Here is a 144179-nt window from a genome sequence, read left to right as displayed (position 1 = left end):
TCTCAATCACAATACAAAATCAAGTTTGTCGATTACCTAATATTAATTTGTTTCCTCATGTCTACTTCTCATCTTCTCTGCTTCTCTTCTTCAATTTTATTCCTTTTCTGCTACTTTTCTCTTTTCTTTCTCACCAAGATGTTGTTGAATTTCCATGGAATATGAGAATTTGGGTTAGTGTCTTAAATCATCTGAGATAATCATCTCAAATGCCTCAACCTATCCTACTTTTAAAAAATTTGGAAAAGTACACATCAGTGAATTAAGTAGCGCACATGACAATTTTTAAAAAAATTCAGCCCATCTTTGTTATATTAACAAACTGGTAATACAACTATCTATGTCTCCCTTACCAGGGATAATGGCTCTCATACATCCACGAGTACAAGATACAAATTAGGGCTTGTTTTCAAACACCTATGGAAACCAAACTTCCCTGAACAAGATACACTGATTGTTTAGTTGATGTAGCATGCAGTCACAATTGCCATAGTCTTATCTTGAACCCCTGCCGGTTCTTCGCTCCCATTTTGTAGCAACATCAATATGCCTCTATCAATGAAGAAAACCCATTAGGTCATTGAACTTGTCTTCAACTTCTCTCTAACTGATCATTAGCCCTTCAATGCTTAAACACATCTAGACTCCTGTCAAGTTGTTCTCTCAGCTGCCCACTGATTCTTAACTCCTTTGGGACTTCTTTCCCAACTAGCTACTCCTTCGTCCTTCAAGGAAAAAACTCTTAGGGACTTTCTTCCCACTGTTGTCTTCCATTGATGTCTTATGAATACGTACTAAGGGCACAGATGGATTCCACTTATCACTACTAGAAATCCTTCTCCAACAATGAAATTGGGTTGATGTGATATTCTCCCTTGACCTCGTTTCTTTGTCCTTCAAGAATCAGCCCTGAGCTCATCCAATTTATGCCTTTCCCAGTAGACACAAATTCCTTCTTAAGTCTTCACTTAGGGCTTGGAGCAAGCCACTACAACCCTCCCTAACAATTGTTCTTTTGGTTTCTCCATCATTGTCCTAAACTAGGACTCATTCCTACATTGTTCTTCTTGCACTTCTTGTGATCCTGTACTACATCTTATGCTTCAAATTTTCCCATTCTTTAGTCATTATTTGACTGATATTTGGCCCACAAGGCTGCCCTCTATTTTGTAACATCTCCTATATTGCACATATATAGGATTCTCCATACTGTTGCTTCAATTCATGAAACAGTCCCATGAATCTACCCTCTTCTAGAGATTCATTGCAAATCCTTTTACAGTGATTAATCTTCTTACCTTTCACTGTACTTAGGTACTAACAACCCATTGTTCTGATCCTTGAAACAAATCCTCCATCAACACTGTGGATATCTCTCACTTGTCACCTTTAGAACTCCTCTTCTAATAGTCCTCAAGTCCATGGATATGTGCATATTACTTGATTTTTATGACTTTGTATTGGGCATCTGCAACATATTCAGATCTGCCACAATCCTAGCCTACACATACCTACATAGTGAAAACCATTCCTTTATGGCTGCATTTTTCCTAAGAATGATGAGGCCTAGGTCTGCTTACCCAACAAGCTTTGCAACCCTCTAGATACACGGATCTAGAGGTCTAGGCCTCCTCCTCCTCCTGAACAAAAAACTAGCAACCCTTATTACTTGGGTTTTTTCACACCTTTTATGCCTAGATCCTCAAAGAAATATATGATCAACATATATCCTATTCATACCCTAACCAGATCATGTGGATGGCACTCAACTCATACCTTACATTAATTTTGGATTTGGATCTAGGTATGAAACACCTTGAATGATCTTCTTCTTCGATGGATCTACCCTATACTAGGGATTATAACCATTGTCCTAAAAACTTCAAATAGTCGTCAACTCGGTTATCCATTTTTCTAGGCTCTAGCCCTATTCAAGCGACCTTCCTAAAGTCATAAAGCCATGTGGCCACCAACCCAACAACCCTTGAATTCTGTGACCACCATTTTTATGACTGTCTAGGCTTCTTTCTGAGGTTTGAAGGCATACAAAACTCCTACCACATTCATTTTAGGCCTTTTGGCCTCCCTTCTTGCTCACTAGTCTTGCGAGTAACCCTTTTTCCATCCAATTTGGTTTTCTAAGATTTTTGACCCTTCCTTTTAGGTTGACTAGATCTCTCCTAATGCAACTCTTCCTTAGCACAAGAATCCAAGACTTACAACCTCCTTTTCTAGCACAATGTAGGAATTTACAGGGTAAGTTCCTTAGATAGAACACCAAAGGACACCGCTCACAAACGGATCACAAATCAATACACCAATATTCTTGACGTGGTTAAAACCCTCAAAGAGGGAAACAATCCACGGCCTGAGCCAACGCGGCCACTTCAGACAATTTATTAATAAAAGAAAGAAAATTTACATAAGTTTCTCTCATGAACGGTCACCTTACAAATGACCCTCCATGCTCTTTAAATAGAGATCATGGACCAATCGGGTGTTAAGCCGAAGATCATGTGTTGGTAATACCAAGAAGAGAATGAACCGTCGGATCACTTCATGTCTATAACATATCATGACTATCAGATTGTAGCTTACAAAAGTACATAGTAAAGAAACACACTTTACCTAACTCTACACTAGAACAAGTTATACTTGACTATTTCCTATGTGTCGGAATATCCTAACATCCCCCCTTAAGAACAAAATGGGATAGGATTGAAGGATATACAAATATGACACAATAGGAGAAGGAAGGAGGCATTTGAGCCTATCCCCCCTTAGTGAAAACTTCCTGAACTCCAACTATAAATTTAAGTTTAGTAAACTTCACCTTTGTGAGAGCCTTTGTAGATATGTCTGCAACTTGATCATCTTTTGAACAATGTTTCACTTCAAGAACATGGTCATGAATGAGCTTTTTGATGAAGTGCATGTGTATTTCCATGTGTTTGTTGCACTGATGTTGGACTAGATCTTTGCATAGTTGAATGGCACTTTGATTATCACACCAAAGTGTAGTCAGATGCTGCTGCTGAAAGCAAAACTCTGACAAGATCTGATGAAGCCTTAGGGTTTCCTTACTAGTTTCTACGGTGACATGATACTCTACTTCTGCTGAAGAAAGAGAAATGGAACTTTGTTTCTTGCAAGCCCATGTAATAGGTCCAAAACCAAGAGTGAAGACATAACCTGCAGTAGACTTCCGATCATCAGGGTCACTAACCCAATTAGAATCAGTGAAACCAACCAATAGAGGAGATGCTTCTGCACTGTAATGAATCCCAAACTGAATTGAACCTCGAAAATAATGAAGTATTCTTTTAGTTTCTTTCCAATAACTTTCATGTGGGTTTTGCATAAACCGAGCAATAAGGCCAACAACAAAGGAAATGTCAGGACGGGCATGGGTTAAATACAAACGTTTTCCTACAAGTTGATGGTATAAGGTAGCATAAACTTCAGGGGAAGTACAAGTGACTAAAATTTTAGCTCTACACTGAAAGGGAGAAGGGGTCGGCTTACAATCTTCCATGTGAAAGTGGCATAGAAGATCACAGACATACTTGGAATGGGAATGGGAAATACCTTCCCTAGATTGAAAGACTTGAAAACCAAGAAAATAATGCAAGTGTCCTAAGTCTGTCATTTCAAATTGATTTTTAAGGTTGGAATTCACATGGCTTATAAGGTTGGGATCACTACCAGTAAGGATAAGATCATCAACGTAAAGAACAAGAATAATAAGAGACTCACCCACTTTCTTGGTGTAGACAATATTGTCGGAATGACACCTAGAAAAGCTAGTATCTAAAAGAAAGCTATCCATTTTGGCATACCAAGTCCGAGGGGCTTTCTTGAGACCATAATGGGATTTCTTAAGCCGACATACAAGGCTAGAGTCTATTTGTATAAATCTAAGAGGTTGTTCCATATAGATTTCTTCATGCAAGTCCCCATGCAAGAAGGCAGATTTAACATCTATCTAATGGACTTCCCATTTGAAAGAGGTAGCAAGGGAAACAACAAGGAAGATAAATTTAATTTTGGCAACAGGGGAGAAGGTTTTAGCATATTCAATGCCTTCAACTTGTGAAAATCCCTTAGAATCAAGACGAGCTTTATGGTTATCAACTTTTCCATTTGGTCCAAACTTGGTTCTGTAAACCCATTTACATCTAACAAGTTTTCTTCCCTTTAGAAGAGGAACAAAATCCCATGTATCATTCGCCAATATTGAACAATATTCTTCATTTATAGCTGTGTCCCAATCTGGATTGCTTGAAGCTTCTGCAAGGGTGTTAGGATCATAATTCGTTGAAGCTTAAGCCAGTAAAGAAGAGGCTCTATCAAACTAAGAACGTGTATGTCGTTGATCTGTAGGATCACCTGCAAGAGAAACTGCTGCATCCTGAGTAGCACGAACCCATTTTGGAAGATGAGGAGCTGAAGGAGGATCCTGAGAAGGTGGGGGAGGATTGTCATCCTCATTGTCATCATCTGAAGAAGAAATATTTTCAGCAGTAGAAGGGATAGAGAGAGGTGGCACATCCGCCAAACTAGGCTCATAGGTCAATATATTTTCAGCAGACTTTACATCTCTTCTAATGATAACATTTTTGGACTTGGGTGAAATAAGTCTATATCCTTTGACATCTTCAGAATATCCAACAAAAATACATTTTTCACTCTTAGGTTCTAAGGCTTTATGTTTCTCATCTGGAATATGGGCCCATGCTTCACTTCCAAAAACATGAAAGTGGCTTACATATGGTTTAATTGAGCTCCATGCTTCTTCTAGAGTGATATTATTTAAAACCTTAGTAGGAATGTGACTTACTATGTAATTTTCACAGTAAATTGCTTATGCCCAAAATTTAAGACCAAGTCCTTTAGATTGAAGCATACAATTAGCCATTTCCTTTAAGGTGTGATTCTTCCTTTCAGCTACACATTTTGTTGTGCAATATATGGAACAATATGTTGCATTTGAATTCCATGCTCAGTGCAAAAGTTGATGAATTTGTTGTTAACATATTCTCCGCCATTATCAGATCTTAGCTTAAGAATTTGATGTCCAGATTGTTTCTCAACAAAGGCCTTAAATGCCAAGAACATGTTAAAGACTTCACTCTTGAGTTTTAAGAAGTATACCCAAGTGCATCTAGAGAAATCATCAATGAAAGTTAAGAAATACATGTAGCCAGTGAATGAAACAACTGGAAGTGGACCACATAAATCACTATGCACAAGCTATAAAGAGGTGGAGGCGTGCCAAGAGGCACGTTTTTCAAAACTATCTCGATGATGTTTTCCGAGTACACATCCGAAACAAACACCATCTCTGCAAGATACCATAGGAAGACTTGTCACCATATTTTCTTTACATAGATTTTGAAGGGAGTGATAGCTTAAGTGACCAAATCGCTCATGCCAAAGTTTGCTCACTTCATCATTACAAGCAACAAATACCGAGGGAAGAGTTGATGACCCAAAGTTTTTAAACTTATACAACCTTGTAGAATCATAAGAAATTCCAATAGCTAAAATTTGTTTAGGATATCTTAGGTCCTTAATTACAACATTGTAAGGTGAAAATTCTACGGTTTTACCTTCACCTGAATGAGTTATCTGATATACAGATAGAAGGTTGCAGGATAAGGTTGGAACACATAATACATCATTAAATTGATCATTGTCTAGATGAATAGTTCCAGTCCCTACAACACTAAGAGATCTATCATCACCAACATATATATTTTTGGTGTTGCAATCATTTAAAGAAGAAAACATGGCTTTGCTTTTAGCCATGTAATAAGAATCTCTAGAATCAATGAGCCACTCATGAGGATGAGAAGAATAAGATACAGTTAGTGCATAAACAAATTGAGATGCTTGACAACCACATGCAAAACGTGTTCTTCCTAAAGATGAAGTTGAAGTTGAAGAGTGCTCCAAATGGATGTTATGCTTCTTTATTGCTACTTCCAAGGCTTCCATCTTCTTAAAGCATTTGGATTCTAAGTGGCCATATCAGTTACAAAAGTTGCAATGTCTATTAGTCTTATTCCCTTTGTTTTTATTTGCCTTATCATTTTGCTGAATTGATTTTCCATTTTGAGACTGAAAGTTCTTAGGACCCTTGGTTGGTTTAGGAACATTCTTTTTAGGATGCTTCTTTTTAGGATTCTTTGAACTTGGTTATTGTTGGGTGGCCAAGGATTTCTTAGAAGAGTTTCCAAGATTAAGAAGACTAAGATGTAAGATTTTTTCTTGTTATCTTATTAAATAATCACAATAGGCATCAAAATAGGGGCACTTGTAGTCTTTTCCTTCAGAAATAAAGGCTTCTCTAGTAGAATGGAAGGTGGAAACAAACACAGAGTAGGTTGGTCCCAACTTAGTAAGAATGGAATAGATAAGGCTACCATCTTCTTTCTTAACCTTAACACCTTCCAAGAGAAGTCTAAGGGTCTTGAACTTGGACAAAAAAATTTCAATGGAAGAAAAATTATTAGGGTCCAATGTAAGCAACTCATTTTCAAGTTGATTGGCTCTAATTTCATTTTTAATTCCAAAAAAATTATTGAGTTGTTTCATTGCTTCATCAGGGGTATCAAGTTCTGTGATATGGAATCTAAGGTCTAGATAAATAGACATCCCTATCAACCCACGTGCTTGATCTTGCCTATCTTCCCATTTGACTTGCTTATCTTCATCTTTAGGTTTAGACTCTTGGCTTGAGGCTATTCTATAAAGACCTTTACTTCTAAGTAAATCCTCCATGTAGGACACCCATTGGAAGTAGTTGGTGCTATCAAGAATAACTTGGCATGGAATTTCCATTTTAACAGAAATTGAAACTGTAGATGCTGAAACTAAGTGTTCCAATGGAAAGATCTCGACAAATTAGACTAATTAGAAAAAAAACGGCTTCTGGATGAAGAAGTTATGGCCTTTTGAAGAAAATTTGTTGAAGATGCTAGCGAAGTAAGTGAATGTGCGAAAGTGAATGATAATGTTATATTTTAAAAAAAAATACCCCCTCTTTCCAAACTTCATCTAATTAGCTCACTTTTAAAAAAAAAGTTATGTGACATTTTCATAAATAAGTGAAAGTCATTTTTACAATGGTACTTTATGAGCTACCCACTAAATTGTAACTTAAATAAAAGATAAAGAGACTAGAATTATAAGTGAATCACTTTTTATAATGGTTGAGAACACTTTTACATAAAGAAACTTTAAAACATAAGTTATATGTGTTTTTTGAAAAAGTAACTCAACAAAAAGAACGACTTGAACCCAAGACCTCTAATCTCATAAAGTAACTTTGGACCAAGTGAGCTAGTTTAAAAGGTTAGTAATTTTTGGAAAAGAGGAAGGGGGTTTTATTATTTTTTCTAGTCACTAGAGCTTTGGAGTGCGTGCTTACTTGAAAAATCCCCTTTTTTTGTTTAGTCAATGGAGCTTTGGAGTGTGTTTTTACATGAAAAAGCCCTTTTTTTTAGTCACTAGAGCTTCGGAGTACATGCTTACTTGAAAAAACCCCTTTTTTTAGTTATTGGAGCTTTGGAGTGCATGATTACTTGAAAAAGGCCCTTTTTGTTTTTTTTAGTCACTGGAGCTTTGGAGTGCATGCTTACTTGAAAAAGCCATTTTTTCCTACAAAACAAAAAACCACACAACCCAACACGAACATGCAAAAAAAACCAAACCTTATGGCTTGAAGTTAGCTTTTGCCAGAAACTAAATATTTTACTCAATGTTTCTGATTTTCTGAGATCACACCAAGGCGCGACGGAAAAGAGCATACACATGAGAAAAATCCTTCCCTTATGTTTCTGATTTGCCCAGATTGCACAGAGTCACGGGGCAAAGGGCATACGTAGAAATGAAAGGTATAGATTTGGTAATAAAAACCAGAGAGCTAAATCAACCGAAATAAACAGAGAGATAAATAACTAAAACTGCAAATAAAGACTGTATACCTCCAGATCTTAAAAATGACGTAGCTAGGGCTACCGGAAACCTTTTTGCGTGAAGCAAAAGGGGTTCCTCACTAGAACAACTACTCCTAACATAATAGAGAAATCCTCTCGCCCCGAAAGCAATAAAAAATAGAATATCTAGGAAACGACAGTCGGATGCAGTTCTACCAACTTTAGATTTGGATCACTAATGGATGCAACCCACAAATAGCTCTGATACCATGTAGGAATTTATAGGGTAAGTTCCTCAGATAGAGCACCAAAAGACACCACTCAAAAACAGAACACATATCAATACACCAGTATTCTTGATGTGGTTAAAACCCTCAAAGAGGGAAATAGTCTACGGCCTGAGCCAATGTGGTCACTTCAGGAAATTTATTAATAAAAGAAAGAAAATTTACATAAGCTTCTCTCATGAACGGTCATCTTACAAATGACCCTTCATGCTCTTTAAATAGAGATCATGGACCAATCGAGTGGTAAGCCACGGATCAAGTGTCAGTAATACCGAGGAGAGAATGAACCATCGGATCACTTCATGTCTAGAACATATCGTGACTGTCGAATTATAAGTTACAAAAGTAAAAAGTAAAGAAACACACTTTACCTAACTCTACGCTAGACCAAGTTATACTTAAATATTTCCTATGTGTCGGAATATCCTAACACACAAATATCCCAAAGAACTACCTTTTGTTCCTCAATGAAACCCTCCAACAACTTGGCTACTTCATGAAAAAAAGAGACCTCCTAAGTTCTAACAAAACCCTTATGGTTTATTGATCCTTCATGGATCTCCTTCGCTTGCCTTGGATTTGCTCTCGATTTGTCTTGTACCCTTCTCGGTCCTCAAACTAGGGTTTCCTCTTAACTACATATTCACTATCCTTCCTTCACTAAATAATCTCACTCTTTCTTTATGTCTAGCCTTATGCTAAGGCTTATCTTAAATATATTTCCCAAGCTTTCTATTGAACCCTCTAGATCTTAGAGGAATTATCCACTTAGACTTAGGATTTTAATATCTTTTTAATTTTCCTTTTAGAATTTTAAACCCCATTTGGGTATAAAACTCCTCCACTTATGTGTTTTTCCCACAAAGTCCTTTTGTGACCAAAATGATCACTAACCCCAATATGGGCTTGTGGAATACCTCCCAAGCTACACTTTTCAACACTCCCTCTTAGTGAGGGAGGTACTTCCACTTAGGTATCCAACATCACCGATGACACTAGCCAACCTAGCATCCACATATACAACATACCCTATAGAATGGATCACTGTCACTATGATGTCTTTGCCTCATATGAACCTGAGTATCTCGAACTTTGCTTGGGTTGCTCCCTCTAAAGCTAGACTCCCTTTGAGCCTTCACGATATCCAATGGCTCACACACTTCCATGTGCACACTCTGATCCACTGGCCCTCAAAGTAGTGCTTTGATACCATGTAGAATTTCCATATCATATGAGAATATGGGTTAGTGTATTAAAATATCCGACATAACCAACTCAAATTCCTCAAACTATCCTACTTTGAATAGAAAAAAAGTACACATTAGTGAATCAACTAGTGTACATGACAATTTAAAAAAAAATCCAACCCATATTTTTTATATTAACAAACTAATAATACAATTGTCGAGGGATCCCATACCAGAGATAATGTCCCTCATACATCCATAAGTACAAGATACAAACTAGGGCTTGTTTTCAAACACCTATGACAACCAAACTACCTTGAAAAATATACATTAACTATCTATTTGATGTAGCATTGCAATAACAACTATCATGCGCATATCTTGAACACCTATGGGTCCTTCACTCTCGTTTTGCAGCAACACCAATCTGCCTCTATCAATGAACCAACTCCATTAGGTCACTAAACTCAGATTAAACTACTCTCTAGTTGATCATTAGTCCTTCAATGCATCAACACATTGAGACTCCTGTCGAGTTGTTCACAACTCCACCTGTGAATAACTATCAACTGCCCACTGCTATTCCCCAACTCCTTTGGGACTTTTTTCTCAACTATGTTCTCCTTATTCCTTTAAGGACACAACCCTTAGGGACTTCCTTCCCACTAATGTCTTCCTGTGCTACCCAATGAAGAGACACCTAGGGCATGTAGGGATTCCACTTATCACTGCTAGAAGTCCTTCTCCAATAATGAACTTGGGTTTATGTGATATTCTCCCTTGACCTCCTTTATTCATACTTTAAGAATCAATCTTGATCTCACCCAATTTATGCCTCTCCTAGAAGACCCAAAGTCATTCTTAATTATTCACTTAGGGCTTGGAGAAAGCCACTACAACCCTCCCAAACAACTATTCTTTTGGCTGCTCCATCATTGTCCTAAACTAGGACTCATTCCTGCATTGTTGTTCCTACACCGCTTGTGTTATTGCATTGCATATTTTGCTTTATATCTTCCCATTATTCAGTCACTTTTTGACTAATCTTGGGCCCATAGGGCTACCCTATGTTTTGCAATAAATCCTCTATTGCAAAGATCTAGGATTCTCCATACTACTACTCCAATCCATGAAACAATCCCATGAATATGCCCTCTTCTAGGGCTTCATTGAAACTCCTCTTACAATGATTAGTCTTCTTACCTTCCACTGTACTTAAGTGCCAATAACATGTTTTTCCGATCCCATAAACAACTCCTCCATCAACACCTTGAAGATTTGTCACTTCTCACCTTTAGAAATCCTCTTTTAGTAGTCCTCAAGTCCATGGATTTGTTCATATTTCTTGAGGTTCATGACTCTATATTGGTCATCTGCAACACATTAAGGTTTGCCACAATACTAGCCTACACATACCTCCATAAAAAATGAAAAACCTTCCTTTATGGTTGTGTTATTCCTAGGAATGATGCGACCTTGATCTATTTACCCAACAAGATTTGCAACCCTCTAGAAACCCAAGTCGAGAGGTCTATGCTCCTCCTCCTGAACAAAAATAAAGAAACTCTCATTAGTTGGGTTTTTTTTCACACCTTTTATGCTCAGAGCCTTAGATAAATCTACGGCCAACATATCTCCTATTCATACCCTAACCAGATCATGTGGAGGGTGCTCAACTCACCCCTTATACTGCTTTTGGCCTTGGATCTAGGTTTACAGAACCTTGACTAACCTTCTTGTTCGATGGATATGCCATAGACTAGGGCTTACAACCATTGTAGTAAGAACTTTAGAGAGTCCTCAATCCGGTGATCCATTTTTCTAGGCTTTAGCCCTATTCAAGCAATCTTCCTACAGTCTTAAAACCCTGTGACCACCAACCCAACAACCCTTCAATTCTGTGACCACCACTTTTATGAATGTTCAGGCTTCTTGGTAATGTCTAAAGGCATACGAAACTCCTGCCACATTCATTTTATGCCTTTAGGCCTCCCTTCTTTCCCACTAGGCCTGTGAGTAACCCCTCTGCCACTAGATCTGGTTTTCTAGGTTTTTCAAACCTTCATTTTAGGTTTACTAGAGCTCTCATACTGTAACTCATCCTTAGCATAGGAAGCCAAGCCTTACAACCTCCTTTTCTAGCCGAAAAATCCCTATGACCTAACTTTTTTTCCTCGATGGAACCCTCCAACAACTCAGCTACTTTAGGACAAAAAGAGACCTCCTAAGTGCAAACAAAGACCTTCTGGTTTGCTACTCCATGGATCTCCTTCACTTGCCTTGGATTTGTTCTTGGTTTGTCTTCTAGCCTTCTCAGCCCTCAAACTAGGGCTCCCTCTTGACTACATATTGTTTATTCATCCTTCACCAAACAATCTCACTCTTGGTTGATGTCTAGACTTATGCTAAGGCCTCTCTTCAATAACTTTCCCAAGCCTTCTATGGAACCCTCTAGATCTTAGAGGAATTATCCACTTAGACTTAGGCTTTTAATTTCTCTTTAATTTCCCTTTCAGAATTTTAAACCCCATCTAGATCTAAAACTCGTCCACTTGGGTCTTTTTCCCAGAAATTCCTTTTGCGATCAAAATTCTCATAAACCCAAATATGGGCTTGTGGAATACTTCCCATGCTACACTTTTCAACAACTTCTGCCCATGAACACTCTCTTACATGCTTCTTAATTCACCCAAAAAACCCCATTCTCATTCAACATTGCATCTTTTATAATCATAGCTTATTTATTGTTTGTATTATATGCAGGAATACAAAATCAAGTGTTGTCTCTTGGTATTCTAAGGTTGTTCACAATCTACCTCTTCATTTCCAAATATGAAATTCAGAATTTTGTAATATGAAGAAGAGTTGAAATAATGTAGGCCAACAACAATGATTGCAAAAGACAAATCTTGAAAACTTTTCAAATTTGCATTAGCTACATTTTTAATTTTATTTAAGATTTGTACCAGCCACATGTTGATGCCTTTAAGGATTCTTCTGTAATGTCTTTAGCGTCAGCAACATGAATATTCATGAGTTTAATGGCTTGTAATATACTATACTGTTGTACAAGTGATTTTTTTAATAAAAGCATCCATTTTCCATCTTATGTCTCAAAATATCATGTGCCATTTTCCAATTTAAATGTAAGCCTTACATTAAGATAATCAACAATGTTCAACCTTTTCACTTCACATCACTTATCAACCTTTGTATTTCAAGCAATCTTGCAACAACAACAATCTAGAAATCAACATAAATCGACCTTAATCAATCAACACAATCAAATTAATGACATCAAGAATCCTTAATGACGTGATCATTTGACATCAATGCCAACATTACCAACATTCTCCCCCTTTGGCATTGATGGAAACTCAGTGTTCCTCCTCTTTGTCCTATGTTTTCGTTGTGATGTCACCCTCCAAAATTTTTCCTACACTCTTATTTTAGAGCCTATAGTGGATCTTGCGATTGGTTGTTCTGTGGTCACTCCTTGGTTGGTGATATTTTGTTAAGATTTTGGGCTCCCCTTATGGATTGCAAGTGTCAAAGTCACCTTCTCACACATTCTTATTCATAATGAATTCATGAGTCCATTATTTTCGCACAAGCATAAACAGACCTAGCGTTGTCCATCAAGATAGTGTCTATGCAATGCTCAACCCATGTCGATAGTTAGTGTGCATTTTCATTAACAGTCTCTCACTTTCGACTGCATTGTACTTCTATTTTGGTGAGTTTTTCAAACTGTCGCTTTTACACATCTTTGTTTTTGCAAGTGTCATTTTCATTTTTTCGACTATCACTTTTTCTTGCTTTCACTTTAATTAGTTTTTTTCTCATGTTATATTTTCTCTCACATGTCTCTCTCTCACCGTTGTTCACATATTGTAAGTGTCGTTCACACTTTTATTTCCATATCAAATGTGTCGTCTTCTAGCATGGGAAGTTTCACTCGTCGCGTAAAGTGGAGCTTTGGTTTGTCTAAGGGGGTAATCTATATGATAACGAGTTTCTCTTATCATGTGAACATGTATCGCAATCATTCCCAAATTTTTAAGCATTGTCACACATGTTTCGTCACTGTCGTCATAAAGAGTATCTTTAGTGTCACACTTGGTCAGAGCCATCACAAAGTTTTTGCATTTAGTAAGGTATGTTCTTCATATGTTATGAGTGTTCCTTGTCATATTTTCAAGTGATAGAAGTGTGTGGTCATGCGCAGAGTCTCTCTTTTACTTACCTTCAACTCACTGATCCAGCACTTAGTCCAATTGGGAAAACTACCCGCCTGAGCCACTCAGCCTCATTCTGCCTAGCCTAAACTACACATTGTAAAGTATCAGCCCTCAAGCAGCACCCTTGTCCTGTGGCATTGCAAAATTTGCATTTTTTTCCTTCCAGAACTGTGCACTACGCAATATCAGTGCTCAAGCCCAGCCCGTGAACTCTAGAACTATGCAATCTCTCTCCCTAGCTCAGCTTGAACTGCACATTGCACAGTCTCAGTCCTCAAGCATTAGCCTTGGGCTCCTGAACTACGTAATTTCGTAATCACTTGGTCTCCTTGCCTCCTAGAACTATCTAGTAGGAAAAATCGAGGATCAAGCCTCCATTATGAGTCCTTGAGTCCCTCAACTGTGCAATCTGTCTACCCAGGCCTCCCTCAACTTCACATTACATAGTCTCAAGGCTTAAGCCTCCTGACTGAGTCCTTGAGTCCCTCAACTGTGCATGCCTTGGCCTCTGTCCTTCCAGAACTATGCAATGGGCATATTCAAGACTTAATCCCCAACCTTGAGCTCTTAAGCCCTTCAACTGTGCAATATCTTGAACCTGGCCATCCTGAACTGTACATTGTGCAGTCTCAAGTGTCTGTGCCATACATTGGAGTATAAAACTATGCAATCCATTAGCCAATCACTCAACCAATCACCAGCTCCATCCCTAATAGGTGAGTTCATGGAATATGTTAAGTTAGGGGTTTTCAGGCTGATGTCGACTTGTCATGAATGGTTTTTAGTTGAAGGTACTCTATCTTATCATGACATGATGATGATGGAGGAAAGGAGAAGGGTAGCATTCTAGAAGAAACATATGAATCTGAAGGGATAAGATGATCATCAAGCGAGAAGACAAAGGAACACCATATTACAACAAAATATCAAAGATCAGGACTGCATGAAGGCTCCATTTGATTCACAATACTTTGGAGGGTGGATATGAAGAACAAAGCATATTTATCATGAATATGAAGAATTACACATCTCTTATTGAAGACAAAGAAACAACAAAGACTAGCTTGAAATTTCCATGTCATCATATAATCTATGTCGTCAGTGTCATCATCATGTGCCACATCATTTTTGGATTATGTAAATTATATATTGGAAAATGTAATATAAAGTGGAAGTCCAAGAGTCATCCATGTAATGTGAAAAGTCATGTGGGAGTCAGAAGGTCGTAGAGAAGTCAAATAGTCATGAGAGTAGCCTGAGAGTCACATGAAAGGTGATCATCACCCCATTTGTTATAAATACACCCTCGTTGTACATGCAAAGGCCTTTTCACCTTGGCTCCTCCTATCAGGCATTAGAGAGGAAGATAGTTGTTTTGGAGGAGAAAGTGACTGCTCTAATGCTCCACTATTGGGGCTAGCGGTGTTCGATGTCTTGATGTATCTTGGAAATTTTCCTTAATTCAGAAGCTCGTTGAACTGACACACTTTCATGCATATGTCATGAATGTTATAAGATTGTTCTTTGAATGTTTGCGATGTATAGTTAATGTTTCTCATCTATACTAAGGAAATTGAACTATTTTTGGTGTCTTTTGTACTTATCTTGTTAAAAGTGTGTTGTATTTTCTTTAACAATCATTTCTTCCTTGTGAACTATTTTTCTGGTTGATCAATGATTCATTATTATATATGTGCTTGTGTGCCTTTTCTAGATTAGTACTATTACTTGTCTTTAAAGGGTCCACTTTTCTCTCCCTTATCGGTAGAAGGACCTTGATACTTTCTGCAACTAAACATTTCACAAGGCATATTCACTTGCTGATATGAAGATACCTATGTATTAATCTCTTGTGCTGAACTTTTCTGATATGAAAACAATGTGAGGTCTAATTTGGACTTCACATCAGGGAGATACCTTGGTTGACGGATTTCGAACACCATCAATATTGGCTCTAGAAGGAGGGACAAATGACACACTGAGCCCATTGAGTCTATTGATGACCACCAGTATTGCAGCAAGAATGTTGCAACTCTTAGGGTTACCAACTTTACTTCATCAACCCAGGGTTCGTACAAACTTGGAGGTGACAGTGTTGTATACACAAATAGATGCAATGGGTCCACTCTTTCTCACTACTGAGCTGGCGATATACCACTAGGGTTTCTCAAACCAACCTTCTATTGATTTAGAAGAAGTTTGATTACCAATTGAGAAAGGAGAATTTTACCCTCATTGAGAGAATTGGAATATTATCTACTGCAGTAATGAAAGACTAAAATAGATGCCTAACAGACTCAACTCATCTAGCTATTTGTTAAGATGCCTTGGTTCAGAAGAATTCTAAGCTAACACATGTGAAATCCTAACTAACCTAAGTATGAAATCTATTCTAATCAAACACTTAACTGTTGTGCACATGAATAAGCATAACAACCTTTTTCTTTTTGTCCTTTTTTGTGAAAACATGAATGCTAATTCTTCTTGATTGTATGGAAGGTGGGTTAGGTGTGGAGAGAGATGGTTGTGATGAGTCAGATGTCTTGGGAGACAAGCAGGGGTATTCTCCTATATATTGTGATGAATTTCTCACAAATCAGGCTTAAAAAAAACCACTATAGGTTGTGCTACACAATGTCCTAATTCACCTACAGGATCCCCTATTTTCCTACAGGAACAGGCCAAAAGCATAACGAGCGATTTGGACAGTGGTATGGGGCTTAGGGAAGGTGAGTGATGGAAGGAATAAGGCAAGGAAGTGGTTAGGATTCACTTAGGACTCAAACCAAAGTTGTATGATGGTTGGATTTGCTCAATAGGCATAGCAAGTTGTCCTTGTGAAATGATAACTCAGATTGTGGACTTAGCGGCTTTTGGAATCAGGGATGGGTAAGGTTAGACTGAGGCTACTGATATGAGGTCTTCCTGTACTATTGAGATTCCTGCAATATACACATCATTTTTGGAATTTACCCATAAATCATGTCAAAACAAGAGAGGTTTACATCAAAATAGGAAAGCATAATTTCATCATTTATTTGGCTAGTTCATGCATGGAAATTCTTGTAGCCTATTGTGAAAACACCATGAAATTTAATACAAATCTGAAGATATCAAAAATGACAACTGCAACCTATATTTGAAAACTGAAATATGTTGACCTAGTTAGTAGAAAAACACTAAATTTCATAAGAAACCAGAATTTTGTCTTTTTGGGATGAATGATGGTTATTCCTCAAACCATGGTCCCTGAAGGGAGGAATGAGGCAAGATCCACCTGTTATTATCCTTTTTTGATATTTCTTTATCTCTCTAATGCTACTACTAAAGCTATGCACAAATGGAAGCAAACTAATAAAAATCACCAATACTTGCAATGTAACAATGCCAAAATCAATTCAACAAGTAATATATGAAATAATCTAAGCATACAAATACAGTAAGAGGAACCTCTACTGCTAGGGTTGGACCCTAACCCAAGAGATTCATCCCTCTGAGTTAACTCAGTGCTGGATCAAGGGAATGCTCATTTCATTAACATATAAAAAAAATACATAACAATTTTTTATCACAATCCTTCAACTCGAAAGTGTTTAGCTATCTTCCATAAAAAAATCTAAATCCTAATGAGGCTCTAGGCCTCCTTATTTATACCACTGAAGTTGCCAACAACTTCCTTAAATCCAGGGAAGCTTGGCTCCCAATCTCAAGATAAAATGGTTCTTAACTATCACTAGCTCAACTGCCAATGATCCTCATGACTCGACTGCCTGCAATTCCGAGCTGGTGTGATTTGATTAAGGGATCTTCGAATGAGTGAGGATTAATGAGGAAGATCCATCTCTTATAATCTATCCTTCTTGTCTCATTCGAGTTCTTGCACCTTAATTAGCCATAATTTTCTCCCAAAAACATACAATTAATGCACATTAGACCACTAGACATAACATCTTACTTTTACTCATCTCATTAAGAAAAATATAATTAAAACATGTAAGGAATTATGAGAAAACTTGATTTTAATAAGCTTTGAGGTGTATTGAGGTCCATATATTTTACCCAATAATGAGCCTCATCATCACCCCCTACTGAAAGTTTTGCTAATCCTTTGAGAAAACTCAATCTATGTCCATGTCCTTCATTGCTTTGATCGCTTCCCTGACATCCCATGCTTCTGTTGTAGTCTCTTCCTCCTGTGAATAAAGTCATGCCTTCTTCTCTATCTCTTCCCACTGCTTTCTTTCTTCTTCTTCTTTTCTTCCTTCCAACATTCCCAAAAGCAATGGTGGACTGAGCCTCAAGCCAATCCAATTGACTTTGAGACTTTGTAGTGCTTGGTTATAAATTGGGGTTCTATTTAGTGCCTCTCTCATCCTATCAGGAGAATGATATTATCTAATTTTTAGGCTGTAAGGCAAGGTGTTCCATCTCCTTTATCAAGCTTGCTAGTTTTCATCTCCTAGAAATATGAACATGTCTTCAAAGTGTGTGACTACCTATTCTTGTATAGCAAGGTACCTTGGTGCAAGCTTGGGATCATTTGCAATGAGGTTGTGGGTATTGATGACAGCCATTGGGTTAGATTGTTCAGCGCTGAGCATAAGGGGTTTTTTCTATTCTTTCTCCATTACCTTTTTCATATGTGTAGCTCTTGCCTCCTCATGATTCATCCATGATGTTAATGCCATCAATTGCTAGTCCCCTAGCTTTGGATTTGGATCCCACACATTTAAATTTGTCAAGGCCAAATTTTGTAGGTAAAACTCAGATATTTTTGCTCTATCTTCCAAGGTGCCTTGTTCACAGGGATAAATGAATTTTCTATAGTCTTGGAAGGGAATAGTTCCTCTTTGTGCTAGGGTCTTTACTTTGAATTGTAGCCATTGTTCCTTGAGGTACAAGGCATAAGACTTTGCCGACATCCTTCAATGGATTTCCTTCATGGACAAATTGACCATAATTTCCAATTGGCTTTCCCTTTCTTGTAGCTGCTTCCTTAGCCATGTGTTCTCAGCCTATAGCTGAGATTTTGTCATTGCTTCTATGTCTCTTATGCTACTCAATTCTCTGTAGGCTCTGGGGATACCCTTGGTAATTATTCTTCCTCTCTGTCTTGATTTGTAGAGCTCTATTCATCCTTCTATATTTTTTACTCTTTGCCATTTTCTTTCTCATCCTCTTATTTGTCTCCTCCTTCCTCTTCTTTTTCTTCCTCTATTTCTTCACTCTACTCATCTGTTTCTTCTTTTGTTTCCTCCTCTGTCTCTTCCTCAGTTTCCTCCTCTATTTCTTGTTTAATATCCTCCTCTGTTTCTTCTCCTTTATCTCTTTTGTTTCTTCTTCTCCCTCACCAACATTAGGGCTTCTGTCATATGCAATAGCTTGAATTTCTCCTTCTGCCTACATATCTGTAAATGTTGTCCATGCAATACGGAGTCTTAAGTTTTGTAGAGCATCTTCAAGGATGAGTTTGGTCAACCCATGATGGGCTAGCTGTTTATATTTTCCCTCCTGCACTTTGATGCTCATGTCTATAATGGATTGTATAATAAATTAGGGTATACTCAATCTGTTTTGAGGAGGTGTGTTCTCTCCAAATCTCAGTTCCTGGAGGAGTCTAAAGTGGTATCCATACACTACACTGTATATCCCTTCACATGAAATGTATTTAATGAGGTGGTAATTGACTTCATTCTAAGGGTACGGAATGCTCTCCCTTCTAACCCCATTTTTTCCCTGCATTGGATATTCTTCTTCTAAAAAGAAGCTTTTCTTTACAAGGGTGTTTCTACCCTTGTCTTATTTTCTCCATGGTAACCCTAAAGGGAATGTAGTGATTCTACTTATAACTTCAGGGGTAATTTCTATTGATAAACCTTTCACCACAATAGTGGCATTGGTCGTAGTGAGGGGTATAGGTGAGAGGGGAAATTCTCTGGCCACATCATCATCGTATACTCTCATCCTCTCAAAGAAACCCATCCATTGGTACCTTGTGAAAATTTCCACTACAAGAGGATGTTGGTGGATCCTTGTTGCGTTTGTGTGTTCTCTCTTGTTGAAACCTCCTATCATCTTTCTCTGGTAATTGTAGAGGCTTGTGTGGATATAATTCAAGAATTTTGGTAGGTGAGGGAGTTTTGAATGTTAACTTTTAGTGACATGCAATACAATTCTCCCATCCTGACATGAACTACAATTTCCTACCCGAATTGAGGGTTTCCTTTTTTTTTCAAATGGAAAATATGTAAGGTATAGCTCCTACCTCACTTTGCTACGTTCTGGTGAGGATAACCCTTGATTTCACCTCCCTTAGTGCCCACTGACAACCCTGTAGGTTGATTCCTCTGTATCTTGTAGGCTTCCTATAGGTTTCCTGCATTGTAGATGCTGACTGTTTCCTATAGGTGTTGCTTCAGGAAGGTCGAGAAAAACCTCTTTGTTCGATGAATTCTTGAAGTTTCTTTTTCTCTCTTTGTTTTGGAATCAGTGTTTTATTTCCATATATGGATGATCATGTGGGGTGGTGTGTTGGTTGTCTAAGTACGAGCACCTCCTTTTGGACCATTGGTCCCACTATCAATCCATCATTCCACCTTACCTCATAATCATCTCCCACTCCTTTCCTCCGTAACTTACCCATTTTTTGCTTTATTCCCTTTTTCTCTTGATTTGACTTTTGCCATGTGTGGAGTGGTCTAATTGTTTTCTTCTCGTTGACTGGCCAAAGGTGGCCAAGTTAACTGGCCACCTTTACTTATAAAATAAACTCTCACATAATCCTACAGTTTTTATCATATCATACTAACAAGAGAGCATGAGTAAGATGACATACCTATGGGTAAGGTGCTTCGTTGATGATGCATGTTGGAGAGTGGTGCCTCGTTGTTGTGCTTTTCACTCTGCATATTTTTCTGTGTATTTTCCTCTTTTGATGCTTTTTCCTTTTGATGTGTAGGTTTTGGACCTTGTTGTTGGTGATCTTCTTGCTACTGCTGAGCTCTGGAGGAGCTTATTCATCTTTGGATTCCTTGTTCTAAAGATGGCTGCAAATTGTGTGGTTTTCTTTGTGGGATAGGCTGCTACAGCATTTCCTACAGGATGTCCTGTAGCTGCCTCTCCCTTAAACTTTCATATTTTTCCTAAACTCTGAAGCATAAGGGATGTTGAAATGAGTGGATAAGGGTGGTATGGAATGGTAGGTGATGTTAGAGTCGGTCTTGAGCCCTCCATCAGCGATCAAAACTCTTTGCATTTGCATAGGTAGGTGTCTCATCAGTGTCAATTTTTGCATCCCATTAGGCATGCCATAACCCTGATGGAGGAGCTGGTGTGTTTGTACCCCTCTTGGCATTGCTGGATCATGTCACTTCAGTCATTAAGCTCTTTCAGCTTGTCTTGTCTTGTCTTGAGGTCAAATTCCTAGGTCTAGGGTTTTGGTCAAGTATGTTTACAAGGTCATGTTTCTGAAGGTCAATAAGTGTTCAGCAAGCCAGAGGGATGATTGTAAAGATGTTTCTTCGCAATTTTTTATCTTGTACAGTTAATTTTCACCTTGGATTTAAAAACTCTGTTTTTAAAGCCAAGGTCATTTTTCAAATTTTTGTAAAAAGTGATGAAATCTCAAAAGACTTCAGCGGACAGTATGCAACCCTGGTCCCCTTGCCAAGATCCCTCAGATGATCTACCTGCAAAAAGAATCAAGCCAAAGCACTAAATGAGTCAATTTCAGGACAAAGGAAACCAAAAAAGTCAGTTTTATAAAGTGTCAAAGAGAAACATTAGAAAATGGGTTTGAGCATGAAATTTATTCAAATGGAAATTATAAAGACCCAATCTCCCTCCTTTTACTCTCATTGTGCATCCAAAACACTTGCAAGAGAGATTGGGCAAGCTTCCAAGCGAATTTGGGCGAAACTGGTCGAAATTGGGAGCAAGACAGGCGCGCGACCCAGTGACCCGTCAGAGGGGTGCGACCCGTCAGGAGGCTTCCCGCAGTTCAAATTTTCAACGGGCACGACCCGTCAGGCCCGCGCGACCCGTTGGGCGAGGTGCGCGACCCGTCAAGCAACCTTCCTCCCAACTCATTTCAAATTTGCTCAAGCAACCTCTAAATCATCAAATCGCTTGAGGTAGGTTCTCTAAGCTTGGAAATGGTTGCTGGTTAAGTTGAAAGACATCATGAGTGTGTTTTTAATGATCAAATTGTGCAAGAAAGAAACACTCCATATGGCTGTATGTAAATTTGTAGAAAGATGCTAGGGTTTATTGCTGTTTCATTGTTTTTCCCCTTGTAATTATTCTCTTCATTCCCATTTCATTTTCCCTATATTTCTATGTCAATTTCCCTTTTTAAATTGGTAAAGAAAATAAACCCTACTCCTTTCCCTTTAATAATAATAAAAAAAAAAAATCACATCCTAACCCTACCTCTCCTTATGCCCATGTAAACATATGAATTTGATGATGTATATGCAATGATGTTTACGGTATATTTCCCTAAATTCCCTGCTGTATACATGTTTTCCCATTTTCCTCGTAAAAATGTCCCTCCCCTAACATTTCCCTCATGTTCCTTGTCCCTTTGAAACAGCATATAAATCAACTTTTTACAGGCAGAAACAGCAGTACAGTTTGTCCACTTTGCTCCTTAAAACAATGTCAGAAACCGAAACTTATGAGCAAAGTGATGACCAGTCATCAGCTTCAGAGATTGAGGTACAGAGGAGGCCTCATAAGGGGGGAAAGGGTGGACATCATAAGCGAGAGGAGCCCACCTCTTTAGCAGAGTTACAGGCCTGTCCTATGGCAGTCGCATGTTTCCAGTATATGTCTTGCTATGAGTTTTGTGAGAGGATCTCTCGGATTCAGCACCACAGAGAGTTGGCTCGCTTATTTGTTTTACACTTGCATGATGGACATGTCAACCTTGCAGGGGTGAACTTTACATTGACACCCGAGGTGATCTCACATGCCACAGGGATACCTAATGTTGGGGAAGTGTGGAATAAGCGCAAGGTGCTGGATAATGTTCACTTTGAGCCTTTTGTCCGGCCACCATTCATGAGACATTTGGCAGGTGTGTTTCCATTCAGGTTTCTCAGGAGCGAGTATGCTCCCATGATGAGGCTCATCATGCACTATTTTACCTGTGAGGGCAGATTTTCACAGGTATATTCATATCATATTCGCCTCTTGATGCACTTCACCCGAGTGAGGATGATGAACATCCATGTTTTCTTTTATCAGAACATTCAGAGGATGGTGCCCATGTTGCAGAGGAAGACCCCGGCATAGCAGTATAGGAGCCTCTATCATTATGGTTTGATTCAGCTAGTGGTATTACATCAGTTGGCTCAGCAGGGCATCTCATGGGAGGATTTCATCTCTCGTGAGTTTTTCACAGCACCACCCTTGCCACATCCTGAGGTTTTTCACGAGGAGGGACGACCATCACAGTAGCATGACATCCCTGTCACTAGACATGTCAGCTCCTCACCTTTGGTTACCTATCAAAAAGGCCTGAGGGCCTTGTTTGCAGCAGCTCGACGAGTACTATCTCCACAGCAGGTGGAAGGGGTCTCGCCTTCATCATCATCTCAGCGAGTGTTATCTCCACATCAGGTGGAAGGGGCCTCGCTTTCTTCACCAGCACAGGTACCAGAGAGGGGCAAGCAGCCCATGATTGATGAGGGGCCATCAGGAGTTCCAGATATTGAGCTTGTTGATCTTGAGGCCAGTTCTCCTAGCCGAGAGGCAAAGGAGGTCATTCAGCATCTCAGAGCTGAAAATGATACCTTGTAGAGGAGCTTGGAGGGTGCACAATGGACGATCACATAACTCGAGCAGCGCAACAAACAGTTGGAAGATTAGCAAGCACTTGATGAGCTATGGAGGATTCGTAGTGACCGAATCTTGAACTGAAGAAGACCCGGTGACCCATTGCCCACTGACCGAGAGTCCATGCTCATCCGGGTAAATGCACACTTGGAGAGGCTGTTGGCTAAGGCCAACCAAGAGAAAAGATTGCTGAGGAACATGAAGAACCATTACTGGGCAAGAATGCATGTGCGCAAGGCAAAGATGAAGATGTTTCAAAGGCGGTTGACCGAGGCTCTAAAACGGAGAAAGAGGCCAAATCCCCTCCGTATCTTGGCTGAGGCTTCACTCAAGGATCAAGGCACTAAATAGCCTAGCCACAGCACAAATCCCAAGAAATTTTGAGAATTTTGGGTGAATTTTGGCATTTTTGGCAATTTGCAGGTTTTTCCAATTAACGGGTCTCACCCCCCGCGCGACCCTTCATCAGGGCAACTCCTTTTGACCAAAACTCAGCATTTCCAGATTTGTCATGCAAAGTTACATATGCTCATGGATGGACTTGAGATTTGGTGAAGTCTTGGGCCTCCAGAAAGTCAAAAAACTAGCAAAAAATGACTTTCTACCACTTTTTTGAATTTCAGAAAGCAGTCTTGGGAGATTTGATTTTTGACATGGCAAATGAACTCCAAATTCAAAAATTCCAGTTGGGTTGGAAAGTAGACTCACAGACCTTTCCAACAAGCCTACGTTTGCTCAATTTGGTCACCTGCAAGTGTCCAAAGATGGCTCCAAGGCGCGCGACCTGTCAAGCAGGGGTGCGCGACCCGTCAGGCAGAATTTTCCAAAAATGCACTGTACAGCCCAGAAAACGCAGATTTGACTCAGTTTGACTTTTTGGGGTGAATGATGATTATCTTTGATGTAATTATGGTACTTTTTAGACACTTTTACTCTTATGTAACACTTCTAGAAGATTCATTCATGAAAAGGGTAAATATTAAATGAATGAATTGGTTTCCAAGTTTATAGAGGCAAGTTGTTTTGACTGCCTAGTTTGTAGTGCTTAGTTTAGAAGTGGTTGAAACAGCTCCTAGGATAGTGAGCTCGACCCATGGAGGCAGGGAAAGAGGTTAGATCATCTATATTATGTACTTTCTTTCTCATTTTCATGGTTGGACTCTTGAGGGAGCAGCTATCATTGTATTATTCACTGTATCTCTGCAATTTTTGGCTAAGGAAGACCAGGGTTTTGCAGTCCTCTTTGGGATTCTTGTGGACTCATGTGTTGATGTTGTGTTTCTCAATGTTCTTGTAAGTGTTTTATGTGAAATCATTTCCCTTCTTTTACTTCTGCACATTAAACAAATGAAGTGTTAAAGTAAGAATTCATGCTTGCCATGCTCTGCTTTTAAGTTTGTTTAATTTCAATGTTTTCTACTGTCTAAAGAGAATTCAAAGTTATTGTTTGCTCTCTTTAGCTCTCTTCCTTTCATTCCTGACCATCCACCTCAGTTAAAGGCATCAACACTATCTCCTACCTCGCCCCAAGGAACCCCCTGCAGAAACTGTGTCCAATCCCCGCACCCAAAATTGCCCTCTCCTCAAATTGCCACCAAAAACCCAAAAAACCCCAAATCAAACTCTTTGATCAGTTTACTAGCCTAATATCAGTGTTACCTTATTGGTCATCTCATCTATTGAAGATTTTACGAGATAGACCGGAGAGAGCCTTCTCCTGCCCCGTAGGGCTAGCTACGAGGCTAAATGGTTTGATGTGGCCTTGAGGTTTACCTTTCTCAGCCTGAGGTGAAATTTCAAGCGCTAACATACTGGCGACCATACTGGGGAGAACAAACTAATATTTTGTTCATTGACGTGTTATTTCATAAGTCTTAGACGGAGCCTGAAGTTACGCCAGGTAGCCTTCGAAAACGCTCTTGTTTTACATCAGCGTTAGTAGATAAACGCTGCTTCAGTCAATCTCCGTGAGCTTGTGAATACGGCCACTTCGTTTGCATTTCACCCCAGTACATGTATTAGGTTCAGATCTGATTGTTGATGGTGAACAACGATCAGACACTGACAAGGCTGAAATCATTCACTGGCGACTCCTTCACTGAAATCCAGAAATCAATGCTTCATGGTGACTTCACTGCAGGAAGATCAGTAGCTTTGAGCTTTTCAAGATGGATCGGATTGCAAGAAGATATGCTCCCTTGAGTCGAGATCACATCCCCGGTTTTCCAAATAAAATTCCAAAGGTAGATTGGTCAAGGAATCTGCCTATATTTAATGATGATGGTAAGAAGGATGCTGCTTTACATCTAGTTAGATTTCATATGCATATTCGCAAGTTGAAGGTGGATTTTCCTGAAGATTGCTTAATGAAGATATTCCTGGCCACTCTGGAAGGTAAAGCTCAATCATGGTATGAAATTTTGCCGCCTGCTTGTATTTATTGTTTGAAGGATTTTCATGCCTTGTTCATTGAAAGATATCAAGCATCTTATCCATCATTAAATTTGGTTCATGACTGTTGCAAGCATGCTTATAGTTTTATTGAAAGCCTTGAGAAGTTTTATGAAGATGATAATTTTATGGACGTTGAGATTATGGAGGCTCTGTATGAGAATCCATTTCAGCAACATCATGAGAACCTAGTGGATACTTGTCAAAATGATCAAGATATTTTGCAGCAGAATCAAGAGCAGCAGGTTGAAGATGGTCATATGGCTGTAATTGATGAAAGAGAAGAGCTTGTTTCAGATTTGCCCACAGAAGAAAACCAGATTGCAGAATATGATAATGTAAGGACATCTACTTCAGAACTACATTCAGATTGTGATAACCAAGCATACCTTGTGCTGAATCCTGAAAAGGAGAGTTTTGTTGTTGAGGTCATAGACAGAGTTTTGGATTCAGATGTTCATGAACAGCAAGGTGAGATCTTTGTGCAAGTAAGTGATGAATCTCCTTTCAATTACCCAGCAATAAATGATAGTCTGAGTGCCCTGTCATATGTAGATAATTATTGTTTAAGCAGATGAAAACAAAAGGTATTGTCTCATTTGTCTGAAGAGGAGATAGATCAGCTCTTGAAAGGTTTTGTTACAGCCCAAGCTACAGCAGATTTGCAGTGCACACATAGTCAGGAAAGTGTTGGGGAAACTTCTTCCTCTGTTGAAGAAGATGATTTTCTTGTAGATCAACAAACAGAGAATGTTTTCCTTCACAAAGATGATAATCCGGCTATCATATCATATGAAGATCACCTACCATATTGTCAAACTACAGAAGATCAGAGCATACAGGATTACCTTTCAGATTCTTCATATGTTTCATGTGCTGAAATGTTTTTCCAAGAAGAGATCTGCTCATCCATTTGTTCGGAGTTTTTTGAAGCCCATGAGCATACTTTCACCGAAGCACATGATGAAGGCAGATCAGAATTTGAAGCAAAGGATACCTTGTTCTTTCAGCAGGAAGTGGCAGTGGCAAATCTTCATGCTTTTCACGATCCAATGGCAAATTTGTTACAGTCAGCAGTGAAAGTGATTATTGCAGTGTTCAGTGATGAAGGAGATCATGGTCAGCTATGTTTTTGGATGCCTAGTTATCAGTTTAGAAGAGCTGATCAGGAGAATCAATCAAGAAGGCATCTGCTTGATTGGTTGCATTGGCATTTTGATATAGTTTGATGGTATATTGTCTTGTAAGAAACACAGGTGGTTGTCATCATGATTTCAAATCTTGATGGACTTCTGCCCTTCAAAAAGCTTTGTAAAGTCTTGTTTTAAGTCAGTCATGAGTCATTTGTGTTTGGTCTGTTAAGTGAGTTTTTTCAAGTTATTTCAGTTTGCCATCGAGTCGGTTTGAGTCAAGCTTTAGTTAAGTTTCAGTCAGTTTTCAGTCAAGTTATCATTTAATAAATGAGTCAAGGTCTTGTATTGTTTGTGTAAATAATGACTCCATTGCCCAATGAAAAAAGCACTGGTCTGCTCTCCCAGAGGTCTAAAGTTCTTGGTACCTCCAAGGAGCTACCATCCCCATTGGAGCCAATGTTAGAGTCGGTCTTGAGCCCTCCATCAGCGATCAAAACTCTTTGCATTTGCATAGGTAGGTGTCTCATCAGTGTCAATTTTTGCATCCCATTAGGCATGCCATAACCCTGATGGAGGAGCTGGTGTGTTTGTACCCCTCTTGGCATTGCTGGATCAGGTCACTTCAGTCATTAAGCTCTTTCAGCTTGTCTTGTCTTGTCTTGAGGTCAAATTCCTAGGTCTAGGGTTTTGGTCAAGTATGTTTACAAGGTCATGTTTATGAAGGTCAATAAGTGTTCAACAAGCCAGAGGGATGATTGTAAAGATGTTTCTTCTCAATTTTTTATCTTGTACAGTTAATTTTCACCTTGGATTTAAAAACTTTGTTTTTAAAGCCAAGGTCTTTTTTCAAATTTTTGTAAAAAGTGATGAAATCTCAAAAGACTTCAGCAGATAGTATGCAACCCTGGTCCCCTTGCCAAGATCCCTCAGATGATCTACTTGCAAAAAGAATCAAGCCAAAGCACTAAATGAGTCAATTTCAGGACAAAGGAAACCAAAAAAGTCAGTTTTATAAAGTGTCAAAGAGAAACATTAGAAAATGGGTTTGAGCATGAAATTTATTCAAATGGAAATTATAAAGACCCAATCTCCCTCCTTTTACTCTCATTGTGCATCCAAAACACTTGCAAGAGAGATTGGGCGAGCTTCCAAGCGAATTTGGGCGAAACTGGTCGAAATTGGGAGCAAGACAGGCGCGCGACCCGTCAGAGGGGCGCGACCCGTCAGGAGGCTTCCCGCAGTTCAAATTTTCAACGGGCGCGACCCGTCAGGCCCGCGCGACCCGTTGGGCGAGGTGCGCGACCCGTCAAGCAACCTTCCTCCCAACTCATTTCAAATTTGCTCAAGCAACCTCTAAATCATCAAATCGCTTGAGGTAGGTTCTCTAAGCTTGGAAATGGTTGCTGGTTAAGTTGAAAGACATCATGAGTGTGTTTTTAATGATCAAATTGTGCAAGAAAGAAACACTCCATATGGCTGTATGTAAATTTGTAGAAAGATGCTAGGGTTTATTGCTGTTTCATTGTTTTTCCCCTTGTAATTATTCTCTTCATTCCCATTTCATTTTCCCTATATTTCTATGTCAATTTCCCTTTTTAAATTGGTAAAGAAAATAAACCCTACTCCTTTCCCTTTAATAATAATAATAATAATAAAAAAATCACATCCTAACCCTACCTCTCCTTATGCCCATGTAAACATATGAATTTGATGATGTATATGCAATGATGTTTACGGTATATTTCCCTAAATTCCCTGTTGTATACATGTTTTCCCATTTTCCTCGTAAAAATGTCCCTCCCCTAACATTTCCCTCATGTTCCTTGTCCCTTTGAAACAACATATAAATCAACTTTTTACAGGCAGAAATAGCAGTACAGTTTGTCCACTTTGCTCCTTAAAACAATGTCAGAAACCGAAACTTATGAGCAAAGTGATGACCAGTCATCAGCTTCAGATATTGAGGTACAGAGGAGGCCTCACAAGGGGGGAAAGGGTGGACATCATAAGCGAGAGGAGCCCACCTCTTTAGCAGAGTTACAGGCCTGTCCTATGGCAGTCACATGTTTCCAGTATATGTCTTGCTATGAGTTTTGTGAGAGGATCTCTCGGATTCAGCACCACAGAGAGTTGGCTCGCTTATTTGTTTTACACTTGCATGATGGACATGTCAACCTTGCAGGGGTGAACTTTACATTGACACCCGAGGTGATCTCACATGCCACAGGGATACCTAATGTTGGGGAAGTGTAGAATAAGCGCAAGGTGCTGGATAATGTTCACTTTGAGCCTTTTGTCCGACCACCATTCATGAGACATTTGGCAGGTGTGTTTCCATTCAGGTTTCTCAGGAGCGAGTATGCTCCCATGATGAGGCTCATCATGCACTATTTTACCTGTGAGGGCAGATTTTCACAGGTATATTCATATCATATTCGCCTCTTGATGCACTTCACCCGAGTGAGGATGATGAACATCCCTGTTTTCTTTTATCAGAACATTCAGAGGATGGTGCCCATGTTGCAGAGGAAGACCCCGACACAGCAGTACAGGAGCCTCTATCATTATGGTTTGATTCAGCTAGTGGTATTACATCAGTTGGCTCAGCAGGGCATCTCATGGGAGGATTTCATCTCTCGTGAGTTTTTCACAGCACCACCCTTGCCACATCCTGAGGTTGTTCACGAGGAGAGAGGACCATCACAGCAGCATGACATCCCTGTCACTAGACATGTCAGCTCCTCACCTTTGGTTACCTATCAAAAAGGCCCGAGGGCCTTGTTTGCAGCAGCTCGGCGAGTACTATCTCCACAGCAGGTGGAAGGGGTCTCGCCTTCATCATCAGCTCAGCGAGTGTTATCTCCACATCAGGTGGAAGGGGCCTCGCTTTCTTCACCAGCACAGGTACCAGAGAGGGGCAAGCAGCCCATGATTGATGAGGGGCCATCAGGAGTTCCAGATATTGAGCTTGTTGATCTTGAGGCCAGTTCTCCTAGCCGAGAGGCAAAGGAGGTCATTCAGCATCTCAGAGCTGAAAATGATACCTTGCAGAGGAGCTTGGAGGGTGCACAATGGACGATCACATACCTCGAGCAGCGCAACAAATAGTTGGAAGATGAGCAAGCACTTGATGAGCTATGGAGGATTCGTAGTGACCGAATCTTGAACCGAAGAAGACCCGGTGACCCATTGCCCGCTGACCGAGAGTCCATGCTCATCCGGGTAAATGCAGACTTGGAGAGGCTGTTGGCTAAGGCCAACCAAGAGAAAATATTGCTGAGGAACATGAAGAACCATTACTGGGCAAGAATGCATGTGTGCAAGGCAAAGATGAAGATGTTTCAAAGGCGGTTGACCGAGGCTCTAAAACAGAGAAAGAGGCCAAATCCCCTCTGTATCTTGGCTGAGGCTTCACTCAAGGATCAAGGCACTAAATAGCCTAGCCACAACACAAATCCCAAGAAATTTTGAGAATTTTGGGTGAATTTTGGCATTTTTGGCAATTTGCAGGTTTTTCCCATTAACGGGTCTCACCCCCCGCGCGACCCTTCATCAGGGAAACTCCTTTTGACCAAAACTCAGCATTTCCAGATTTTTCATGCAAAGTTACATATGCTCATGGATGGACTTGAGATTTGGTGAAGTTTTGGGCCTCCAGAAAGTCAAAAAACTAGCAAAAAATGACTTTCTGCCACTTTTTTGAATTTCAGAAAGCAGTCTTGGGAGATTTGAATTTTGACAGGGCAAATGAACTCCAAATTCAAAAATTCCAATTGGGTTGGAAAGTAGACTCACAGGCCTTTCCAACAAGCCTACTGTTGCTCAATTTGGTCACCTGCAAGTGCCCCAAAGATGGATCCAACGGCGCGCGACCCGTCAGGCAGGGGCGCGCGACCCGTCAGGCAGAATTTTCCAAAAATGCACTGTACAACCCAGAAAACGCAGATTTGACTCAGTTTGACTTTTTGGGGTGAATGATGATTCTCTTTGATGTAATTATGGTACTTTTTAGACACTTTTACTCTTATGTAACACTTCTAGAAGATTCATTCATGAAAAGGGTAAATATTAAATGAATGAATTGGTTTCCAAGTTTATAGAGGCAAGTTGTTTTGACTGCCTAGTTTGTAGTGCTTAGTTTAGAAGTGGTTGAAACAGCTCCTAGGATAGTGAGCTCGACCCATGGAGGCAGGGAAAGAGGTTAGATCATCTATATTATGTACTTTCTTTCTCATTTTCATGGTTGGACTCTTGAGGGAGCAGCTATCATTGTATTATTCAATGTATCTCTGCAATTTTTGGCTAAGGAAGACCAGGGTTTTGCAGTCCTCTTTGGGATTCTTGTGGACTCATGTGTTGATGGTGTGTTTCTCAATGTTCTTGTAAGTGTGTTATGTGAAATCATTTCCCTTCTTTTACTTCTGCACATTAAACAAATGAAGTGTTAAAGTAAGAATTCATGCTTGCCATGCTCTGCTTTTAAGTTTGTTTAATTTCAATGTTTTCTACTGTCTAAAGAGAATTCAAAGTTATTGTTTGCTCTCTTTAGCTCTCTTCCTTTCATTCCTGACCATCCACCTCAGTTAAAGGCATCAACACTGTCTCCTACCTCGCCCCAAGGAACCCCCTGCAGAAACTGTGTCCAATCCCCGCACCCAAAATTGCCCTCTCCTCAAATTGCCACCAAAAACCCAAAAAATCCCAAATCAAACTCTTTGATCAGTTTACTAGCCTAATATCAGTGTTACCTTATTGGTCATCTCATCTATTGAAGATTTTACGAGATAGACCGGAGAGAGCCTTCTCCTGCCCCGTAGGGCTAGCTACGAGGCTAAATGGTTTGATGTGGCCTTGAGGTTTACCTTTCTCAGCCTGAGGTGAAATTTCAAGCGCTAACAGGTGAGAGATGTCGCCTCTGGGTATGGTTCCTCTTTCCCTCTTCTTTGTCTCTTCTATTTTTTTTATTTTTCTTTTTGTAATCTATATTTTTTTTATTTGATTTATTTGATGGATGCAGGCGTGACATGTTGATGAAAGGAATGGCTATGGTGTGGTGGAGCAAATGGTTTTTAATCCAGACACATGCTTGTGTCATTACCTTTCTCTCAGACTATCCTTCTTGTGGTTTTCAAGGTCACTGTCATTCATATAGGAAACTCTTGTAAGATTACAGGGAATCCTGTAAAAAACACATAGTTTGTGTGAGATGAGATGGAGGGGTTTATAAATGGATGAATAGGTGAATAGTGGAAGATATGAGATGGGTGGATTAAAACATGGCTCTTGTAGGTCCTGCTATCATTATCATGTTGTGCTTATATTCCTCTCGCTGACCTGCAAAACAAAATTTCCATCTTTTGTATCTTTTCTCTTTTTCTCTTTTTTTTTTTTTGTAAAACAACTAGTCTGCCTCCAAGGAGGTTTTCCTCCTAATTTCCAGCCCTAGGTGCCTCAAAAGAGGTTTTCACCCAGAGATCTTTTTATTTTTTCCTTTTTTTTTAAACACCCTTGGGCCACCTCAAGATGTTTTCAACCCAGCAGTGGGACTCAGGTGCCTCATGGAGGTTTTCACTTGAGTCTCTTGATTTTTTTTATTTTTATTTTTTATTTTTCTTCTTCAGGGACTTGATGGGGTGGAAGCTGAGACTTGCTCCACCACCATCATTTTCTTGTAGATGTTATTGATGAATTCTTGCTTTGACAAGGGCTTCTTGCAGATATTTAATTTATACCCATTGACAATCAAAGAGATAGCCTCTGCATCAATGGTTCTTATATGCACAACACCATTATCATGACACTTTTCTATTACATAAGTCCCTAACCATCTAGTTCTTAGCTTGCCTTTAAAATCCTTGTACCAAGAATCATACAACAAATCCCAATCACCTTCTTGAAACTGTTTATCTTTTATATTCTTGTCATGCCAAACTTTCCTTTGAACTTAAGTCACCTCTGTGTGCAAGAGGGCCTGCATCCTAAATTCATCTAGCCCATTCAGTTGGAGCAATCTTTCTTTTTGTGCCCTGGTGAGATCTAGATCCAGTTGTGCTACCATCCTTAAGGTGTTGTATTCAAATTCAATGGACAATAGGGCTTTCTTCCCATAGACCAGCTCATAAGGGGTAAAGCCAATGGTCGTCTTCCATGTGGTATTGTAGGCCCAGGGGGCCTCAACTAATATTTCTGCCCAATCCTTTCTGCTACTGCTAATCACCTTGGTCAAAATGCCTTCCAGTGATCTGTTGGTTACCTCCACTTTCCCATTAGCCTATGGGTGGTAAGGAGTGGATGTTCTGTGCTTGATAACGTGTTGTATTAACAAATTTTCAATCATGTGAGATGTAAATTGAATGCCTTGATCAGTGACCAATTCAATAGGGTAACCAAACTTATAAAACACATTTTCCCTTAATAATTCAACCACCTTTTCTTTTGTTATTGCTTTGATGGTTTTAGCTTCGGCCCACTTGGCTAAGTAGTCAGTGCACACAATGATGTACTATTTTTGTTTGGATGGAGGGTCAATGGGCCCAATGAGATCCATTCCCCACTTGTCAAATGGCTCGAAAGTCACTTGAGGTTGTAGAGGCATCTCATCCCTTAGGGTAGGTTTCTCCATCCTTTGGCACCAATCGCACTGACTGGTATACCTCCTCACATCTTGGTGAAGAGTGGGCTAGTAATAACCAACTTGCAATACCTTGAATGTTGTTCTTTTGGTTGAAAGGTGATGAGGCTGATCATTAAGTAACTATATGGACCTTAATACGCCTCCAAGCTTACTAAAATCAACTCTTCTCATAATTCCTTACATGTTTTAATTATATTTTACTTAATGAGAAGACTAAAAGTAAGATGTTATGTTTAGTGGTCTAATGTGCATTGATTGCAGGTTTTTGGGAGAAAATCATGGCAATTTTGGCTAATTAAGGTGCAGGAACTCGAATGAGACAAGAAGGAGAGATTATAGGAGAGGTATCTTCCTCATTAAATCCTCACTCATTCGAATATCCCTCAATCAACTCACACTAGCTCAGAGTTGCAAGCAGCCGAGTCATGAAGATCATTAGAAGCTGAGCTAGTGATAGTTAAGAAGCAGTTCATCTTGAGTTTGGGAGCCAAGCCCCCTAGATTTAAGGAAGTTGTTGGAGACTTCAATTGTATAGATAAGGAGTCCTAGAGCCTCATTAGGATTTATATTTTTTATGTAAGAGCACTAAGCATTTTTGAGCTGAAGGATTGTGGCAAAACACTATTATGTGATTTTTTGATATGACAATGAGAATGAGCATTTCCTTGATCTAGCACTGAGTTGACTCAGAGGGTTGAAGCTCTTGGGTTAGGGCCCAACCCTAGCAGCAGAGGTTCCTCTTATTGTACTTGTATGCTTAGGTTATTTCATAAATTAATTGTTGAATTGATTTTGACATTGTTTCATTGCAAGTATTGGTGAATTTGATTAGTTTGCTTCCATTTGTGCATATATTTAGCAGTAGATTTAGAGATATAAAGGAATACCAAAAAGGTTGATAGCACGTGGATCTTACCTCACTCCTCCTTTCAAGGACCATGGTTTGAGGAAAAATTCCTATTCAGCCCCAAAAAGACAGAATTCGGATTTCTTATGGAATTTAGGGTTTTCTGCTCATTAGGCCAACGTCTTTCCAGTTTTCAAGAATAGGTTTCAGTTTTTATTTCTGATATCTCTAGCTTTGTATTAGATCTCATGGTGTTTCACAATATTTTGCAAGTATTTCCATGCATGAACTAGGCAAATAAATAATGGAATTTTGTTTTGTTATGTTGATTGGAGATCTTTCTTATTTGACATGATTCATGGGTAAATGTTAGTGATCTGTGTATTGCGTGAGTTTCAATAGTGTAGGAATATATCATGTCAACAGCGCCAAACTAACCTCTTCCATCCATGATCACCAAAAGCCACTAAGTCCATAAACTGATTTACCATTCCATAAGAACCACTTTCAATGTTTGTTGAGAAAATCCAACCATATTACAAACTTTGGTTTGAGTTCTGAGGAAGTCCTAGCCACTCCCTTGCCTTATTTCTTCCATCATTCACCTTTCCTAGGCCCTATACCACCTTTCAAATCACTCCTTATGCTTTCTATAGGATCTTGTAGGAATACAAGGGATACTGTAGGAGCATTAGGACATCCTATAGGTGGATTTGGACATCCTGTAGGATGACCTGTAGGTGCATTAGGACATCTTGTAGGATGACCTATAGGTGCATTAGGACATCCTGTAAGACGACCTGTAGTGACCTGTTTTGAGGCCAATTTGTGGAAAATGCATCCAGAAAGATAGGAGAAGACCCCTGCTTGCCTCCTGTTATGCTCCTATACCAATAGGTGTCATATTTCATGATTGACTGGTTAAAATCCCTAATATGTTCATCCTTTCCCTGCTGCAAAGGTTTTCCATATTTTGAAAAATCAAAAAATTAAAAAATGAAAAGAGGGTATACCCTAAAAGAAAGATCAAAGGGTAAAAAGAATGAAATGGTCAAAAGAAAAAATGAAAGAAATGAACCCCAAAGGAAAAGGACCAGGAAAGTGTGCAAGTCCAAATGCCACTACTATTTCATGTTCTGTAAATAAAAGTTTCATGTGAAGTTTGTTGAATTTTATGCTGCAATTGATGAATGGACAAACAAATTAATCTTGGCTAGTTCATGTTTCAATTTCCTGTTTTAGCGATAGAGAATAGAATCTGTCCAAAATGTTTAAACTTGGCAGATAAGTAGATAGGTAGAGAAGCAAAGGAGCTCAATTGCTAAATCTGAGCCCTTGGAAGAAATAAGTGCAGATTTAAATAGGTTTATCATGTAAAGAAAAGAAGATTTATGAGGGTTTGCCTATCCAAGTGCACCCATGGAAGAAGAACAAAAAATGTTAGGTATAATAGGTTGGGTAGCTAGTTCTGGTGTTGCAGAAGCATGCTTATGATTAATTTTGTCTCTCAAGATGTTCATCTTATTGTTATCATAAGTACCATGGCAACTGTTTGGTTACAAATCAAGTGAGGCATGACTAACTCCCCTCCATCCTTTCTCCAAATCATTTTCTAATTCCCCCCCAGAGATATTGAGATCTACTCAATATCCCCAAATTACCCCATCTCATTTCATAAAAAGGCCTAAGTAAAACCCTGGTTACTTAGGAGATTGTGCAAAATCACATATAACTTATCCCCTTAAGCCTAAGTTGTTAAAACTTTAGAACTTAGCGCTTATTTTCACATCATTACTCATATTAACTATTAATATTATAACATTAAATCCCTGGTAAATAGCCCTACCCATATTGTGTATATATCACATAAAAACCCCAATATGTAATAATCCCGCCCCGGTCGATTACGGCCATATTTCTGTTTAAACAGGGATTTAAGGGTTTATTCGAAATCTTTAAATAACCTAACCCGCCATGAAAAAACCCAAGAGTTAATTAACATCCGGTTAATTAACAACTTAAACAAACCCCGACAACCAATCAAACCCGCCCCGATATTATTAAAATTCATTATTTAAATGAATGGGTCCCCCACCGTAACCATCCGCCATATCCCAATGCCGTCGACCGTCAGATCTGGGCCCGCTCATCCAACAGCCCATGATTGTATCGCAAGCCCCTCCGCCGCCGAAGTTTACCACCTGGGGAGTCAGCGGTATCACGCCCGTACTGTGGACCCTTGGCGCACTCCCGTCGTGCTCGCTGCCTCTCCGCCCCAAACCACTCCGGCACATAAGCGGTGTAGGCCAATACCGCTTACCGCTCTCCCGCTGACCCTGCCCGCTGACATCACTGCCACATCACTACCGAGTCACCATCCCATACCCCCGCGTCACGACAAAACATCACATCCCGATGACGTCATCTGACCAAAAAGCGCCAAAAATCCCCGCAAAATCCAAATTTTGTTAAAAAGTCAAGAAATTGTCATTTTCGCCCATTTCTCTCTGCGAACTACTTCCATGCAAATTACGTACAATCCATTGCTCGAGCATACAGTTCGCCACCCGGCCAAACAAAGTCCAGCATCCTGCTTCGCAGCTCGTCGGTCAACCTGCAATTGCACTGTTCACCTCTAAAAAATAGGTATTTACCCCAATTTGCCTCTCGAACCTGTAATTTCATTTTTCCTCTGTGAAATTTACTCAATAAGGCCAAATTCAAGTAAAATCAGTCCATAACTCTCAAGAAAAGACACCTAGAACTTCTCTTTTGCCCATTTTTCCACAGAAACTCGACCTCCAGTTCGAGACACAAAAACCAAAAATGGAAGCTCCCGTAGCCCTCAATGTGGCACCCCTCAATTCACCTCATAAAGACCAGGATTGGTTACCCTTGGCCGACAGAGATTTTCAAATTAAAGAGTTATCTGGTGATATGAACCATCTTCAGGCATTTTTCCGAATTAGGAATAGTCATCTGAGAAACTCTGATATCTTTGGAATATGGGAATCCAATCTCCCCAAGTATCACCTTACCTCAGTCAATGTGTTCCCAGATATTGTTCACCATTGTTGTGCCAACTATGACCCTATCAGTAAAGCAGTTATGACCCCATCCCAAACTTTTCTCTTTTACATAACTGTTGAATCTATCAATGAGATGTTACACTTCCATCCAGCTCAGCCCCTTGCTCCTCTTTCCATGGGATTTTTGCTTGAGCAAGGCTCTCAATTGCCCAGTGAAGAAATAACCCGGATTGCTTGATTATTCATGAAACCAGATTTCCAGCCTCAAGGCCCACGTCCCTATGTGCATGCCTGGTTCACTGAAATAGGCAGGCTTATTCTTGACATGATATCCTTTATCTTGGGATTCAAAACTAGTGAGTTTGTTGATGAGACCATCCTAGTTATGTTGTCAATGTTTACTCCAGGACATCCCCCTGTTGTCAAATATGATTATGCCTCTTTCATGGCCAATAAAATCAATGAGAAATTCATAAATTTGGACAAAGAAGGAGTCTTCAAGTACACCTCATTCATATATCACCTTCTGCTATATTATCAGCCAGACAATTTTTCATTTCCCATCAGGAAATTGGATTCCAAAGGAGAGAGAAGGTTTGTGGTATTTTGGACCTCGGTCTTCCACAATGTTTGTGAATCCCCTTATAGCTATTATGAATTCATTGACTTGTTTGTACATCCAACCTCCACTTTATTGATAGGAGCTCCTCCTCCTAGGCTCTCTGAGGATATAAAGAAGATTTTATACCTCTCCAAAAACTACAGAATAGGTGACTGGTACCTCTACCAGAATCATATTGCAATCAAAATATATGGTTGTGAACTGTGCCCTTATAAGCTGCCCAGATATGTGCCCATGAGACTATTTGCACTGGAGTATTTCAGGAAACTTATCATTGCAGATTTAACCCACTTTTGGAATGTAAAGAAAAAGGCTCAACTGAGAATAAGAAACCAGTTAGGCCCTTTTATCATTAACAAGAGGGAGGCATGGGAAGATGCTGATAAGATATTGGGGCAAGACCTTAAATTGAAGAAAAGTTTCTGGTGGGTGCCATATGACCCAAATAGCTTTATAAGTGACAGAAAAGTAAGAAACAGGCTATCGACCTATAAACATCATAGGATCCTTGAAATAGAGCAATTTGCTAATCAGGATGAGTGGGTAGAGGGCACATTAATAGAAGAGATTACTGAACAAGAAAAAATGGAAAAAGCTATGAAATATCTTGAAAAGACCCTTGACCTAGACTCTTTTGGACAGGTATCTTTCAAGCTACCTCAGCAAACCGGAGTGGGTACATCCTCTTCTGGAACTTCACAGCAGCCTATACAGGAAACCAGTGCACCAGTTACAAGGTCTTCTAAGGGAAAGGAAGTGGCAGGCACGGAGCAGTAAGCAATGACTGATCAGCAGGGGCAAATTCCTCCAGTCCAGACCAAAGCAGCAGAGATTCCTGTATTACAGACTCCTCTAAATGAGAAAAAAGGCAAGAAAAGAGACAGAGAAGAGACCACACCCATCAGTGGACCTGCAGAACAACCAGGTGCAAAAAGGTAAAAACTGAATCCTCTGTCTGAAGAGGAAATCATTGAAGAAACAATAGAAAGTCTAAGAGGTGAGAGGGTAACCAGCCAACAGACCTCCCCAGTGATAGAGACATCAACTAGCTCACATAGGCAAGAGCTAGAAAGGCAACATAGTGTGGAAGTCTCATCCACTAGGCCACCAAGTAAGCAGACCTCTAACATCAAAAGGACATTCACAGAGATAAAAGCTAGAAATGATCCACTAAGGCCGCAGCTTTATAACCAGTATCTTAAGATGGCCCCCACAAAGCGGTAAATATTAATGTCATCATATGACATAAAAGAGGGCAAAATGATCATGAGTTATTTCAAGCCCAAGGTGCAGCAACCACAGTCAGGAGCTGACTACATCAGGACAAATCTGGAGGTCTTGGCCAAAGACATTCATCCAATAGACCAGATTGAGCTTCATAAACAGACTGGAGAGATGGTATACTCCACACTAGCTGACAAATCTATGTTAGCTCATAAATTTCAAAACTCCTTGAATAATGCCTCTGCTCAATTGGATTTAGAGAAAGCTTCTTCTCTAGCAAAGGACAACAGGATCAAATCCTTGGAAGAAATTATCATTGAACTGGGACATGATCCCAAAGATGCCAAAGGCATAAAGACACTAATGAAAAAGAGAGAAGAGGACATTGCTGCCCTCAGAAAACAGCTAAAACTACCTCCTTCTATGCATCCACAAACTACAGAAGTTGTACAAAAGAAATCTGAAGAGGACATGATGGACCTGCTCATGAGACTGAATGAGAGATTGAGTGAGACAGAGCTGCATTGGAGAAAGCTCTACAAGAAAAGCAGGAAGAGTTGACCTCCCAGCCACCTGAAGTAGCTACAATAGTAACTATTGCCCCCTCCACACTTCTAACAACATTTCCTCCCACTGTCCCGGCATCAATAGCAGAGATCATCATAGGAGCAACATCAACAGCAACAGCACCAGGCAGTAGTACAGGTATGAACACAGAGCAATTAATAAAAGGCATGGAGGAATTGAAACTCCAAGTGTTAGAGCTGAAGCAAGTCAAAGAAAAATTGGCAAAAGTTGAACAGAGTTATGATAAATCCAAGATGAATGTGGCAGAGAAAACAAGGGAGATCAAAACTTTTGAGAACAAGGTGAGAGCATCAGAAAAGGACCTCTCTCTGCATAAACCTCTAGCAGAAATCAGGGGAATTTTGTGGACCAACATCACTCAATCACTTAGTGATGTGTGGAGGTCTATCCAAACCATTTATGAGCAGATTGACTTGATAAGAGTGGCCCAAGTGGAGATTAAAAAAAAAAGAGCCTTATTAGGACAGATGCCTAAGCAAGCTAATCATCTAATACATTTTTTGAACACCAAGACTAGTGTAGAACTGGAAGCACTGGAAATTAGAGACAGAACAGGCACCATTCTAGACATCAAGAGAGTTCTAACCATGATAACTCTAATGAAAAATTTGGACAGAAGATGCCGAGACATGCAGGTAGAGATTGATTCTTTCATAGAAAAGTTTATAGTCCTGCATCAAAAAGGTTTACCAAGTCCTTTGGGAAGTAATGATCGTCTGATGAAACACAAAGACTATGTATATAAATTGAATACATATGTTGTTAATCAAGTTAATACATCATCAAGTACTTCAGGAGAAAAAGCACTTCCATCTGGCCAGTCCCTCTATGACAGCCTGGAAAATTTATTCTACATTGAGCACGAGGTGAAGCATCTGTTCACCATCCCCCCTAATTTCTTCAGATACACAGAGACTGACGAAACTTTAAGGAAGCTTCAAAGACATAAATTACCAGGACCGGAGTGGTGGCAAAGTATGTTAGAAATCCTATAAGCTTATCTTTGGTCAATTGAAAATTTCGGACCATCTACTATAATGCAGAAAACAGGAATGAATCACACTCATGCGGGTCAAAGCGCATCACATCAGGGTCAAAGAAAGTCCGGCCAAGGCTGAGTAACCAGTACAGAGTATGAGTGGAAAACAACTGGGAGCCAACTCGCAGCACCTACCTCCAGTTCTTCTCATAAAGACAGAACAGCCAGCATAGCATCAAATTTATTACATCAATTTATTGTTCCCCTATTTTCAAGATTGTCCGTCTCTATCTTTGTAAAACGCATTAATGATCCCCAGATATTATTTCTATCAGATATTATGTAATATATTTTGATGTTTTTGTATAAATACCCCCCCAAACGAAGTATTTGGGGTTGGTTGATTGGGAAGCATTCTCAGACTTTGCTGTAATTCTGAAGTTTTTGGAATAAAAGGCTGTTGGAACCATTTTTGTCTGGCTTACTGAATGAGGAATTGTTGCTAAGGACCATGCTACAGAATTCTTGAATCATCTTATGGATCAATAAGTCCCTTCTAACTTGTGTTTTACAGTTTCTATGTTTTATCATCTATGTTTCATGATCTGAATAATAGAGAGAAAGAATAACTCAGAATTTGCTTGATTGCACTTTGTGTTCAGTCTTTGTTATTATCAATGTTTTCTTCAGAATTAGAATAAATAGTGAATTCTTAATTGCTCATGTTTCCCTTGATTCTTTCATCTTGAATATTTGCTAAGGAATTCTTAACTACTCCTTAACAGTACTCAGCGATTTTCCCTCTGTCAACATGATGAAGGATTCTTAATTTCCCTTCACCCATTGGCCCCATTCCATCTGATTTCAGCCTACAAATTGTTCCATGTTTGAGTACCTTGCTTTGTGACACCTTTCTCTGTTCAAAATCCCAATCCAGGAAGCTATCCTCCTTTGACTCCATCATGCCCAATGGACTGAAACTCTTCAGTTTTACCTCACTGTTCTGTTGAATCTCCATTCCTCCAACCAATCACAAAACAAAAGCCTTGTACTTCATAACTAGCCTAACACATATCAAAACAAAGCTAAATCATAAAGAGAGAGCCCTCTTTGGATGCAGATTGACTAGAATCTATATCTAAAATATTGGTCTGTGGTTACCTCGGTCGTATTCCCTTTCTTACAACTTTGGGGAACAACCTGAGTGATAACATCATTGGTGACTCCACTGGGGACCTGAATAATTATTTGTTACTACTGTTTATTTCATAAGCTACAGATGGAGCCTGAAATTTGCCAGGTAGCCTTTTGAAACTGCTTTTGCTATTCAATTGCAGGAGTAAATAAACGCTTCTTCAGTCTATCTCCAATCTAGTTTATATATTAAACAGTTGTCCCAAATACTTGATGGGTTCCTTGTTTTAATAGATCTTTAGGAAAATTCAAAACTCCCATATTTAAAACTTCCCACAAGATACTGTTAAAGTTGTATTGTTAAAATATTTCAAGAAAAACCAAAATCATACTCAGAAGCTAGCTCCAAAGAAGAATATCCATTACACCAGACCAAATCCTGATCGAAATCCCCCACCTATGTTTGAAAATCCTAATATGATTCATAAAATCCTTAAAAGCCAGCATAGCCAGGAACATTCTGCTAGTTCACCCTGTGACACACATCAGCAGAACCAAACCCAATCTGAGCTTACTCCTGGAAAAGCACCAATCATTTCTGTTATTATTGTAGCTTCTTCAAGCTCACCATCAACACTTCAAGCCATCTTTTTTACTCCTCCATCTACAACATATTTTTCCACTATTATCCCTGCTTTTCCAGCTGTCACACTTATCTCTGTGAACATGGAAAACCGATACGCTCCCCTGCAATTAACTGCAAATCCAAGGGCTATGCCTCAAGATTATCAAAGAAAAATCACCTATTTTCATGGTACTGGTACTTACACAACTCAACAACATACTAAGAAGATGACTGATTATTTTGAAAACTATGAAATTGATGTTGATGATGTAAGAATGAAAGTCTTTGTCCAAAGCTTAACTAGAGATGCTAGAACCTGGTTTAGAGCACTCCCTGCAAACACTATCAATGATCCAGAGGCTCTTTATCAGACCTTCTTGAACAGATGGGAAAAGAAGAAAGATCCTCTCCACATTTTATGAGAATATGAAAACTTGAAAAGAGGCCCACAAGAAACTGTTTAAGATTATTGTTCCAGATTTAATAATGTATACAATGCTATTCCTCAGAATCTCAGGCCTCCTCCAGACTTGGCCTTGATCAAATTCCCTGATGCATTTGACTCTGATATGGCATACCAGCTTAGGGAAAGAGCTCCTCGAAGCCTAGAAGACATGTAGAGTATAGTTGTCAGTGTTGAGGCCAACCTAATTTCTAAACGAGCTCGAGCCAGAGCTGAAAGGAGGACACCTTTCAAAGAAGAACCTTCTGCATTTGAGTAGAAATTAGATGCTATAATCAAAGGAATGGATAGACTGGGTGATAGAGTAGAAAAAATTGAGAGAAAATCCCCTTGGGAGGGTCAACCGAGCAACACTGGAAGAAACCAAAATTTTAGAAAAAATCAGAATCCCAATACTAGAAAGGCTGGCCCTGACCAAAACATTAGACCCCCATTCCAGGAAAACTATGTTGAAGCTTCAACTTCTAGTGAACCAACAGAAGATACTCAAATTAACTTAATGGGGCTCAATAGTGAACAACAAATTTTCTTGACCCAAGAAGACCAAGAGGCTCACACTCTTAGTCAGTTCCAAATCCAATCAGGTGAGTCATTTGATTTTAGGGAGGGATATGACACAGCCATCTATGAAGTTCACAAGCAATATAATCTGAGAAGCAGGAGGATAGATGTCCCTGAAGACAATAAACAGAAAGAAACCAAGCAACCTACCAAAGCTAAGGTTAAGAACCCTCCTGTACAAACTTCTCCTAAAATAATTCATAATCCAAATCATCCAATAGTTGAAGATGTATCAGATAATCAACAACCTAATAAACAACCTTCCACTTCTATTCCTCCCAAAGGAAAGGTGGAAGAACCTCCAGAAATTCACATAGAAGCAAATTCAGCTCATAACAACACTCCTGTAAAAGAGATAGACACAGAAAATACAGTAGAAAAAGAAAATCTCACGGCCCGAAATGCAAAAATACAAACTGAAAAACCTTTCAACCTTGAGACCAAAATGGGCAAATTAAAGATAGAAATTCCATTGCTAGAATTGGCTAAACACGATGTCTATAGAGAACAAATCAGTAGATCACTTCAAATTTCAGAAAAAAGAGATGCAGTAAATGTCCTTGTTGATCAACCAGAATTAATTTTTGGCCCTGAGGTAAACGGAAAATCAGTAGATGGATGGGTTCCTCCTTTCTATGTAAGTCTGAGCATTCATGATAAAATACTTCATAATGTAATGTTTGATTCTGGTGCTTCTCATAACTTAATGCCTAAATATGTGATGGAGAAGTTGGACCTAGATATCACCAGGCCATACAAAGACCTGTTCTCTTTTGATTCAAGCCAGGTCAGATGTCTAGGATTGATCAAATATTTATGTGTATCATTAGTTCAATACCCTGCCAAGACAATTTTAATGGATGTAGTGGTAGCTGATATTCCACCAAAATATGGCATGTTGTTGTCTAGATCTTGGGGTGCAAATCTCCAGGGATCTTTACAGCTGGACATGTCCTATGCTACCATTTCAGTATTTGGCCATCCAAAGAGATTGTACCGAGAAACTTTGATGAAATACGTGGTGAGCAGCCAGGAGAAACCCCATAAATTTCCCATCTACTCTATGCATTCTGACATGGACTCTTTCATCCTACACAATGCTGAAATTTATCCTTCAACTGATGTCAAGGCTTTAGCATTAGTACAAGAAAAAATCATAAATGAAAAACCTAGTGCTCAAACCCAACAAATTTCTAAAATAATTGATATAAGAGACACTCAAGAGAAACTAGATGAAACTAAAAATCTAGATTTCCCTAGTAAACAAATTTCCAAGACTCCTGATACTAAATATGAACATGAGATCCTTTGGTATTTAGAATTTGATGGTTCAGTCAATAAACTAGGAGCAGGAGCAGGAATTTGGGTACATAATATAGAAAATGATCATGCTGAAGGACATGCATACAGGTTGAATTTTTGATGCACTAATAACATGGCTGAATATGAAGCCTTCTTACTAGGACTCAAATTGATCAAAAATTTAGGGACAGTCAGGGTATCAGTATTAGGAGACTCTGATTTAGTTATTCAACAAATGAAAGGGAACTTCCTCACTAATGATCCCAGATTAAAATCTTACATAGGAGCAGCAATTGTAATACTCAATACATTTCTCAAAACTCAGCTTGCCAAAATTCCAAGGAAACACAATTTACATGCTCACAGTTTGGCAAAATTTGCTAGCACTTGTAACTTGCCATTTGAACACAATCATCAGTTTACAGCTGAGATTAGACATAGGCCAGCCATACCTGACAATGTAAAAAACTGGCAAGTGTTTGAAAATGACACTCAGATCAACAATTTCTTGACCCTAAAAGAAGAATTTTCCAGCACTAATATGGACATAGGCACTGTTGGAGAGGTTGATCAAATAAACAAAATTGAAACACACATTTCAGCAGAAACTGCAACACAAATACTACATGCAACAAAATTTACCAGGAAAGAGTTGCAAGAGCTTAAAGAAATAGACATTGATGAAACTATTGGAGGAGAATCTGAAGTTATTGATTTAAAAGATAATTATTTTCCCACAGGATTAACTCCTTTGGAAGATTTCTTTGATTCTAATGATATCCCAAGGAAACCCAAAATGCAGCCTCTAAACATAGACATTGAGGATTGTAACATAGGAACTGAACAAAATCCTAAAATGATAAAATTGTCCAAAACTTTGCCTCCTGACCAAAAGCTTAAATATGTTGAACTGTTCAAGGAATTCCAGGATGTTTTTGCATGGAGCTATGAAGATCTCAAATCTTATGATACTTTTGTTATTCAACATACAATACCCCTCAAAGAAAATCAGAAACCTTTTAAGCAAAAACTTAGAAGGGTTAACCCTATACTACTCCCTTTAATTGAAAATAAGTCAAGAGAATGTATGAAGCTGGGATAATTGCACCTATCAGATTTTCAGAATGGGTCTCTAATTTAGTACCCACTAGGAAGAAAACAGGGGAAATCAGATTGTGTGTTGATTTAAGGAATTTGAATAAAGTCTCTTTAAAAGACCACTACCCCTTACCTAAGATGGACCACATTTTACAAAGGGTAGTAGGTGCCTCTAGAATTTCACTTTTGGATGGGTTTTTAGGCTTCAACCAGATTCTAGTTCACCTTAATGATCAGGAAAAAACTGCTTTTATAACCCCATGGGGAACTTTCAAATATGTAAAAATGCCATTTGGACTCAAGAATGCAGGGGAAACCTTCCAACGGGAAATGGACATAGCTTTTGCTAAAGAAATTCATGATTTTCTAGTCATATACCTTGATGATCTTACTGTGTTTTCCAAATCAAATCAACAGCACTTAGATCATCTGAGACAAGTATTTTTAACATGCATAAAGTATGCTATTTCCTTGAATCCTAAAAAATCCTTGTTTGGTTTAGAAGAGGGCAAACTGTTAGGTCACATAATCTCAAAAGATGGCATCAAAATTGATCCTGATAGAATAGAAGCCATTTTAACAATACCACACCCCAAAAATGTCAAATAACTTCAAGCTTTCCTAGGGAAAATCAATTTTTTAAGAAGATTCATACCTAACTTGGCTGAATTAATTAGATTTTTGAATAATATGCTGAAAAAAGATTCCAAGGTTAAATGGACATTAGAAGCCAAACAAGCATTTGAAGAAATCAAAATGGCCTTGACCAAAACACCAGTCCTTACAAGCCCAAAGTTTGACAAAGACTTCATAATCTTCTCATTTGCATCAGAACACACTATTGTTGTTGTTTTACTACAGAAAGATGATCAAGGATGTGAAAAACCTATAGCCTTTTTCAGTAAAGTACTGAGGGATGCACCACTAAAATACCCAATCATGGAAAAATAGGCTTATGCACTTGTGAAAGCCATCAAAGAGTTCAGAGTCTACATATTATATTCCCATATAATAGCCTATGTGCCAAATACTATTGTCAAAGATATCCTAACCCAAGAGGGGATTGAAGGCAAAAGAGGCAAATGGATTGCTACTATACTGGAGTATGATATTGAAATAAAACCTACAAAACTTATCAAAGGACATGGATTGGCTAAACTCATGACTGAAACTAATTGCCAAGCCCTGGATATTAATGAACTGGATAATGAACAGGAGATGGTGACTCCACAAATCAGCCAAGCCTTCCTAGAATCACCTTGGTATGCTGATATATGTTATGTATTATTAAACCTGCAAGATTCTCCAGGGTTATCTAGAAAAAAGAAAAGGTTTTTGAAAATGAAAGCTTCAAAGTTTTGTATTTTAGATGGTGCCCTCTTTTGGAAAAAACATGAAGGTGTTCTATTAAATTTTCTAATAAAAGATGAAGTTGATAAGGTACTCAAAGAATTTCATGCAGGGGACTGTGATGGACACTTGTACTGGAAATCAACTGCTGACAAAATTCTAAGGGTTGGATTTTACTGGCCAACCTTGTTTGCTGATGTCAAAAAAATTGTTACTTCTTGCCATAAATGCCAAATTTTTTAAGGCAAGAGGAAACTTTTACCTCTACCCCTTAGACCAGTTTCCACCGAAAGACCATTTCAACAATGGGGTTTAGATTTTATTGGGGAAATCCATCCTCCCTCTTCTAGCCAACATAAATGGATCCTGACTGCCACAAACTATTTCACTAAATGGATAGAAGCCATCCCTTTTAGACAAGCCAATGATTTAGTGATCATACAATTCTTAGAAACCAACATCCTGTCCAGATTTGGCTGTCCTGAAAAAATCATAACTGATAATGTTGTTGCTTTCAAATCCAAGAAAATGATCAGTTTCTGTCATAAATACCACATCATCTTAGGCCACTCTACAACATATTACCCTCAAGGTAATGGTCTAGCTGAGTCCTCCAATAAAAGCCTGATCAATATTATTAAGAAAGTATTGGAAGAAAACAAGAAAAATTGGCATAAGAAACTTATCAATGCATTATGGGCAAACAGGTTAACTACCAGGAGATCCATTGGAACTAGTCCGTATGAGTTAGTCTATGGCATGGAGGTTGTATTTCCTTCATCCTTAGGAATCCCTGTAATAAAATTACTGCAAGAAGCTCAGGTGGAGCCCAATGACATTCAAAGAAGGATAAATCAGACTATACATTTGCAGCAAACTAGAGAAGAGGTATATCAAAGATCTCAAATGCTACAAGAAAAACTCAAGAAGATATTTGATAAGAGGACCAAGGCAGAAGATTTTTACATAGGTAACAAAGTTTTGAAATGGGATTCCAGAAGAGAAGATAAAGGAAAACATGGGAAGTTTGAATTCCTGTGGAAGGGACCTTTTATTATCCAGGCCTCACAAGGCAACAATACTTACTTTCTGAAAAGCCTAGATGGTACAGAAGCAGAAGAATGGCCTGTTAATGGTCGGGTGCTGAAAGACTATTTTGATCCAGTTTGTTGATATATCCTGACTCTAACTTGTACATAGGGAAGTTCAGTTTATACAGCTTTTTACAGCAATCATAATAGAAAGGAATTTTCAGAAAATTTTGAGAAACAGTGAAGGAATTTTACTATTTTTGCTTTTAGCCCAAGAGAAATGTATATATTTTACATGGTACTTTTGTACAGTTTTTCTAAATAACAGTAAAGGAAGATTTCAGAGTGCAGCAAGAGTTGTACATAAGGCCATCTGACCTGCTGTTCTTGACTTTTCACCAGGAAAAGCCATCCCCAAGTGGAGCCAGTGTTATGCTTCTATATCAATAGGTGTCATATTTCATGATTGACTGGTTAAAATCCCTAATATGTTCATCCTTTCCCTGCTGCAAAGGTTTTCCATAATTTGAAAAATAAAAAAATTAAAAAACGAAAAGAGGGTATACCCTAAAAGAAAGATCAAAGGGTAAAAAGAATGAAATGGTAAAAAGAAAAAATGAAAGAAATGAACCCCAAAGGAAAAGGACCATGAAAGTGTGCAAGTCCAAATGCCACTACTATTTCATGTTCTGTAAATAAAAGTTTCATGTGCAGTTTGTTGAACTTTATGCTGCAATTGATGAATGGACAAACAGCTTAATCTTGGATAGTTCATGTTTCAATTTCCTGTTTTAGTGATAGACAATAGAATCTGTCCAAAATGTTTAAACTTGGCAGATAAGTAGATAGGTAGAGAAGCAAAGGAGCTCAATTTCTAAATCTGAGCCCTTGGAAGAAATAAGTGCAGATTTAAATAGGTTTATCACGTAAAGAAAAGAAGATTTATGAGGGTTTGCCTGTCCAAGTGCACCCATGGAAGGAGAACAAAAAATGTTAGGTATAATAGGCTGGGTAGCTAGTTCTAGTGTTGCAGAAGCATGCTTATGATTAATTTTGTCTCTCAAGATGTTCATCTTATTGTTATCATAAGTACCATGGCAACTGTTTGGTTACAAATCAAGTGAGGCATGACTAACTCCCCTCCATCCTTTCTCCAAATCATTTTCTAATTCCCCCCAGAGATATTGAGATCTGCTCAATATCCCCAAATTACTCCATCTCATTTCATAAAAAGGCCTAAGTAAAACCCTGGTTACTTAGGAGATTGTGCAAAATCACATATAAACTTATCCCCTTAAGCCTAAGTTGTTAAAACTTTACAACTTAGCGCTTATTTTCACATCATTACTCATATTAACTATTAATATTATAACATTAAATCCCTGGTAAATACCCCTACCCATATTGTGTATATATCACATAAAAACCCCCAATATGTAATAATCCCACCTCAGTCGATTACGGCCATATTTCTGTTTAAACATGGATTTAAGGGTTTATTTGAAATCTTTAAATAACCTAACCCGCCGCGCAAAAACCCAAGAGTTAATTAACATCCGGTTAATTAACAACTTAAACAAACCCCGACAACCAATCAAACCCGCCCCAATATTATTAAAAGTCATTATTTAAATGAATGGGTCCCCGCTGTAACCATCCGCCATATCCCAATGTCGTCGACTGTCAGATCTAGGCCCACTCATCCAACAGCCCATGATTGTATCGCAAGCCCCTACGCCGCCAAAGTTTACTGCCCAGGGAGTCGGCGGTATCACGCCCGTACCATGGACGCGTGGCGCACTCCTGCTGTGCTCGTTGCCTCTCCGCCCCAAACCACTCTAGCCCATAAGCGGTGCGGGCCAATACCGCTTACCGCCCTCTCGCTGACCCCGCCCGCTGACATCACCGCCACGTCACTGCCAAGTCACCATCCCGTACCCCCGCGTCATGACAAAACATCACATCCCGATGATGTCATTCGACCAAAAAGCACCAAAAAGCCCCGCGAAAGCCAAATTTTGTTAAAAAGTCGAGAAATTGTCATTTTCGCCCATTTCTCTCTGCGAACTAATTCCATGCAAATTACGTCCAATCCATTGCTCGAGCATACAGTTCGCCACCCGGCCAATTAAAGTCCAGCATCCTGCTCCGCAGCTCGTCGGTCAACCTGCAATTGCACTGTTTGCCTCTAAAAAACAGGTATTTACCCCAATTTGCCTCTCGAACCTGTAATTTCTTTTTTCCTCTATGAAATTTACCCAACAAGGCCAAATTCAAGTAAAATCATTCCATAACTCTTAGAAAAAGACACCCAGAACTGCTCTTTTGCCCATTTTTCCACAGAAACGCGACCTCCAGTTTGAGACACAAAAACCAAAAACGGAAGCTCCCATAGCCCTCAATGTGGCACCCCTCAATGTACCTCATAAAGACTAGGATTAGTTACCCTTGGCAGACAGAGATTTTCAAATTAAAGAGTTATCTGGCGATATGAACCATCTCCAGGCATTTTGCTGAATTAGGAATAGTCATCTGAGCAACTCTGATATCTTTGGAATATGGGAATCCAATCTCCCCAGGTATTACCTTCCCTTAGTCAATGTGTTCCCAGATATTGTTCACCATTGTTGTGCCAACTATGACTTTGTTAGTAAAGCAATTATGATCCCATCCCAAACTGTTCTCTTTTACATAACTGCTAAATCTATCAATGAGATGTTACACTTCCATCCAACTCAGCCCCTTGCTCCTCTTTCCATGCGATTTTTGCTTAAGCAAGGCTCTCAATTGCCCAATGTAGAAATAACTCGAATTGCTCGATTATTCATGAAACCAGATTGTCATCCCCAAGGCCCACCTCCCTATGTGCATGGCTGGTTCACTGAAACAGGCAGGCTTATTCTTGACATGATATCCTTTATCTTGGGATTCAAAACCAGTGAGTTTGTTGATGAGACCATCCGAGTTATGTTGTCAATGTTTAGTCCAGGACAGCCCCCTGCTGTCAAATATGATTATGCCTCTTTCATTGCCAATAAAATCAATGAGAAATTCATAAATTTGGACAGAGAAGGAGTCTTCAAGTACACCTCATTCATATATCACCTTCTACTATATTATCAGCCAGACAGTTTTTCATTTCCCATCAGGAAATTGGATTCCAAAGGAGAGAGGAGGTCTGTGATCTTTTGGACCTCGGTCTTCCACAATGTTTGTGAATCCCCTTATAGCTATTGTGAATTCATTGACTTGTTTGTACATCCAACCTCCACTTTATTGATAGGAGCTCCTCCTCCTAGGCTCTCTGGGGATATAAAGAAGATTTTACTGCTCTCCAAAAACTACAGAATAGGTGACTGGTACCTTTACCAGAATCATACTGAAATCAGAATATATGGTTGTGAACTGTGCCCTTATAAGTTGCCCAAATATGTGCCCATGAGACTATTTTCACTGGAGTATTTCAGGCAACTTATCAATGCATATTTAACCCACTTTTTCAATGTAAAGAAAAAGGCTCAACTAAGAATAAGAAACCAGTTATGCCCTTTTATCATTAACAAGAGGGAGGCATGGGAAGATGCTGATAAGATATTGGGGCAAGACCTTAAATTGAAGAAAAGTTTCTGGTGGGTGCCATATGACCCAAATAGCTTTATAAGTGACAGAAAAGTAAGAAACAAGCTATCGGCCTATAAACATCATAGGATCCTTGAAATAGAGAAATTTGCTAATCAGGATGAGTGGGTAGAGGGTACATTAATAGAAGAGATTACTGAACAAAAAAAAATGGAAAAAGCTATGAAAGATCTTGAAAAGACCCTTGACCTGGACTCTTTTGGACAGGTATCTTTCAAGCTACCTCAGCAAACTGGAGTGGGTACATCCTCTGCTGGAACTTCACAGCAGCCTGTACAGGAAACCAGTGCACCAGTTACAAGGTCTTCTAAGGGCAAGGAAGTGGCAGGCACGGAGCAGCAAGCAATGACTGATCAGCAGGGGAAAATTCCTCCAATCCAGACCAAAGCAACAGAGATTCCTGCATTACAGACTCCTCTAAATGAGGAAAAAGGCAAGAAAAGAGACAGAGAAGAGGCCACACCCATCAGTGGACCTGCAGAACAGCCAGGTGCAAAAAGGCAAAGACTGAATCCTCTGTCTGAAGAGGAAATCATTGAAGAAAAAATAGAAAGTCTAACAGGTGAGAGGGTAACCAACCAATAGACCTCCCCAGTGATAGAGACATCAACTAGCTCACATAGGCAAGAGCTAGAAAGGCAGCATAGTGTGGAAGTCTCATCCACTAGGCCACCAAGTAAGCAGACCTCTGACATCAAAAGGACATTCTCAGAGATAAAAGCTAGAAATGATCCACTAAGGCTGCAGATTTATAACCAATATCTTAAGATGGCCCCCATAAAGTAGCAAAGATTAATGTCAGCATATGACATAAAAGAGGGCAAAATGATCATGAGTTTTTTCAAGCCCAAGGTGCAACAACCACAGTCAACAGCTGACTACATCAGGACAAATCTGGAGGTCTTGGCCAAAAAAATTCATCCAATAGACCAGATTGAGCTTCATAAACAGACTGGAGAGATGGTATACTCCATGCTAGCTGACAAAGCTATGTTAGCTCATAAATTGGAAAACTCCTTGAATAATACCTCTGCTCAGTTGGATTTAGAGAAAGCTTCTTCTCTAGCAAAGGACAACAGGATCAAATCCTTGGAAGAAATTATCATTGAACTAGGGCATGATCCCAAATATGTCAAAGGCATAAAGGCACTGATGAAGAAGAAAGAAGAGGATATTGCTGCCCTCAGAAAACAGCTAAAACTACTTCCTTCTATGCATCCACAAACTGCAGAAGTTGTACAATAGAAATCTGAAGAGGACATGATGGACCTACTCATGAGACTGAGTGAGAGATTGAGTGAGACAGAGCAGGCATTAGCGAAAGATCTACAAGAAAATCAGGGAGAGTCGACCTCCCAGCCACCTGAAGTAGCTCCAACAGTAACTACTGCCCCCTCCACACTTATAACAACATTGCCTCCCACTGTCCCGGCATCAACAACAGAGGTCATCACAGGAGCAACATCAACAGCAACAACACCAGGCAGCAGTATAGGTATGAGCACAGAGCAATTAATAAAAGCCATGGAGGAATTGAAACTCCAAGTGTTAGAGCTGAAGTAAGTCAAAGAAAATTTGGCAAAGGTTGAACAAAGTTATGATAAATCCAATATGAATGTGGCAGAGAAAATAAGGGAGATCAAAACTTTGGAGAACAAGGTGAGAGAATTAGAAAAGGACCTCTCTCTGCATAAACCTCTAACAGAAATCAGGGGAATTTTGTGGACCAACATCACTCAATCACTTAGTGATGTGTGGAGGTCTATCCAAACCATTTATGAGCAGATTGACTTGATAAGAGTGGCCCAAGTGGAGATTCAAAAAACAAGAGCCTTATTGGGATAGATGCCTGAGCAAGCTAACTGGCTAATACATTTTTTGAACACCAAGACCAGTGAAGAACTAGAAGCACTGGAAACTAGAGATAGAACATGCACCATTCTAGACATTAAGAGAGTTCTAACCATGAGAACTCTAATGAAAAATTTGGACAGAAGATGCCAGGACATGTAGGTAGAGATTAATTCTTTCACAGAAAAGTTTACAGTCCTGCATCAAAAAGGTTTGCCAAGTCCTTTGGGAAGTAATGATCGTCTGATGAAACACAAAGACTATGTATATAAATTGAATACATATGCTGTTAATCAAGTTAATACATCATCAATTGCTTCGGGAGAAAAAGCACTTCCATCTGGCCAGTCCCTCTATGACAGCCTGGAAAATTTATTCTACATTGAGTACGAGTTGAAGCATCTGTTCACCATCCCCCCTAATTTCTTCAGATACATAGAGACTGAAGAAAATTTAAGGAAGCTTCAAATACATAAATTACCAGGACTGGAGTGGTGGCAAAGTATGTTAGAAATCCTATAAGCTTATCTTTGGTCAATTGAAAATTTCGGACCATCTACTATAATGCAGAAAACAGGAATGAATCACACTCATGCGGTTCAAAGCGCATCACATCAGGGTCAAAGAAAGTCTAGCCAAGGTTGAGTAACCAGTACAGAGTATCAACGGAAAACAGCTGGGAGCCGACTCGCAACACCTACCTCTAGTACTTCTCATAAAGACGGAACAGCCAGCACAACATAAAATTTATTACATCAATTTATTGTTCCCCTATTTTCGAGACTGTCCTTCTCTATCTTTATAAAACGCAATAATGATCCCCATATATTATTTCTATCAGATATTATGTAATATATTTTGATTTTTTTGTATAAATACCCCCCTAAACGAAGTATTTGGGGTTGGTTGATTGGGAAGCATTCTCAGACTTTGTTGTAATTCTGAATTTTTTGGAATAAAAGGTTGTTGGAACCATTTTTGTCTGGCTTACTGAATGAGGAATTGCTGCTAAGGACCATGCTACAGAATTCTTGAATCATCTTATGGATCAATAAGTCCCTTCTAACTTGTGTTTTACAGTTTCTATGTTTTATCATCTATGTTTCATGATCTGAATAATAGAGAGAAAGAATAACTCAGAATTTGCTTGATTTCACTCTATGTTCAGTCTTTGTTATTATCAATGTTTTCTTCAGAATTATAATAAACAGTGAATTCTTAATTGCTCCTGTTTCCCCTGATTCTTTCATCTTGAATATTTGCTAAGGAATTCTTAACTGCTCCTTAACAATACTCAGCCATTTTCCCTCTGTCAACATGATGAAGGATTCTTAATTGCCCTTCACCCATTGGCCCCATTCCATCTGATTTCAGCCTACAAATTGTTCCATGTTTGAGTACCTTGCTCTGTGACACCTTTCTCTGTTCAGAATCCCAATCCATGAAGCTATCCTACTTTGACTCCCTCATGCCCAATGGAATGAAACTCTTCAGTTTTACCTCACTGTTCTGTTGAATCTCCATTCCTCCAACCAAACAAAAAAAAAAACCTTGTATTTCATAACTAGCCTAACACATATCAAAACAAAGCTAAATCATAAAGAGAGAGCCCTCTCTGGATACAGATTGGTTAGAATCTGTATCTAAAAGATTGGTCTGTGGTTACCTTGGCCGTATTCCCTTTCTTACAACTTTGGGGAACAACCTGAGTGATAACACCTCCCAAGCCATCTGACCCTTCACAACCATCTCTCTCCACACCTAACCCACTTGCCATACAACCAAGAAGAATTAGCATTCATATTTTCACAAAAAGGACAAAAATGGAAAAAGGTTATTATGTTCATTTTTATTCACATCAGTAAAGTGTTTGATTATCTCAGATTGCATGCTTAGGGATAGTTAGGATTATACATATGTTAGCTTAGAATCCTTTTGAAGCAATATCTCTTAATAAATAGTTAGATGAGTGGTGTGTTTAAAGAATTTATTTCGGTCTTTCATTACAGCAGTAAGCAATATATCAATTCTCTCAATTAGAGTAAAATTCCCCTTTCTCCATTGGTAATCAAACTTCTTCTAAATCAATAGAGGGTTGGTTTGAGAAACCCTAGTGGTCTATCGCCAGCTCATCAATGACAAAGAGTGGACCCATTGCATTTACTTGTGTATACAACACTATCACCTCCAAGTTTGTATGAACCCCAGGTTGATAAAGTAAAGTTGGTAGACCCAGGAGTTGCAGCATTCTTGCTGCAATACTGGTGCTCATCACATTTTGGCGCCATTGCCAGGGAGGTGTCTGAGTAGATGTGATTTCTGCTTTCTTTCTGCCATTTCTTATCTCTTTCATTCTACTATTAGCTGCATTTTTTGCAAAAGTAATTGTAATTTGGTTTGATTTCCTTTCCATTTTGCAAGTGAGATTTCATTCAATAGTTAGTTTCCATTCAGTTTGTTATTTCAATTCTGAAATTAGTCTCAAAGCTTGAAAAACAAAAAAAAACCAAAAACACTTCTTTCATGCCTCGTAGGGATAGGGATAACTTAGGAAATTTTCTACCAAATACCCCCACCACTTCAAACAGCCAACCTTCCCTCTTCTTCAGTGGCTGTGAATTGGAGGACTCCTTAGACGAATAACCAGAGATTTTTGAAGAGCCTACAGGGGGAGAAGAAGAAGGAGAACCCATTCCATCTGTACTAATGGCTGAAAATAGAAATGACAGAGGAGATAGAGAAAGAACTGAGGGTGATTTTCCCATCAGGGAAACCAATGGGGATGCCAAGATGAAAAACATAAGCCCCTCGACCCTTCCTCACTTCCATGGATTGACCTTTGTTGGGCGTGGGATCCCCCAAAGGAAATTTTTGGGGCTTAAAGCCCAAGTTTTGACTAAGTCTGATGTAAAGACTCCGTGATTTGTGGGCGCAGAGCGCGAAGTTGTAATTGAGTCATAGGGTTATCCGCCCTTACTTTTGTAAATGTAGTGGAGGCTTGAGAGTTATACCGATGGTCCACGGACGATGGGATTGTATAAATAGAGTGAGGCTCTGAGTGTAAAGAGAGGAGAAGTAGGGGAGAAAATCAATCCATGAAGCTTTGAGTCAAAGTGTAGAGTCGTGTCTTTGGGTCGTAGAGTAGGAGAAGGCTTTGTAGCTGAGTGCACAGAGGCCCAGTAGTCCACAGCTAAGTGCATAGTGAAGGTTGAGTTTGTAACCAATTGAAGCATTAATAAAGAGAGGTTCTACAATATTTCTATGTATCTATTCCTGTTTTATGCATTGAAGTATATTGGGTATGAATTGCAAGTTTACTGTTTATTTACTGCGCAAACTTATATGAATATGCTAAGCAAGTGAATATAATATAAGGTATCTATTTATGAAAAGCTAACTAACTGTTATAAGAAGATCAGTAAGATCCACGGTGTGGCTTGGGGAAATAACGCCGATCGTTGCTTTAGCAGCGCAAAGCTCCTCAGCCCCTGGTTAGGGCTGCGTGAAGTCAAGGATAATAGGGTGCGACGGCCTCACAGGTCAAGAAAGTGCACGAAGTGACCTGCGCAAAAGTATTCACAATTCGACTAAATCAACCCCTCAGACATCTCAAGGGTGCGGAAACCTAGTTCCAACATCCCCCCATATTGCTTCGGATGAGACCTCAGTCCGCGCTCTGCGGACTGTTGTTGAAAGGGCAAGTAGTACAGGGATTTGTTTGGCTAATTAAATATGAACCTAAGTCAGACCCCAACAAGCCAACAAATGGTTCCGTTGCCAGGACTGGAATCTGCATAGAGATGTCTGATGCCATATCATTGGAATCCAAATAAGAAAGAAATTGAAGATTGGTTGGGCAGGAAAATTCACGAGTCTGCAGCACAGGAGAACAAGAATCCATGACTATCAAAGGAAAAGTGGTTAGAATGCTACCTGTACATGGAAATCCACAAAATTTTCTTCGCATCTTTCCCTACTGAGTTGTACGAGTGGATCGCGAAGCTAGAAGATAGCCAAGGAAGGTGGAAACTCGATAATGCTATTGTGTGGACTCCAGAGTTGGTGCGCAGATTGGAAGTACTGGAAGATAAGATAATGCGCCTTATTGATCACTGGTTTGATCGGATTATAGGAGGATTCATTTCTGAGTTCGTGGTAGATACTTCAGTCAGCTATAACGAGGCAGAGCGACGCTTTCTCAAAGGACTGCGAAGTAAGTACGTTAAGTCTCTGAACACTTAGATTAAAATGCTACTGTTTGAAAAGTGGATTATGTGAATACATTGATGTTTGGGGCTATGCGAAGTGGGAGAATTTATAGAAACAAAGGTAGTGCAGAACTAGAAACTAGCCCCTTGATTTCACCTCCGCGAAGGGACGAGGAAGAGCTCACAAAGGTCTCACCAAGAAGTGGGATAAATTTGATAAGGCAGAGGATTCTGCGCATACCATCCCCACCCACACCACCACCAGCTTCACCGCCTTCACCCCCATCTTCGCCCATACCACCCCCGCCACCACTGCGAGTCAATATGGCAAGCATAATAAAGTTGTCGGTGTTCAAGGGAGTAGGAAATGAAAATCCAGACCAGTTTTGGTTCGTGATAAAAGTCATATGGGAAGTGCAAGGAGTTATAGATGACAATATAAAGATAGCAATGTTGGTCAGCACTCTGTAGGACCGTGAGCTAACTTGGTATATTAAGCATTCTAATGACTATCTGAATTCGGGGATCGTGGATATCCAAATTTCACTAAACAGAGAATTTAGCAGGCTGAGGTCAGAGGCATAGTCAATCATTGGGTTCAAGGAGATCATAATGCTACCAGGTGAGAATCCTTTAGAGTTGGATTAGAGACTAAAATGCACAATTTGCGAAGCCAATATGACGTTGAAGGATGGACAACACCGTGAATGGTTTGTAGCATCGCTAACACCGCATTTGAGGAACGTGTTGTCAAAATAGAGGTTAATGACTCAGGAAAAGACCTTGGAGATTGTGATGAGGCTGCGTGAGACCCCAATACAGGATCCTAACCTAGGATTTCAGCAGATCCCTGCACAGTTGAAAAAATTATTCCTTGAGATGCAGAGTCTGAAACAGGACAAGACAGCTCGCTTGGAAGTACGTGAAGAAGTATGGTGCGTAAAGTGCAAGGGTCAGGGACATGATAAGGACCACTACCCGGTGTTCACAAATTAGCTCGCAGGAGGAGAGCTGATGCCGTTAAGACTGGAGGCACAAGCAGGACCTAGCGCGGCGCTTGCTTTGTGGTGCGCGATTTGTCAAATAGGAGGAAAGCATGTTACGTGTTAGGTTCCTATACCAATAGGAGTCATAATTTTTTAATAGCTCAGATTAAACCTGTAATATGTACATACCTTTGCCTTTTTGAAAATGTTTCCCATATTCAAAAAATTAAAAATGTCAAGAGGGTATTGTTTGGTCAATTTAGTGTGATCTAAATTGCTATTTAAAATGTCAATCCGGGATTCGTAAACTGATGAAGTGAAGTGTACTATATGTACTAGATAACCATTTCCTTAGTCTTTTGTCATTTTTGAGTTTTTTTTAGTTTGTTTTGGATTTATCTTTCCTTAATGTGTAATGGCGAAAATGAAAGTGAAGTATGGAAGATGGTGGTTTCTACAGTGATTTTATCAAACTTGAAAGTGCTCAAGAAGAAAGCTTTAAAACAACTAAACTAAAATCAATTCTTAAGAGGAAATAAATGCATCAAAAAGTGAACTAATGACAATGGCCCAGTATCCTTGCTGCTGAATGAAAAGAAAGTAAAAATTGAACTTAAAGCAACTCAAACTAAAAGCAAAGCAACTAATTCACACTACTTAAACTCTTCAGATCCTTTACCCTTCAGCTCAATCTACCTTGCGGGAAGCAATCATGAACAAGTCAAGCAATATGATATCTAAATGGCAAGAAATTAAATTGCATAAAGGAAACTAGTCACACTACTTTAACTCTTCTGGTCCTTGACCCTTCAGCTCAATCTACCTTGTGGGAAATAACCATGAATAAGCTTTAAGCAATATGATGGCTAAGAAATTAAATTGCAAAAAGGAAATTAATCACACTACTTCAACTCTTCTGATCCTTGACCCTTCAGCTCAATCTACCTTGTGGGAAGCAATCATGAATAAGCTTAAGTAATATGATAACTAAAATCACACTACAGTTAGTAATATTCTGATTTCTTGCTAATAAAGTCACTTGACTATAGAAAGAAACCATAAATTGATGAGCAGTATGATATCTAAGTAAAAAAAATGAAATAAGCAAATCACAACTTGAAAAAGACAGTGCTGGAATTAAACTGCAGAAAATGAAAGTTAGCAGGAAGGACAAGATGATCTCATATGTCACTAGTTATTAAAAGATGAAAATGTGCCCGGGCTGCCTAAGAAAACCTGCAAAACAACACTAGTCAGCTGACAGCTATAAGGAAGCAGAGATGAAAATATAAACAACAGTGAGTTGAGAAACATAAAAACAACGTGTTATGTACAAGCTAAAAGCTATGAAAACAAAAACATAATAAAAACCAAATGAAAACTTTACAAGGCTTCAGCGCGTAGGGGCCCTCTGCCACTTCAGCCAGTCAACAAGTAGTCACACGAATGAACTCAGAAAAGTCTTCTCATGTATTAATGCAACAACATATATAAAACAGTGGGGAGATAACAATAACAGTTCAGAAATTACATATCCAAAAAACTTCTTTGCAAGCGTTCATCGACGCGTTATTTATAATGGAAAAGTGTTGAACTAACTAACTGAATCCTACACTAATAATTGTATTGCCAAAGACACGTAGATCCCTACAGCCGAGATCTAGCGTAACTGTCATCGTGTTCATTAAATCTGCGGAGTGGTAGCTGTTGGATTCAGGTTACGGGGATGATCTCCAGGTATGTCGGTGTCTTCGTGAGCTGGGGACTGTGCCATGTAAAGGTTCACGTGCTCAAAACAGAGACGTGCCACCGCTGAACTCTTTGCTTGGCTTTACCTTTGACTCTTGTTGACCGTGACCTTCCATGAGTGATTTGGCTGATTTGAAGGGACACGTTCCATGTATCCGTCACCTGGAGCTTGCCCATGTGGCTCGTTTCTTCATAGGACACCTGTAGCATGGATTTTAACAAAATAGCTGCGGAATCCTGTGCTGGCTGCGGAAACCTGTGCTGGCTGTGGAAACTGACAAGTTTCTGCGGCTGCATGAACAAAAAAACTAAACCAAACAATAGTCATAACATAGTCAGAAAACCATATAAAAATCTCTTTTTTAGACTATAATGCAATGATTTAACAACTGGTGGATGGAGTAAGTGGAGAAAGAAGGCTGAGAGGGTGTATAAGAAGGTGCAGGTCTGAGGCTCAACATACCCCCACTGTGAAGGTGTTGCATGTCCTCATGCAACCAAAATTGAGTTATTTCCCTCTAATCCATATGTTCTGATGCTTCTGCAAGGACATCTAGCCCTCTTTTCTTCTTCCTTGATGCTAACATCATCCTTGGCTTCTTGACTAGAGATTTGAACTTGAGGTTAATCAATGCTCTGCTTAACTTTTTGCACTTCTTCTTCAGTTTTTTTTTCTTCTTTTGCCACAGTCCTAAATGGAGCATAGTGTTATCATGGACAATCTTTTCTACTTTACTCTGCTTTTTGAGTGCTTCATTTTCCTGTATGATATGCCTATTTAGGACTTCTAACTCAAATATTTCCTGTTTCAGAGACTGAACTTGTGCATCAGGTGGCAGAGAAGTACTTGGTCCTGCCGCTGATTGTTCTAAGGATTCCATGTAGTTATATACCTCTTGCTAATTAGGATCTACCTCAGGTGTCTTTCTCGGCCTAAACTCGAAATCTTGTGGAGGACTGCTCTCTCTTTCCGGCCGAAAAGGGCTTTCCTCACGTGGAGGACTTGACTCAATGCTTGGCTGGAATGGAGGTTTTTCAAGTGTCTCTTCACCTAAATCAATAAAGTGAGACTGTTTTTCTTTGGTTTTATTCCCCTTTCCTTTTAACCTAGTGCTCCTTCTCAAGGATGAACTAGTACTCTGCTTTTGTGCACTCTATTTTCCTTTTTGCTTTTTCTTGGCTATGGCAGCAGCTTGAAGATATTTTATTCTTTCTGACAGAGGCTGATAATCCTCTTCTATGGATTGCTCAGGAGATGGATAGACTTCTTGAATGGTTCTTTTGCCTTTTTCTTTCTTCTTGGTCTTACTTTTAGCTCTGTCTTCTTCTTCTTTTTGGACAGTTTCTTGAATTTCTGTTGTAGGGGAGTCTTGGATTGTAATGTTCTTTTCTTGCCTCCTACTTTTGCTTGGAATCTTTGGTGGACTACTTCCAGAGGCCTTAGATGACTCTTGGAAGTAGTTTCTTGTCAAAATTTGTTCCCAAGTACCCTTAGTTTTCTTCAACTGATCCTCAATAAGAATTTTTATGAGCCCATGATGGTAGAGATGAGGGTCAATGTTGCCTACGTGTTTTTGAACTGTAAAACTCATCTTTTTCAAACTTGATAGCAGAAAATGAGGCAAATTAAGAGTTTGACCGTCTATGAAATTCATCATCAATCTAACATGATACATATACATAGAGCCAAAACGACCTTCACACGTGATAAATTTCCAGATGACTAACAGTAGACTAGACCATTCCTCTTTTAGTACATGAACAGGGATGCCTCTTGTAAATATGGTGGTATCCATACCTTGGTTTTGTAGCATGGTTCTCCATATTTGATCGTCCACACTTCTGTTTTTAAACCACCTTTCACCTTCTTGAGATAGGCTCGTGGCAGCTGCTACTATGGCCTCAGTCACTGTGAATTTTAAGTCTCCAACCTCCGCTGTTTGTCCATTAAAATACCGTGCAAAGGATTTGGTCACCTCCTTGTTATAACCTTTAAACTTATGGATAAATCGTAGCCATCTGACTTTCTTCAGCAATTCCTTAACTTGAAGATAACCCTCCAAGTATTTCGATCCTTCGGCTCAGCTCTCAGTAATTTTCCCATCCTCTGTTTTAAATTCCACTGAGATTTCTTCTGTGTGTGAGGGTTTTAAGAAAAATAGCTTTATCACAGGGTTTAAGATGGACTGTAGTGACTGCAGTCAAGGTTTAGGATAGCTGTAGTGATGTTGCAGTCGGAAATGGAGAACAGGGAATGGAAGTATTACCGGAGGAACAGGGGCGAGCAGCAGTAAACAAGTTTAAGAGAAAATGCGAATGCATGCGAGGAGTATGGTATAAGTGGAGTGTGAGTGGAACGAGTGGAGTAACGGCAGAATACTTTCATGTCAGATGACTGTGTATGAGATTTTACACGTCTCAACAGACGGCTGCGGAAATTACAGCTGGGAAGAACCGTAACACAATAGGTCACGTCTCAAGAGTACGGGTAATAAATGGAAGTGCAGTCATATTTGAGTTTGAACTTGGAGTAATCATAAGACCGTTAGAGAAATGAATGCGAGGTGTGTGGAGTGATATCGTGGAATGGGAATGGTAGTGGAGCTATCATATCAAATCATTGCATATAGTAGAACTTGTTATGGTTTAATAACTATGCGTAACTATGACTTGAATTGTTATTTTAGACTAATTTTTGATTTGAACTGAGAACTGTGGTGGATCATGACTTGAATTGTTATTTGATAAAGATTTTTGATCATACCTTTGGAAACTTTGTCAATTTTTTTTTTTGCTCAAGGCTTCTAACCAATTGCTCTTCTTTGATGTCTTGAAGATTCCCCATGTCTTTAGCTCAATTATTCCTGCATTTTATGATGATTGCACTAACAGTTGACTGTAAATTTTGAAAACAGAGTGATGCTGGCTGCGGAAATCATTTCTGGCTGCGGAAAATGCTTCTGGCTGCGGAAACGGTTTCCCAGCTGCGGAAACTGAGACAACATCCTCTTGACTGCACAAAGATAGTTAGAAAAGAACTAACTGAATGAAAATAGTCATGAAAGGGACTTTTATTAATGGAATGAAATGAAATGAAGTGAGAATGAAGTTGAATGAGGTGAAATGGAAGTGAGAATGAGATGGAGTGAGATGGCAAATGAGGTGAAGTGAAGATGGAAAAGAAGGAGAGGAGATTTTTTTTTTTGGAAAATATAGAGTGTCAGGTGTCCCTGATTTTCACTCTATATTTTCTGCATAAGACTGCCAATCTGTGATTGGTTTTCAGGCTTATACATTTTTATTTTTTTTTCAACTCAGAAAGAAACAAAGATTAGGCTGATGGGGGAGAAGGATTCTTCTCCACCAGCCTTATTGCAGAATTCTCTTGGAATATTTTGACAAATTCCTCTTTTGAAAGTGGCTTATGATAAATTTTCAATCGGTGGCCATTCACAATAAGAGGAGTCTGAAATTCATCAATGGTCTTGATTCTTACCGCTCCATTGTTAAAGACTTTGTCAATCTCATATGGCCCAAGCCAATGAGTTTGAAATTTTCCTTTGAAGTCTTTAAACTTGGAGTCAAACAGTAAAGCCCAATCTCCCTCTTGAAACTTTCTCTCTTTGATGTATCTTTCATGCCACTTAGCTCTTTGGTGTTGAACTAGATCAGTCCTTAGAATTGCATCTTGTCTCATCTCATCTAGCTCATTCAGCTGCTCCATTATGTGCTTTTGGGCTTCTGATAGATTCATCCCCAACTGGACCGCCATCTTGAAGGTCTTGACTTGAAACTCAATGGGGAGCAGGACTTCTTTCCCATAAACAAGTTCATAGGGAGAATGTCCTGTTGTGTTCCTCCATGTAGTTCTGTAGGCCCATAAGGCTTCAGGAAGCCTTTCTGCCCAATCTCTTCTATGGAGATGAACAGTTTTGGTGATGATGCTCTCAAGAACTTTGTTTGTAGATTCCACTTGGCCATTTGCTTGTGGATGGTAAGGAGTAGATTTTATGTGCTTGACTTTGTATTCCTCCATCAGCTTTTCCATCAAGTTAGATGTAAATTTACTTCCCTGAACTGTCACAATTTCTCTTGGGACACCAAAATGAGTAAAAATATCCTCAAAAAGAAATTGAATAACTGAATTTTCAGTGGCATAAGGCAATGCTTTGGCTTCTACCCATTTAGTGACATAATCAGTGCAAACCAATATATATTTCTTTTGTCTAGATGGTGGATTAATGGATCCAATGAAATCTAAAGCCCATTTTTCAAAGGGTTCGATGAGTACCTGTGGTTGTAATGGTATTTCATTTGAGAGAGTCGGTCTCCCAACTCTTTGGCAGCTGTCACACCTTCTGACATATTGTTTTGCATCTTTGAAAAGAGAAGGCCAATAATATCCTAAGGAAAGGATTTTATAGGTTGTCCTCTTGTCAGCAAAGTGCCCACCGCATGGTTCATCATGACATGCCTTGAGGATGTCAGGTATTTCATCTTCCCGAACACATCTTCTGATCACACAATCTAGCCCTGTCTTAAACAATTCATTAGAAATCCATGAATAACTTGAACTCTCCTTAATAATTTTCCTTTTCTCATTAGGAAATAAGTGTGGAGGTAGCTTCCCTGTAACCAAATAGTTAGCAATATCTGCATACCAAGGAGTCTTAGTAGTTACTGTAAATAAATATTCATCTAGAAACTTATCCTCTATAGGAGAATCTTCATTAGTATTTTGGATTCTGGACAAGAAATCAGCTACTGTATTTTGTTTCCCTCGTCTATCTAACACAGTAATATTGAATTCTTGTAAAAGTAAAAGCCATCTTGTGACTCTGCCATTAGTAACAGGTTTGTTCATGAGATATCTAATTACAGAATGATCAGTATGGACAAAAGTTTCATAGCCTGTTATATAATGTCTAAACTTGTTGATTGCATGAACAACAGCTAAGAACTATTTCTCAGTTACAGTATAATTTAACTCAGTGGGAGTAAAATTTTTACTGGTGTAGTAAATGGCATAAGGAACTAAGTCCTTTTGACCCAACACAGCTCCTAGAGCTGTATCTGAAGCATCTGTAGAAATATGGAAAGGAAGTTTCCAATTTGGCCCTCTTAAAATGGGTGCTTCAGATATTCTTGTTTTCAAAGTTTCAAATGCAGATTGACAATCAGGATTCCATTTGAATTCACAGTATTTTGTAAGTAATTTGAAGAGTGGAAATGCTATTTTGGTGAAGTTTTCAATAAATCTTCTATAATATCCAGTAAATCCAAGAAAACTTCTAATATCCTTTTAACAATTTGGAATAGGCAACTTGGAGATGACTTCAACTTTTGATCTATCAACTTTAATCCCATCCCCTAAAATATGATGTCCTAAAACAATACCTTCAGTAAGCATCATAAAGCATTTCTCATGACTTAATGAAAGGTTTGTTTCTTTACATCTTATAAGGACTTTTTCCAAATTCTCTAATGTCTCTTCAAACGAATTACCATAAACTGTAAAATCATCCATATAAACCTCTACACAATCATGGATTAGATCGGAAAAGATTCCTAGTATTGCCCTTTGAAATGTTGCGGGTGCATTACATAATCCAAAAGGAAGTACTCGGTAAGCAAAAGTTCCCCATGGACAGGTAAATGTGGTTTTTTCCTGATCTTCAGGTGCTACCTGGATTTGATTGTAACCACTAAAACCATCCAAAAATGAGAAATACTTTTTTCCTGCTAAAGTATCTAATACCTGATCAATGAAGGGTAAAGGAAAGTGATCCTTCAAAGTTGCTTTGTTCAACTCCCTGTAATCAATGCAAACCCTCCATTTACCATTCTTTTTAGGTACTATAACCAAAGGAGAAACCCATCGGCTATCTGATATGGGATAAATGAAGTTCACATTAAGTAACTTTTGGAGCTCTTCTTTCACTATCTCCCTAAGGTTTGGATTCATCCTTCTTTGAGGCTGTCTGATTGGTCTACTATTTTCCTCAATGTAGATGTGATGAATGCAAGTCTTAGGGTCAATACCTTTCATATCGGTATACTCCCATGCAAATGCAGTAGAATGTTTTTGCAAGATTTTGGTTAGTTCTTCCTGTTGTGATTTTTCCAAGTTCATGTTGATATTCAATGTTTTTCCTGGAAAGATCTCAATGGCGGAACTACCAAACTCTTCCATAGAGAAAAGAGACATTTGTCTAGATGATAGATACTCAATGTCAGAATCCAACTGAAATTGTGTGTGGTCATATTCTGAAGATGTTTCAAAGTTTTCTAATGTGTTCAGAATTTGACTATCTTCACTGATCTCAGAAATGGTAAAGACAGGTTGTATAGTATCTTCATCATCAATCCACTCATTATCTCCTATTTCTGTAATTTCTTTTGCTGGAGGATACAGATTGAATTTCTTTGTCGAATTACCATCAGAAATATGCATGTCCTCCTAAATTACTCTTGGGAGTTAAAATCATGAAATCTACTGGATATTCCCAAGAGTCTAAGGAGACTGAAATGTCTTCTAATACACCATCTGGTTTAATAATTGATCGATCTGTAAGTTGCAGTAAAGTAGGTGTAAAGAGAAGGTTAGGAAGTTTCAGCTGTTCCATAGTCTGTCTACTCATAATGTTGATAGCAGCCCCTAAATCAATCAAAGTATTTGGAATTTCTACCCCATTGATATGTGTTTTGACAATTGGACTACCAGGATCTACATGCTTCTGCATAGTAATTTTTCCCATCATAATATCTGCAATTTTCCCTACCAGGTGGATTCTTCTTGTATCTCTCTGTTTCCTTCCTGGTCTTTTAAGACTCAACTCCTTTATTGTTTTCGCTAGAATAGGAATCTCTTTAATGGCTTGTAACAAGGGAATCTTGATACAGACATTCTTCAATTCATCTAGAAAATCATAGTCAGGCAACCAGATTTGTTTTTCCACCCCTTTGTCAATTTGTAATCTTTCAGGAAAAGGAGGTGTGGATGAAGATGTAGGTTGCTCAACTACAGGAGTTGTGGGGGTTAACTCTTTTTCTTTTCCTTTTTGAGTGTTTGGGTTTTGAAGAGATGCTTCAGAACCTTTATTGGCTTCAAGAGAATCTTCCTCAGAAATGCTTTGCTTCTGAGCATCTATAGAAGGCTTATCTAAAACTCTACCAGATCTGAGTTGTACATCATTGAGAGGAACAATCATATAGGTAGGAAATTGTTGACCTTCTATCATGTAAGCATTTTGAGGGTTTTTATTATTGGGGTTTGGCAATGGCTGAGAAGGAAGTTGATTTGACATCTGTTGGAATGGGAGCAAGAGTTGAGAGTTTGGATTCTGTTGAGAAGGTTGTTGTTGTTGTGGAAATGGCAATGATAATTGTGGATTTTGATTTGGAAGTTGTGGAGCTTGTTGGTTTTGAAAAGATGGAGGATATTGATAAAATTGAGCAAATCTCCCATAAGGATTTTGCATACCTTGTACCCATGATTGAAAAGGATTTTGAGGTTGGGACCAAGGTTGCTGCCAAGGATTCTAGTTTGGTGGGGGTTGAAAGTTCATAGAGTTGTTAAACCCTTGATTTTTTTGCCCTTGCCAAGGTCTCCTTGCAACAAAACAGAGAGACTCGATTGTATTTGGATCTTCTTGAAAGACAGCTTTGAGCCCAGGAATTGAAGGACAATCCTTGGTCTCATGATTCTCTGAACAAATTACACATGTTTCTACAACTTTTGCATCCAAGGGACATTCCCTTAGAGCATGTTTCTTTCTACATTTTGGGCAAAAGATGGCCAAAGCTTCAGCTTCTGCTTTCTGTTTATTGTGAATCTTAAGAGTGTCTAGTTGCTCACTAAGACTCCCTAAGATGTCAGTTTTGAATTCATCAAGCATGTTGCCAATCTCAACCCTACTTACTGATCTAGTTGCAGATTTGTTAGCCCTGATGAGAGAAGGATCTCTAGGCCCTTTTTGAGTTTTAGATTTCCCCCTTGAGAGATGGACACATAGCTCTGCTATATCATGAAGTGGAAGTTGAGAGATGTCTCCTTTCCCCATCATGTTCAAAATATCTATCCATTCATCTCTAATGGCTTTTAATAGAAGGGCTTTCAAGGTCTCCTCATCTAAGTTACTCATTTTTGCTCTTTTCAGGTTGTATTGAAATCTTTCAAGTAAATCCTCCAAATTTTCATCTTCTTTTTGCATCATTTTGAATACCTCATCCTTGTGATTGGTGGGCATACAATAGTCCAGATACCTATCCAAAAATGTTTGTTTCATATCATTCCAAGTCCTAATGGATTGAGTGAGTAATCCCATGAACCATTTCAAAGCTGCTCCTTTCAATGTTGAAGGAAACAGTTTGAGTTTTTGAGAGTCTTCCAGATAATCATAAGTTCGACACACGACCTCAAACTCAAATAGAAATGTTTCAGGGTCCTCATTTCTTAGCCCATGAAAGTTTGGGAGGACAGATGGTGAGATGTTTTTCATTGTTGCTCGAGAGTCCTCATCGACTATAGGAAATCCGAATGAGTTATCTCCATCCCTATTTCCCCCAATGTTACCTCTACCTCCTCCATTATTTCCTCCTCCTCCTCCTCTACCTCTACCGAATCCGTTTGCTCCTTCCTCTGTCATGGTAGTTTTCCCAGAGACTTCAGAGTCCTCTGGTTCCTCTATTAAGGGCGAATGAGAAGGAATTTCTCCCTCTTCTTCTTCAGGTGATTCTACTTCTTCAATTACAATTTGTCTCCCTGTAGAAGGAAGGAAAGGATCTCTTCCTAATTCAGATTCGATGGATGGTGTAGGAGAGTCAACTACTACCTCTTGAGTACTAGGAATCCTAGGGCTAGGAGTGTAGGTTGGAGATGATGGAGGTGTCTCTTGTCTATTCCTTGAAGTAGATGGAGTTGTAAAAATCGAACTCTTGGCTCTAGCTAAAAACCTTCCCCTAGAATCTCTTGCTCTATGCATGTAATTTTTTATTTTTCTTCAAATCGGGCTAATAATTCTCTTTCTGATCTTCCAGATCACTCTAGGTGCAAGAAGAGAGCATACTCCAGAACTATTAAATCAATAAATTTCTCTTTTCTGATCCTCCAGATCACTCTAAGTGCAAGAGGAGAGCATACTTTGAGAGGTTATCAATTTTCCTTCCTTGAAATTTTCTTGTTTTTTTTTTAAAGAAATTGGCTACCTAATTTCACTTCCCCGGCAACGGCGCCAAAATGTTTGGTCAATTTAGTGTGATCTAAATTGCTATTTAAAATGTCAATCCGGGATTCGTAAACTGATGAAGTGAAGTGTACTATATGTACTAGATAACCATTTCCTTAGTCTTTTGTCGTTTTTGAGTTTTTTTTAGTTTGTTTTGGATTTATCTTTCCTTAATGTGTAATGGCGAAAATGAAAGTGAAGTATGGAAGATGGTGGTTTCTACAATGATTTTCTCAAACTTGAAAGTGCTCAAGAGGAAAGCTTTAAAACAACTAAACTGAAATCAATTCTTAAGAGGAAATAAATGCATCAAAAAGTGAACTAATGACAATGGCCCATTATCCTTGCTGCTGAATGAAAAGAAAGTAAAAACTGAACTTAAAGAAACTCAAACTAAAAGCAAAGCAACTAATTCACACTACTTAAACTCTTCATATCCTTTACCCTTCAGCTCAATCTACCTTGCGGGAAGCAGTCATGAACAAGTCAAGCAATATGATATCTAAATGGCAAGAAATTAAATTGCATAAAGGAAACTAGTCACACTACTTTAACTCTTCTGGTCCTTGACCCTTCAGCTCAATCTACCTTGTGGGAAGCAACCATGAATAAGCTTTAAGCAATATGATGGCTAAGAAATTAAATTGCAGAAAGGAAATTAATCACACTACTTCAACTCTTTTGATCCTTGACCCTTCAGCTCAATCTACCTTGTGGGAAGCAATCATGAATAAGCTTAAGTAATATGATAACTAAAATCACACTACAGTTAGTAATATTATGATTTCTTGCTAATAAAGTCACTTGACTATAGAAAGAAACCATAAACTGATGAGCAGTATGATATCTAAGTAAAAAAAATGAAATAAGCAAATCACAACTTGAAAAAGACAGTGCTGGAATTAAACTGCAGAAAATGAAAGTTAGCAGGAAGGACAAGATGATCTCATATGTCACTAGTTATTAAAAAGATGAAAATGTGCCCAGGCTGCCTAAGAAAACCTGCAAAACAACACTAGTCAGCTGACAACTATAAGGAAGCAGAGATGAAAATATAAACAGCAGCGAGTTGAGAAACATAAAAACAACGTGTTATGTACAAGCTAAAAGCTATGAAAACAAAAACATAATAAAAACCAAATGAAAACTTTACAAGGCTTCAGCGCGCAGGGGCCGTCTGCCACTTCAGCCAGTCAACAAGTAGTCACACGAATGAACTCAGAAAAGTCTTCTCATGTATTAATGCAGCAACATATATAAAACAGTGGGGAGATAACAATAACATTTCAGAAATTACATATCCAAAAAACTTCTTTACAAGCGTTCATCGACGCATTATTTATAATGGAAAAGTGCTGAACTAACTAACTGAATCCTACGCTAATAACTGTATTGCCAAAGACACGTAGATCCCTACAGCCGAGATCTAGCGTAACTGTCATCGTGTTCATTAAATCTGCGGAGTGGTAGCTGTTGGATTCAGGTTACGGGGATGATCTCCAGGTATGCCGGTGTCTTCATGAGCTGGGGACTGTGCCACGTAAAGGTTCACGTGCTCAAAACAAAGACGTGCCACCGCTGAACTCTTTGCTTGGCTTTACCTTTGACTCTTGTTGACCGTGACCTTCCATGAGTGATTTGGCTGATTTGAAGGGACACGTTCCATGTATCCGTCACCTGGAGCTTGCCCATGTGGCTCATTTCTTCATAGGACACCTGTAGCATGGCTTTTAACAAAATAGCTGCGGAATCTTGTGTTGGCTGCAGAAACCTGTGCTGGCTGCGGAAACTGACAAGTTTCTGCAGCTGCATGAACAAAAAAACTAAACCAAACAACAGTCATAACATAGTCAGAAAACCATATAAAAAGCTCTTTTTTAGACTATCATGCAATGATTTAACAATTGGTGGATGGAGTAAGTGGAGAAAGAAGGCTGAGAGGGTGTATAAGAAGGTGCAGGTCTGAGGCTCAACAGGTATGTCCTACAAGAAAAATCGAAGGACAAAAAGAATAAAAAAGGTCAAAAAAGATGAAAAAATGAACCCCAAGAAAAGAAAAGACCATGAAAGTGTGCAAGTCAAAATGCCACTCCTAGTTACTTTTGATGTTGAATAAATGATTTTGTGCAACTTGTTACCTTTGCCACAATCCGTGATAGTCAAAATGTTTAAACTTGACTATTTCATGCTTTCAACTTTATGCTTATAGATAGAGAATAAAATCTCACCAAACAGTGTAATCTTGGCAGATAATTAGATTAGGTAGAGTGAATAAAAGGAACTCAACTATTTAATCTGAGCCCTTGGATGTAATAAAGTTAGACTTAGTTAGATTACTATTGTAAAAGGAAAGAAAATGTTTTGATAAGGGTTCGCCAGCTTAAGTGCACCCTAATAAAGAGAAGTAAAAATGGTAGGATGAGTAGGTGCGTAAGTAGAAGAAAGGTTGCAGAATTGTGATGATTGTTAGATAAAAGAATATTGATCACATTCATCATCAAAGTTCTAAGTATGGATGAAAATTGGAGCCCAATGACTTATAGGTCTTAAGTACTAAAAGTCCCCTCATCAACATTCACCCCCTTCAATTCACTCATAGTCCCAAACAAATCCCTTTTCCTAAGAAAAAACATCATTTTCCTAAGGAAAAGTCACTTTCCCCTAATAAACCCCTTTTTCTAAAGATAAAACCTTTTTATCTTAGGAAAAGTGATCATACCCCCATGAAAGACCCCTTTTCTCAAAAACCCCAAAAAACACTTTTAGCCTAAGTATAATGTGTTTGTAACAAAACAAAGGAATGAAATACATTACACTTTAGCATTTTTTTCATTTTCATATTAACTTTTAACTCTTTATATATTAAATCCCTAAAGCAATAAACCCTTCCCGTATAGTTATATAAACAAAACCCTTATATTAATACCCCGCCCCAAAGAATTTTCAAATATAAACTTTATAATAGGTCCAAACCCATTAAACAAATTAATTAACTGATCTGCGGTTAATTAATAATCAACCTCTGCCAATAAAAACATCGCCGATACCCTAAACCTTGCTTTAATCCACTGTTTAATAAAACCCGTTGTACTTAAACCTTCGCTGGACCCCACCATTACCCTTCGTACGAGCCCCTCACCCCGATCACTATGCGATCATTCCCCATTCAGTCCAACGATCATTAACCATATCGGGTGACCTCCGAAGCCCGACCTTTACCTGTCCGATAGTTTTCTTTTTGGGCCCCGATGCTACGTGGCACCCGATGAGTGGCATCGAGCGGCCTTCCCCCGAAACCACTCTAGCCCCAAAGGTGGTGCGATGAAACCTGCTTACCGCCTCCTGCTAAACGACAAAACATCCCATCTCTCGCTAAAAGCCAAACATACCCTTTTTCCCCATGTGCCCACCAAATAGTTGACTTTGTAAATAAAACTAAAAAAAAACTCATTATTTTTGGTTTTATCGTTAAAAAGACACTCAAACCTCCATGCAAGCAACATACGACGTCCAACTGCCAACCCACATCCAATCGCTAGCCTGCAGTCGCCATTGAACTTCTAGTCGACCCTCCAACTAAAATAAACCTCTTGCAACCGTGCACAGTCACTCGCCAACCCGTTAGAGCCTAAATTCTAGGTATTTATCCAAAAGCGTCGAGAAACCCTGTCTCATTCGTAAAAATCTTACTCAATTGCTTGAAGTTATTAAGTAATTAAGTAAAAGAAATCCATTGCAAACCCACAATTGCTCCGTAATTGAACCAAATTGCCCCTATTTGACTGAAAAACCTTTCCCCATTCTTAAAACCCACAAGAACTAAGAATGGTCGCTCCAGTTGCAATGGATGTCCAACCAATTACCACTCCCCATCTAGATTTAGATCATCTCCCTTTGGTGGATTAAGACTTCCAAATCAAGGACACCTCTGTCAATGAATCCCCATTGAAATTGGGCTGCCTGTACAAAGACCAATACCTAAACCATACAGACAAATTAGGTCTTTGGGAGTTGAATCTACCCAAGTACCAATTCCCTTCAGTACATATCTTTCCTGAAATTGTTCACTATTGCCATACAAACTACAGTCCCAGCCAATGAGCAGTGATGTCCCCTGACCATAATGTACTTTTCACCATCACTTCTCAATCCATCAATGAAATGTTGCAATTACAACCAGGAAAAAATCTGACCCCCATTTTCATTGGAGATCTGCTAGATAAATTCCCCAAGGCTACCCCTGCAAGACTTGCTGAAATGCTTCAGACCTTCATTAGGGAGGGAAAGCATGTCCCAACAGAACCCCTTCCATATGTATCTACCATATTTTATAAACTTGGCCAGGACATTGTGTCAATGATATCTAGTGTCTTAGGTTGAACTACAAGTGATTATGTTGATGAAATCACTCTAGCCTTCATGTCCATTTTTACCACAAGACAGCCCCCTGCCATCATATATGATTATGCCAAATTCATAGCAGATAAAATGCATGATCAATTATTGATAATGAATAATGAAAGAGTATTCAAGTATTCCTTAGTCCTGTACCACCTTTTCTTGTATTATCAAGTTGATAAATTCCCATTTACCCTTCAAAAACTTGATACCAAAGGCAACCCTAGGTCAGTAGTCTTCTGGACTCCTCTAATCCACAAATATGAATCACCATATCCATACACAGACTTCATAGACCTTTTTTTTCATCCTATAGTGTCCATGCTGCTAGTAAGTCCTCCTCGAAGGATCAGTTCAGATATCAGGAGGATCCTACAACTTTCAAAACAACACAAAGTGGGAGATTGGTACTTGTACCAAAATCACACTAAAATTAGGATCTATGGCTGTGAGTTAGCACCATACAAGTTACCTAGATACCTCCCAATGAGGTTATTTGCTATGGAGTACTACAAGCAGATAATCAATTCAGATGAGGTATATTTTGTAAAATCCAAGAAGAAGGCTCAACTCAAAATCAAAGACCAACTAGGCCCCTTTGTGTGCAATAGTCGAGAAGCTGGAAGAGAAGTAGAATAAATCCTTCAAAGGCTCAAACTAAAACAAAGCTTCATATGGACATATGACCCCTTTGATTTCATTTGCAATAGAAGACAGAAAAACAAGTTGTCTCCCTATATCCACCACAGAATCCCTGAGGTAGAAAAATATGCAAATCAGTTGGAATGGGTGGAGAATACTCTAGTAGAAAGAGATAGCACTGAGATTGCTGTTGAAAATTGATTAATTTATCTAGAGAGGAGGCTTGATGAAGATTCTTTCATACAGGTACCAGAAGAATCCCAAGCCCAAAGGGAATCATAGGCACACAAGGAACAACAAACAGAAGAAGGACCCTAGGTTCAAGAAGAGTCAGAAAAACCAGATCTATCAGAAGAACTGACTCAAACAAGACTTCCAAGGCACATTATGAGTACTCCCCCTACTGTGTAAACTCCTCTAAATGAGGAGAAGAACCCCAAAAGAGACAAGGAGGAGGCCACTCCTTTAGGCAAATCAATTTCACATACTTATGTCAAGAGGCAAAGGTTAAACACTTTCTCTGAGTAAGAATTCATAGAAGATATAGTTGGAGCCACAAGCACAAAAAGAGAAGGGAGCAGGCATGCTACTCCCTCTGGAGGAACACAAGAGCCTTCCACATCACATGCTCAGATGTTGGAAAAATAGCAAAGTGTGGAAGAGTCCTCATTAAGGATTCCAGCTGACCAAGACCAAGATATCAGAGAAAAGTACAAGGAAATAAAGGGCAGAAATGACAGGTTAAAGGCCCAAATCTATGCACAGTACCTCAAAGTGGCTCCCACAAACCAAACAAGGCTTATGTCAACTTTTGATATGAAAGAAGGTAAAATACAGATGAATTTTCTGAATCCCACCACTCAGCAGCCCAGATCAGTAGCTGACTACTAGAAGATAGATTTTGAAGTGTTGGCAAATGATATACATCCTATTGACCATATTGAATTGCATAAACAAACAAGAGAGATATTATATTCCACTCTAACAAGAAAAGCCATTGCAGCCCACCAGTTACAGAATTCATTGAATCATATATCAGCACAGTTTCAACTAGAAAAGGTCTCCTCACAGGCCAAGGATACTAGGATCAAGTCCTTAGAGGACTTAATCATAGAGTTGGGAAATGATCCCAAAGATGTGAAAGCTGCAGAAAGGTTAATTAAAAAGAAGAATCATGACATAGCTGCTTTGAAAAAGCAGCTCAAAATTCCACATCTCCATCATCCACAAACAATAGAATTCTTAGAGACTCAGAAGGAACAAGAAGAGCTTATGGACTTGGTCCTTAAGCTAAATAATCAGCTGAAGGAGACTGAGAAAGAGTTGGACACATCGATTCAGTCTAAACAGAGTGAGTTGGACAACACTCCACAGACTGTTATTGCCACAGTCTCTACTGTAGTTCCCTCAACATTGGTAGCCTCTTTAGCACCAATATCTCCACTTGCTACATCACTAACAATCACAACCGAGTCCACAAATACAGGTACATCAACAGAGAAGACAATAGGTTTGGTAAAAGCCATGGAGGAAATGTCCATCCAGGCTACCGAGCTAAAGCAACTTAAGGAGAAAATAGAAAGGATAGAAACTAACTGTAAGCTTTCTCAAATACAACAGAAAGAAGAAGCCTAGAAAGCTTTAAGGATGGATGAGAGGATAAAGTTCCTTGAAAAAGATCTAACATTGCAAAAGCCACTAGGAGAAACTAAGGAAATGCTCTAGGACAACATCATTGACTCTGTCAATGATATTTGGCCATCAATTCAAGCAATATTCGAGCAAACAGAACTGGTGAAAGTGGCCACTGAAGCAATACAAAAGATCAAGGGAGACCTGGGAGACTAACCTAAAGAGGCTGATCAACTCATCATATTCTTGAACAACAAGAACAGGGAGGAACTAAGTGAACTTGGTGTGGAGGACAGAACTGAAACCATCATCCAAGTCAAAAAGGTTCTGACTAAAAGAAACCTTATGCTCTATCTAGATAAAAAATGCCATAACATGCAGATTGGTATTGACAGATTCATGACAAAGCTTCAAATTCTAAGGGATAAAGGCCTTCCCAATCCCATGGTAATCAATGATAAGCTTATGATCCAATCAGACTATGTTGATAGACTGGAGAAATTGTCCAGAGAACTTGCAAGCACTTCAGGAGTCAAGGCAGTAGCAACAGGGAAGGCATTATATGATACTTTAGAAAATTTATTCTTCCTAGAGCACGAAGTGAAGCATATATTTGTCACCAAGCCAAATTTTGCCCAATACACTGAGGCAGATGAGATATATAGAAGGATGCTCAAAATAAAGTTACCTGAAGATGAATGGTGGAAAAATGTGACAGATTTACTATAAGTTACCATAGTAAATATAAATGGTAGCCAAATGAAAACAGGTAAACGGGGTCAAAGAGTAACAAGTAAAGAGTATCAGTCAAAGGTTAAAAGCAAACATGATTCCAGCGTACACATATCAGCCAGCTTAAAAGGGCTCAAGTTCAACTACAACAGCCAACGCAACCACAATAAAAGGGACAACATGATGCAGTTTTCCACCTATCTCTATATTCATGCTTGAAGATATTTTGATTTCCAAGATTAATTCTCATATTGTTTTAAGATATTTTGTAAATAATTTTTGTATAAAAACTTCACCTTTCGAAGTATTGAAGGTGGATTCAAAGACATTTCTATAGACATTTTCTTCTCAAGTTAAGGATCTATTGTAATCAAAATTGGATTGGCTTTGCTAGATCAAGGAATAAAGTAAAGACATTTCACAGGATTCTTGTGTAAAGCAAAAATCAAATAAGTATTCTCTATCTTATGTGTATTATTGTTTCTCTTCATTTTTATAAATCATCATATGTGTCTCTATGAAATTTGAATGTTAAACTAGGAATGATATTTCAGAACTGGCTTAAATTCTCTCTTTCTTGATTGTATACATTCTTAATGTTTTCTGCTAAACTATCTTAGTTTGGGAATTCTTAATTGCTCTCTTACTTCCATAGTTCCCCCCCTAGGTCTATAGTAACTTTTCTCAAGATCACTTCCTGCTCTTCATATTGATCTCGATTTAGGGATTCTTCATTGCCCTTTCACCCTAGTTAGGACTACCTCATCCATTTGAACCTGAAGATTTTCCTTTTGCTTTGCTAGCTTGCCATGAGAACTCTTCCTTTAGTGATTGATCTGATCCAGTTAAGCCATTCTTTTATTGACTCCATAGCCAAATGGCTTGAAAACCTTGCTCTGTCCATTTGCTCCTAGAATTCCACCACCCAACCAAAATCAAAACCTTATGAGCACTAAGAACTAGCCTAAAATCCCACCAAAACAAAGTTAAATTATAAAGAGAGAGCCCTCTCTGGACTTAGGTTGTCTAGAACCCGAGTCTAAAAGATTAGGTTCGCGGTTACCTCTAATTATTCCTTCTTTTTATAACTTCTAGGGAAGACTTCTGAGTGATAACATTACAGACAACTGTCATTTGTTGCAGAAGTACACACAGAATTCGCAACAGCTATTTTGTAATTTATGTAGATCAATGGGACATGATGAGCGCGCCTGCAAAAGCTATGAGCTAATGATGGATATGACTCCCACCTACAGAGTTTAGGCCAAAACGCTACCCCTTGACCAGAACACAGGAATGGCACGAACCGAATTTCAGGGGCGCGGACGAGGCCGAGGTGGAGGAGGACCTGGAATAGGTCATAGACAACTTATATGTTACAATTGCAGGGGGCGAGGACATTATGCCCTTGATTGTACGAATCCAATGCATCCATCATGTCTGTATTGTACCTTGTTTGATCATGAAACAAAGGATTGTCCCACACTGATGGCTAGGTTGCATGACAAGGGAGCACTCCAACCTCCCCCACTCAAAACCTGCAAATGATGAGCTCCGAGCCACGCGAGGAAGACCGAAATGTGAACATTGTTCTCCGAAGTGGAATTATGACAGGGGATGACAAAGGCAAAGAAGCCGAAGAGAGTACTTGGGTTCGCAAGGCTCCAACGAAAGAACCAGAGTTTTATTGGGAGCGCGCTAAGGAAACCTTCATGGAAGCTAGGAAGAGCTTCACTAAGGCCTCCACTTCAGGAATAAAAGACAAACCAGAGCCAGAAATGGACCCATCGATGCTCACAATGTTCCTAGAAACATGCATGAAGCTACTGTGTGATAGTAAGGCTGTAAAGGGATTGCAGGAACTCATTAATAGATGCGATGGCACCGTGCCAGCAGAACCATGCTTAGTCCAAAATATTGGAAAGGATGCAACAAGGATGGGAAGAGAAATGAGGTTGACCACGCATATTGGAGAATAGAGATGGACCAAGTGATTCTGGACCTAGGAACGGACGTGAACATTCTGCTGAAGCAGACATGGGAGTACATGGGAAGGCCTATGCTGCAATGGTCTCCTATCCAAATGCAAATGGAAAACCAACAAAAGATCATACCTATGGGAAGATTGTAGGGAATCACCATGGATATTGAAGGGGAAAGCGCGCTAGCAGACTTTGAAGTGATAGAGATTGTTGATGATGGCAATCCCTACCCCGCGCTCTTAGGAATTGATTGGGCCACTGACATGAACGGGGTGATAAATTTGAAGAAGCGGAAGATGATTTTTGAGAAAATGTCTCTGCGCATAATCATACCTTTGGACCCTACTAAAGGATCGCGCTACACTGAGTCAGTCCTTGACTATGAAAGCGGCGACGACTTAGACTGCATATACAAGATAACCGCGTGAGAGCAAGACTGGGTAAATCCCACCATAGATGGATGAATCTCATGGGAGCATGAAAGCTCCTCTACATCGGATTCAGATGAAGAGATAGAGCGATGGCAGAATTGGCTACATGAGGTAACCACACTGAACTGCAACATGATGACAAGATCATCGCGCTGCATATTGATGGAAGTAAGGGATCTGCCTACTTATGATGGGTTAAGTGAGGTAGATTCTTTCCCGAATAGATTTGAAAGAGAGGTGCCGAAACAATAACGTTTTGAGGCTTTGAAATGAGTACTACATGCTACGCCCGCGAGGTGGTGGGGTACGCACCAAGAAATGCGTGAATGCAGGAAAATGATGCACATGCAATTTGGGAAACCTCAGATGTGACTAACAGATAAATATAATGTACGGGATGGTCCGCGCGCGCAACTGTCCAGGTGGGTACAATCATATCATAAACAACCTGTGTGAATGCACATGGACTTCGCGTTCGAGAACATGGTTAATAAGCATGTGTTGGCAAGGAAATTGCATGAACAGTCCCTCCAGTTGGGACGACGAAGTGTGGAAATAACGAGTGTGCAGAAGGTTACCCACGCAGAAGGCTTTAACAAAGTGTGTGAAGCACTGAATAGGGTATATAATGCAAAACAGAGTGATTGGGACTTGGGCGTACCAGCAGTTCTATGGGATTATAGGACAATGTGCAAGAAACTGATGGGACAAATTCCTTCTAGGTTGGCCTATGGAGCAAACGATGTAGTCCCAATAGAGTATAATATGCCTAATCCATGAATAGCACCGCCGATAGATATGATAGTTTCCGGAGCCTTGGAAGAATGGATAGCACAATTGAACGAAGAAGAACACTTGGGACTTGAGGAAGAAATCTGACAGGGTGATCTTAGGCTCCAAGAACTCATGAAAGAAAGAGTATAGTTAAGAGAGAAAAGCGCTCTGGTGGAAGTGGAAATCCAAAAGCTTGAGGAAGAAATAAAGAAGGATTTTCTCGATAAGAAAATTGAGGTGATAAAATAGAGTGCGCACGACTACGGTGACAAATTTTGGGGACTACTGTCAAGAGTTGATCAGGTCAATGCCTTGGATTGGACCGTATATTACTAAAGGGATCACCCATGGTGGTGCAATGCAGATAGTAAAGTGCGCGATGCAGACAGTAAAAATAAAAGGCGAATTTTGTCCAGGAAATGTGATGGATGATCGGTTTAAACCCTATACAGGTGGCATGGCCACCTGACTAGCCGTGGGAAGTACAATCTTAGCGCTCCAGGCAGTTGAAAGGAGGTGCAGGACTATAAACTACTCTGCTTGAGAGCTGCACGATGTCAAGGCTACGTGTAGAAGCAAAGTGTCACAGGGTCCACGACTTCGCAAGGGTGGATGTGCTACTGTGTGGCTTAGTTGGAAAGTGACCATTGCAGTCACTATTCACAATGTGATGCTTGACTTGAGACCAAATGGAGTGGGCGGCAAGCATTTAGGACAAGCGTTATGGGCAAGATTTGGGAAAATTTGCCACTAAGGAAGAATTAATGGAATGGATTTGGGGGGAACGGTCGAATTCAAATTCAAAAGGCACTATAAATTGCAAAGGAATGCCCAACAAGCAACACATGGTCATTTGTGAATTGAGTTGTCGTGCACCCCGAGTATTTCGACCCAAAACTTATTTGCCCTATGGAGAGTGTTGTTTGAGCACCTAGTTAAGCAGTTGAGAGACTTCTGGATGAATGAAATGGCAGCGTCTAAACAAGCCAAGGAAATCACAGAAACCGCCGTCGAAGAAGCTGCGTAGGCCATGACCATAGAAGATGCCCCTGAGAGCGCGAGGATTGTTGCGGAAATCCATAAATCATCGCACACGCTGAGAGCGAAGAAGGATAAGCATCCCATGATTCTAGTGTGCATGTTCCTTCGAAACATGCTGAGAACTAAATTTACCATGGAGGAGAAAGGGAAAGCGGTTAATTTGGAAACCGATGAGGAGAAGGAAGATCTTGAGGACATCCTGATTGAAGAGGATGAGGATGAAGACATGGAGGAAGAAACTGAGGTTGTAAACCCTCCAATAAGGCTACCCGCGTATGTCCCTTCGTGGAAGGGGAAGGCAAAGGTGCCCAAGGACCTCGATGATATCAAGAGCTCTCTGTAGACTCTGCTCCTCTGAACGATATCATTTTTGAAGGAACACACTTGGGACAGGTGCCGAGTCTAAAGTTCGAATATTGGGATCTCTCTGACCATGAGAAATTCCCTCACTTGGTGACCATGCAGCTCATGAAGCTAAAGCAGAACACTGTGGCAGGAATCATAGAGTTGGAACTTTGCCAGTGGTCACGTGGAGTCTAAAAGGCAGGGTTGTTGAACCTGCTCTAGGTGCCGCATTACCATCGTGCTCCAGTGACTATCTTTTTCAACAGGTAGCTGCTATGCCTGGTGTATGGTGGGTGTTTTTTGTTGGAGGAGCCTATCCCCATCACGGCCCACCTAATCCATCGAATTACTCGACTCCTATGTAAAGGGGAAGACCTCGTAAACATTTCAGAGGGTAAAATAAGTGATTTGGCCATCGTGGAGGCCATGAAAAAGAAATACAAGATGGAGAAGAAAAAGAGGGGCTACGCAATCTCCAGGATCAACAACAAGACATTCAGAGTTGCAACTCAGATACTAGCATGTAAGGTCATGCAGAAGTGTCGCGTGGATGAGGTGCCCATTGTTATAGACATATTTGGGCACTGCAACCCCAATCTTATATGTCGATAAACTGAGGGCTCTTTAAACCCTAAAAGTGTTGTTTCATACCCTAAAGGATCATTGTCAACTGATTACATCATTCCCCAAAAGTTCCACCTGAAAAACCACTTAGAACTGGCCAAAACTGGACCATACTGACTGCCCCACTATCAAGGTGCGATGCATACTAAAGAGGCCTTCTGTAGGGTGAAATGGGTGAGGATGGACAAATGTTTGAGACAGATTGCTAAGTGGGTGCTCATGGAATCTTCCAGAAACTTCTCCTATGACACTTGCCTCTCTGAATTCGCCCAAGGATGAGTAAGAGATCAAAGAAATATCCAAGTGGAACCAAGAACAACAAGTGGAATGACGCTAATCAAAAACCCAGAGATGACTCACACCCTTGCAGACATCTATAAATGGATCCCACATCTGAGAGATCGAGAGGCTAGAATTTTGTAATTTGTAAGGAAGTGCTCATAGTTTATCTTCGAGAAAGAGCATTGTATTGTTGGGTGATCTTGCTTTTCATGAGGTGAAGAGGGATTTGATGCTGGGAGGATGATGTTGGATCAGACAGCTGGGTTGTAATTCTCCCTTCTACTATTAATAAAGTTCTTTGAGTTTTCCTCCATACAATCGTGTATTTTTGAATGTTGTTGTTTATGAATGCCATTGTATGATCAATGTACTTCCGATTCTACATTGTTTATGATATAATAGATCGAGATGCTTTGATGGTGTTTTGTTACTTTGTCTCTATTGTTGAGATTGCAACAAGATGATGGAGCTTAGTGAAAAGAGTCGCCTTCACTAAGTGGGCCCGCAGGAAAATTATGGCGCAAGTTCTATTTTTGGATCCCAGCAGGGATGATCACAGCAGGAGTGACCACAGCAGGGATGATCACAGCAGGAGTGACCATAGCAGGAATGATCACAGTAGGAGTGACCATAGTAGGAGTGATCATAGCAGGAGTGATCAAAGTCTATTTTTAGACTCGCTGTCCAAAATAGAAAAGTCAAATATTATTGTCTCATAATAATATTTGGACTATAAACTTGATCTTAATCTCTTGGAGCACTTCAGTTTGAGCTACAGATGTGGCCCATGCAGCTGTCAGAAGGAAGTACGCTTTTCTTATGAGTCAGTTGATTTGTTGCATGCATGACTTCAGTTAGAACTCAATCAGTTAAGTTTGGTGGAGTTGATTGTGGAGTTGATGGAGTTGTGTTCAGTTTGACTTGGTTAAACTAGTTGTAGTTAGTCTAACTGAAAATAGACTAATGATGAGTTGTTAAACTAATTATTAACTCATAATACAACTATAGAATACATCAGTTAACTCAGTTGCATGTCAGTGCATGTTCAATTCAACAGGGACAGGTATTAGAGAATCAGATTGCTATCAGTTGTGACTATAGTTGTGCATCAAATCTTGCACAATCAAGGGATTGAGTATGCTAATGAGTTTTCTCATGTATTTGCCCAGTATTATAGCCTCTGCTCACGTCTTACACAGTGTGAGTGATTCTTTGGAGGTGAAATACGATTTTGGCAAACCATTCTCATTAATTCTTGAGCAGGTATTGAGCAGTGGAGGTAGGCAAGCAGTGGAATAGGTTTGGAGAGCAGATCTTAGCTGTATTGTGTGTAATAGGTGGAGTTGGTACTGGATTTCTTGTGATAAGCATTGTACTTTGTAATGTTACATGGTCTTAATCATTAGTATACAGATAGTGTGGGGTTTTTAGCGAGATGCTTTCCCTGGGTTACATACTGTGTTAATGTGTGAATGCTCTTGATGTTTTATTGTTATTGATGCTGCTATATTGATGATCAATGTAGAGGAGCTTATGTATTGTGTATGTATTCCGCAATAGTAAATGATCAGGATAATCTCCATTGAATATGTGTTAAATTATTCAAAATTTCTACATGGTATCAGAGCTATTGATCATCAGATCTACTATTCAGGAAGTGTTTACATTCTATTTCTTCAGGCAGAGTCTGTAATCAGGCCAGGTAGCCTCTGGATTCATCCTTCCTTTGGAAGGTGAGATATCCGGTGAATGCCCATACAGTCAATCTCTGTACGAGAAATATTGTGTTCTCACGAATCTTAGATCCGAAGCGGTTGAGTTTGAGCTGGTGGAAATCGAATTTGCAGCAGTGTTGTTGAAATGTCTTTCAACGGATTGCAAATGTTATTCCAAAGCAAGAGCAACCTGGCGCTCAAGGATAAACTCAGAAACAATAAAGGTGAGAATGGATCTTCATCAAGGTATATGATGAAGAGAATTGAGCTTTGGCTGCCAAAGCAAAGAAGCGGAAGAACAAGAAAGCTTCTCATTCTGGTGCAAAAGGCAAGAAGCAGGACATGTCCAAGGTGAAGTGTTTTCACTGTCACCAGCATGGACACTATGCCACTAATTTTCCGCAGAAGAAGAAAAACAAGCAGGCTACTGGATCTTCAGTAGGAGAGGCTCTAGCCTCACAGTTTGAGCTTGATTTTTCATTGATTGCATGCTTGGTTTCAAGTGTGATGGGATCAGTGTGGTTCTTGGACAGTGGTGCGTCTTTTCACATGACGGGAGATAGAGATTTTTTCTCTGATCTGGAGGACAAAGATCTTGGAGTGAACATCGAGATGGGTGATGATGGTAGATACAGTGCGACCGGTATCGGTACCATTTCCTTTGAGAGGGAGTTTGGTAAACCCTTCGTATTGGAGGAAGTCATGCATGTTCCAAGATTGAAGAAGAATTTTATCTCAGTGGTGATGTTAGAAGACAAGGGGTATGATGTTGTTTTCAGCGAGGGAAAGGCTTTCCTGCGCAGCAAGACAACTGGTGAGACCCGGAAGATAGGGGTTCGAGTGCGGAACCTTTATCAGTTGCATGTAGATGGATGCGTGGCAATGGCAGGCAAGGCAGAAGGATTGGTGAGTCGGGATGATGGCGAGTTGTGGCACAAGAGATTGGGTCACCTTCACCATGGAGCCTTGAAGATACTACAGCAGATCACTACAGGGCTTCCTAAAGGCACACTTGCGCAATCAGATCAGTGCAAGGGGTGTACTTTGGGGAAGTTTGTGAAATCCACCTTTCACGAGAAGGATAGTCACGCCACAACGATCCTTGGGAGAATTCACACAGACGTGTGTGGACCTTTCTCAGTTGATTCGATAGCAAAACACAGGTATTATGTGATTTTTGTTGATGATTTCTCTCATAAGTGCTGGACCTTCTTCATGCAGAAGAAGAGTGAGACATATTCAAAGTTCTGTGAATTCAAAGCACTGGTCGAGAAGGAGTCGGGGAAGAAGGTGAAGGCTCTTAGGAGCGATAATGGTGGTGAATACATCTCGGACGACTTCAAGGATTTCTGCAAGGCAGAAGAGATTCGAAGAGAGCTCATAGCTCCCCATAACCCACAGTAGAACGGGGTAGCTGAGTGGAAGAAAAAAACGATTGTGGGTGTTGCATGGGCAATGTTGCATGATTAGGGCCTACCCCTTCACTTGTGGGCGGAAGCATGCAATATAGCAGTTTATGTGCAGAATCGTTGTCCTCATAGGATACTTGGAATGAGTACACCCGAGGAGGCTTATTCTGGTAAGAAGCCTGATCTTTCTCATTTGAGGATTTTTGGTGCTAACATTTACATGCATGTGATGAAGGATGCCAGGAAGAAGTTGGAGCCAACCGCAGAGGTCGGGATATTTGTGGGGTACACTGATACGCCCCACAACTATCGTGTGTATTTGCCAGACAGTGTAAAACTGTTGTGCGACGGGATATAAAATTTCAGGAGGAGAAAGCCATGAAGTGTTCTCTTGAGAGGGAGCTACACTTGCATGCAGATGAGGAGCTATTAGTTCCTAAGGATGAGCTTCAGGACGTGGATCAGCCACAGGACAAGATTCATGAGTGGAAGAGACCACTCATGCAGCGCCAACCATCAGAGGGCAAAAGCACTTGACAGAAGCTGAGCGACTGGCTCAAGATGCAGAGAAAGTTGTAGGACCACCTACAGCCCAACATAGGCAGAGACAGTCACTTGATCGGTACACTGGATACATGGCTCTTATGAGCAAGTGTGTTGTGACAAAGCCATCCTCTTTCGAGGAAGTTGTGGAGGATCCCGCATGGGTAGGCGCCATGGTGGAAGAGTATGATTCTATTGTCAGAAACAGTGCATGGGAGATTGTTCCTAGACCGGAAGGGAAATCAGTGGCGGGTTCGAGATGGATCTACAAAGTTAAGCAGGCAGCTGATGGGAGTGTGGAGAAGTACAAGGCAAGATTTGTTGCCTGAGGCTTTTCACAGATAGAGGGGATCGATTATGAGGAGACCTTTGCACCTGTCATAAGGTATTCTTCCATACGGACGATTCTTGCTCTCTAAGAGCAGATGGGATGGCACATTCATCAGATGGATGTGAAGATTGCGTTCCTCAATGGAGTCATTGAGGAGGAGGTGTACATTGAGCAACCCGAAGGCTTTGAGGTCTTCAGCAGCGAGTCGCATGTGTGCAGGCTCAAGAGAGCGCTGTATGCGTTGAAGCAAGCACCACGTGCTTGGTACACACGGATAGACAGCTATTTCACAGGACTTGGATTCTCCAAGAGCGAGGCGGATCCTAACCTATACCAAATTGTGGTGGATGGTAAGTTGCTTATCATTTTACTGTATGTTGATGATTTGATTCTAACGGGTGATGAGCTGTTGATACTGTCATGCAAGAAGGATCTTGCTACAGAGTTTGAGATGAAGGATTTGGGTCTCCTTCACTATTTCCTAGGATTGGAAATATGGCAGCGCAGTGGTGGACTGTTTGTTTCTCAGGGCAAGTATGCTTGGGAGATACTGGAGAAGTTCAACATGCATGGCTGTAAGCCTATTGATACTCCTCTTCCTGGAGGTTGGAGGAAGGAGGATGCCACTTCGGGAGAAGAAGTGGATGCCACTGTTTATCGACAGTTGGTGGGGTCGCTGATGTATTTGGTCAATACACGACCCGATATATGCTATGCAATTAACCAACTTTCACAAGCTATGGTTAAGCCTACCAAGCTCTTCTGGAAGGAGGGCAAGCATGTATTGCGTTATTTGAGAGGCACACCGGGATATGGCTTGTGGTACAGACAGGAGGATGAGGTGAAGCTATGTGGCTTCATGGATGCAGATTGGGCAGGGAGCCCAACGGACAGAAAGAGCACATCAGGAGGGGTCTTCAGTATTGGATCAACCACAGTTTCTTGGTACAGCAGGAAGCAGAGATCCGTGGCACTCAGTTCAGTGGAGGCCGAGTATATGGCAGCAAGTTTGGCTGGATGCGAGGCTATATGGATGAGGAAGATCCTGGTTGGTTTGTTCGGTTCTCATTTGGATCCTACTATGATTTACTGTGATAACCAGAGTTGCATTAAACTCTCGGCTAATCCTGTATTTCATGATAGATCTAAGCATATTGACATCAGGTACCATCATATCAGAGATTGTGTGCAGCGTAGGATCATGTTACTTTCATACATTCCAACAGAGGATCAGGATGCTGATATTCTGACGAAGGCTCTCACTAGGAGCAAATTTGAGTACCACCGAGGCAGGATAGGGGTTGTTGATAATCCATATCTTGTCGAGAGGGAGTGTTGAGATTGCAACAAGATGATGGAGCTTAGTGAAAAGAGTCGCCTTCACTAAGTGGGCCCGCAGGCAAATTATGGTGCAACTTCTATTTTTGGATCCCAGCAGGGATGATCACAGCAGGAGTGACCACAGCAGGAGTGATCACAGTAGGAGTGATCACAGCAGGAGTGATCACATCAGGAGTGATCAAAGTCTATTTTTAGACTCGCTGTCCAAAATAGAAAAGTCAAATATTATTGTCTCATAATAATATTTGGACTATAAACTTGATCTTGTTCTCTTGGAGCACTTCAGTTTGAGCTACAGATGTGGCCCATGCAGCTATCAGAAGGAAGTACACTTTTCTTATGAGTCAGTTGAGTTGTTGCATGCATGACTTCAGTTAGAACTCAATCAGTTGAGTTTGGTGGAGTTGATTGTGGAGTTGATGGAGTTGTGTTCAGTTTGACTTGGTTAAACTAGTTGTAGTTAGTCTCACTGCAAATAGACTAATGATGAGTTGTTAAAATAATTATTAACTCATAATAAAACTATAGAATACATCAGTTAACTCAGTTGCATGTCAGTGCATGTTCAGTTCAACAGGGACAGGTGTTAGAGAATCAGATTGCTATCAGTTGTGACTATAGTTGTGCATCAGATCTTGCACAATCAAGGGATTGAGTATGCCAATGAGTTTTCTCATGTATTTTCCCAGTATTATAGCCTCTGCTCACATCTTACACAGTGTGAGTGATTCTTTGGAGGTGAAATACGAGTTTGGTAAACCATTCTCATTAATTCTTGAGCAGGTATTGAGCAGTGGAGGCAGGCAAGCAGTGGAATAGATTTGGAGATCAGATCTTAGCTGTATTGTGTGTAACAGGTGGAGCTGGTACTGGATTGCTTGTGATAAGCATTGTACTTTGTAATGTTACATGGTCTCAATCATTAATATACAGATAGTGTAGGGTTTTTAGCGAGATGCTTTCCCCGGGTTACATACTGTGTTAATGTGTGAATGCTCTTGATGTTTTATTGTTATTGATGCTACTATATTGATGATCAACGTAGAGGAGCTTATGTATTGTGTATGTATTCCGCAATAGTACATGATCAAGATAATCTCCATTGAATATGTGTTAAATTATTCAAAATTTCTACATCTACAGGTATTCATTGAGCGGGATAAGTAGGAGAAGAGGTGCAAGCTCTATCAAGGGAGAGAGGAATCAAGCAAGGAGTTAAGTGGAAGATCCAGGTTGGTCTCTTTGTTCCTCTCTTATCTATCATACATAAAGGAAATTACAAATTTCTTTGGTTGTTTAATTCTAGGATAGCTGCTAATCCTAGTGGGACTAGTAGATCGAAAAGACACTAGTTTTCCTGGAAACAAAATGGCGACTCCACTGGGGAATGAATAGTTTGTTTGTTCGCTATTGTTGTTTGCTTTATAAACTACATACAGAGCCTGAAGTTAGCCAGATATCCTTCGAACTGCTCTTGCTATGCAATTGCAAAGTAGATGAATGCTGCTTCAGTCAATCTCCGGGTTAGTTTATGAACTGAACATCTGACTTACAATCATTCTAAATGCCCTTATGGTAGCTCAATAACCTCCTAAGATCATACCCCTGTACTTTGTTCTTTACTATTCATAATAGCTCATCCTAAATCACTGAACTCAGCTGCAAATTTGAGCAAAAACCCACCTCATTTTCGCTTCCTGGCCCATCGCACTCTCTATCACTAAAATCCAATATGCATCACACCTCCTGTGTGTAGCAGTTGAGATGAATATTCGTTTCTATGAGGCACAGGTGCAATGACTGAGTAATACTATTTCTCTCTTTGAAATTTGGGTTTTTTTCTCCTTATTTTCAGCTATATTCAGTTGTTTTGCTACTTATGATCAATATCTCATTGTTGAAGCCTCCTTCCTTTACATAATTCAGCCTCCATTGATTAGGATTAGTAAATGTTTTTATGTATTTTTTCATCACTTACAATCCTTAGTCAAAAAGTTACTTAAATTGAATTGTCGTTTTGGTGCAAAAAAGTGTCGTAACTGTTGTTTTGTATCAAAAAGTGAAGCGTCGTTGAGTCTTCCTTCCTTGGATAGTTGATTGTACTTTTTTCATTGTATTTTATTTGAATTGTTAATATTTGAAGTGTCGAAAGCAGTTTTCTATTCGAAATAAAAAAGTGTCGTTTAGTCTTCCTTTTGTTTTGAAAAAGAAATTGTCGAAATGTCGCTTTGAATAAAATATTTCAGATCTATACTCAGTTTTCCTTTTTGGAATTTCTCACATTAAGGGAACGAAAAACAAATACATGCATTTGCATTTGCATTTAGACTGTGTGTGAAAAATGATTTAGGAAATGTGCATTTAGTGTTTGCTCTTTGCTCTCTGTTTGAAAGAATCGTAATCTTCTTTCCTTAGTAGCTAGGATTTTCATTCCTAAAAATAAACAACGATTGTTTATCATTTTAGATTTCATATTTAGTAATTTTACATATACATCATGTGGTGAACCTTGAAAGGCAAACTTCTAAGCAATATCAACTCTAAAATAAATTTCAATGAAATTAACAACGCTTTTGGAAACTAACGCAACACATCTAGAGGTCTAGGCTAGAGACATGTTCTGGCATCGTAAAATCTAGTAACTATCATTTTCATCAAAGGTTGGGTGATTCCTCCTCTTTGTTTTGACAAGTGCTAGCACGGACTTGTGCTCCCTGTACCGTCAAGTATATACTGGGAGACCACAATAGGCTTATATCCTTTATCCATAGGAAGTCGTGTCTGCCGCCCTATCGATCGCAATGCACTGAACACAACATTCGAGAAGATTGACTGCCATACATAAGTCCTTGGTAACTTCACTTTAATTTATCACCAAGGTGTATTTTGCAGTTTTGCGATTGGTTTGGTAATCCCTCTGTCTAGATCTCCAGAGTAGTCACTTTCATTCCTTTTCGACTCCTTAAAATAAAAGGTCCATATGAGCACTTGTCACTTCAGGCTCATTAAAAATCAAAGGGAACTAGAGTCATCTTTAGCTTTTTCTCGACTCTTAAAAATTGAAAAAGCGAAGTTGTGTCAAAGCATCATTAAAATTTATTAAATTCAGAATAGCATCCATGTTCCTTCGTTGATATTAGGTTGATTTAATGGAGTCTACCAATCATGGAATCCCTCTTGAGGGGATTCCTAGCCCTTTTACATCTTGGGGAAATATTGGTGCACCTCATATGGCCACGTTGTCTCTGCCAGGTTTGACTATTGGCCTGCCAGTGTGGCTATTCTCAACCTCTGTGGTTCAAAATAACGTGATTCCTCAGCAATCGAACCAGCATCTAATTAATACTAAAGTTGACCCTTCACCTTCCTCTTCATTTGTTTCTCCCTCCCCTTCTTCATCTTCGCTTGGTGAAAATAGTGATGCTAGTAACCAAGTGCCTGAGAAGAAGAAGAAATGAAAGGAGAAGAAAAAGAAGAAGATAGTTAAACAAGGGGGCAACCATGAATCATTTGGTGAAAATCCGCACACTAAATCCGCACACTAAATCTCCAAAATATCCTTGTCTAATTTGCGGAGAAAACCATTTTCATCGAGATTGTCCTTGCATTCCATGGATCTTGAGAGAATGGTCTCCTTGTTCGCACTGTCTGGTGTCATCAACCTCTGGTGATCATGTTGACAACACACCATCAACTAGTGAAAATGAAATTCCTGGGCAGAAAGGAAAGGTCAAAACTCCATGTGGATTATGTGAAGGGAATCATCGTCTTCCCCGTTGTCCTTTTTTGGATGAGGCCAAAAGAGTCTTGCATAATCGTACTGCTTCAGCGTAGCGACTTTCACCTGGATACAAGAAACTTTCCCCTAGTCCTTTACTAGTTGAAAATCTGACTAACTTAACTGAATCGTTGGTCAAAAAACCTATCGTTGAAAGTCAATCTTCTGAGTCCACACCGGACCGAAGTCACCAGGTCAAGATGGAAGTCGACCCAGTCTTGACTTCAGAAGATCCACCTTCAGATTATATCATTCCCAAAGAGAATGAGAACGATATTGTTCAAATTCTTTTTGTCAATTCAGAGCCCGATGAACTTGGGGGCAATCCGCCCGTTCCTTTCACAACAGGAAGAGAATCCCCCAGTTCCCGCTACTCAAGGGGTTATTTCACTCGTTTATTTGGTACCCCCTCCAAGCAGTCTAATCACTTCCTTTGATTGGAATCAACTAGCAAGATCTCACCTTCTTTATAATGTACCATTCCGAATCATAGTACAAGTTTACAAAATGATCGTGTCTAGCACTATCATAGATGAAGGGGCTTCAGTGAGTATCCTTTCCTCAACTGCTTGGAAAGCGCTTGGTTCTCCATCACTTATTCCTATCACACAGAATTTGTCAGGCTTTAATAAAGGAACCACTCGACCATTAGGGATCCTTCCCAAGTTGTCGATAATTTTGAGAAGGAAAATTGTTCACTTGAATGTGATGGTAGTCCAAGGACCGTTAGATTTCAATCTACTCCTCGGACGTGACTATGTTTACAACATCGAAGCTATTGTTTCAAAACTCTTTCGAGTGATGTGTTTCCCGCATGAAGGAAAAATTGTCACTATTGACCAGCTTTCATTTCCCGGTTCAAACACAGCTCCAAGTCAAACATCATCCCTAAATGGTCTCTTTGCATCAAGAGTGTCTGTTCAACCTTCATTCCATCCACCTGATTGCGGCGAGTAGTCAAGTGAATGTAACAAAGCTTAGGGGGGCATGCACCCTTGTCTATTTTGAGACGAACCCAGCTGAAAGGATAAATTTTCCCTGATTGCAGCAAGCAGTCCGATGAAAAAATTGGTTTCCCTATAGGTTATGTGATTGGTCTGAAACACCATTCACTTTTTCTACGCTTCGGACAAAGCCAAGGAAGTGTTCTTGTCTAATTGCTAACAAAAATGATCCTGCTTAACCGCAGTGACTTCCATGTGGTTACCTGGAGACTCTCCTTTTCTCGATACCTGGGGGCATGCAAACCTTTTTTTGCAAGCAAAAAACGACCAATTTCATTCCTTAGCTTTTTAGTGTTTTTCGCTTTGTAGTTTGGTCGTTTCTAGCCTACATAACAAGGCATTGAGCATATATTATCGTAGAGTTCAAGCTCACTAAAAAATGAGCCTACCAATGAGGGACATCTTTCGACCACTATAATGAGCATACTTTCCGCAAGGTTCGAGCTCGTTAAAAAATGAACCCACACTCTCATGAGAAATGTTATCATATGGCTCAAGCTCGTTAAAAAATAAACCTACCACCAAGCATATTTTCTGCAAGGCTCGAGCTTGTCGCCAAAAAATGAACCCACACTCAAATGAGCAATGTTATCATATGGTTCAAGCTCGTTAAAAAATAAACCTACCACCGAGCATACTTTTCGCAAGGTTCGAGCTCATCGCTAAAAAATGAACCCGCACTCTCATGAGCAATTTTATCGTATGGTTCTGTTGTGGTCACCAACAACCCCCCTCTTTGTTTGATATTAGCAATAACACCAAGCAAAGGGGGGACCCTGAAAAAAAAATCCAAAAAATATTTTTGTTAAAGTTTTTGTATTTTAGACTCCCTAAGGCTTGATCGCATCGCAAGGAGAGAGTGAAGCGTTCCCTAAGCACAAAAGGAAATCAAACTGCGAAAAAGCGACGCGAAGTCCATCGTGTCGCATACATTCAAAGCGCTCCTAAAAAGAAAATCTTAAGGAACCGCCGACCGCCGATATGCGACATTGCACATCGCAAACGTTGCACGAAGCAACATAAGCAATTGAATGAAATCAGCGATCTGCGATATCAGCGATCTGCGATATCAGCGATCTGCGATATCAGCGATCTGCAATAACACTTAATGACGTCGCAGCCCTCGGTACTGCGATACCAATCGCAGAAAAGACTCATCGCAATAATTCTCTGACACGGTAGACCCAAAATTGAGCGCGCGCCTTAAGGGAAATTAATGACCGCATGCTTGAGTATCCAGAAATGATTGCATAGCATTTTTCGAAGAGTCAAGTCATGATGAATGTCAAGATTATGCATTCATTAGAATTTAATGCTTTCATGTCAATCTTTTTGTCATTTCCCTTCTTCTTTGCGTAAACTGCAAGACATACAACTGATATAAATCTATATGCAGGAAACATCTAAGGAAAAGAGGAAAGCGCCAATAAGGTAACAAAGAGAAGATACCTCTGCAAATGGATGCCGCATGCAGCAGGGCCGCGGATTCCAGAGTATCACCCAACAGACACTGATGAAAATAGACTATCCAAGACTCAGAGTCAAAGGCGCACAAAAGCAGCGTGTTTGCAAAAGATCCTAAGGCTCAGACTAGGTAAAGCAGAAAGAAAAACGCAAAAGAAGGAGGACGCTCCAGAAAAGCCTGGAACAAAGAACGGAAGCAATTCTCGATACAAGGAATTGTCCATACAGCGCGACTCCTAACTCATTGAGTCATTCGCACGACCGAAAACCGAAATAGCAACAGCAAAATCAGTTCGAAAGGAACTTGGGTTGTACTAAGTATATACGCAGCGAATACACCCAGCTAGAGAAAGGTTTTCGAAAATATCTTCTAGTCTATCAGAAGGAGGTGCCAGCTCTTATTGTTTCCACTTTTATCACCCAAACGAAAGAAGAAGGCAGCCCGCCGACTCTTCCCAGGCAAACGTTGCGCTGTTTACAGCACTAAGGAGCAGATACAGAAACGGTCAGAAACTAGATTCAATTTTTAGAAATAAATTTGCTTTTAGTAAAAGGGCGGACATTTGAAGCCGTTCCCTAAATTTGTGTAATTAAGATTAATTAGTTAGTAGTATTTAACCCTTCTCATGGCATTTGGAGAAGGGTCCGGAAATCTGTCAAAAAACTTGTCCTCAGAACATGCACTTCTGCACCCTCCGAGGAGGTTTTTGATGAATGGATGGATCGAGATTTATTTATGTTTGCATTTTAATGTCTGTTACTGATGTTGCACTTCTGTATTCTTAGCAGATATTAGAACAAGTATAAATAAATCATTATTGCTTGAAGTTTATTAGTGAAATCAGTCATAAATGGTACTTTTATCTCTTGACTAATTTCTGCTTATATTCCTAAAGTGATATGCAGCTGAGTTCTTTATATGTTACTCTATGAATGTGTGTATTACCATTTGGCACTTCTGTACAGTGGAGTCATTTATTTATGCTTGACATATGAATAACTAATTATGCGATATGCTGTTCACAACTGTTTTTCCTAACTTTTTATGCAGAATGGTTTATCTTTATTGATTTATATTCTTATAATAGCTTAATGATCTTTATTACCAGCTATTGTTCGAAATCTTTTTAGATCGCATAATAGGAGAAAACACCCCGGGTTAGCGTAGATTAGATGTATTGTTTTTCTTCATTAGATTACATTAGTATAGAGTTAGTTTAGCAATTAGAAGTAAGATTAGTTTAGAATACCTTTAGATCAATACCATCAAACTCTACACACACACGCACACCCCTCACATTGGGAAACTGGTCCCATTACCCCCAGTCGGACCCACTACTCCAAACGGGCAAGGAGGCGCCAACCAGGTTCCGGACCGGGTGGGTATCCCCCTTGTTGTTGACCCGATTTCGGGGCCCTCAACATTGCTGGCGCTAGAAGGAGGGCACGAGCTATGAATGGCGCATAAATCAAAATCTAAATACCATTCTGAGAGCAAATCACCCTCACCAACTCCCCCGACTTCTCCGATACGATTAAACTCGGAACTAGAAGTCGCTCGGACATCCACCGCTGCTAAACACCTTAATACATCAGACCAACTTGTCATTGATCCCCCTGAAATTCAAACTTTGATTCGTAAACTCCAGGGATTCTCTATTTTTACTCAGAGGTCTGATAAATCTAAAGGCAGCGTGACTTCGCAGTACAACCCTGCTCGTCCCTTGACCAGATTGAAGAGTGAAAAATTTGGCATCCAGCCAACTGAAATCCCTCTCCCCACTAGGAAAAGAGCAAGGAAAGCACTTCCAGAGTCTGATAGAGAGACTCTTTCATCTACTTCGTCCATTTCAACTCCCTCACCGCGAAGTCAACCACCCACATCTTCACCTCAAACCACTCATCCATCTTCCACAACCCTTCCTCCGCAATCATCGAAGATCATAATATCTGCATCTTCTCAACATCAGAGATCATCTTCTGCACTTTTATTAACTAGCAGCTCAACGATGGCCCAGTCTCCATGGAACAATCCTGGGGCGGTTTTAATGCCTCCACCCCTGAGTCCAATACCGGCCCATACTGAGAAATGGCTACCGAAGTTCAATCCAGAAACAGGCTGTTCTTGAATTTCATGCTTTCTGTTAATCTCAACGGAGTTACCAATGAAGATGCTGTTGTCCGGCTTTTTCCCTATACAATGCAAGGGACAGCCGGGTCATGGTACTTTTCGCTGCCCTCCGGATCTATCACGAGCTGGGACATTTTTCAAAGTCAATTTCTTACCAAATTCGGTGATGATAGATCAACAGCGACACTGATCAACGATTTATCCAATCTTAAAGCTGAGGCTAGGGAACCCATTAAAGATTTTAACTTACGGTTCAACAAGATCCTCAACAAAATCCCCGCTGCTTCTCAACCCTGTGAGGAAGTAAGATGTGAATGGTACATCACGGCCTTACCATCAAACTTGGCCATATTCGTAGATAGGGCAAGCAAGACAACCTTAGTTGAAAACTTAACTGAGGCGTTAGCAGTTGAAAAACACGTAGTAGCCCTAGAAAAGAGATCTGCAATCGAAGAGCGTAAATCTAAGAAAAACTCTTTCAAAGAAGACACCAAGAAGAAGCAAACGAAAGATCCTTTCGATATGGAAGGATTACAAAAGGTATTAAAAGCCATGTCTAATGAGATGATTGACATAAGAAAACAAGTAGCAGAAACGTCTTCAAAAAAGCCTTTCAGGACTTTTAAAAGAAATCCTCCCATGGAGACGAAGCCCCCCAATGCTGTCTCAAATGTTGAATCTGAAGAAGAAGAAGAAGAGAACACCATCGAAACACAGACCGACGATGAAGAAGTGGTGGAACTGCAAGGAATGTGGGATTTCATCCTCCCACAAGAAGAAGATCAAGAAGCATTTCCGGTTAGCACACGAAGCAAAAATCAACTTGATCCTCCCCAAACTACCCCTAAACAGAAGGGCGCAAGCCCTGCACCAAAAGAAAAGGTCGCAACAAAGAAAACAACTGCTAAAGCGACCCAATTTAGCCCGGTCCAATCAGATCAACCGCCTCCATCAAGAACACTGATAGTGTCGGATGAAATGGAGTATAACATCATCGATGACATGAAAAAGACTAGGGCTAATATCACTCTGTACGAGTTGAGCAAATTGAAACATCAACAGAAAATAATGATGAAAGAATTACATGCCGTGCCTACTACACCTTTACCTAAGGCCTTAGCCTCCCACAATGTGGGAAGACCCCCAATCAACACGATCAATAAGATTGATCCAAATGACATCGCTTTGATTGGAGGAAGATCTAGATCTCATACTCCTCCTTTCCTCCTCACTTATGAAATTTTTAATAGAAACGTGCACAACTGCTTGGTTGATTCTGGTGCTTCAACCAATATTTTGCCCAGGTCAATATGTGCCAAACTGAATGTTCAACCGCAAAAATCCGCAGTGTGCATAGTTCAACTTGATCGATCGCAAGTCGAAGTGATAGGTGAACTTAATCAAGTGACCATAAGACTGTCGTCTAACCCCAAGGTATGCCAGGTTATCGACATTCTAGTGGCTGATATCCCTGAATTCTATGGTTTGATTCTTAGTAGGGACTGGTCCGAAAAACTTCACGGATACTTTTCAACCCACTGGTCGCACATGTGGTTACCCTACAACGGTAAACCAAATCAAATAAAGGTTGAACGAGAATTGCACCAAAAATACATAGTGACGGATTTGGAAGGGGAGAATGAAGCAATAGCATACACCAGCAGCATCATAGGCAACTACTCGGTAGATTCTTTCCTCGGAAATTTCAATGCTCACATATCACCTTATTTGGAAAACTCAGTTTTGTCCCAAGTAGAAAACTTTTCCCAAACTGATAATTCAAAATGTGTTAGTTTTTTAGATAACCCTGTAAATACATCTTTATTTTGGAAATTATATTTTGATGGCTCTAAGTCCAACGAGGGAGCAGGAGCAGGATGCGTTCTAATTAGCCCAGACGGAAATAAGACCATGCTTACATGCAGACTTGAGTTCGATTGTACGAACAATACAGCGGAATACGAAGCCTTGGTGCAAGGCCTATACAAGGCAATCGGATTGAACGTCAAGTATCTTCAAGTCTTTGGAGATTCTGAGATTATCGTCAAACAGGTACGTAACACCATACACTGCCTGTCAAGTCATTTGAAGCACTATTAGTCTTTAGTACAAGATCTCACTGCACATTTCATAGCATTCAATATTTCGTCAGTCCCGAGACTCCAAAATGCAAGCGCAGACCTGTTAGCTAACGTAGCCTCCAGACTTATTCCCTCCGAAGATTTTAGTCCAGATAGATTCTCGATAGAATTAATTTTTAAACCGTCCATCCCTGACAACATCACCAACTGGAGAGTGTTCAACGACGATCCAGACATCGTAAGTTTCCTCACCTCTGAAGGATCCTACTCAAACCAGATAATTGACGAAGACTGTCATAATCGCCAAATACAACAAAGTAGCACTGATAATGCTATACCCAAATCGGTGGTCAAATTAGAAGACTTATATGATTTAAAAAGTCGGTTCAAAAGGTCAGCTAATGCCAAACTCTACAGTTCAACTCTGAACTACGAATCAGTGAACCTAAGAATCGATAAGAAGACGCAAAACGTTAATCTAGGCCAGGGCCTAGCCCCTGAAGAAAAATCAGCATATATCCGCCTTCTGAGACAGTACAAAAACGTTTTTGCCTGGAATTACGATGAGATGAAGACTTACAACACTTCTATCATTCAACACACTATCCCTATGATTGACAACGAGAGACCTGTCCAACAGAAGCTCAGAAAAATCCACCCCAACTTGGAAAATCAGATAAAGACTGAGCTGAATAAGTTGTTGAGAGCCAGAATAATCTTCCCGGTCAGACATTCCAAATGGGTATCCAATATGGTACCTGTTAGGAAGAAAAACGGAGATATTAGAATCTGCATCGACTTCCGAAACCTCAACAAAGCTTGTCAGAAAGACAATTTTCCCCTCCCACCTATGGAGTAGATATTACAGGCAGTAGCAGGCTCAGAGTTAATGTCTTTTCTGGATGGATTTTCAGGATACAATCAAGTGCTAGTACACCCGGATGATCAATTAAAAACCACCTTCCGAACTAAATGGGGTACCTACGCGTATCGGAAGATGCCTTTCGGTCTGATCAATGCCGGCGCTACCTTTCAGAGAGCCATGGACATTGCATTTAAAGGTTTAGTCAATAAATCGGTAGTGATTTACCTGGACGATATAACAGTGTACTCCAAGAACCGAAGCGACCATCTCAAAGATTTGAAACAAATCTTTCAAAGATGTTTAAGGTATGGGATCTCGCTTAACCCGAAGAAATCTTTTTTCGCATTAAGTGAAGGGAAATTGCTAGGATTCATAGTGTTAAAATCTGGTATTCACATTGAACCTGATAGAATCAAAGAAATTTCCGAAATATCCATGCCCCATAACAAAAAGACCATGCAATCTTTCCTAGGACAGATCAATTTTGTAAAAAGGTTTGTCCTGGATTTTTCACGTATTATTTCTCCTTTACAAAAATGATAAAAAAGAATTCAAACTTTAAATGGGGTCTAGACGAGCATGAAGCATTCAACTTGATCAAACAAGCTATCATCAACGCTCCATCTTTAGCAACCCCGAATTTTTCAGAACCGTTTGTCTTATACACGTTTGCCTCAAAGAAATCTTATGCTGCGATTTTAACTCAAGCAAATCAAGAAAAGGTAGAAGCTCCAATCGCATTTTTTAGCTCTAACTTACAAGGTGCTGAACTCAATTATTCGGACGTAGAGAAACAGGCATATGCCGTTTTCAAAGCAATCAAATATTTCAGACCTTTCTTGCTGAAGGCCCATACCAAAGTCATAGTACCGTTTCCAGCGGTAAGAAACCTCCTGATACAGAAGGATGTGGACGAAAAGAGAGCGAATTGGATCACCGCCTTACAAGAATACGACCTTGAGATCAAGCCGGCACACATCGTGAGAGGCCAAGGCTTCTGCAAGATGTTAGCTGGAGCATCGCAAATTCCTGAGAACTCGTCTGAAGAGGTACACGCGTATGAGGTAAGCCTAAACGATGCAGAATCATTATATGCTGACACCATTTATTTTCTTAAGAACGGGTATGCTCCATTTCACCTGGATCACACCAAGAAGAGAGCTCTGAGATTGAAAGCTAAACAATACCAGCTCATAAATGGTGTCCTGTTTAAAAGAAATTATGATTCTGTACTTCTTAGATGTCTTGAGAAAACTGAAGCCGAAAAGGTTTTGCAGGAACTCCACGATGGACCTGCAGGTGGACACTATGCTGGAGAAGCCACCACACATAAAATCTTACGTGCAGGATATTACTGGCCCACGCTGTTCAAAGACTCCTACAATTATGTAAGGAAGTGCCAAGTCTGCCAAACTGCTGCAGGGAAACAAAAGAAGTCATCCATGCCACTGTAGCCGGTTAACATCGAGCAGTCGTTCAGTCAATGGGGCCTAGACATAATAGGTGAGATCGTTCCTCACTCTTCTAAACAACATAGGTATATCCTCACGGCAACTGACTATTTTACCAAATGGGTAGAGGCAGTTCCTCTCAAGACAGCTAATTCTGAAAACATTATTGAATTCATAGATCATTTTATCATCACTAGGTTTGGATTGCCAATGGCCTTAATATTTGATAATGCATCATATTTTTCTGGAAATACAATGACTGAGTTTGCGCTCAAAAGAGGGTTCAAACTAAAGTATTCTGCCAACTACTATCCGCAAGGTAATGGGTTGGCTGAATTGACAAACAAGAACCTAATCAGGATTATTAAAAAGACAGTCAACCAAAACCAAAATAATTGGCACAAAGCGCTGATAAACGCCTTATGGGCAAATAGAATTACAAAGAAAGCTTCTATCGGCACTTCTCCCTTTAATTTAGTTTATGGGAGAGAAGCGGTTCTTCCTACTCACTTAGTCATTCCCTCTTTGTCTTTAGTACAATATATCGATGAAGTACCTACTTCCTCCTTACAATTAAGACAAATGGAAATAATCAAACTAGAAGAACGACGAGAACAAGCTAAGAAAACCCATGCTCACCACCAAGCGCTAATAAAATCCTCTTTTGACTCAAACATAATGACCAGAAAAAACTTTCAGATGGGAGATTTAGTTTTAAAATGGGATAAGGCTCATGAAGAAAAGGGCAAACATACGAAATTCCAAAAGTTGTGGCTTGGTCCTTTTCAGATTGTAGAGGTCATAGGCCCATCGACTTTTGTGTTGCAGGACTTAACAGGCAGGAGAGATTCTCTGCCTGTGAATGGACAAATTCTCAAAATGTATTTTCCATAGAAGATCATTCTTCTATTTTTTGTAGGATAGTTTTAGTTTTATTTTAGTTTCTTTTCTTATAAATAAGGTTGGTTGTGAATGATCATAAATAGTATTCATGAAGTAGCATGCCATTTCTCTATCAGATTTTGATTTCACTTGTATAAATAGCAAAACTTTTCAAAAAATCTGGCTTTTATTATTGATAGATAGAGTTAGCTTTAGCCTGAATATGATGTCAGTTTCAACTTCAAAAATCTTGGATGAAAGCAACTTTTGGCAAAATATTGTTTTATGCCAACGCAATGAAAGGTATCATCAATAATAAAATAAGTATTCTCTGTAAATCTGTTGTTTTCAAACTCTATTATTGTCGTCCAGAGCTTTCTTAAGGAAAAACAATGACTTCCTCCCTGCTGAGGGAAATTGCAGCATCCAGAGAAACAATCCGAGAAAACACTATATCTCAAAGAATAAGAGGTCTCATCACGAGCCAGCTTATCATGATCACAGATATTATAACTTGGTGACTTTGCCAATACTGTCTATCAAAACAGGGCAATGACTCAAGATTGTTGCAATCAAAAGACAAGGGGTCTCATCACGAGCCAGCTTGTTCAGCAAAAGTGTAAATCAAGTGAATGACTGTGTCATAATTTGGCCACCAAACCAAGACATTGTTCTTTAGAGAATAAAAAATAAAAAGAAAGAAAAAGTGTCGAAAGGATTTTTCTCTGAAATGTTGTAAATAACCTCAAGCAGGAAAAAGGATCATTGCTGGATAACATGGTAACCTTGTCGAGGCTATGGATGCTTGCGGGCAGCAGAGGCTCTACCTACGACAAATGAGTATATTTTACAAAGCCAGTACGCAGAGAAGACCTTATTTTATCTTTAAAAAGGACCGAGTAATGTCTGGTATGAATGCAAGAACTAACCCAGAGGAAGCAGACAATCGGAATAAAGAGGTTGTGACAAAATATCATTGACAGGATAAGGGGTAATACTCTATCTGTCCATAACAAAATTTAGATATACGAAAATTTTTCTGTTTTGGAAGTGAAAATGCAATAGAACAGCAGAGATAACTGGTTCTTCACAGTGAATCTCCATTGTCGTGGTCACCAACAACCCCCCTCTTTGTTTGATATTAGCAATAACACCAAGCAAAGGGGGGACCCTGAACAAAAAATCCAAAAAATATTTTTGTTAAAGTTTTTGTATTTTAGACTCCCTAAGGCTTGATCGCATCGCAAGGAGAGAGTGAAGCGTTCCCTAAGCACAAAAGGAAATCAAACTGCGAAAAAGCGACGCGAAGTCCATCGCGTCGCATACATTCAAAGCTCTCCTAAAAAGAAAATCTTAAGGAACCGCCGACCGCCGATATGCGACATCGCACATCGCAAACGTCGCACGAAGCAACATAAGCAATTGAATGAAATCAGCGATCTGCGATCTGCGATATCAGCGATCTGCGATCTGCGATATCAGTGATCTGCGATAACACTTAATGACGTCGCAGCCCTCGGTACTGCGATACCAATCGCAGAAAAGACTCATCGCAAGAATTCTCCAACATACACGGTAGACCCAAAATTGAGCGCGTGCCTTAAGGGAAATTAATGACCGCATGCTTGAGTATCCAGAAATGATTGCATAGCATTTTTCGAAGAGTCAAGTCATGATGAATGTCAGGATTATGCATTCATTAGAATTTAATGCTTTCATGTCAATCTTTTCGTCATTTCCCTTCTTCTTTGCGTAAACTACAAGACATACAACTGCTATAAATCTATATGCAGGAAACATCTAAGGAAAAGAGGAAAGCGCCAATAAGGTAACAGAGAGAAGATATCTCCGCAAATGGATGCCGCATGCAGCAGGGCCGCGGATTCCAGAGTATCACCCAACAGACACTGATGAAAATAGACTATCCAAGACTCAGAGTCAAAGGCGCACAAAAGCAGCGTGTTTGCAAAAGATCCTAAGGCTCAGACTGGGTAAAGCAGAAAGAAAAACGCAAAAGAAGGAGGACGCTCCAGAAAAGCCTGGAACAAAGAACGGAAGCAATTCTCGATACAGGGAATTGTCCATACAGTGCGACTCCTAACTCATTGAGTCATTCGCACGACCGGAAACCGAAATAGCAACAGCAAAATCAGTTCGAAAGGAACTTGGGTTGTACTAAGTATATACGCAGCGAATACACCCAGCTAGAGAAAGGTTTTCGAAAATATCTTCTAGTCTATCAGAAGGAGGTGCTAGCTCTTATTGTTTCCACTTTTATCACCCAAACGAAAGAAGAAGGCAGCCCGCCGACTCTTCCCAGGCAAACGTTGCGCTGTTTACAGCACTAAGGAGCAGATACAGAAACGGTAAGAAACTAGACTCAATTTTTAGAAATAAATTTGCTTTTAGTAAAAGGGCGGTCATTTGAAGCCGTTCCCTAAATTTGTGTAATTAAGATTAATTAGTTAGTAGTATTTAACCCTTCTCATGGCATTTGGAGAAGGGTCCGGAAATCTGTCAAAAAAATTGTCCTCAAAACATGCACTTCTGCACCCTCCAAGGAGGTTTTTGATGAATGGATGGATCGAGATTTATTTATCTTTGAATTTTAATGTCTGTTACTGATGTTGCACTTCTGTACTCTTAGCAGATATTAGAACAAGTAGAAATAAATCATTATTGCTTGAAGTTTATTAGTGAAATCAGTCATAAATGGTACTTTTATCTCTTGACTAATTTCTGCTTATATTCCTAAAGTGATATGCAGCTGAGTTCTTTATATGTTACTCTATGAATGTGTGTATTACCATTTGGCACTTCTGTATGGTGGAGTCATTTATTTATGCTTGACATATGAATAACTAATTATGCGATATGTTGTTCACAACTGTTTTGCCTAACTTTTTATGCAGAATGGTTTATTTTTATTTATTTATATTCTTATAATAGCTTAATGATCTTTATTACCAGCTATTGTTCGAAATCTTTTTAGATCGCATAATAGGAGAAAACACCCCGGGTTAGCGTAGATTAGATGTATTGTTTTTCTTCATTAGATTACATTAGTATAGAGTTAGTTTAGCAGTTAGAAGTAAGATTAGTTTAGAATACCTTTAGATCAATACCATCAAACTCTACACACACACGCACACCCCTCACATTGGGAAATTGGTCCCATTACCCCCAGTCGGACCCGCTACTCCAAACGGGCAAGGAGCCGCCAACCAGGTTCCGGACCGGGTGGGTATCCCCCTTGTTGTCGACCTGATTTCGGGGCCCTCAATAGGTTCAAGCTCGTTAAAAAATAAACCTACCACTGAGCATAGTTTCTCCCAGTTCAAGCTCGTTAAAAAATGAATCCACCCTCAGTAAATGACCTTTGTGATTGCCCTGCTATCAGCCTTTTGAGCCTTGGTTGTGTTCCTGCCATCACCTCCATTCTTTTGGCCGATCATATGCTTCCACTTGATTGTTTACCCTTTTGAGGAACAATTGCGACGAGTGGTCCTGTTAGCCACCCTCTTCACATCACCATGTTTTGAGAAGTTCCAAGCTCACCCGGAGCCAGTTGGTATCCTAAACTCCACTCGTTCCTCAAAAACGAGTCCCCTTTAAATTCTTTTCAGACTCGTTAAATATGAAAATATTTTCGAGCTAATGGCCTTTCTAGCTCATTAAAGTAAGGGGAAGTGCCATCCCTCCTGTATATTTTAATATTTTTCAGACCTGAGGAATTATCTCATGAAAATGTACGAGCGTTTGTCTTTTTCAGCTCGCTAAAGTGATCGAAAAGTCATCCCTTCTGTATTATTTTAATCTTTTTCGGACTTAAGGGATTATGCTACGAAAAATAATTGTTGGAGTTTCCTTTTTGTCCCTTTTCAAACTATCTAAACATGAAAAGGACTGAGTTTTCTTTGTCGTTAAACTCGTTAAAACAATAGTGACAAACTTGTCCACCCAGACAAGAACGATTTTCACTGTCACTAGGCTCGCTAAAACATAGCGACAGGTTTGCCCAAAGGGAAAATTATAGAACAAGCATATGTCCTCCTCAAGCTTGACAAAAATAAAGAGGTACTGATTAGCAATGATTGGGGAAAAAGGGAAGAAAACTTGAAGAATTTTATGGTAGCAGGTCGCTCTTGAACATGACACTTTCACTCCATCGCTATGATTGAGTCGGGTTGGGTTATTCCGTTCATCGGTCATATCACCATTGTTCCTCCATACCATCCATATTTTGGGGTTAATGCTACCAATCCATCTCAGTGCCGCTGATATTTTCAAGAGAAGTCATTCAGAGAATTCACCATCCAGTTAATGCCTCATCCACTGTAACACCCTCAACCTCCATTTTTCATGACCGCCATTCCTGAACCTCATATCATCAGATCGTTTTCACCTACAGAAAATCATTTGCTTCGTTTCATGTCGTAGATGTGGGATACATTAAGGCCCTCCTACGATGGGTCACTTCTTGTCAACATCAGCTCATTATCCAAGAAGTTGACTTAGAAACAACCCTTTCAGTACTTTGAAACTTGCATGCCTCAATGGCAAGTTTCTCACTTCTGGCGACAGGTTTACATCAATGGCCTTCGATTGAAAGATTTTGCGTGGTGTTTGACATCGGATCATATATTCACACCACGTGAATTGTATTGTAGTACCTTGAGGGTCATTATCATTATTGGTGATTCCTCTTGCGCCTATTAATAGCTTACATTATTGGCTGGTAATCAGGTGATGTCTTTCCATGTTCGACTTCAGAACATCTTTTCACATGGATCGACTTGTACACTGGGCGAGGATTGAACGAGTTTTGAAGACCCCGGATCTAGTTTCATCCATCCAGGCTGCGATATATTCAGGAACATAAAGACATCAAATGTACACAGAAGCTACACAGATAGTCATCTAAGCCAGGGAAGATGACTCTTCATGTGAAGAATCACCAGTCTGCAACAATAGACGATTGTCTGTCCCATGTACATGAAAATGAATTTATAAAGCTGAGCATGGGAATTCCCACCTCAGCTAGATCATGAAAATAATATGATGATGATGTATTGTATTGTATCTTATACAGGTCACCTTCCAGTTCGAATACCTCGGATCCTCATGATAAAGCATTTCACTCGACATCAAAAGATTTATGACTTCATGCTTTAGGGGGCAACTGTTATAAACATATTTGGGCACTGCAACCCCAATATTATATGTCGATAAACTGAGGGCTCTTTAAACCCTAAAATTGTTGTTTCATACCCTAAAGGATCATGGTCAACTGATTACATCCTTTCCCAAAAGTTCCTACTGAAAAACCACTCAGAACTGGCCAAAACTGGACCATACTGACTGCCCCACTATCAAGGTGCGATGCATACTGACTTCTACACTAGCTAGGTGCGATGCATACTAAAGAGGCCTTCTGTAGGGTGCGATGGGTGAAGATGGACAAATGTTTGAGACAGTTTGCTAAGTGGATGCTCATGGAATCTTCCAGAAACTTCTCCTATGACACTTGCCTCTCTGAATTCGCCCAGGGATGAGTAATAGATCCAAGAAATCTCCAAGTGGAACCAAGAACAACAAGTAGAATGACACTAATAAAAAATGCAGAGACGACTCACACCCTTGCAGACATATATAAATGGATCCCTCATCTGAGAGATCGAGAGGCTAGAATTTTGTAATTTGTAAGGAAGTGCTGATAGTTTATCTTTGAGAAAGAGCATTATCTTGTTGGGTGATCTTTCTTTTCATGAGATGAAGAGGGCTTTGATGCTGGGAGGATGATGCTGGATCAGACAGCTAGGTTGTAATTCTCCCTTCTACTATTAATAAATTTCTTTGAGTTTTCCTCCATACAATCATGTATTTTTGAATGTTGTTGTTTATGAATTCCATTGTATGATCAATGTACTTCTGATTCTGCATTGTTTATGATATAATAGATCGAGATTCTTTGATGGTGTTTTGTTACTTTGTCTCTACAGGTATTCATTGAGCGGGATAAGTAGGAGAAGAGGTGCAAGCTCTATCAAGGGAGAGAGGAATCAAGAAAGGAATCAATCGGAAGATCCAAGTTGGTCTCTTTGTTCCTCTCTTATCTATCATACATAAAGGAAATCACAAATTGCTTTGATTGTTTATTTCTAGGATATCTTCCAGTCCTAGTGGGACTAGCAAATCGAAAAGACACTAGTTTTCCCGGAAACACCCACGCCGATGGTTGCACTAGCTGAGTAATGTGCAGAGGGGGTCTAGTTTAACTAGTCTGAAATTTTGTGCAAGGAGTTCCTGGAGAATTTCCGTGAGGCAAAGGAACAAGGGAAAACCTTCCACTATGCATGGCTTTTGGTTTCCATAGTGCTGGTGGCTGGGGAATCGCCCGAGGATAGCTAGTTCCCCACAATTGCAAGGGATCTCCCGGAAGCCATGAAGTACGCTTCGCTGTGGGCTACTAAAGATGTGCACTGCATCTGAGACAGTAAAATATTTTGGTTGTTCATGGAGATGAACATCAGAATGGGGATTAACTGCAAGTCGCGGTTATCACCCACTGTCTACAACAACCTACAAAGTTTCGCAGATTTTAAAGCGGACTTTCATCACATCTACCTCAGGGTGCACAAGGACCCTGCAAAGAAGTGGAATGAACTACCATATATGGCCACAAATGATGTGATCTTCGATGTACTGGAGACGTGGATGCCGGAATGGCGCGCTCCATACATCTCTCTGGTGGAAAATTCTACTGCGCAGAAAAACAAGGAGGCAAAGTTGTGTGTGGCACAGTTGGCGGAAAATGGAAGAAAAGAAGCAGTAGCAACAAAGGCGCAGGAGGCATGGGACAATAAGCAGATAGCAGCAGAAGGCCGTAGCAGAAGTACAAAAGGCAGCAACAACAGAGCGCGAGGGTTGGAAGTTGCCTTCGCCTGAGCAAGAGCAAGATAAGGAAACAGACATAGAGGAGGGTGGCGTGGACCCACAGAGAGCGTCAACACTATTGAAGTGTTAGTGCCCGAGAGAGCATATGGGGTCGCACAAGAAGGTAAAATTATCGAAGATGTCTATCGACCTGATCACCCTTACCAAGGGAGATCTGCATGATATAGGAGAGGCGGTGCGCGACATCACCACAGGGGCCCTCCAGAACTTTGCGGAGGATAATTAGATTACATTGGGGGCCCTCCAAGAATAGATTCAGGAGTTTCAGGTGTGCACTCCTCAGGTTGGTACTCTCTCGACCAACCTCGTAGTAGGAACAGTCGTGCCTGAGGAAATGTTGCGCGCTGGTACAACCAACACAACAGTGCTGCCAAAAGGGGCACTGGCTACTGCAAATGAGGCCGACAGGTCTATGGTCAATACATTGAAAGGAATATGGATCAACATGGTCATGCTCCCTTGAGAGACGCTCTATGTTCTGCAAGATGGGATTACTGTAGAACTGCGGGCTAGGGAGAGTCGCTTATTGGAGGTGTTGAGAGAACAAAGGATCAACTTGGAGTAGTTGAGCTTGCATCATGACAAGGTCGTGTCTCAGAATAGGTAGATGGTATAGGTAATTGAAGAAGCCTACCAGATGGTCCCTAAGTTGGCCATCCCATCGGAAGCACCAGCAGAGGCACGCATCCAGAGATTAGCAGATGGGGTGTGTGAGGCATGAGAAGAAATGGCCAAGGTTCAGCTGGAGATGAACCTTCAGATAGCAGAGTTACGGTTGAAGCCGCAGCCTTCAACTCCTCTAGAGGTAAGGGAACAACGCTCCAGTGCCATTACATCGGGGATGGAGGAGATAAACAGCATAGCGAGGGACTGCACCAGAATGTTGGAAGAATCGTTTGAGGTCCTCACCACTCTGCAGGAGGACCCGAACATACAACGCTTAGAAACGGAGGCACGTGAGCTACAACAGTAGTATGACAACATCAAAGGGACCACGTAGACAGTGGACCTCACACAGAGGCTCACGCAAATGTAACAGGCCAAAGCGCTTAAGGAGCAAGTAGACGCAGCGTGACATAGAGAAGCAGTTTTGAAGGCATGTGTTCAGCCTTGGATTGACGAGGCCTCCGTAATCACAGCAAAAATTGAAGGCAAGCTCACGTAGATGCAGGGGACACAGGAACAGATCTAGGAAAGTAGTTCTGACACTGCGGTCTCAGAACAACGTGTACAAGAGATACAACAGGCAGTCGCTCAGTGCACTGTCGACCTTGCAGTAGTTCAAGCAGAGTTGGGAGGTCTTTGTGTGAAGATCTCCACACCGACAGAGTGACTCGAGGGTGAGTCACGATGTTTGTTTTGGGGGCCTGTTGGGTGTGGGATCCCCCCAAGGCAAGTTTTAGGGCTTAAAGCCCAAGTTTTGACTAAGTCTGATGTAAAGACTCTGCGATTTGTGGGCGCAGAGCGTGACGTTGCAATTGAGTCATAGGGTTGTCCGCCCTTACTTTTGTAAATGTAGTGTCGGCTTGAGAGTTCTACCCATGGTCCGTGGACCATGGCATTGCATAAATAGAGCGAGGCTCTAAGTATAAAGAGAGGAGAATCAGGGGAGAAAATTAATCCATGAAGCATTGTGTCAAAGTTTAGAGTTGTGTCTTTGGTTCGTAAAGTAGGAGAAGGCTCTACAGCTGAGTGTGCAGAGGCCTAGTAGTCTGCAGCTGAGTGCGCGGACCCCTACAGCTGAGTGCGCAGCGCAGGTTGATTCTGTAACCAATTGAAGCATTAATAAAGAGAAGTTCTACAATATTTCTGTGTATCTTTTCTTGTTTTATGATTGAATTATATTGGGTATGAATTGCAAGTTTACTGTTTATTTACTATGCAAACTTATATGAATATGCTAAGCAAGTGAATATAATATAAGGTATCTATTTATGCAAAGCTAACTAATTGTTATAAGAATATAAGTAAGATCTGCGGTGTGGCTTGGGGAAATAGCGCAGATCACTGCTTTAGTAGCACAAAGTTCCTCAGACCCTGGTTAGGGCTGCGTGAAGTCAAGGATAATAGGGCATGACAGCCTCATAGGTTAGGAAAATGCGAGAGGTGACTTGCATGAAAGTATTCACAGTTGGACTAAATCAACCCCTCAGACATCTTAAGGGTGCAGAAATCTAGTTCCAGCATCCCTCCACACTGCTTCGGGTGAGACCTCGGTCAGCAATCCACGAACTATTGCCGAAAGGGCCAGTAGTACAGGGATTTGTTTGGCTAATTAACTCTGAACTTGGGTCAGGACCCAACAAGACAAAAACCTCAGAAGATCAGATACTTTATTGTTTGAGTTCATTGTCATATGCAGAACTTATGATTACACTATTGATGATCAGAAGATGAAATTATTCCCATCCACTCTCAAGGATGCAGCTTTGCGCTGGTTCATGGTTTTACCTAGGGATAGCATCACCACTTGGGCTCAGATGCAGCAAGCCTTCAACAACAAGTATCGAGACTATTGTAGGTCCAAATACACTAAAGAGGAAATTTTTAGAATGACCTTGGGGCATGATGAGTCCTTAGAAGATTATGAGGAAATATTACAGCTTAATTACAAAAGGGCCAGGTGCACACTTGATCTTGAGTCACTGCAACTAGTCCTACTCAGGGGGATCAGGGAAGATCTTCTGGATACCCTAAACCTGCTAGCAGGAGGGGACATCTACCAACTACCCTATGAAGATATCAAGATCATATTTAAGAACCATTCTAGGGCAACTAGGACAAAGGGTACGAGTAGTCAACCAGTGGCCAGCTCATCCTCTTCCAACACATCCATAGGAGGTGAAATTAAAAATATGTTGGAATATTTCAAGAGTGAAATATTGCAAACCCTTTCCCTACAGACAGAGACTATGCACATCAAGAGAAATCAGGAGGAAGTAGAGAGAGAATTAGCCATCTTCTGACCCAAATGCACAAGGAGGCACCCTAGGAATGAATGTCCATTAAACCTTATAGAAATCTTCTCGGTCTGTGAAGAAAACCATTCCACAAACAAGAGCCCTACTCTACCTGGAATAAAATATGTGTATTAGGGAATTGAAGGGGTGACTAAACAGCTCTGCTACATAAATCAAAGGAGGCCTCATGGGCCTCAACCGTACCATCAGGGCATGCAAGGGTCATCCTATGCATATTACGACCATAACCAAAACACATCCATTACCTCTTGGGGCCCCCCTGCTCATCCCTCTTGGTATACACCTTCTCCTTGGTATTTTGCATCTCGGTACCATTCCCAACTGACCAACCAACCATTTCATCCATATACATCTCCACAGTCTCAGTGGAATGCACCACCCTAGGGGTGGAGGCCCCCATACAACAATGCTCCAGCTTTATTGCCTTCACCTCCTACTCAACCATAGCTTTTACAGCCTGCTCCACCTAAACAACCTCAGATGCCTCCACAGCCAAATCCGAACCCGAACAATAGACAAGCACAATACGTATATAGTGGAGAGACATCCTACCCTTCTTATGCTGTGGAAATTCAGGAAATCAACCTAAGGACTGGGAGAGTACTCCCAGACAACCAACATCCATCTCCACCTAGGGAGAGTGAGGAGGAAAGAGAGGAAAGTATGCCTAGAGTGAATCAACCACCCTTTCTTGAAAAATTAACTCATCTAGTCCAGCCAACCCCAGAAGAGAATGAAATTTTGGGTGAATTGAAAAATCTATGTGTCAAAATTCCACTTCTCCAAGCCATTAAGGATGTACCTATTTACAAAAAACTAATTAAAGAGAAGTGTTTCAAACATCCAGGGAGGCGAAAAAGAGACACACCTACCATTAATTTCATTGGATAGTTGTCTGACTTAATGCTGGGGTAGGTAATTTTCCCAAAGTATTTAGACCCTATAAGCCCTGTAGTAGATGTGCACATCAATGGCACCATTATCCCACACACCTTGATTGATCTTGGGGCTGCCATTAATCTAATTACTAAGGACACCATGCTCAAGCTAAATCTCCAAGGTTCATTAAGAAAGACCATGACAATCTTATAGCTTGCAGACCAATCCACAGTAGCCCCTAAGGGGATTTTTGAGGATGTGATGGTCTCCATTGACTCCTGGGAGTACCCTGCAGACTTCCTAGTTCTCCAGCCAAAGGCCAAGCTTAATTGTTATCCTCTCATAATTGGGAGGCTTTGGTTAGCCACTGCCGATGCCTACATCAGCTGCAGGGCTGGAAACATGACTATAAAAAATGAGCATCTATCCAAGAAGTTGGTTCTGTACCCTCCTACTCAACCATCTTTAGAAAATGATTTACCTTTATGGCTAGAAGAGGAGGAAGAAGATGAAGTTTACTCAACTCAACTCTATACCCTAGAAACTGCCATGGGAGGAGGACAGCCTGATGAAGATGATTTGATTGAACACATCCTCCAAAATCCAACTCCCAAAACCTTGTCCTTAGAGGAACTAGTAAAGGAAACTACGAGAAACCATCAGATTGATCTATACTTAGCTGATTCAAACCCTATTCCTATCAGGAAAATAGAATTCGGCCCTGAAATAACTTTGAAAATCAACCCCTCTCTTTCTATACACCAAGAAGAAGAGTTATGTAACATGCTAAGGTAATATTTGGATTCCTTTTCTTGGAGTTAAAAAGAAATGAATGGAGTGCACCCCTCAGTGTGTACTCACCACATTTATATCAAAGAAGGTTGAAAACCATTCCAAGAACCCTAATGGAGAATGAATCCATCTCTCAAGGATATAGTCAAAGAAAAACTGCAAAAGCTGTTGGATGCAGGATTCATTTACCCTATCTTGGACAATGAGTGGGTGTCTCCTTTGGTGTTGATTCCAAAGAAAAATGGGAAGTGGATGGTTTTTTTTTATTACAGAGAGTTAAAAAAAGAAACAAAGAAGGACCATTTCCCTCTACCTTTCATTGACCAAGTGTTAGATGGCCTGGCAAGGAAAAAGTTTTTTTCTTTCTTAGGTGGTCCACGGGTATAATCAAATCCATATTAGCCCAGAGGACCATGATCAAACCACCTTCATCTGTCCTTGGGGTATTTTTCTTATAGGGTCCTTCCCTTTGGTTTATGCAATGCCCCTGCCACTTTCTAGAGAGTAGTCCTGAGTATCTTTGCCGAGCTAGTCCATGATGTAGTGGAAATTTATATTGATGACTTTACACCATATGCGTGTGATTTCCAGGAGGCTCTCTCCGACCTGAGTAAGGTGTTGAGCAAATGCATTGAAATTAACTTATCCCTTAGTCCCAAAAAATGTGAGTTCGTGATGACTGTAGGGACTGTTCTAGATCACTCAATACCCATAAAGGACTATAGGTAGACCCAGATAAGATAGCCATCATCCAAAGGATCCCAGCTCTAAAAAAATAGAGGCATGCCAAGAGTTTTATAGGTTTAGTTGGATACTATAGGATATTTATAAAAGACTTCAGCAAGTTACTTCTTCTTTATTTGGGTTATTGGCCAAAGACTCTGAATTGTTTTGGTCAGAAAGTTGTCAAGAAGCCTTGGACACCCTAAAGGACAAGTTGAATACTGCACCTATTCTCCGAGGCCCAAATTGGGCTCTCCCTTTCCATATACATGCTGATTGCTCTAACAAATCCATAGGAGAAGCTCTAGGCCAGATAGATGACAAGCTACCTTATGCCATTTACTTCATCAGTAAGAATCTGTCAAAAGTGAGTTCAACTACAAAGTGACTTAAAAAGAGCTCCTAGTTGTTGTGCATTCATTGAATAAATTTAGGAATTACATTATTGGTTACCAAACATTTGTACATACTGACCATGCTGCAACTAAATACTTGATGAATAAACCTGATGTAAATGCCCAGATTATTAGATGGTTACTTTTATTGCCACAATTTGATTTAACTATTATTGATAAGCCTGGCAAGGAGAATTTTGTTGTAATTTTTTTATCCAGATTGACTTTGCCTGCATGTGATCCGGATTTAAACAGGAACGCAATAAAATACAGAGATAACCATAAAGATAGATATGCAGCAGAAATAATACCTCAATTCATTACTGTAAAATACTGAAATATGCTTACAAACAGAAATGGAAATAAACCAGCTAGGGCGATGGTAGCTTATCTCTGAGAAGAGATGTGGTGGCTACATGCCTCTGAATTGTCTTACAATGAGGCTCGGAGGCCTATTTATTGTTGAGAAACAGTGGAAAACCCTTCACATTCCAAAACCTAACCCTAGAAGATGAAACGCCAAATTGTGGGCCCCGTTTTTGGGTAAGTTGGTACATCAACTTCCCGGGGTCGCGAATTGGTCGTACTATCTCTGTTTGACGTGCATGATAGCCCGTTGGAAAGATCTCTCCGAGTAATACGACAGAAAAACGATTTTTATTAAAAAAATCGCTGGCAGTAGATTTCCCAAAAAACGTCGTTTAGGGCCTCAAAACGGCTCCGGAAGTTTAGGACCCGAAAAACTGCTAAAAATAGTAAACTGTGCTATAATTAAGGAAACTGAAAAAAAAAACTGTAAGAAGCACTAGAGGGGATCCAAGTGGAATTAGCGGGTGGCCACCAATATCCACCTGGATCATTCCTTCCCCCTTAGGAAGCAATGGTCCCCATTGCGTTGAGTTCCTCCATGAGATGAGGGAACTTCTGCTGCACTTGGTCCCTGGTGAGCCACTTGCCCTGGTGAAGGAGTTGTCCTGCTTTGACAACTCGATACAGTTGGATATTCTGCTGGCGAGTGTGCTTGATCTGTGTGTCCATGATCCGATCAGTTGCAACTTTTTCCATGCAAGCTGGATTTAACTCTGTGGGTGTGAGTTGTTCTGCAATGTCGGACGTGTCTAGTAATGGTGGAAAGTATGGCCGAAGGCAGTCGACATTGAACACCGGGTGCAGGCCAAGGAATGGGGGAATGCTGAGCTCAAATGCATTGTCTCCCACAGCCTTGGTAATGGTGTAAGGGCCATATCGGAGTGGTCTGAGTTTCCGATAGGCTCCGGTAAGGCGTTCCTTTTGCAAAGGCAACCAGACTTTGTCGCCCACTTGAAACTTGTGTGGCACCCAATGTTGATCATGTCGCTGCTTGTACTTGGCATTTGATTTCTCCAGAATGTCATGGACCTGGTGGCGAATATGTTGGATGTGCTCAATGAAGCTGTTTGCCTTATCTGTTTCGGACTGGACATGAGCAGAATCTGCGTGAGTAGCTGCAAATGGCATGGCCACATCGATGGGACATAGTGGCTGGAATACCAATCCCACCTGGAAAGGGCTGTGGCCAATCGAGCTGTGGAGAGCCCGGTTGTAGCTGTGCTGAACATAGGGGAGGCTCTCGTCCCATGTGCGTGGATGCTTTGAGTTGTACATGCGCAGAATGTGTACGATCATCCTGTTGACGACCTCAGTCTGGCCATCAGTTTGAGGATGGAAGGTTGTGGACTTAGTGAGTTTGGTGTCCAGCATCGACCAGAGGCTAGACCAAAATGTACTGAGGAACCTGCTATCTCGATATGAAATGATAGACTGTGGGATCCCAAAGTGTACCCATACTCGTTCAAAAAAGAGTTTAGCATTGGCTTTTGTTGTGATATTCTTCTTGCAGGCCGCCATAATGGCCATCTTCGAGAACCTGTCGACGACCACAAAAACACAGTCATTTCCATGCCTAGTGGAAGGGAGGCCGGACATGTAATCCATGGAGATGGATTCCCAAGGTCGACTAGGGATAGGCAGCGGGGTATAGAGGCCTTGCTTCTTGATGGTCGGTTTGGCAATGGCGCAAGCAGTGCATGATCTGATGTACTTCCCGACATCCTGTCGAAGATTCGGCCAATAGAAATATTTCTGCAGTACTGCCACGATTTTTTCGACCCCAAAATGCCCAACGGCCCGACTGTAGTGTGCTTCCTAGATCATCTTGGCACGCTTGCTTGAAGGAACACAAAGGTGACCCAGGTGGCATAACAGGTCGTCCTGGAGGTGAAAATCTGGAACATGCTGACCCTCCAAGAGTGTCTGGTATGTGTGGCCAAATTCCGGGTCGCTTTTGTAGAGCAGTGGCCAATCAGAAGTCTCGTGCCCACAAGAGTTGAGCACGGTGGTTAACGCCATGATCGGTGGTCGACTGAGGCAATCTACAACATTATTGGTGCTGCCCTTCTTATACTTGATATTCAAATGGAACTGTTGCAGGTATGTGGACCACTTCTGATGGCGATCATTCTACAATTTCCCTTGGGTCTGTATGAACTGCAGGGGTCGGTGGTCCGTGTGGATGACCGTTTCCTTCCCCAAAATGTAATGCTTCCATTGTTGGCAGGCCTGCACAATGGAATACATCTCTTTGTCATAAGTGGGATACTTTCAGACTGTGTCTGAAAGTGTCTCACTGTGATATGCCACTGGATGCCCGTGTTGAGTAAGGACTGCCCCAATAGCATAGTTAGAGGCATCTGTCTCGACCTCAAATGGTTGTTGCAAGTCTGGTAATGCAAGAACTGGTGTTGTGCAGAGTCGATCTTTCAACTCTGTGAATGCCTTCTGTTGAGATTCAGACCAAAAATTTTTTGCTTTCGCTCCTCCCTTGGTGACCTGACTCAAGGGCCAAGTGATATGAGAAAATCCCAACATGAACCTGCGGTAGAAGTTGGCAAGGCCTAGAAAGCTGCGAAGCTCTGTCAGAGTGGTTGGAGATGGGCAATCCCGAATGACTTGGATCTTGGTTGGATCCACATGCACCCCCCGTTCATCAATAATGTATCCCAGATACTGAACCTGGGTCATGCCAAAAGTGCATTTCTCCAAATTGGCACATAACTTATGTTGTCGCAGTGTTTGGAGAACCTGTCGGATGTGGTGGAGGTGCTCTTCCCAAGTCTTGCTAAAGATCAAGATGTCATCCAAGTATACCACTACAAATGAGTTGGTGAATGGCCGCAAGATGTCGTCCATTAGCCTCATGAAGGTTGCAGGAGAATTCGTCAATCCGAAAGGCATAACCAACCATTCGAAAAGGCCCTCCTTGGCTTTGAAGGCAGTCTTCCACACATCGGAGGGTTCGATTGATACCTGGTGATATCCTGACTTCAAATCGATCTTGCTGAAATATTTTGCCCCCTTTAGTTGGTCCAGGAGGTCATCAATCCGTGGAATTGGGTATCTATTACGAACAGTGATCTTTTTCAGCGCCCGATAGTCAATACAGAGTCTCCAAGTCCCATCCTTCTTTTGTACCAGCACGATCGGGTTCCCACAAGGCGATGAACTCGGATGGATGTGACCTTTTTGCAGCAACTCCTGAATCTGCCTCTTGATTTCATCGTTCTCCAGAACAGAGCGCCGATAGATTGGTCCATTGGGCAGCGGCGAACCTGGGGTCAGATCAATGGAGTGCTTGACCTGACAGTGCAGAGGAACCCCTGCGGGGGAGGTGAAGATGTCCTCATACTCCTCCACGACCTTGTCCATCTGTAGTTGTCGTGTGGAGGGGCCCTGTCTGGAGGTCATGGCCACCGTCTTCTTCTTTTCTTGAGGGCGTATCATTAGGAAAACAAACTTCCCGGTTTTGGAAATGAGCTTACTGCATTGTTTTGCAGTAACCAAAGAGATGGCGGTAGGCGGTGCTACCTCTGGTATCCTGTACAACTTATTTCCCAAAGTAACAATAACAGCACGGGGCCTTGACTCATACACAGCATGTCGCTTCCACAAGTATGGTTGTCCTAATAACACATCACAAACTTCAAGGGGAGAAATGTCACACAATACCTCATCCGTGAAGGGCTTGATGTTGTATGGAAGGCGACACTGTTGGCTCACGCGAAGATCCCGTCCTTGGTGCAGCCACCCAATGGTGTATGGTTGTGGATGTGCTGTGGTCGGTAAGCCCAGCTGTTTCATGACATCTGCCGAAATGAGGTTCTTTTGGCTCCCGTTATCGACAATGAACTGTAGCGGGGAGCCCTTTACCCACATCTGGGAGTGGAAGAGACGCTCCTCCTCCTCCGGATCTTCAGGTTCCTCCTTCTGGATCTTCGTGGTGGCAATGATGGCGTTGGGCTCCGCATTGATAATCTGCTTCCCTTTGTCATTCCCTTTATCGGGTTCTGACTCAGAGTCAGAACATGCATCTGATTCCTAAACCTTTATCTCGGCCACCAGTGACTGCTTGGCCCGACACTCACTTGTGTTGTGAGTGGAGCTCTTATGGAACTCACACCACTTTCCGGTGTCCTTTTTCGGATTCGCGGTGTTGTTCTTTGCTTGCAGCTTTGGTGGGTTGTCTTGGGCCGCCCCGCCTTGGCTTTGCCCTTTGTTCTGTGGTTTGGGGGCACCTTTCCCTTGTTTCGGATTCGCAGACCCAAAGTCTCGCTTCTTTTGTTTAAACTTTTGCTTGACCTTGACGGCATATCGGTATGCCATGCCAAGCGAGGAGATGTTCAGGAATTCTATTTCTTCTTGGATGTACTTGTGCAGGCAGCCACGGTATTTGAGTACCAAATGCTGCTCTGTATCCTTGATACCCAACTTTGTGCAGAGGGTATGGAAAATATTGGTAAACTCTGGTACGTCTTGGTCCCTTCCCTGTTGTAGCGTGGTCCACTTTATGTATTGATCCTCATAGCTTCCGACAGGGTAGTACTACTCCTTGATGGCATCTCGGAATGAATCCCAAGTCGGTGCGACTGAAAATAGTGAGCCTGTACTTTCATCCTTCTGCTCGCAGTAGGTTTCCCACCAATCCTTGACGTGGGGGGCTGCTTTGAGAAGAGCGAAAATAATCTTTTCCCGACTGGAAAAATCATGAACAGAAAAATAACCCTCTAGCACATTTAACCATTTATCGACGGCATCTGCGTCTATCTGACCCTCGAATATGGGGATTTCAAAATTAACTTGTACCTTAAATGGTGTGGCATTTCTAGAGTTGCTATTGGAAGCCGATGCATCGCCCCTGGGTAGTCGCTGAAGGATTTGGGCAAAGTTGTCCATCATCGCGTTCCTTTGTCGCTCGAGGGCTTCTTCGAGCAAGATTTTGATAGGATCTCCTGCCCCCTCATCTTTCTTTCCATCCGCTATGGGAGGCCGTCGGGATTTGCGAGGCTGGTCTTGCAAAGGTTCGACCAGTTCAAGCCCTAACTCCTTATATCCCGACCTCGTTGGGGACATGCAAAGAAAAACAGAGAAGAAAAGCAGACCGCTCTGATACCACTGATCCGGATTTAAACAGGAATGCAATAAAATATAGAGATAACCATAAAGACAGATATGCAGCGGAAATAATGCCTCAATTCATTACTGTAAAATACTGAAATATGCTTACAAACAGAAATGGAAATAAACCAGCTAGGGCGATGGTAGCTTATCTCTGAGAAGAGATGTGGTGGCTACATGCCTCTGAACTGTCTTACAATGAGGCTCGGAGGCCTATTTATTGTTGAGAAACAGTGGAAAACCCTTCACATTCCAAAACCTAACCCTAGAAGATGAAACGCCAAATTGTGGGCCCCGTTTTTGGGTAAGTTGGTACATCAACTTCCCGGGGTCGCGAATTGGTCGTACTATCTCGTTTGACGTGCATGATAGCCCGTTGGAAAGATCTCTCCGAGGACTACGACGGAAAAGACGATTTTTAGCAAAAAATCGTTGGCGGTAGATTTCCCAAAAAACGTCGTTTAGGGCCTCAAAACGGCTCCGGAAGTTTAGGACCCGAAAAACTACTAAAAATAGTAAACTGTGCTATAATTAAGGAAACTGAAAAAAACTGTAAGAAGCACTAGAGGGGATCCAAGTGGAATTAGCGGGTGGCCACCAATATCCACCTGGATCAGCATGGAGGAAGGAATGGTTGATGATTAGTTACCAAATGAACACTTATTCATCATTTTACTTCTCTCTACATGGTTTTCTAGTGTAGCAAATTATTTGGTGTCTACATAGTTTCCACAAAATTTGTCTTTCAAGGAAAAGAGCAAGATCGTAGGAAAAGCTTCCCATTCACTTGGATTGGGGGCAACCTCTTCAAACTAGGCACGGATCAAATTCTAAGAAGATGTATCAGGGAGGAGGAAGTATTTGACATCCTTCTGACCTGTCATGATGGGCCTTGTGGAGGTCACTTTTCAGCCAAAAGAACAACATTCAAGGTACTACAAGCTGGTTATTACTGGCCCACTCTTCACCGAGATGTGAGGAGGTATACTATTCAGTGTGATTGGTGCCAAAGGATGGGGAAACCTACCCCAAGGGATGAAATGCCTCTACAGCCTCAAGTGACTTTCGAGCCATTTGAAAAGTGGGGCATGGATTTCATTGGACCCATTGACCCTCCATCCAGGCAAAAGAAGTACATCATTGTGTGCACTGACTATTTAACCAAGTGGGTCGAAGCCAAGGCCATTAAAGCAACAACAAAAGAAAAAGTGGTTGAATTCTTAAGGGAAAATGTATTTTATAAGTTTGGGTACCCTAGAGAATTGGTCATTGATCAAGGCAGTCAATTTACATCTCACATGATTGAGAATTTTTTAAGCCAGCACAATATCAAGCACAAAACATCCACTCCTTACCACCCACAAGCTAATGGGCAAGTGGAGGTAACCAACAAAGCGCTGGAAGGCATTCTGACCAAAGTGATTAGCAGCAACAAAAAGGATTGGGCAAATAGATTAGTTGAGGCCACTTGGGCCTACAATACCACCTGGAAGACCACCACTGGGTTCACTCCTTATGAGCTAGTATATGGGAAGAAAGCCCCACTGTCCATTGAATTTTAATACAACACCTTAATAATGGCAACACAACTAGATCTGTATCTCACCAGGGCACAATAAGAAAGATTGCTCCAGCTGAATGGGTTAGATGAATTTAGGATGCAGGCCCTCTTGCACACAGAGGTGACTCAAGTTCAAAGGAAAATTTAGCATGAAAAGGATATAAAGGACAAACAATTTCATGAAGGTGATTGAGCTTTGTTGTATGATTCCAGGTATAAGGATTTTAAAGGCAAGTTAAGGAATAGATGGTTAGGGCCTTATGTCATAGAAAAATGTCATGTTAATGGTGTTGTACAGATAAGAACCATTTATGCAGAGGCTATCCATTTGCTTGTCAATGGGTATTGAATGAAGATCTACAAGAAGCCCTTATCAAGGCAAGAATTCATCAATAGCATCAGAAAGACTGTGATGGTGGTGGAGCAAGTCTCAGCTTCCACCCCACCAAGTCCCTGGAAAAATAATAATAATAAATAAATAAATAAATAGTAAAGAGACTCGGGAGAAAACCTCTATGAGGCGTCTGAGTCCCACTATTGGGTTGAAAACCTCTTGAAGCGGCCCAAGGGTGTTTTTAAAAAAAGAGAAGAAAATAAAAAGATCTCTGGGTGAAAACCTCTTTTGAGGCACCCATGGCAAGAAAATAGGATGAAAACCTCCTTGGAGGCAGACTAGTTGTGGTACAAAAGAAAAATAAAATAAAAACGAGAGAGAAAAAGATACAAAAAATTGGAAATTTTGATTTGCAGGTCAGCAAGAGGAGGATAAGCACAGCATGAGAGGGACAGAAGGACCTACAAGAGCCATATTTCGATCCATCCATCTCATACTTTTCATTATTCATCCATTTTTCCATTTATGAACTTCTCCAGGTCAACTTACACAGGCTTTGTGTTTTCTACAGGATTCCCTGTAAACTTACAAGAGTTTCCTATAGGAGTTATAGTGGCCTTGAAAATCCCAAGAAAAGTGGTCTAAAGAGTATGGGAATGACAAGCCTGTGTATGAGAAAAAAACCATTCACTCCACCACATCATAGCCATGCTTGTCATCACCATGTCATCCAACATCCATCCAATAAATCAATTAAAAAAGTATAGTTTACAAAGAAAAAAAACAAATAGAAGAGAGAGAGAAGAAGGAAAGAGGGACAATACCTAAAGATCACAAATCTCACCTACCATTCCCTACAACCCTTCTCCACTCATGTAAACATCCCTCATGCTCCAGAATTGAGAAAAAGTATTAAAGTTTAGGGGAGAGGAAGCTACAAGACATCATGTAGGCTTCTTGTAGGAAATCCTATATCAGCCTATCCCACAAAGGAAACTTCACAAGTTTGCAGCCATCTTTAGCACAGGGATTCCAAGGATGAAGAATCTCCTCCAGAGCTCAGCAACAGCAGCAATATCACCAGCATCACTCTCCAGCAACTGCACATCAAAAGAAACAAACATCAAAAGAGGCAAATACACATAAGAATATGTAGCAAAAACATATCACAGAGGCATCAATCTCTAGCATGCATCATCATCAAAGCATCTTACCCATAGGTATTTCATCTTACTCATGCTCTCTCATTAGTACGATATGATCAAAATTGTAGGATTATGTGAGAGTTGGTTTTATAAGTAAAGGTGACCAGTTAACTTGGCCACCTTCGGCCAATTGACGAGGAGAAAACAATTAGACCACTCCAGACGTGGCAAAATTCAAATCAGAAGAAAAAGGGAATAAGGCCAAAAATGGTTAATTTACGGAGGAAAGAAGTGGGAGATGATTACGAGGTAAGGTGGAATGATAGACTGATATTCGGACCAGTGGTCCAAAATGAGGTGCTCGTACTTAGATAACAAACACACCACCCCACATGATCATCCATATATGGAAATAAAATGGTGATTCCCATACAAAGAGAGCATTAGCAATCTCGAGAATTCATCAAAAAAGAGGTTTCTCTTGGCCTTCTTGAAGCAACACCTACAGGAGACAATTAGCATTTACAGCGCAGGAGATCTACAAGATCCTACAGGAAGCCTACAAGGTACAGAGGATTCAACCTACAGAATTATCAGTGGGCACTAAGGGAGGAGAAATCAAAGGTTGTCCTCACCAAAATGTAACAAAGTAAGGTAGGAGTTATGCCTTCCATGTTTTCCAATTGAGAGAAGAAAATTGCTCAATTTGATTAAGGAAATTGCAATATAGGAGAATTGTATTGAAAATTTAACATTCAAACTTCTCTCACCTACCATAATTCTTGAATTATATCCATATAACCCTCCACAATTACCAGGGAAATATGACAGGAGGTTTTAACAAGAGAGAAACCAAAAACACAATAAGGATCCACCAGCATCCTCCTGTAGTAGAAATTTTCACAAGGAAACAATGGATGTGGTTCTTTGAGAGGATGAGAGGATACGATGATGAGGTGGCCAAATAATTTTCTCTCTCACTCATACCCCTCACTAGGACCCATGCCACTATTGTGGTGAAAGACCTATCAGTAGTAATTACCCCTGAAGTTATAAGCAGAATCACTACACTCCCTTTAGGGTTACCATGGAGAAAAGAAGACAAGGGTAACAACACCCTTGCAAAGAAGAAATTATTTTTGGAAGGGGAGGAGCCAATGGAGGACAAAAATGGGGTTAGAAGGGAAAGAATTCCATACCCTTGGAATGAAGTTAGTTACCACCTCATTAAATACATACCATGTGAAGGGAGATACATTGTAGTGTATGGATACCACTTTAGACTCCTCCAAGAACTGGGATTTGGAGAAAACACACCTCCTCAAAACAGATTGAGTATACCCTATTTTCTTCTTCAATAAATGATAGACATGAGCATCAAATTGTAGGAGGGAAAACATCAACAACTAGCCTATGATGGGTTGATCAAACTCATCATAGAATATGCTCTATAAAATCTAGGACTCCCTATTACATGGACATCCTTCAAAGGCATGTAGGTAGGAGGAGCAATTCAATCTCTTGAATATGAAAAAAGCCCCACTGCTAGTGAGAGGGGAGAAGAAGTAGAAGAGGGAAATGAAGAAGAGAAAGAGAAGGAAAAAGAAGAATAAACAGAGGAGGAAACAAAGGAAGAAAAAGAGGAGGAGAATGAAGAAGTGATAGAATAAGCAACAAAAGGAGAGACAGATGAGCAGAGTGAGGAAATAGATGAAGAAGAGGAAGATGAAAACAAGAATGATAAGGAGAATGGAAAAGAGGAAAAAAAACAGAAGGAAGAATAGAGGTCTACATTTCAAGGCAAAGAAGGGGAAGAATCGCCAAGGGTATATCTAGAACCCACTGAGAAAGAGGCAGCAACTGCTCTCATTGCCTTAAGTACACCTATCAAGTCAAAATGGAAGAGGCAAAGACAAACCCCACTATACTTTAGGACAAGAAAGAGCACCATAATTAGACAAGGGAGACCTCAAATCCCCACAAAAACTTCAATTGTCTTTGAGGATTCACCAAAGCAGCAAGAAAAAGCTATCTCCTCTAGAGAAAATTCAAGGATAAGGATAATCAGAACAAGCCTCTCCCAAATCTCCCATCACTTATGTTAGGAGGCCTATCACAAGGTCAACCTAATCAAACGGAAAAGGTCTCCTTAAGGAGACACAGGCAGACCTACAGGAAGTAAAGGCCATCCTACAGGAAAACCTGTCAAACCTATAGGATGTACAAAAAAGGGACCAAGAAGGTATCACTCCACAAGAAACAAAGGAAGAAGATCAAGAACTGAGGGAACCTAGTCCACAGCACAACCTCATCTCCTACTATAGATTCATTGAAGGAGGTAGGGTAATCCCACAAATTTTTTCCATTCCCTTATTCTTTGAACTTGAAATAGAGAGGGCAAGGACACACAGGTGGATGCAAATTGCCAAATCAAAAGGAGTAGAGGATCTAGGCCACATGGAGGAAACATTGAAGGAGATGGGTAGAGAATTGAGAAGCATAAGGGACAGAGAAGCAATGATGAAATCTCAGTTAGAAGCAGAGAATGCATGGCAAAGGTGTTATAGACATTTTTGGGCCCTACAACCCCAAGCATAAAATGTCCATAAATCAAGGGCTCCTAAGTCCCTAAAAGTGTTGTTCTAACCCCTAAAGGAACAAGGTCAACAGATTACAGCTTCTCCCAGAAGTTCTCCATGAAAAACTGCTCAGAATTGGTCAAAACAGGATCATTTCAGCTGCTCCACTGGCTAGGTGTGTTGCATCTCACCTAAATACACTGTGGGGGTGCGTTTCATTTCAAAAATCCCTTTTGTGGGGTGCGATGGGCGAGAAATGACAAATGGCAGTGTCATTCCGCAAGGTGGAGAGGAAATGGAAGCTTCCAGAATCTTCTCATGTGACACTTGCCTCACTGAATTCGACCAAGGATGAGTAAGAGACCATTAGTCTCCAAATGGAAGCAAGAACTATCAGAGAGAAGACACTAATCAAATCACAAGCTGACTCATCCCCCTTACAGATATCTATATATGGATCCCTCATCCCAGAGATCTAGAGGCTAGAATTTTGCATATTGTAAGGAATTGCTGTTGGTTTCTTGAGACAAACATCATATTGTTGGGTGATCTAAGCTTTGTTTGAGGTGAAGAGGGGCTTATTTGTTGGGAGGTTGATGTTGGGTCAGAACAACTGGTTGTAACTCCTCTTGGCTCTTTTCTTGTTTATCAATAAAATCTATTTGAGTTTTCCTCCATGCTTTTGTGTCGTTGACGCTTGCTACATTTGTATGGTCAATTTACATCTGATCCTAGATTGTTTATGATTATAGATCCATGTCTTTGTATAGTGCTATGCTTCTGTGATCTTACAAGTACTTTGTGAAGTTGGGCGTGCAAGGGAGTAGGTAGCTGAGAACTATCAAAGAAGAGAGGGATCAAATCAGGAGATTAGCGCAAGACAGAGGTTGGTCTTTCTGTTCCTCTCTATCCATAATTCATAAAGGAAAAATGAAAGTAGCTTTTCTCTGTTTGTTTCTAGGCAGCTGTCACACCTTAGTGGGATAGAGCAGTTCTATATAAACACTTTTCCCTGTAACAAAATGGCAACTCCACTGGGGAGCTAATTAGTTAGTTTGTTTATCATTCTTTGTTGTTTGTTTCATAAACTTACAAGTAGCATTCGAACTGCATTTGCCATAACAAATGCAAAGTAGATAACTGCTACTTCAATCCATCTACTGGATCTGTTTATGATTTAAACAACTAATTCACAAACTATCTGATTGCATTTGTGATAGCTCTTAGATCCTCCTTAGATCTACCCCTGATTGTTGCATTACTGATTGCTTTTTTCTCGGCCAAAACCAAAGAACTGAACTGCAAACTGTGACCCGGAACCCGAACAGAGTCTCGTTTCTGGCCCAGCGCAGGTACTGTTCAGAGATTCTAAATTTCAGCGCACTTCCCGAGTGGACAACCTGCGCTGCATTTCAGATTCTCTGTGTTACAGGTGCGCTGATCAGACTAGCTCTGTGCAGTTGTGGCTTCTGTGATTCATTCTTTCCAGTTCTATTCCTGAATTTTGCTACCTGTGATCATTATATGTATGTTTCCTTGCTGTTATTCCGCCTCCTTTGTACAAAAGAATTGTAGATGTTTTTGTGTGTTTGTTGAGTCATTTACAGTTATCCTTCGCAAAAGTAACGTAATCGTACTGTCGTCCTTTGATTTGAAACTGTCGCAAGTGTCGATTTCAATCGTAGGAAAGAGTTTGATTGCTGTTGATGGTCGATTATCCTGTTACTATTTCTTTTGGTCTGAATTTGTAACTTTCTAGTGTCGAAAACAAGTATTCAGTTCAAAATCGTAAAAGTGTTGTGATCGTCTCCATTTTTTGATTTCAAAAAGAAACTTGTTGATATTTGTCGCTTGAAAAGAAATTCAAATTTGTGCATCAACTTTCTTTTTAGCATTCATATACTAAGAAATTCAGAAACAAATACATGCATGTGCATTTGCATATAGACAGTCTGATTGGCTTGATTTAGGAAAGTTCATTTAGAGTGTGCTCTTTGCTCTTTGTGAAAAGATTCTGTCTTTTTTTTCCCTAGTAGCTAGGATTTTCATTGCATAAAGGAGATAAAAAGTTTGTTTATCATCTTAGATTGCATTTTAGGAATTACATCTACATCTCGTGGTGAACCCAAAAGGCAAACTTCATAAACAAGATCAACTTAAAATAAATTCAATGAATCTAACAACGCTTTGGAACTTAATGCACAACATTTAGAAGTCTAGGCTAGAGACGTATTCCGGCGTCACAAATATTAGTAACTGTTGTCCTCACTGATGGTTGGGTGATTCCTCCACTTTGAGACGATAAGTGCCAGTACGGACTTGTGCTCCCACGTACCGTCGAGTATATTTTGGGAGACCCCAATAGGCTTAATCCTTTATCCATAGGAAGCTGTGTCTGCCGCCCTATCGATCGCAATGCACTGAACACAGCATTCGGGAAGATTGACTGCCGTACTGTAAAAAGTATTCTGCAGTTTTGTGATTGGTTTGGTAATCCCTCTACCTAGATTTCTAGAGTAGTCCCTTTCGTTCCTTTTCAGACTCCTTAACGGAAAAGGTCCATCTGAGCACTTGTCACTTCAGGCTCATTAAAAATCGAAGGAGACTAGAGTCCTCTTTTGTTTTTTCTCGACTCTTAAAAATTGAAAAAACAAGTTGTGTCAAAGCGTCTAAAATTTATTTTAAACGGAATATTCATTAGCCTTTCCTACATTGATTTTGGGTTGAGAAAATGGAATCCACCAACCAAGGAATTCCCCTTGGAGGAAATCCTAATCCCTTCTCCTCTTGGGGAGATGTTGGTGCACCCCATATGGCCACATTGTCGCTTCCAGGACTGACGATTGGTTTGCCTGTATGGCTCTTCTCAACCTCTGTCGTTCAGAACACCACTATTCCTGAACAATCGAATCAGAAACTAGACGAGTCCAGAGTTACCCACCAACCTTCTACTTCCTCTAATTCTTACTCTCCTCCTTCCTCTTCGCTTGATGGGGTTGGTAAAGCCAAAAGTCAAGTACCTAAGGAGAAGAAGGAAAAGAAGAAGAAAGAGAAGAAGAAGAAGGAGCCAAAAGCAAATGGGGGCAAATGAGTGTCGTCTAGCGAAAATCCACACACTGCACCGACCAGGCCTAAATCGCCATGTGTCATTTGCAAAGGAGACCACTATCACAGAGATTGTCCTTGCATCCCTCGGATCTTAAGGGACTGGTCTCCTTGTTTGCACAACCCGGTGTCGTCAACCTCTGATGGTCATGTTGAAAACACACCGTCAACTAGTGAAAGTGAAGCCCCAGGACAAAAAGGAAAATATAGATTTCCTTGTAAACTATGCAAAGGCGATCATGCCGTCCACCGTTGTCCCTTCTTAGACGAAGCTAAAAGAGTTTTGGATGATCGTCCGGTTTCACCGTTACGACTTCCTCCTGGATATAAAAAACTCTTGCCGAGTCCGTCACTAGTTGAAAATCCGGCTGGCCCGCTCAGGTGGTCGGCTGAAGCATCTATCATTGAAGATAAACCATTTGAATCCATACCAGACGAAAGTCAAAAGGTCGAGGTGGCAGTTGACCCGGTCTTGCCTTCAGAGGTTCCATCTTCAGATGATACAATCACCGAAGAAAACAAGGATGACACAGTCCAAATTCTTTTCATAAGCACAGACTCCAACGAACATGGGAGCAATTTACCCGTTCCTTTACCGCAGGAAGGAAGTTCATCAGAGTCGTACCCGGCCGTCTATTCGGTCCCACCTCCAAGAAACCTAGTTGTCTCCTTCGACTGGAATCAACTAGGCAAACCCCGTTTACCAGCTAGTATACCATTCTGAATCATTGTTCAAATATATAGAATGGTTATGGCTGGTACCATCATAGATGAGGGGGCTTCTGTGAGTATCCTTTCCTCAACTGCTTGGAAAGCGCTTGGTTCGCCATCACTTTTGCCTGAGATGAGAAATCTAACAGGCTTTGATAAAGGAACCAGTCGACCGTTAGGGATCCTTCCGAATGTGCCCATAACATTGAGAGGGAAAACCGTTCACATGAACGTGATGGTAGTTCAAGGACCCCTGGATTACAATCTACTCCTTGGGCAAGACTATATTTATTGCATGGGAGCAATTATCTCCTCTCTTTAGAGTAATGTGTTTTCCGCACGAAGGAAGAGTGGTCAAGCTCGTAGACTAGCTTTTATTTCCCGGATCATATAGAGCAAATAGTCATATATCGTCCCTGAATGGTCTTTTCACACAAGAAATGTCTCAATCTCCAGTCCATCCACCCGATGAGCGCGAGTGATTCAGGGGGACATGACTGAAACCCAGGGGGCATGCACGCTGGTCTGCTTTGGCAGGAAAAATCCGGGTATAGGGTAGGTTTCCGCGAGAGAATATGACTAGTCTGTACTCCCGCCCATGATTGGAAGAGGGGGTTATTCTAGAACAAGATTCTCTTGTCAAAGTTATGTAAGTGGAGTAGCCTCCTTCACTCACGTTTGTTTATCTCGGTAGACATCGCCGAAGAAGTGTTTTGTTTGCGCTGTGAAGAGAACAATCTTTGGCTAACCTGTAAGAGGTAGGCCTCTCTCGGTAAAACAAATGTTTTAACGGACTAAAGAAGGGGTAACCTTGAAACTCTGTTTTATACCTGGGGGCATGCAAACATTTTAGAGTGCAAGCGAAGAGCGACTATTTATTTTTTAAATTTGTAGGTCCTCTAACCCTCTAAACTCGTAGGATTGGTCGTTTCCTAACTTACATAAAGAAAGGATGTGGGGCAAAACTCTAAAAGTTGTCGTTTTTATATGAGACATTTTTATCGCACGACTGGATTAATCGAGCAGTTTTAGCACATAGTTCAAGCTCGTTAAAAAATAAACATAAGACATGAGCAAATGTTTCCCCCCGCGTTTAAGCTCGTTAAAAAATGAACTATTCCCTGGTAAATAACCATCGTGAATGTAGTACTTCAGCCATTAAAGCCTTGGTCGTGTTTGCACCGTCACCTCCACTTTTTCATTGGCTGATCATTCACCTCCATTTGATTGTTTACCCATTTTGAGGAACAGTTGCGAAGAGTGATCTCACTAGCCATCCTTGTGACACTACCGTGATTGGAAAATTCCAAACCTTACCTGGAATCAGCTGCTACCCATTTTATCACTCGTTCCTCAAAAGACGAGTCTCCTTTAAGCTCTTTTCAACTGACTCGTAAAATATGAAAAGATTTGATCCGAATGGAAAATGGCATCAACCCATGGTACTCATCCACCCATATTATTCATCGACCCATGGAATTTACCCATGGTATTGTAAATGGCATCTGCCCCTGGTATTGTAAAATCCACCCATGGTATTCATTCACCCATGGAATTGACCCGTGGTATTGTAACTAGAAAAATACTATAAGTAACAAGTCACATTTTGTAAAAGGACAGATTGTCTGCCACAATGTAGCCTTTACAGTTCAAAGGCATGTAGCAACCACATCTCTTCTGAGAGATAAGCTACCATCGCCCTAGCTGGTTTATTTCCATTACTATTTTAAATAAAATTTTCTTTGTGGTTTTGTTTATTGGGCATTCTCCTTATTTTTCTTCTGGCAATGCAAGTTTTCAGATCTTGGGGGTCTCTCCTCCCAAGATCCATTTCAATCTTTTAGATCTTGAGGGCCTCCCCCAAAGATCCGGATCAATGGTATCAGAGCAGGTTATGATTCAATGGGAATGAGGGTTTGATGCATATTTCAGTTTCAAATTTTGCAGCAATATTCAACAAACTTCAGGCATGTGCTACAACCTCCACAGAGCACTTTCTTGGGTCAAGCAAGAAGAATTTTTTTCTCGTTTTTTTGCAGGATTTTTTTTTGGGTGGAGACTTTGTAGATCATATCTGAAACATTTGGTACAAAATTTACAAAAACAAATACCAGATCTGGATTCCTCTCGAAAAATCACCCAATTTCAAAAAAAAAATGGGTCGAATCGGAGTTCGGATGTGGGAGATATCGCTGATTTAAAATCAGCTATTTTATCGGAATTTTTGTGACGGCGAAACTATTGCAGCGCGAATCTGAGATATCAGAGTGTCCAGATAAGGATTTCCAACTCATGGGAAGATTCAAAATGATCCTTCTGCTTCTAAAAACAGGTTATAATAAATATTCTGAGTTATATTGTCCGAGTTATGTCCATTTTAATTCTGGAGCAGCATTCGGAGTGGGTTCCCATTGGAGACGTGCCCTCCCACCCCACTTTAGTAGGCACCTGCTTCACATTCATCAGTTTCATCATAGCAGCATTCGGCTTGGGTTATTTGGAGATGTACCCTCCCACCCCAGGCTATGTAGGCACCTGCTACTTCATCAGCAACCAACATCATGGTTATGGGTCAACCGCATGAAATCTTTGTCATCGAAGTCCATTTGCTAGGCTGCACACTGTCAGAATCACAGTTGGTCACAAGCATTACAGGGTATCTCTATCCTCGGATCTTCGTTTATCAGGGTTTTGGGTTAACCACATAAAACCTTTATCTTCAGTGGCTCTTCATATTCAACAAAGGCTTTGCAGGAGGGAACTTTACGCAATGGGGACCATTGCTTCTTAAGGAGGGAGGAATGATCCGAATGGAAAATAGCATCAACCCATGGTACTCATCCACCCATATTATTCATCAACCCATGGAATTTACCCATGGTATTGTAAATGGCATCCGCCCCTGGTATTGTAAAATCCACCCATGGTATTCATTCACCCATGGAATTGACCAGTGGTATTGTAACTAGAAAAATACTATAAGTAACAAGTCACATTTTGTAAAAGGACAGATTGTCTGCCACAATGTAGCCTTTACAGTTCAGAGGCATGTAACAACCACATCTCTTCTCAAAGATAAGCTACCATCACCCTAGCTGGTTTATTTCCATTACTATTTTAAATAAAATTTTCTTTGTGGTTTTGTTTATTGGGCATTCTCCTTATTTTTCTTCTGGCAATGCAAGTTTTCAGATCTTGGGGGTCTCTCCTCCCAAGATCCATTTCAATCTTTTAGATCTTAAGGGCCTCCCCCCAAGATCCGGATCAAGATTGCTGAGCCATTGGCCTCTCCAACTCGTTAAAGGGACAGGAAGTGCTATCCCTCCTCTAGATTTTAATCTTTTTTGACCTGAGGGAATATTACACAAAAAGATCGAGCGCTTGTTTTGTTCGGCTCGTTAAAAGTATTGAAAATTCATCCCTTCTGTATTGTTTTATACTTTTTCGGACTTAAGGGATTAGATGACGAAAAAGGAATTTTGGAGTTACCTTTACGTTCCTTTTCAGACTCTCTAAAATTGAAAAGGACTGAGTTATCTTTGTCGTTAAACTCGTTAAAAGTATAATAGCGACAAACTTGTCTATAGACGAGAACGAGTTTCATTATCACTAGGCTCGTTAAAACATAGCGATGGGTTTGCCCGAAGGGAAAATTATAGAACAAGCATATGTTATCCTCCTCAAGCTTGACAAAAATAAAGAGGTACCAGTCAGCAATGATTGGGGAAAATTGGGAAGAAAACTTGAAGAAACTTTGTTGGTAGCAAGTCGCTCTTGAACATGACACTTCCACTCCGTGTCCGAGTCGGGTTGGGTTGTTTCATTCACCGGTCACATCGCCATGGTCACATCATACCATCCACATTTGGGGTTAATGCTACCAATCCATCACATCAGTGTCGTCGATATGTTCAAGAGAAGTCATTCAGAGAATTCACCTGTGTCTCACCCACTACCATACATTTATGCTCCATTCTTTCATGACCGCCACCCTGAACCTTATATCACCAGATCGTTTTCACCTCCATTAAAATCATTTGCTCCGTTCCATGTCATTGATGTGGAATTCATTGAGGCCCTCCTGTGACGGATCACTTCTTGTCGACATCAGCTCATTATCCAAGAAGTTGATCTAGGAACACCCCATTCAGTACTTTGAAGCTTGCATGCCTCAATGGCAAGTTTCTCACTTCCGGTGACAGGTTTACATAAATGGCCTTCGACTGAAAGATTTTGCGTGGTGTTCGACGCCAAGTCCTTTATTCACACCACGTGAATTGTACTGCAGTACCTTGAGGGTCATTATCATTATCAGTGATTCCTCTTATGCTTGTTAACAGTTTACATCATTGGCTGGTAATCAAGCGATGTCTTTCCATGTTTGACTTCAGAACATTTCTCACATGGATCGACTTGTACTTCGAGTGAAGATCGAACGAGATTGAAGACCCGGGATCTAGTTTCATCCATCCGGGCTGCGATATATATTCAGGGAAAATAAAGACATTAAATGTACATCATTGCTGCACAGATAATCATCCACTCAAAAGGATGATGGCTCTATCAGAATCATCAGTCTACACTCAGACGATTGTCTGTCCTATGTACATGAAAATGAATTTATAAAGCTGAGCATGGGAATGCTCGCCTCAGCTAGATCATGAAAATATTATGAAGATAATGTATTGTATTGTATCTTATTACAGGTCTCCTCTCAGCATTGAAAGAACTTTGGATCCTCGTAATAAAGCTTTTCACCCGACATCAAAGGATTATCGACCTCATGCTTTAGGGGGCAACTGTTATAGACATTTTTGGGTCCTACAACCCCAAGCATGAAATGTCCATAAATCAAGGGCTCCTAAGTCCCTAAAAGTGTTGTTCTAACCCCTAAAGGAACAAGGTCAACAGATTACAGCTTCTCCCAGAAGTTCTCCATGAAAAACTGCTCAGAATTAGTCAAAACAGGATCATTTCGGCTGCTCCACTGGCTAGGTGCATTGCATCTCACCTAAATACACTGTGGGGGTGCGTTTCATTTCAAAAATCCCTTCTGTGGGGTGCGATGGGCGAGAAATGACAAATAGCAGTGTCATTCCGCAAGGTGGAGAGGCAATGGAAGCTTCCAGAATCTCCTCCTGTGACACTTGCCTCACTGAATTCGACCAAGGATGAGTAAGATACCATCAGTCTCCAAATGGAAGCAAGAACTATCAGAGAGAAAACACTAATCAAATCACAAGCTGACTCATCCCCCTTACAGATATCTATATATGGATCCCTCATCCCAGAGATCCAGAGGCTGCAATTTTGCATATTGTAAGGAATTGTTGTTGGTTTCTTGAGACAAACATCAGATTGTTGGGTGATCTAAGATTTGTTTGAGGTGAAGAGGGGCTTCTTTGCTGGGAGGTTGATGCTAGGTCAGAACAACTGGTTGTAACTCCTCTTGGCTCTTTTCTTGTTTATCAATAAAAGCTATTTGAGTTTTCCTCCATGCTTTTGTGTCATTGATGCTTGCTACATTTGTATGGTCAATTTACATCTGATCCTAGATTGTTTATGATTATAGATCCATGTCTTTGTATAGTGCTATGCTTCTGTGATCTTACAGGTACTTTGTGAAGCTGGGCGTGCAAGGGAGCAGGTAGCTGAGGACTATCAAAGAAGAGAGGGATCAAATCAGGAGATTAGCGCAAGACAGAGGTTGGTCTTTCTGTTCCTCTCTATCTATAATTCATAAAGGAAAAACGAAAGTAGCTTTTCTCTGTTTGTTTCTAAGGCAGTTGTCACACCTTAGTGGGATAGAGCAGTTCTATATAGACACTTTTCCCTGTAACAAAAGGGGACAACTACAAGAAAGGGAAATCTAGTTGGCAACTATAGCTAGTTTATCCTTGGAGGCAATCCATTGCAGGATGCCAACAAAGTCTTATGCCTTGTATCTCAAGGAACACAACTTGGTCTTGATAGATTTGAATGTGTGGGACCCAAATTCAAAACTAGGAGACTTTCATTTGATGGCCTTAGCATCATGGATGAATCATGAGGAGGCAAGAGCTACAGAGATGAAAAATGTAATGGAAAGAGAAGAGACATAACCCCTTATGATAAAAACTGAACAATCTAACCAAATGGCTATCAACAACACCCACAACCTCATTACAAATGATCCTAAGCTTTCACCTAGGTACCTTGTTGCACAAGAACAAGCAATCACACACTTTGAAGACATGTTCATATTGCTAGGATATGACAGCATGCAATCTTTCCAAAGGAGGTGGAACACCTTGCCTCCATTCTCCTCACATAATGAGAGAGGCATTAAATAGAACACCCATGTATAAGAAAGCTCTCCAAAGACTCAATGTCAATTGGATTGGCTTGAGACTTAGTCCACCACTGCTTTTAGGAATGTTGGAAGGAAGGAAATAAGAAGAGGAAAGAAAGTAGTGGGAAGAGATAGAAAGGGAAGAAGTATTTTATTCACAGGAAGAAGAAACTACAACAGAAGCATGGGATGTCATAGAGGCCACCATAGTAATGAAGGACATGGATATAGATTAAGTTGCTCAAAGGATGAACAGAACTTTCAGTAGGGGGTTAATGATGAGCCTCATCATTGGGTAACTATATGGACCTTATGTTGGCTTGATGGGGCCTGACCCAACTTCGGAGTTAATTAGCCAAACAAATCCCTGTACTATTGGCCCTTTCTGCAACAGTATGTGGAACGCGGACTGAGGTCTCACCAGAAGTAGTATGGGGGGGTACTGGAACTAGGCTTCCGCACCCTTGAGATGTTTGAGGGTCTGGTTTGATCCAACTGTTCATCCCTGCATGTAGGCTGCTTCGCGCACCTCCCTGGCCTTCACGCCCTGATATACTTGCCTTCGTGCAGCCTTAACTAGGGGCTGTGGGGCTTCTGCGTTGTTGGAGCAGCGCTCTGCACTATTCCCCTAAGTCGCACCCGAGATCTTATCTTCCTATACCAATTAATTATCTTCGCGTAAATGGATGTCTTATGTTATATTTATTTATACAACACATTCATATGAGTTCGCGGAGAAAATAAACAATACACTTGCAATTTATACCCAATCATACATTAAAAAAGAAAAAGATACACAGAAATATGGTAAACTTCTCATTATTAATTCTTCCAACGGTTACAGACTCGACCTACCCTACGCACTCAGCTACAGGGGTCCGCACACTCAACTACGGACTGCTAGGCCTTTGTGCACTTAGCTACAGAGCCTTCTCCTACTCTACGACCCAAAGACACACTTTACACTTCGACTCAATCACTTAGACTCATCATCCTTTCATTCTATTAGCTAAGTGTTATCTTCTACACTTAGAGCCTCGCTCTATTTATATAATCCCATGGTTCGTAGACCATGGGTAGGTTTATTAAGCTGACATTACATTACAAAAACAAGGGCGGACAACCCTGTGACTTTATTATGACTCCGCGCTCCACACCCACAATTCGCAGAGCTTTTACAAAGGACTTGGTCAAAACTTGAGCTTTAAGCCCCAAACATGCCTAGGGGTATTCCATGCCCAACAAGCCCCCAACACAAACATCGTGACTTTCCCGCTAGTCACTCTATCGGTGCGGAGATCTTCGCGTGGAGTCCCTCCAACTCTATCTGAACCGCTGCAAGGTCGGAAACGCATTGAGCAGCTGCCTACTGGATTTCCTGTACACGTTGTTCCAAGACCGCAGTGTCAGAACTACTTCCCTGCATCTATGCCTGTGTCCCCTGCATTTGTGCGAGCTTGCCTTCAATTGTTATTGTGATGGTGAAGGCCTCGTTGATCCAAGGTTGAACGTGTGCCTTAAGGACTACTTCTTTGTGTCATGTCACATCCACCTGTTCTTTTAGCGCTTTAGCCTGTTGCATCCACGCGAGCCTCTGAGTGAGGGCCACTGTCTTTGTAGTTCTTTTGACACTGCCATACTACTGTTAGAGTTCACGCGCCTCTGTCTCTAAGCGTTGGATGTTGGGGTCCTCCTGCAAATTTGTGAGGACCTCAAATGACTCCTCCAACATTCTGGTGCAATCCCTTACTGCACTGCCGATATCGTCCAGTCCTACTGTAATAGCGTTGGCACGCTATTCTCTTACTTCCGGAGGGGTGGACGATTATGCCTTCAACTGCAGCTCTGTGATTTGAAGGTTCAACTCAAGCTGAACCTTTGTCATTTCCTCCTGTGCCTCGCACACCTTTGCTACTAGCTTGTGGATGCACACCTCTGCTAGTGTGTCTGCAGGGATGGCCAGCTCAGGGACGCTTTGACAAGATTCGTCCAGTACCTGTACCAGTTGTCAATTCTGTGACACCACTTCGTCGTGCTGCAAGCTCAACTGTTCCATGTTTATCTTCTTCTCGCCTAGTACTTGCAGTGCGCGGCTCTCCCTAGCCCGCAGTTCTACTGTAATCCCATCCTACAGAACGTATAATGTCTCCCGCTGGAGTGCAGCCATGTTGATTCTAATACCCTTCAGTGCACTAATGGTAGGCCTCTCGGCCTCATTTGTTGTCACCAGTGCCCCATCTGGTAGCACTATCATATTTGTCACTCGAGCGCGCAACATCTGCTCTATTGTAGTTGTCCCAACTGTGAGGTTGGTCAAAAGGGTACCAGCCTGAGGAGTGTGCACCTGCAACTCCTGCAGCTGCACTCTGAGGGCCCCCAACACAATCTGGTTCTCCTGCATAAAATTTTGGAGGGCCTCAGAGGTGACATCATGCACTGTCTCACTGATGTCGTGCAGATCACCCTCGGTAAGGGTGTTCGGGTCAATAAACAACTTCAATACCCTAACCTCCTTGCGCAGCCCCGTCCGCTCGGTCGAGTGTTGGCACTTTAGCTGTGTTGATGCGGTTTGTGGGTCTACACCTCCCTCCTCTTCCTCTTATTCTTTCCCATGCGAAGGTGAATTTTGGCCACCGCATGCCTTCGTGGCTGCCTCCTGCACTGCTACTGCTACGGCCTTTTTTTGTTCAACTGTTGTCTGTACAACGTCCCGCAACTCCTGCGCTTCTGTTGTCGCTGCCTCCTTCCTTCTCTTCTCTGTCAACTGCGCCATGCACAGTTTGGCCTCCTATTTCTTCCTCCGTGCTGCAGACTTCTCCATTTCTACGATGTCTGGAGCACACCACTCTGGCAGCCATGTCTCCAGTACGCCAAAGATTACATCATCTGTGGATACAAAGGGTAGCTCTCTCCATTGCTTGGTTGGGTCCTTGCACACTCTGATGTATATGTTGTGGAGGTCTGCTTTAAACTCTACAAAACTTTGCAGCATATTGTATACAGTGGGTGATAACCCAGAATATCTTACTGTCGTGGATCTAGTTTGCATCCTTTGTGGCCCAAAGTGAAGCATACTTTGCGGCCTCTGGAAAATCCCTGTCAATTGTGGGGAACTGACTGTCTCCTGGCAATTCCCCTACCACGAGCACTATGGACAGTAGAAGCCATGCATAGTGGAACATTTTGCCTTGTTCCTGAGCCTCACAACAATTGTCCAAGAATTCCTTGCAGAGGAACTCAGACCAGTTAAACTGGACCCCCTCCGCGCACTGTTCAGCAAGTCCTACCACCGGCGTGGGTACCTCGTCCACGTGGAACTTACACATAACCTTACCTACCAGTATTTGGGTCACCACTCTTACTACTTTGTCGTTGATGTTGGATATGGCGTAGCCCCTCTTCTTCTTTTCCAGTTTATACTTCTTCTTCATGGCCTCCGCGATGGCCAGGTCACTGCTTTTCCCCTCCGAGATATCTGTGGGGTCCTCTCCTTTTCATGGCAGTCGGGTGATGTGGTGAATCAAGTGTTCTGTGATGGGGATGGGCCGCCCTTTGTAATTTATAACACCTTTTGAATTTGAATTCAACCATTCCCCCCAAATTCAATTCATTAATGCTCTCTTGGCGGTAGATTTTCCCAAATCTTGCACATAAATCGCGTCTTAAATGCCTTCCGCCCACTCCATTTGATCTCAATTCAAGCATCACATCATGAATAGTGACTCCAATGGTCACTTTCTGACCAACCCACGTGGCAGCGCAGACACCCTTGCACGGTTGTGAACCTTGTGACTCTTTGCTTCTGCACACAGCTCCAACATCCTGCAACTCCCAGGCATAATAGTTTATGGTCCTGCGCCTCCTTTCAACTTCCTAGAGCGCTAAGAATGTACTTCCCTCAGCTAGTCATGTGGCCATGCTACCTGTATATGATTTCATCCGGTCATCCATCACTCTTCCTGGAAAATACTCACCTTTTATCATTACCGGCGGTGTTGTGCACTTTATCATCTATAGCACGCCACCCTATTTGATTCACTTAGTAATGTGTGGTCCAAGCCAAGGAATTAGGCTGATCAATTCACGGTGATAGTCCTCAAACTTGTTAGCGTGATTGTGCGTACCCTGTTTTATCACCCTGGTCTTCTTATCGAGAAAATCTTCCTTTATCTCATCCTCCAGCTTCTTAACTTCCACTTCTACCAGAGCGCTTGTCACCCTCAATCGCACCCTTTCTTTCCCAAGTTCTTGGAGCCTAAAATTGCCCTGTTGGATTTCTTCTTCTAAGGTTCCGCGAACCATCGTATCTACTGTTGCTGCCATGCATGGACTAGGCATTTCATGCTCTATGGGGATTACAACGCTCACTTCATACTCCAGCCTCAGAGGTTCCTGCACCGTCAAGTTCTTGTACGCTGTCCTATAAGCTCATAGAACCGCAGGTACGTGCAGGTCCCAATCAGTCTGCTTCACATTGTGGACCTTGTTCAGCGCTTCGCATACTTTTTTAAAGGCTTCTACATGGATAACCTTCTACGCATTTGGTCTTTCCATACTCTGTGGTTCCAACAGGAGGGGTTGTTCGCATCATTTCCTTGCCCACACCTGCTTACTGACCGTGTATCCTAACGCGAAGACTGTGTGCATCTGCGTAGGTTTCGCACCATATGCCTACATCCATCTGGATAGGTGGGTGCATGGACTGTTTCGTCCAGTAATCTTGTCTGTTAATCACATCTGAGGCTTACCAAACCACATACACATCATCCTCCTGCATTTGTTCTAGTCCTCAAAGCTTCTTTGGTGTGTACCCCACCATCTCGCGGGTGTAACACATAATACCTATTTCAAAGCTTCGAAACGTTGTTGTTCCAAAACTTCTCTTTCAATTCTGCTCAGGAAATCATCCACCTCACTTAACCCATCATACATAGGTATATCCCTCACCTCCTTCAATAAGCAGTGCAGTGATCTTATCATCATGTTACAGTTCAGTGTGGTTACCTCGTGTAATCGGTTCTGCCATAATTCTATTTCCTCATCCAAATCTGATGTGCAAGAGCTTTCGTGCTCCCATGAGATTCTTCCATCCGCGGTTGGATTCACCCAGTCTTTCTCTCTTATGGTTCCTGTAGATGCAGTCCAAGTCATCGTCGCTATCGTAGTCACGCATCGGCTCCGTGTAGCACGATCCTTCTGTAAGGTCCAAAGGTACAACCATGTGAAGATACTTTCTCTCAAAAATCATCTTGCGCTTCTTCAGATTTATCACCCCATTCATGTCAGTGGCCCAATCTATTCCTAATAGCGCGGGGTAGGGATTGATGTCATCAACAATCTCTATCACTTCGAAATCTTCTAGCGCGCTTGCTTCTTCAATATCTACTGTGACTCCCTACAATCTCCCCATAGGTAGGATCTTTTGCTGGTTCGCCATTCACAGTTGGATAGGAGACCATTGCAGTGTAGGCCTTCCCATGCGCTCCCATGTCTGCTTCAGCAGGACATTCGCGTCCGATCCTAGATCCAGAATCACTTGGTCCATCTCATATTATCTAATTTGCGCGGTCAATCTCATCACCCTTCCCGTTCCCGTCGTGTTCTTTTCGAGCTTCCAGACTATGCATGGTTCTCCTGGTGCGGTCCTAGCGCATTTATTTATGAGTTCTTGTAGGCCTTTCACAGCCTTGTTATCACGCAGCAGCTTCATCCATGTTTCCAGGAACATGGTAAGCATTGATGGGTCCATTTCCAGCTCCGGTATGTCTTTACTTCCTGAAGTGGAGGCATCAGCGAAGCTCTTCTTAGCTTCTATGAAGGTTTCCTTAGCGTGCTCCAAATCAAACTCTGGTTCCTTCTTTGGAGCCTTGCAAACCCAACTACTTTCTTCAGGTTGTTTGCCTTTGTCATCCCCTGTCGTAATTCAACTTCGGAGCACAATATTTACATTAGGTTCTTCCTTGCATGGCTCAGGCCTCATCATTTGCAGGTTTTGAGTTGGGGGAGGTTGGAGTGCCCCTTTATCATGCAACCTCACTATCAGTGTGGGACAATCCTCTGTCTCATGATCAAACAGTGTACAATACAAGCATGATGGTTGTGTTGGATTCATACTATCGCGGGCATAATGTCCTGGCCCTCTACAATTATAACATATCAGTTGTCTATGACCCCTTCTTAGTCCTCCTCCACCTCGGCCTCGCCTGCGCCCCTAAAATCTGGTTTGCACCATCCCTACGTTTTGGTCAAGGGGCTGCGTTTCAGCGTGAAATCTGTAGGTAGGAGTCTGATCCATCATCAACTCATAACTTCTACGGTGTGCTCATCATGTCCCACTAATCTATAGAAATTACAAAACAACTGTTGTGAATTCTAGGTGTACTTCTGCAATAAACAACAGTTATCTGTAGCATGCTTTCCTCCTATTTGACAAATCGTGCACCATAATGCACGCTTCGTGCTCGGTCCTTCTTGTGCCTCCGATCTCAATGGAATTGGTCCTCCTCCTACGAGATAATTCGCGAACACCAGGCAGTGGTCCTTGTCATGTCCTTGACCCTTGCACTTTACGCACCATACCTCGTCGCACACTTCTAGGCGAGCTATCCTGTCTTGTTTCAAACTTTGCATCTCAAGGCACAAGTTTTTCAACTACGCATGAATCTGCTGAACTCCTAGGTTGGGATCTTATATTAGGGTCTCATACAATCTCATCGCGACCTCCAAGGCCTCGACTTGAGTTGTTAGCCTCTGTTGTGATAGCGCGTTCCTTAGATGTGGCATTAACGATGCTACAAACCATTCACAGTGTTGTCCATCTACCAACGTCATGTTAGCTTCATGAATTGTGCACTTCAATCTCTGATCCAAATCCCAAGGGGTCTCGCCTGGTAGCATTGTGATTTCCTTGAACCCAATGATTGATTGCGCCTCTAACTTCGGCCTGCTAAATTCTTTGTTTAGTGCAGTTAGAATATCTACGATCCCCACATTAGGATTGTCATTGGAATGCTTAATGTACCAGGTCAGCACGTGATCCTATAGAGCACTAACCAATGTTGCTTTATTTATATTGTCATCTGTGACTCCTTGTGCTTCCCATACAGCTTTTATCACGAACTAAAACTGGTCTGGATCTTAATTCCCTACTCCCTTGAACACTGGAAATTTTATCGCGCTCACCATATTACTTCGCGGTGGTGGTGGAGGTGGTATGGGCGAAGATGGGGTGAAGACAATGAAACTGGTGGTGGTGTGGGTGGGGGTGGTATGCGCGGAATTCTCTGTCTTATCAAATTGATCGCACTTCTTGGTGAGACCTTCATGAGCTCTTCTTCGCCCCCTCGCGGAGGTGAAATCAAGGGGCTAGTTCTAGTTTTGTACTACCTTCATTTCTATAGATTCTCCCACTTCGTGTAGCCCCAAACATCAATTTATTCGCATAACCCATTTTTCACATAGTAGCATTTTAATCCAAGTGTTCAAATATTTAACATACTTACCTCACGACCCTTTGAGGAAGTGTCGTTCTGCCTTGCTATAGTTGACTGAAGTATCTACCGCAAACTCGATGATGAATCCTCTTATGAATCGATCGAGTGATTAATCAACAGTGTGCACGATCTTATCCTTTGATGCTTCCAATCGACGCACCAATTCTGGAGTCCACACAATAGGTCTGTCAAGCTTACACCTTCCTTGGCTATCTGCTAGCTTCGTGATCCACTCGTATAGCTTAGCAGGGAAAGAAGCAAAGAAAATTTCATGGATCTCTGTGTATAAGTGGCAGTCTAACCACTCTTCTTTTGATAGTCGCGGGTTCCTGTTCTCCTACGCCACAAACGCGTGAATATTCCTATCCAACCAATCTTCAACTCCTTTCTTTGTTTGATTCCAGTGATATGACATCATACATCTCTATACAGATCTTGGTCTTGGCAACGAAACCACTTATTGGCTTGTTGGGGCCTAACCCAGGTTTGGAGTTAATTATCCAAACAAATCCCTATATTATTGGCCCTTTCGGCAACAGTCTACGAATCATGGAATGAGGTCTCACCTGAAGTAGTATGGGGGGGTGCTGGAACTA

Source organism: Pinus tabuliformis, chromosome 5_2, assembly GCF_031772625.1.
Source record: "Pinus tabuliformis cultivar Carrire ecotype Pingquan chromosome 5_2, CPIR1, whole genome shotgun sequence".
Classification (NCBI taxonomy): domain Eukaryota; kingdom Viridiplantae; phylum Streptophyta; class Pinopsida; order Pinales; family Pinaceae; genus Pinus; species Pinus tabuliformis.
Note: the sequence above shows the minus strand (reverse complement) of the source record.